Source organism: Leptidea sinapis, chromosome 1 (assembly GCF_905404315.1).
Source record: "Leptidea sinapis chromosome 1, ilLepSina1.1, whole genome shotgun sequence".
NCBI lineage: Eukaryota > Metazoa > Arthropoda > Insecta > Lepidoptera > Pieridae > Leptidea > Leptidea sinapis.
This window is the reverse complement of record NC_066265.1, coordinates 12,496,781-12,617,048: the sequence shown is the minus strand read 5'-3', so window position 1 is coordinate 12,617,048 and position 120,268 is coordinate 12,496,781. Positions and strand designations below refer to the sequence as shown.

Here is a 120,268-nt window from a genome sequence, read left to right as displayed (position 1 = left end):
ACCATTTATTTGCCAGCGTTATTATTTCATTATAATTTAATCTGCCAAACTTTGTTAAAGGCAATATATGTGTACAGTTTATAGAATTAATCTGTCGAATAGAAATGCTGTAAAGTTTGCTTAAAATAAATAAATTAATTGTTAGTTAATAAAGTGAATAAGACCCTTTGTCATTTTCATCCTGTAGACTATATCAGTTCACGACAATGTATGTCAAAGTTTTTTGGCACATGAAATACTCTTATATAAATAAGCGTACTTTTAAACAAGGCTGACGTATATAACTGGATGTGACAAGCAAATAATAAAAACGTGCATGAGCGAGATTAGATGCAACATAGTTAATATGTTAGTAGTTAAAAGGGCTAAAACAATATTTTGTGTCTTTATCAGAGGTTCTTGCCAACAAACAAACAAAACAGAAACTCTAAGACTTTGTAAATTTTGCGTGATTTAAACTAATTTTAAGTGGTTATGTTAATTAGTAACTAATTGAGTGTTGCATATTCAGAAATACACATCTTCAGAAACGGAGTGATTTTTTATATTATATAGGCATCGAAAGCAAGACTAAATTGATGTCTTGGTTATGTTTATCGATTAATACTGATGTATTTTAAATTTAAATAATGCTTGCTGTGTAAAAAGATTAATAGAATAAGCTCAATAATACGCGATGAAGAATCCGATACTTCATATGTAAATAATTAAATTGTTATCAATGTAATCAGTATACATTATTCAACCAAATCAGTAGTATCAAGTTCTAATTATGAATTTTAGAGCAAAAACCAAGCTTGTCTACTATGTTCTTAACTACTTCTTGGTTTTATCATATCCGGGTTATAAGTTCCCTTAGGGCAGAACGCGCTTACTTCATCCTAGACTTTAAACGATCAAATTGTTTTTGTAATAAATAAATGTCCTTTGATGTTATATTGTAATTTTATATAAATCTATCAAATTGTTTATTTAAATTAATTATAAGATCAAATAAAATTTTCATAAATAAGCAAAACTCCATAAAACGGAACGTGCAAGCAACAGAGTCGTAAAGTGCCGTTGTGTGTCAAATTTGAAACATACTTATTTTGGCGCGCATCAGACGTCTTGATGACAGATATATGGGGCACGCTGGTTAGGGCCATTCACCTGAATAGCGATGATGGTTTTATGAGATTATTTATATTTATCATTGCAAAAATATCGTATCACCTTGACCAATGTCTGTTTGGTTTTTATCGTAACTTCAATCAATACTAGTTACATACTTAGTCTGGCCAAAAATACTTACAATAATTGAAAATAAACAAAATATTACATTTGAATTTGGAATCTGTCATTTTTATATAATTGTTCATTGAGTTTTCTCATTTTGGCGCCAATACGTTTTACGATATTTTGCGATATTATAATGGGTGGGTATGGTGATATGGAGATGATGGGTGATAAAGAGAACCAAATCGCTGTAATTGCATAACACAAAGTAGGTATCGAGTCAAATGCAATTTTTTAAACTGTCCATACGCTTGGTATTAGTAAAATGTTTGTGTACCAGAATATTAATAGGTACAATGAGACCTCCTCTGTTTGTAACAGAAAAAGATCTAGCTGTCCACGTAGTTTTTTTACGAAAATGGTGGTCAAAGCAGTAAGGGAAAGAATTCTAAGAAATCCTGTTCAAAAGCAAAAAATTTTATCTCGGGAGATGAAGATAGCACCTAGAACGATGACTTAGGACTTGCGTAAGAGACGTACTAGTAATTTCTTAACTGATAATTTAAAAAGAATAGGGTGGTAAAATCAAAACAACTACTGAAGCGGTACGCAACGGGAGGAAACAGAAAATTTTGCTTACGGATGAGATATTTTTTACAATTGAGTAAGATTTTAACAAACAAAATGACCGTATTTATGCTCAAAGGTAAGGAAGCTTCCCAATTAGTCGACAGAGTGCAACGTGGGCACTTTAGTGATGGTTTGGTGGGATATATTGCTATGAAGGAGTGACTGAGCCACACTTTCGTGAAAAAGGTATCAAAACATCGGCACAAATGTATCAAGATACCATTCTTGAGAAGGTAGTGAAGCCCCTTAACAATACCATGTTCAATAACCAAGAATGGTCCTTACAGCCAGACTCGGCGCCGGGTCATAAAGCTCGGTCTACGAGGTCTTGGTTGGAAACGAACGTTTCGGACTTCATCAGAGCTGAAGACTGGCCGTCGTCTAGTCCCGATATTAATCTGCTGGATTATGTTTTTAGGTCAGTTTTAGAAAGTACGGCTAACTCTAAACTCCATGATAATTTGGAGTCCCTAATACAATCCGTACGACTGGCAGTGAAGAATTTTCCTATGGAAAGAGTGCATGCTTCTATTGATAACTGGCCTCAACGATTAAAAGCCTGTATTGCTACCAAAGTAGACCACTTCAAATAAGCTTTTTATATTTTAAATTGTTATCTATTTATGTATTAAACTAACACACTGTAAAAGCATTAAATGTTATTCGCAATAGAATTTTTTTTCTTTGTTTCAGTATTTATGGCAAGACTAGGTATTTTATCTTGTGCAATTTTGGAATTGATTATATTTTGCAGTCGACATTATTCATAATTAAGACGACAAAACTTATAGTACATTCATTCATAAGCTTTCCTTAAGAAAGTAATTTTGGGAATTAAAGGGGGAACTTAATCTGACCATATTATGAGTCTTTGTTAAGTGAAACTTGTTAATACGAATAACAAGATTCTGAGCATAATATATGCATTCATATTTTATTGCGGAAAAGGTGAGCATGAAATACCTTGATGGAAAGTCGGATTTAAACAGGTACCTACTTAAAAAATAACGGCATGCTGTAGAATTGGATGTGTCTACCTACACACTTAATATCAGTATATACTACTTGAGACATTACAGCTTGACTCTCTGTATTGACTATTAGCATCTGCCTATTCCGTTGTTTTCGGCCATAGAAGATAAAAAAACTAATTATAAAAATATATAACTCCGCTCTGACCGGGGTTTGAGTTAAAAATTAAGACCTATCAAGTGCGAAATGCCTTAGAAACAAATCGACCTGACCATGAATAATTTTTGATTGGGTAGGTGGTCATCTTCCATCAAGTGAATGAGGCTTAGTTGATGATGTTCAGCTCATTCACTCAGGACTGAGGTGAAACACATTACAGACAGTCTTGAAGTACCTCTACTTCTTTTATTCCTCTAGAGAATGGGCGATGTTGATCACCTTAAAAATGTATATAGTGACACCCGATATTCAAGATGTGATGTTAACCTCAGACTTCTGGCTATACCTACTCTTTGTCGTCCTCCAATGCTGCCAACCGCGACTAGATACAAATAGTGTTCTGATTTTGTCTCGCATCCGGCGCACAGAGTATGTGATGACAGATAAACGCGCGGCAGGAAGATGGCGTCGTTAGAGCTGTCATCGGGTGCACTATAAACGTAAATATAACAACGAGTAACTATTTTTCTTCGGAAATGCAGCAGGGGCGATAAACTTGAAATTTTATAAACAATCACAGATTGTTGTAGGCTTGGAGTGTACAAATAATGTATATCGTGTGTTTTATATAATAAATATTTTACTATTTCGAACCGGTAGCAGGGTCGGTACCCGCTGGGTTCGTTGCAAAATTTACAACCCTTAGTAATTTATAATATTAAGTGATTGTTAATCAAGTATTTTTTGGGGCGTGGGAATGCTCAATAAAATAATTACGAACCACACCATAATAAATCTAAGAAATGATAATGCTATATATACCATCTTAAGGTTAGGCAATAATCCTATTATCATCAAGTATAGTAACAATTTACGGGCAAATTATCTAACTAGGCAAAACTTGTACAAATGTATATTTAAACATCTATGCCTCGCATAGTGAAAACGTTTGCAGTCACCTGATGAAAAAAAAACAGACAGCGCGAACCCAACTGTAGCACGATAGATCCGTGAGTATTTATAGACTATAGATAACAGAAGTAACGGGAGGTATATCTTTGTACAGTATGCTAGGTAGGTGTGTGCGATAGCGGTTTTTCTGCCGTGAAGCAGTAATAATGCAAGTAAGTAAGTAAGTGTTGCTAACGGGCGCAGTAGCAAGTGTTATTACTGGGCAAATTAGACTTGACATCTTCTGAAACGAGTTGTCTTAAGTAACGAATTTTTACATTCAATCGAGAATTTTTTGTGGTACCGCATTGTAATGGACAGAGCGTCACTTACCATAAGATGGAAGACTTAAAATCTTAGATCATTTATATAAAGTGCGCCACTTATAAAGTGCAAAGGAGAAACTGTTTATTTTGTAGCAAAATAAACAGTTTCTCCTTTGCACTTTATAAGTTGACGAAAGTTAGTTCGAGACAAACGGCCTTAATTACCTACCATGCGTACGTTGAGTCCATACTTAGATATGGTCTCATACTGTGGGGCAACTCTTCAATAATAAACAAAGCATTTATTGCACAGAAAAAGTGCATCAGATAAATCTCAAAAAAGTGCATCAATAAAAAATCTGTGGTATAAAGCCTGACGTTTCATGCAAGCCTATACATTTACGAAATGGCAAAATTTGTAAAAGAAAATCACAGTGTGCAATTCTTAAAGCAAATGCAAAGGACCCACAGTACTAGAATACTTAGGAAAGCTGATAGGTTAGTGACTAGAGTCGTTCCACATAGCACTTTATTTCAGAAAAATTGCTTTTGGATGGGCATGAAAATTTTCAATAAGATCCCTGATTCATTTAAGTTGTTACCTTTTTCAACATTTAAAGTATCCTTCCTTGGCTTCTTCAAAACACATTTTATTCAATAGAAGAGTTTTTTGACCACCAAGAGTAAAGTATTTTGACATTGCATTGTAAGTGGATTATTCTTATCTTGACTTTAATATTTTTTTTGTATTGTATAATATTATAATTTTGCGTTATATAAAATAAATTACTTTATATTGTAATAAAATTTTTGCCCAAGACCAAGTTTGCATGCTATTGATAATGGCTAAATAGGAGATACTTTAAGCTATTGTAAGACCGAATTTGTACCACCCTATTTAATAGCAAATAAATGAATATGAATATACGGCTTGGATTTAGTATCGCAGGAGTTGAGACGTGAATGACTTAAAGTTGGTAGATTCACTTGAGCGGTTATAGGTCCTCAACGATACCTCTTAATGGCTTGTAATGCGTACTGATGAATTACTAATATATCCCTTAGCAAAAGTGTCCATAATAATTTATTTCTAGCAAGATGAGTTTAAGAGCAACAGCTGTTTAAATACAGAATACAGGTGCACTATGAAAGTGACGCTTAAATAGTTTATGCAAACCACAAACAAAGTCCCTCGTTCTCCAGAAATCATGACAGCGACGTTACTCTTACCCTTCGCAGTTACAATGGTATTTGGCTTCAGCACAGTGGACTATTGAAACTTGGTATAAGTAGATGTATTCTGTGAACCGCATTAAGATTTCCACACAAACATAGAAAAAAAAAACAATAAATTTTGGGGATTCCCTTTTGGGGGAACCTTTTTATACTTAGAACAGAAACTCATTTTTTTTTATCGTCTATGGGATAGGTCTTCAAAAATGTTAATAAGTTGTCTAATATCATTTTATTTCAAAACTGAATAGTTTGCGAAAGACATTTCCAAAGTGGTAAAATCTGTTCCACCTTGTAACTTCTAAAATAAGAGAATGATAAAACTAAAAGATATATATGATGTACATTACCATGCAAACATTCACCGAAAATTGGTTTGAACGAGATCTAGTAAGAAGTTTTTTTAATACGTCATAAATCGTAAACCGCAAATCAAAAATAAAATGAATAAATTAAATTTAAAAAATACACTATTATTAAAACATCGCTCATAGTTACAACGAACTACAGAAACTTTTATATTATGTTACTCGTTGCTACGGAACTCTTCATGGACGAGTCCGAATCACACTTGGCCGCTTTTTTTTTAGTCTCGATATTAATTACTTACTTCAATACGCCCGGTTCACTGGAAAATAACATATCCATGATCGCCTAAACTCCTAAAGAATCATTAAGAGAAAAATTTAAATTAACAGTGTGGTTTTCAAGGAGCTTTCTTCCACGTACTACAAAGCTGTGGAATGAGCTTCCTTCCACGTACTACAAAGCTGTGGAATGAGCTTCCTTGTGCGGTGTTTCCGGGACGATACGACATGGGTGCCTTCAAAAAAAGCGCGTACACCTTCCTTAAAGGCCGGCAACGCTCTTGTGATTCCTCTGGTGTTGCAAGAGAATGTGGGCGGCGGTGATCACTTAACACTAGGTGACCCGTACGCTCGTTTGTCCTCCTATTCCATAAAAAAAAATTAAAGAAAAAAAAAAGACGTGTGCCACTCGGGGTTTGCCGCGGTAAAGCTATTGCATAGCATTTTTTATCAACTTATGCAATTATAATTATTTATTTATTTTATTTATGCAGTATTTTATTTGATAAAATTAATTTAAAAAAAAGCAAACGTGAGTAAAATTTAACTTGCAAGATTTGATTACAGACAGACAACGGGACAGGTGAAATTAAATAAAAATGCTTGTCATAATAATAAAAATTAATAAACGTGATAAAAAAAAATAAAGAAATTAAAAAAAATCAAGACGTACCCCAGGCTCGAACCTGAGACCTTCTGCACAAAAAGACTCAGAAATATCTATATAGATCTAGTAAGTAAGTGTTAGGTTATTTTCGTTACGGAATTTCTCGATTCGGTCTCCACGCTCAAGGCCCGCGATAGAAGCTATGCAAAAGCTTAATAAACATTTTGACTGTTGCTTCTCAATATATTTTTGATAATGTTCTGTATGTTCATAAGCACTTTGAGGAATTTTCTAGAAACTCTGACATTCATAATGTTAACACGAGGAACAAACATAAACTTGTTATGGCTACTACTCGGTTGGGTCGAGTAAGTAAGTCTTTTGTTGGGCGATGTATATGCTTCTACAATATGATCCCAGTAAATGTAAAACCCAAATGTGTGGCGAAATTTAAAAGAATTGTTAAAAATAGTTTGTATGGGAAAGGTTACTATAGCATACATGATTTTCTTAATGACACCATAGACTGGCAATAAAGCGAACACCTTCAGGCTCTTTAATTATAAATGTTTATTGTACGATATCACATTGTTATACATATTTTTACATAAAAAAAGCCCGCTGAGTTTCTTGCGCCCATCCTTCTCAGGTCTGAGGCAGTCTTTTTTAGGTAGTTTTTGGCGTTTAATAAGTGATTTTGAATCCTATTTTGAATAAAAATATTTGAGTTTGAATAGTTTCATTATGGACTTTTATAATAACCAGAATCTCCTGGAAAAAAGTCTATTATATTATTATGCTATGAGAAAATATTTATACCATAATATTATAAACAAATTCTTATAGTCTTATATTGCTATAAAATGAACTCTTACATTAATAGGTTTTTTAAGTATATAGCATGTTTTATTAGATTTCATTTAAATAAAATATACAATACTTTTTTAGATTTATTTAATGGCATCGGATTAAAGTTTTTGGGGTGAAAGAGTGAGCTAGTTCTCTGGCTTAGCAGGCGAGCGGTGGCGGCGATGTCCTCCTAATTTCAAAATAAAAGAAACAATATACCTATATAAGAAACTCGAAAACAGTATTTCTATTTAAATTTATAAATATCTTATATATACCGAGTACAAGAACCCACCTTAGTCGCAGATACACTGTACACTACTTTAATATAAATATATTTCTGTTCTTTCACATTCATGTTTATACCCCCTTATCAATGGTCCGCTAACTTTAAACAGCCGCTTAGGAGTGTTTTTTCTCATTCTGACTTAGGTAAGAAGACAGAGTGAGAATTAGCAATGTTTTAAGTTAGCAGACTATTATGAATAAGGGGGATAGTATATAGTCGTACCGCTTCGCTGCGGTGTATATTTGAGCGAAGCGAGGTAAACTAAGTCTGTGTACAAAACAAAAAAAAAAAAAAATCCAAATGAAAACAATACAAAGAATGTTTTGGAATTTGGCGCCATATTTAAACATGAGGAATTTGCCCCTTATTTGGTCACATGAGAATTTCTTTTCTTTTTATTAAATATTTATTTATTTATTTAACCAATAAAGCCCCTATCCTTACAGAGTGACCTATTGCGATAGAGGCTTGACTTAAATTTAAGTATTTAAATTAATATAAATATGAATCTTAGAGATACTACTAACAATCTATACCTATATATACTACAATCTATACTATACTAGATTATTACTATACTAATTATTATTACTATTACTAGAACATACAACAACTACTCTAATTTTAAACTCGTTCAGTGAGCAAGCAAACAAGTCAATCCTATGCGAAAGTTCATTTAAATTTCGTAAAGCGACTGCAAAAGGCGTGTATCACATAAGATTGGTTCTCGCTCGCGGAATTACGAGCAGCTGCTGTCGCCTTCGCCTTGTAGCGCGTCCACCGGTAACCTATTCGCTCCAGTAAGGCTGTATGACTCACCAAAATTTTCCATAAATACATAACCAGGAGTACGTCCCTCCTAGTTTCTAGTTTATTATACCCAACCATGCCAAGAATAAAAAGTGTAGGATATAGAAGTGGATATCCTGGGTATACTTTGTAGAGTTTTAGATATATAAACCTAACAAATTTATTTTGTATTCGTTCCAACATGAGCTTGTATTTGGCGTCACGTGGAGCCCATATGATAGCATTATATTCTAAATGACTTCTCACCAAAGCCTCATATAGAACTTGTATAGCGTTGATATTTGTGAAATTTTTCACTTGTCTCATGACAAATCCAAGGTTTCTGTATGATTTCTTACAAATATCAACGATGTGTTCACGGAAGTTACAATCCGCATTGAAACGAACTCCAAGATCTTTGATTTTGTTGACACGCTGCAAAGGCTGGTTGTCTGGATGGTATGTGTAATGCAGTGGATACCGAGATCGACTAAATGATGTCACCGAGCATTTGTCAATGTTAAAATATAATTTATTATCCCGACTCCATTTTAATATTCTATTAATATCATCTTGTAATTTGATATGATCCAATTCGTCTTTTATTTGCAGCGAAAGCTTAAGGTCATCAGCAAATAACAAACATGTTGATTCACGGACGATTTCTGGCAGATCATTAATCATAATGATAAATTGGAGGGGTCCTAAATTGCTGCCCTGGCTTACACCTGATCTAGTATAGTATTCCTCAGAATGGAACTCGCCACAGTCAACATACTGTCGCCGGTCACTTAAGTAGGTGGCGAAGAACGACAACGTGTGTGTTGTACACCCGAGGTTGGACATTTTCTTGAGTAGAATATCGTTATCAACCACATCGAAGGCTTTTTGGAAATCAAAATATGCTAAATCCACCTGGCCTCCAGAATCCACCGCTGGGACTATCTGTGTCATTAAATGAAGCAAATTTCCCGCTGTGCCTCTTCCTGGACAGAACCCATGTTGTGTATCTATATAAATAGCGCGTGCTAATTTTGAATAATTTGCAAATTATGTTTGTTTTTAATTATAATAATTGAATTAAGTTGAAATTCAAAATTCTGTCTCGACAATAACCTAGAAAATTTGGAAAGCTTTCTATGAGGTCGGTCCAGAAATGACCGAGAAACAATTTAACCCAGAAATCAATTGGAGTGACCTGGAGGGAGTTCCGAGCAGCTTTGCTTCGCTTCGCTACGCTCAATGAAAGATGGCAGACATATATTTTAATGTTTTTTTTCTCTTTTTTAATTTTATTGTTTACTTGCACCCGACAGTTACCCAGGTAGATTCTGAAAATCAGCGCTGCAGCCAGTTTTGGCTTACAGCACAAGCTATAATAATAATAATAATAATACTTTATTTCATTTTTCTTTTTTACACTCACTGCAAATAACTTAAATTACTAAATGTACAATATTTATTACATAATACCAATTATTGAGCTGAGCATCGGGCTTTTCTTTTGCCACACAGCATATTTAGTTAAGTTAGGATTATGAATATATGTTAAGTATTTAGAATATATTTTTATGTGTGTGGCATGGAATAAATTTTATTCTTATTCTTATAATTTACAAGTGACACCCAGAGGGAATCTAGCCGACCACCCATTCCCATCCAGACCCATCAAAATGTAACAAAAACTCGTTTCTATTTCAAAACTCTCTGCGTTATTTTAGGAACGATTGACTGTTGGGTTGATCTTGTATACACCCCACCCATTTCGCTCTATACCTGTCCTTGTCTTACAACACCATTATCTATATAAATGAGAGAGACAGATAACTAATCATCATAATCACGTTGTATATTTAACTAGCTGACCCGACAGACGCTGTTCTGTCAATAGAAAAAAAATGATGTACCCAAGTATTCGGGATGAATGTAGTCTAAAGCTATCGGAAATTAATAGTTTTATAATATTAGGTACTATCTGACCCGAAAAACATTGTTCTGTAGATAATGAAACATATTGTTTTATAGGAATTTGCCTATAATATTTCAAAACATCAAGAATTATTTCGTAAAAAATGCTCCCTGTTTATGAAATTGTTTCACAGCGGGACTGTCAAACCGTGCGTCACTAAATTCTCTCATAAAAAATATTATGTCCATACGATACAAATATTGAAAATAAAAATAATTATGAGTCCCAAATCGAAATAAAAACTATCCTATCTCTCAATTTGGACCAAACTGCACTCCATGAAATAATCCCCATTAAAATCCATTTATTAGTTTAGGAGTCCATCGCGGACAAACAATGTGACACGTAATTTCTATATATTAAGATGTAGTATACAAATATTTTATTTTGTCTTAAAAGAAAACGTGTTACACAAAAAACCATGTACAAGTTACTACATACTTATAATACCTACTACACAACATTATTTACCACAACCATTAGGTACAAACATTAAGAAGAAGCCTACGTACTTATCAACCAATCACAATGAAAATAAGTTTATTCACGTAGGTCACGGAAATGACACTTATGAATGTCAAAAAAAAAACTTATTGAATCTACCGCTACTTCGTAAAGGGTTGAGCTAATGAGAAGAAGTAGCAAGAACCTCATTGCCACTCTTTTATTTCAAGATTTACATTTACATCGATTTACAAATCATTTCAATTACAATGTAATATGTAAAATGATGCAACAAACACACTCAAACGTCAAATAGTCAATGTCTTACACGAGTAAGACAGAAAAGTTAATGTAAATTAATACAAAAGTTATTGAGTACAGTAGCTGCATCATCCACATACACCATAAATAAATAAATAAAGGTATTCTGTCAGCATTTTATAAGCGATATATAAATAAATAAAAGTTAAGTTAGGTAAATACATCTAGACAAGTAGGTACGAAGTTTTATTGCTAGGACTTCCTAAATAAACTAGGCACATACAGACAGTAGGTTTTTGTGAAACAGACATAAAAGCTGGTGCCTTTCCAGAAAATTGATATTTTGCTGATGTTTAGGTATGTAGTCTACATTATGACAACAATCTACTTGTACATGACGGAACTCTAACTCCTAAGTTTTATGTAGCTGATAAACTGATAGAATAAACTGATATGGATTTATATCATATTCGTGTAAACAGCTTTTATATTACCGCTTTATATGTAATTGCTAATCTTTAAGGTATCAAAATGGATGAAGTATTTTTTTTATGAAAATAAGCGACGACATGAGCAGGACGTTCAGCTGATGGTAATTGATACGTCCTGCCCTTAAAATGCAGTGCCGCTCAGGATTCTTGAAAAATCTCAAAAATTCTGAGCGGCACTATAACTGCGTTCGTCCCCTTGAGACAAAAGATGTTAAGTCTCATTTGCCCAGTAATTTCACTAGTTACGGCGCCCTTCAGACCGAAACACTGTTTAACGGCAGTTATAGGCGCCGTTGTGGTATCCATAATCTAGCCGGCATCCTGTGCAAAGGAGCCTCCCACTGGTAAATTAATGCAATAATAATTATTGTAGTAACTGGGCAGTGCCTACTGGGTAACTCATGGTAGGTATGAATTATCATATGTACCTAATGAAATTACTGAATTATTTGTATTGCGAATATATAGGTATTTTTCTAAGAAAGAAAATATAGATACCGGATAAGAAATCACGATTAATTATATACTAACCCCTTTATTCATAATAGTCTGCTAACTTAAAGCATTGCTAATTCTCACTCTGTCTTTTTCTATTGACCTAAGTCAGAATGAGAAAAAACACTCCTAATCGGCTGTTTAAAGTTGGCGGACCATTATGAATAAGGGGGTACATCTTCTCCGAACACGCTGCATCTTATGAAATAATTATTATACGTATCGGTTCAGTAGTTTCGCAGTATAACCGAAGGAAAAAAAATTGCTTTTTTTAATTAGTATAGAATTTTAATATTTATTATTAGTTTGAATTTATGCTCGGGAAGTGATGTGCTTACACTAGGTCCTTTGATGTGCGTAAGAAGATCGCTGTTAGAGTTAGGGGGTTCAGAGGTGAGGTGTCTAGAGGGGCGAAGGGATCGAGTCCATTTATCCATAGAAAAAAAAGTTTATTCAGTCTTAATTATTTGTATACCACCATATGCGATATTTATTATAAAGGATCATTGAGAGCAAAATTCAAAGAAATTAACATCTTGACTGTTGCTTCTCAATATATTCTTGATAATGTAATGTATGTAGGCACATAAGTGAATTTGCCAGAAACTGTCATAACCATAATGTTAACACCAGGAACAGACATAAACTTATGATGCCTACTACTCGGCTAAGTCGAGTTAGTAAGTCTTTTGTGGGGCGATATATATGCTCTTACAACAAGATCCCAGAAAATGTTCAAAACAAAAGTATTACGTTATTCAAAAGAATTGTTGAAAAACGTTTGTGTGGTAAAGGTTACTATAACATAAATGACTTTCTTAATGATACCACAGATGGAGTGACCGCCCTCAGGCTATTAAATAATAAGTTTAATTGTACAATATTACTTTGTAAAGATATTCATTCGATGAAAAAAAAAGCCCGCTGAGTTTGTTGCGTCAGGTCTGAGGCATTCATTTTGGAATGGGTGGTAGTTTTTTTTACTTTAAATAAGTGATGTCACATCCTATTTAGAATAAAAATATTTGAATTTGAATTTGAATTGGTAATTAATTAAATTTAATTTTTAATTAGGTAAAACCAGGTTAAAACGTATATTAAGTAAATTATAAGAATTCTAATAATAAATTATTAGATAAAAGAAAGAACAATATCGTCGACAGTGTTGTGACAGTTGAGAGTGAAATTTTAAGATGCGCGCTTTTGTGTTACAGTGATGCACTGTAACACAAAAGTAACAGGGTTCCTAAAAGTTTCTGACGTATGCGACGTTAGTTAGTTTTCGGTTTCTCCGTCCATTATTAGGACAGGCAAAGGGTTCAAGCCCATACAGCCGTATTCATTATTTAATAATTAATTGTCAGAGCCATCTTTGCAAGATTTATGTTCGTTAGGCCAAATAAGTATAACTTCTTGCGTGCATACATAAGTACACACACTTTTTTTTTTAATTTCGATATTTTTTTTGCAGTTTTTATGCGTTCTCGGATATCGAAATGATTCCTAACGTTTCCTTTTTCCTATAAGAGGTACGGAATCCTCAAAATCAGCTCCATAACATAGGTATCTACAAAATATAAGACATGAGTATTAATCATCTTGAATGCAATTAAATGTTAAACAAAAAACATTGGTTGAGAAGGTATGATAATAAAGTGTTATAATCTAGTCGAAGCGACCGCCTATGTCTATCAACAGTTTGTGTGTTCGTCTGTCATCACCTCCTCACGCGCTGTGAAGTTACTTTTACAACATCCATGCTATTTGGGCTATTATTAAACAATGCGAGAGCATGTCTGGACCAAAGGTACAAAGAATAAACTGTCAGTATATACGGCTAGAAGGTGTAAGAGAGCTAATTAGAAACAAGTCAAGTGTGAGTCAAAACTTTGAAGGGTTCCGTTAAACTTTAAACTCCTCCGAAACGGGTTGAGTGCATATTGGGTAGGTCTGAGTATCGGAGTACATCTATTCTTCATCCTCCTAAATGTTAAGGGTGGTCCACACGAAATGTTTTTTTATTTTTTTTTTTAATTTGTTTGATTATTGAGTCAGCATTAAAAAATACATACAACTTCAAATTTTCATCCATCTACGATCAACAGTTACTTTTGTATCGCGATTTTAATATCGGCAATATAACGTTTGCTGGGTCAGCTAGTATAATATATAAAATTACTCCTCCGAAACGGCTTTACTGATTTTTACCAAATTTTATATGCATATTCAGTAGGTCTGAGAATCGGTTACTATCTATTTTTCATACCCCTAAGTGATAAGGGTTGTTCACCCTTAACATTTTATTTTTATTTTTTTGACAAAATTTTTTATTTGAATTTAAATACATATAACTTCAAATTTTCACCCGTCTACGATCAACACCTATTTTTGTATCGCGATTTTTATATTATTCAGTTCCATCCACAGATCAGCAAAAGGGTTGCAAGATGGTAACCGAATATAATAATTATTGTAGTACGATAAATTTTATGTACGATATATTGGCAATACAACGTTTGCTGAGTCAGCTAGTATATTATAGATATCCTTTGCATAGGATGCCGAGTAGATTATGGGCATATGATATAGGCAATAAGGCAGTGCCAAACTCGTTATGAACCAATATAAATATAGTGTTAAAGTTAATTTAGTTTCTTTTGATTCCGTTACTTTGTAACCAAACTTCTATTGAACACCCACTCATAAAATATTTTCTTACGCTAGCCACTAAATACTTACGGTAATCAATCACCAGATTGCATATTCCAAAGCTTAACTACGACTAGTTAGATCTACAGTGCCTACCTTGCTAGAAAAAGAATGCACGCCCTAATTATAGGTACTACAACGGCGGCTATTTCGGCCGTGAAGCAGTAATGTGTAAGCATTATTGTGTTTCGGTCTGAAGGGCGAGCGTAATTGTGATGCCGCTTAGAATTATTGGATTTTTTTTAGAACGCCCTGCTCGTCTCGTCTCGTAATGTCTTTTTTTTATTTTTCATGAGGAGGAAATACAGTTAGGTACGTACTTACGCACCGGAACGGGGCGTAATATGTCGGACTCGAGTCCCCCATACCGACTAAAACCTCCTCTATGCTGTTGGCCCTGAAGACTTTTACAGCGACATAGGACAAGGGCCGTGGAGGCAACAAAGACTACGCAACAACAGTCGCGGGGCGTCTCTTAAGGAGACTAGAACCTCGGACCGGCTGTGTGCTTGTGGGAAGGAGAGACAATGGAAATGAAGATGAAAGATGAAAAGATGAGAAGAACACACTCGCCGGCGAGTGTGGTGATGTTTAGTGTAATGTATGTAAGTGTGTATGTATGTGTTTATGAATGTATGTATGTCTCGTAATGTCATAAAAACAATGCTTTTGTTTTTTAAGGCGGGGGACCGAGCCAATGGCCTTGAGGAATCGAGCGGAGCTAGGTTAACTCTCTCGCACAAGATTGACATAGTTTTAATTCAGAATTAGAAGCATTATTAATTTATTTCAAACATTATACAACTTTCTTTCCAAAAGTAACAACACTATGTCATGTTAAATAGTATTGGCTTACAATTAATAAATTTATATACAATTTTTATCTAGATTGAATGATTAGCATGGCTCCAATCGTAAAAGTTAGGGGTAACTTGGTGATTTTTTTCGCACTGTCTATATAAAATAGAAGTGTAAAGAAAAAAAATTTATTTTCGTCTTATACTGTGTAGATATATAATTATTTCTTGCAAAAATATAAGCTTTATGTAAATCGTCAAGAAATGGTTTCAATTATGCGCTATTTTGCCGATTTCTTGGATAGCGGCCTTAAATGCACGCCGGCTATTCGTCTCTTGAGAAGATCGTGTATTGGGGTATAGCGAAACATGTTCAATTTAATCCAACACTCCAAGTTTGCTCGTTAAGAGGATTCTTATGGCAAAACAAAATGTAATTTCGTTTCATATAGATGAGTATAGTAGTGAGCAATCTAGCGCAGTTTTTAGCAAAATTATTGCAGTTCTGTATATTTATTAAATAATAGAATTTGTTTTTTATAGTCTAGAAAATTAAATTCAGTATACAATGACCTAAATTTTATTCCAAAATAATTATCCAGTATGGGCTACCTCGACATACGAAACTAAAATAAAATAAAAATCAAAGTTTTTATCAAACTTTTCAATTAAAAAATTTTTAAAATGAAAAACTCTACTTCAATTTAAAAACCCTGTTTCATTGTTTAGTAGTATGTAGTTATGAAAAAAAAAATTTAGTCATATTACTTGTAGAACAAAATTTGCGTTTAAAGTTCATATAGAACCTATTTATTTTAGATACGTCTAGACTATGACAGCTATTAAATTAAATATTACTTATATATTAAAATAAATTAACGTCGATGCACACAACACGCACACAAGGCGACATACAAATCGCTTTTTTGATAGAGTTTAAGTCGTAGCTTGTCACGCTCACTAAAGTAACAAGCCTGGCCTGTTTCCATCGGTTGTCTAGCACCAAGAATCTCTATCTAGACGTATAAATTAATACGATCAATAGATACTCTACATCTCTACATCGATAACTCATGTAAATCTGCCCAACTCTACATCACGTCGGTAAGGCAGGTAAGTTTATCCACGTAAACTAAACTCAGCTAATAAATCATTCGGAACCAAAACAAGTTAGCGAAGGCGATACATAAGCAGTACATAAACGGGGCGTTTCTTGATCTGGGCGTGCCCACTTGACGAAAGCTGCGCCCGACGACAGAAGTGTTCGCCTCACGCCACGCAATGCGCGCGCGCAAGATTAACTAACAGAAAATTGATTTATAGTGTCGCGTTGATACCGTTAAGTGATGTGATGGAGAGCCAGGGTTGGAGAGAGGATTGGCAGCAGCCACGGCAGTTAGACGGTCAGTCGATTACTATTAATTAGTTGGAAGGTTCCGTCTACGAAATCACCCTGTTAACCCTACAAAACAAGCCTCAAATATTAACTTTTATTTTTTTTTAAATGTTTAAGTTCTGTACCCGAAACGATGGTACGAAACCCGGTTTTTTTTTTGTAAATCAGAAAGTAATTCTTTGTTAAGGTTTTGAACACTAAGTTGCCGAACACAACCTAACAAATCAACTTTTAACGCTTTACATCTCAAACTTAGATTTGTAGCTATCAAGCTTAGCTCGACTTGTTGACAGACAAATTTAAAACAGAATTAAAAAAAAATACTTTTTAGACTTAACTGACGGCCACCCATCAACCTAATCAGATAAATGCTTAACAATTGTTAATAAAAGTAATTTTATTTTTATTTGTAATATTGTAAGTACTATATTATGTATAACTAATTATCAATTCTAAAGATTGTGAACTATTTTTTCTTTTGTTAATGTAACTCTGTTGGTGTAGGCTTAATTAGCAATAGTACAAACCTCAGTGGTTTTTATTGCTTTGAAATCTCCATGTAAAATTTGTTTTTTATTAATAAATAAATAAAATAAAAAAAGTTATTACTTAGCTAGTTAAGGTTCTTTCTATATCTACATGTGGGAATGTGAGAGTGGGAGGCTCCTTTGGACAGGATGCCGGCTAGATTATGGGTACCACAACGGCGCCTATTTCTGCCGTGAAGTAATATTGTGTTAGCATTACTGTGTTTCGGTGTGAAGGGCGCCGTAGCTAGTGAAATTACTGGGCAAATGAGACCTAACATCTTATGTCTCAAGGTGACAAGCGCAATTGTAGTGCCGCTCAGAATTTTTGGAGTTTTTCAAGAATCCTGTGTGGCACTGCTTTGTAACGGGCAGGGCGTATCCATTACCATCAGCTATACGTCCTGCTCATTTCGTCCCTTATTATCATAAAAAAAAAAAAATATTGAACACGATTGTCGATGACGATAGCTCACAGCTTAAACGTTAAGGGTTGCACCAACTAACTTTAGCAATATCAAACATATTGTTAAAGTACCGGTTAAGCAAAAAATTTCTTGTACCATTTTACAATTTTTAGTTGACGTCATAACTTTAACTGTTAACCGTCCGTCCAATCTTCGCCGGTTAAAACTATTGTTGATGTTGAATAGCAACTTGTCAAAAGTTTCAAATTCGATACTAGCTGACCCGACAGACGTCGTTCTGTATATAAAAAATAAAATATTGTTTTTATGAATTTGTCAATAATATATCATAACATCAAGAATTATTTCGTAAAATATGCACCCTGTTGTTGTAATAAAATTGTTTTACAGCAGAACTGTCAAACCGTGCGTCAATAAATTCTCTCATAGAAAACATGTCCATACAAAACAAATATCGGACGACGGAGGACACACCAAAGGAAAAACAAAATTGTTGTTTTTATTTAATTCCAAACACTTTCATATTTATTTCACCTTTTAAACCTTCCCTGGACTTCCACAAATAATTCAAGACCAAAATTAGCCAAATCGGTCCAGCCGTTCTCGAGTTTTAGCGAGAATAACGAACAGCAATTCATTTTTATGTATATAATAATAATAATAATAATATGGACACACTTTTTACACAAATTATCTTGCCCCAAGTTAAGCATATATAGCCTGTGTTATGGATGTATATAGATTGACTTAATATTTCACTTTTTAATTTTAACTATGCCGAGGAATACGATGGTGCAACACATTCTCACTGTTATCGTTAAATTTGACTTAATCCTTAACTATAACAGATGACGTAAGCCAGCATAAGTATTATATTTGTATAATTTAATAGATTTGACTTACGACCGTTCCCAATATTCAGTCTATCTCTTACTTGAGATAAAAATCGTAACTATCGTTGACTTTTCTGTCCCAATAAACTTATCGACGGTAACTCACCTTATCCGTGCACGCTGTGTGTCAATGTACGATGGGACGATGTATAGCTTACCAGCGATATAAAGTTTCTATGGAAATAGCAATTCACGCGTCCCAATATAAGGCGATAAGAATGACTTATCGGGAATATTGGAACAGGTTCAGATTATTTACAGCTAATTACTGACAGTAGAATGTAGTCTTTATCTCTATCTGTAGATAGTATATTGGGAACGGCCGTTAGTTGGTTAGGGGTTTGAACATGAATTTGTCAAACGAAACCATATTCAACTAACGATATATCACTGAGCTCAAACTTTATAAGAATTTTTAGGTTTTGATTTTGTTTAGTGATTTCCCTCAATTCTGGTGCTCTATATATAAATTTAATATATTTCTTATTTAAACCCGTGCCCCACTGGTTACGCCCCAGCGCTTTGACAACTTAGCCAGCCGTCCATAAAAATTGATATGTTCGCTCAACTCTGCAGCGAAAGTATATATTAATTATTTTGCAGCTGATTTTCTACTCAAACCCTAAATACATATTACGATATTGACTTGAGATATTGCTCTTGCGACTCTAAATAATTTCATAATCAGATATGAGGAGATCCGCGGTTGGTAAACCAAAGTCGCCGATATTGCGAAACGATTGCGAAACTGAAGTAACAGTGGGCAGGACACATAGTGCGACGGACAGAAAAATCCTAGAATGGCGACCACGTACCGAAAACCGCAGTGTTGGTAACCTCCACAATAAGGACCGACGATCTGGTCAAGATCGCCGGAAACCGTTGGATGACTGATGATGATGATGTTGAAGCGAATAAATATACCTGTGTGATAATCCTACAATCCATCAATCGAACTTCAATAATTCTTTAATATGTCCATGATACACAAATTTATGAACAATAGTGCAGGTAGCAACAGTACCGATAAACCTCTTAGCTTGATGACAATCTTAATTTAAAAAGTATCATTAAATCAAATCAAAAGACTAAAGTCCCCAAACTGCGCCAGATTATTTACGCAAAACCAATCTCCATACAAACACAATCGACTAAGTAATATATATATAACTATATATAATAATAATATATATAAATAATATATATAACTATATATATAACTAAGTAATATACACAACTGGGAAGAGACTGACCCCCATGTCACGGGCTGTCCTAGTTTGGGGGTCGAGGGTAATTTTAAGCAAAACTGTATTTTTTTCTTTGCAACAAATAAAGATTTATTATTATTATTATTATTATTATTATTATTATTATAATAAAATCACATCTAAAAAAGGCATAAAAGTGATGTCGGAAAATATATAAAATAAATAACAATTTGTTTATTGTAAAATACTTCCCAGTGGGAGGTTTCTTTGCACAGGATGCCGGCTAGATTATGGGTACCACAACGGCGCCTATTTCTGCCCTGAAGCAATAAAGAGTAAGCATTACTGTATTTCGGTCTGAAGAGCGCCGTCGCTAGTGAAATTACTGGGCAAATGAGACGTAACATCTTATGTGTCAAGGTGCCGAGCGCAATTGTAGGGCCACTCAGAATTTCTGGGTTGTTCAAGAATCCTTATATGCACTGCATTGTAGTGGGCCTAGCGTTTTAATTACCATCATCTGAACGTCCTGCTCGTCTCGTCCCTTATTTTCATAAAAAAAGTGCATCAATCAATATGATAAAGTTAACCTCTCATAAATTAACACACCTAGATTTTTAATGTGTGAGATGTTATCGTTCAAGTGGTGCACAAGGTTAACTGGTATGAGCATTTCTTGTTATCATCGTATAGAAATAAAAAACAGCCAATGCAAATATTTTTATTAAAAAAGAGGATATAAAATCTCTTATTGAAAGTCAAAAATTACCACCCATTCCAAAAGAATGCCTCAGACTTGAGAAGAACGGGCGCAACAAACTCACCGGGCTTTTTTTACATAAAAAAGGTGACACACACATAGATAGTAATATCGTACAATAAAACTTATTAGTTAATAGAATGAGGACGGTCGTTCCATTCCCAATCTGTGTTATCATTTGAGAGTTATTTATGTTATAGTAACCTTTACCACCAACAAACGTTTTTTAACATTTTTTTTTGAAAATCGTAAATTTGTTTTGAACATTTTCTTGTTCGGGACCTTGTTGTAAAAGCATATACATCGCCCCACAAAAGACTTACTAACTTGACTTAGCCCAGTAGTAGGCAATATAAGTTTATGTCTGTTCCTGGTATTAACATTATAGTTAGACATAATGGATATGATATTTCAAATATTTATCAATAAAGGTATGTAACCATATTGTGGTTTAATTAATTGATCGTAAAATATCAATAATTTCTTTTGATCTAAGTTTGACGACCTAGTTTTAATTTTATATTTACAAAGTCTCTGTTACTCATGACTCATACTTTAATGGAAGAGGCGTTTCTTTGTGAGTCAGACGTGTGTATATATATACACCCACTGCTGTATGCTTATAGCCTGAACACATAATCGGATTTGGTACGGCTGAACCATCGCACGCGTTCGGAAAACGGATGGTCCGTTTTTTTGATTTGATAGTATGTCACACTGTCAATCGCACAAGATTATTATTATAACCGTCCGTGATTACACTAATAGGATTATTTGTACTTTGAATTATGTATTAAGGCGACACTAAATGCCAGCGACCTTGAGTGATATGAGTTCACCGCTCGCGCTGCCGGCCCGCCATCTATGTAACAAAGGCAATATTTTCAAAATTCTTGCGTGGAAAACAGTTTATATGCTTACAAACCCCGTTATTCACCACTAATCTGAATAAATGAACCCACACAAAAAAGTACAAGCTATAAGAATAACTTTTATGAGAGAAGTACCAAAAAAATGCATCACGCCATGCCAAAAAACTTGTTTAACTTCAAAGAAAAGTGGAAGTTCAAAAAGGCTCGGCAATGTTAACTATAACCAACAGCAAGCATTAGCAACCTACAAATAAGACTTAAAGATATGTGTAACAGGATTAAGTAGTGTTCATAGCTCGAAATGCTATTCTTTCGCCGCAAAACTTGTCTAAAAACACCATATTTGCGTGCTTTCTGCTTTCTCTTCGCCTTAATTATGTACGCCAGTAGCTTTTAAATAAAAAAATGTTCGGTTTCAAGTGTAGTAAAGATAAGACAATTAAAATGTGCAGTCATTTCTGTTTGTACATAGAAAATACTAAAACTTTTCTAAAATCTTTCCTAAAATTTTGGATAGGTACTTATTAATTAAAGTTTACCTACATATTTTCGTGGGATAATTTTTTGATATGGTTTTATTTAAATAGAAATGGTAGATAGGTATAAAGACATGATGTTTTTTTGATAATTTTATACAAAGATGATACATAAACAGATATATGAACAGATACATAGAATACAATGTTTGGAAGAGCATAAAGAATTATAAACATGAATACAATTTAAACAGGAAAAATTTCGTTTAATTCAAGTAACAAGTCTGAGTCAATTATTTTACATTTAAAAGTTTATCTCTGAGAAAAATCAACCGTTATCCATAATTTCAACTACTCTTTCACCATCTTCATTACTCGTATCATCATCGCCAATCTCTAAAACTGATACAATTGGTTTATAGTATTTGTAGTTTATAGTGAAGTAAGAAACAAAATGTTTAACATTTTATATACAACATTACATACAAAAAAAAAAATAATTTAAACAAAATAATAAGTAACAAAGAAATACAATATCTAATAACGAAAAATAACTATCGCCTAAAGGAGAGTCTTCGCCAATGACGAAGCTTAGAAACCAAATAATTAAACTAAAAAAATAAAAATATTTCACCGCTGAGATTCGATCTCACACACAATAATTCAACCACTGATCCAATGACCGTATGATCATTATTGAAATAGCAGAACTATAATTAGTTAGAAGTTTAAATCTTTCATCCATTATTTCGACTGTCTTACGATTTTTCGATGACTCCACGTCTCCTGACGCGAGTTCAACATTTTATAGCCATCCCAAGAAAAGTACTCAACGCTGCTAAAGAAGCTTTCATCCGAAAGGTGCTGTGTATAGTGGAATTGGAAGGGCATTTTGTAATAAAGTTCATTATGAGCTTTTCTATATGAACTATTCTCCCGCCGAAAGAAAGCAGCCGGAATTGATCAATAGAAAGAACACGTATATCTTCAACCACTCAGCCAATTAAGAGAGTTTGGCTATGAGGTGGTGAAAGCATCCACCACATAGACCTTCACATTTCCACCTGTTTCGGTCTTTTCAGAATTGTGTACGCAGTGTCAGGTTAATGTCAATATAGGACGTCGAAAACTACATGCCTCGTGTCTTCTACCAGTAGGCCCAAAATTTCTACAGCAACGGCATCATGTCACTGGCTTTCATTTAAGGCAAGGAATATTGCTCTTTCAAAAATCCAATGATACAGTTTTAGTTTCTGCCAAAATTGAGCGCGACACTTATTTGAGTGCCTTTCGCTATTTCTCATAGTTATAGGATTTGACCATTCACGCCCACTTGAAAACTTCGACTTAAGTGTAAGTTAACTTTAAAAAGTCTTTAGTTTTTATACAAAATGTGAAGCTTTTCCCAACCTATTCGAGTACGACTAAAGAAAGCTATTACTTGAAACTTTATCTTTTTTAATGAAAATAATGGACGAGACGAGCAGGACGTTCAGCTGATGATAATTGATTCGCCATGCCCATTACAATGCAGTGCCTGTCTGGATTCTTGAAAAACCCAAAAATTCTGAGCAGCACTACAGTTGCGTTCGTCACCTTGAATCATGAGATATTAAGTCTCATTTGCCCAATAATTTCACTAGCTACGGCGCCCTTCAGACCGAAACACAGTAATGTTTACACACACATAAGGTAACTTTAAAAAGTTTTTATACAAAATGGGAAGCTTTTCCCAACTTATTCGAGTTCGAAGAAAGAAAGCTTTTGATCGAAACTTTATCTCTGTTGTATGACGAGTAAAAGGGAAGTTAAATATTTCGTGTGCCAACTGCTCGTTGTATGTGGACATGGCCTAAAAAGGCATTTATTTGCTCAAAATTGATTGCTTAAATTTTAATGTTATTTCTAATATACTAGACACTACTACCGCGTCGGAAACAAATGGCGCTCTGAGAGAGAAGTAGCGGCACACATACCATTGTTATATCGAATTATACTACTTATAATGAAAAGCTCTCCATGATTATAAGTGGCGAAGAATCCTCAGTGGTCTCTTAATGATAAAACATACATAAATCGATTCAAATGTCGAAGATAGAATGTGTTTCGAGTTGACGCTGAACAAATTATTGCCATATTTCACGCAGGCATGCCGCGTTACAGATACTGTTCATTTATCTATCAGTCATCGCGGTCGCGCGGGCGGCAGCGAGCGACGATTGACGCTTGGCGATGTCGAACTGTTAAATGTGCACCGACCTTTGTTTTGTAGTGTTATTGCTGTTGGCAATACCATTTGTAAATACGTTAATAGGCTATGAATACTGCGGCAGTTACAATGTTGATACACATACAGCTGAAATAAAGCGAATGAATAACAAAATATTGCTTTATATCTTTCTAATATATAAAATTCTCGTGTCATGGTGTTAAACATTGAACTCCTCCGAAACGGCTTGATTAAACGGCTTAATTTTGAATGCATATTGGGTAGATCTGAGAATCGGACAACATCGATTTTTCATCCCCCTAAATGTTAAGGGTGGTTCACAAGATTTTTTTTAAATTTTTTCACATTTTTTTTAAATTTGTTTGATTATGAGTCAGCATTAAAAAATACACACAAGTTCAAATTTTTACCCATCTACGATCAACAGTTACTTTTGTATCGCGATTTTAATATCGGCAATACAACGTTTGCTGGGTCAGCTGAACTTTTATTACATCGTCTCAAACTTTTTCGTCTGTGTGTTGCATGTCGCGTGACGGTCGGGCGGCGCCTATAGTTCGCATTTTGGATGCAATTGCGTTCGGATGGAAGAGTAGGTTCGAACCCCACACACTTGATAAAGGCTTTTTTATTTTATGAAAGTGTAAAGCATAATATATAAATATGTTTTTTTTTTCTATGCTGATATACCTTTGTTATATTGTGAAAAAATGTCTCACTTGCATTGTGGTTTCATAAAACCACACAATTGTTTTTTTTTTTTCTTTATTACATCATACACATTTATTACCTAGGTCCTAAAGAATCATTAAGAGTAAAATTTAAAGAAATAAACATTTTGACTGTTGCTTCTTAATATATTCTTGATAATGTTTTACATGTTCATAAGCACATTGAGGATTTGCTTGAAACTGTAACAATCATAATGTTAACACGAGGAACAAACATAAACTGGTCTATGAAATAATAGCTATGGTATGATTGATGTTAATCTAAGTTTGCTTGGGATGTATATCTTTTTTTAGTATAGTACAGTATATTATAATTGTTACTGAAATTTAAACGTGAACTGACTATGTATTCCACTATAAGTTTGCATGCCTTATGGGTTAGGATAAGAGCACCTGTTAATTATAAGCCAACAACATCTTTTTATTACCTTATCTTGCAAATAAAGATGATTTGATTTGATTTGATGGGTACTACTCGGCTAAGTCGAGTTAGTAAGTCTTTTGTGGGGCGATGTATATGCTTTTACAACAAGATCCCAGAAAATGTTCAAAACAAAAGTATTACGATATTCAAAAGAATCGTTAAAAGACGTTTGTGTGGTAAAGGTTACTATAACATAAATGACTTTCTTAATGATTCCACATATTGGGAATGGAGCGACCGCCCTCAGGCTATTAAATAATAAGTTTAATTATACAATATTACTTTGTAAACATATTTTTTTATGAAAAAAAAGCCCGCTGAGTTTGTTGCGCTCATTCTTCTCAGGTCTGAGGCATTCTTTTTGGAATGGGTGGTAGTTTTTGACTTTCAATAAGTGATGTCACATCCTATTTTGAATAAAAATATTTGAATTTGAATATGAAGTCACTTTGAATATGATGCCTGACTGTAAAATTACTTTAAAGAGCAACTTTACCCCGTTACTGTCAAGAAATTTTGAGAAGATTCTCCTTTGTACAGCATGCCGGCTATATTATGGGTACCACAACGGCGCCTATTTCTGCCGTGAAGCAGTAATGTGTAAACATTAATGTGTCTCGGTAAATGAGACTTGACATCTTACTTCTAAAGGTGACGATGCAATTGTAGTGCCATTTAGAATCAGGTCGTATCAATTACCATCAGCTGAATGTCCTGCTCGTCTGGTCCCTTATTTTCATAAAAAAACGTATAAATTCCGCTTCACGATAGAAAAAAGAAGGCTCTAATTTGTAAATACTTATAGTCTTCTAGCTTAAAGCATTTCTAATTCTCACTCTGTCGTCTTCTATTGACCTAAGTCAGAATGAGAAAAAACACTCCTAACCGGCTGTTTAAAGTTAGCGGACCATTATGAATAAGGGGGTAAAATTGCATCAGCACTATACGAATAAAAGTCCTATTGATTCACCAGGTTTTATCTCAGTATCTGCGTATTGAATAAATATTATTTGAATTTGATGATTTCATAAACTTATGAATACTATCGTGCTAATCCAGTTTATCAACATAATTTTTCTTAATTATTTTTATCGGAATTTGTAAATCGTCGTCAACATTTGAACTTTATCTAGCTATGCGAATTTAAACTGTAACTTTTAACTGTAAATTGTAACTTTTATTACATACGATGTAATAAAAGTTTCACTTTAATTAACTATATAAAACAATATTTTGTTCTTAATTCGCTTTATTTCAACTGTATGTGTATCAACATTGTAAAAAGCGAACACCCTCAGGCTATTTAATTATAGATGTTTATTGTATGATATCACATTGTAATCCATATTTTATATTTAAAAAAAAGCCCGCTGGGTTTTTTAGTTTTTCTCAGATCTGAGGCAGTCTCTTTTGAATGGGTGGTAGTTTTTGACGTTCAATAAGTGATTTTAAATCCTATTTTGAATAAAAATATTTGAATTTGAATATGAAGTCACTTTGAATATGATGCCTGACTGTAAAATTAACTTTAAAGAGCAACTTTACCCCGTTACTGTCAAGAAATTTATAGTTTTTTTTTATGGATGATTATAATGCAGTGTCGCTCAGGATTCTTGAAAAACCACAAAAATTCTGAGCAACACTACAATTATTGCGCTCGTCACCTTGAGACATAAGATGTTGTCTCATTTGCCCAGTAATTTCACTAGCTAGGGCGCCCTCCAGACGGAAACAATAATGTTTACACATTACTGCTTCACGGCAAAATAGGTACCGATGTGGAACCCATTTAGCCGGCATCCTGTGCAAAGGAGCCTCCATACTTGTACTTACATACTTACATACAGCCTTACTGGTACTGTAACGGTGGTGGCGATCAAATCCCATGGAACCTCATTTACCCGTATGAAGAAGCGTTTTTAATATCTGTACGAGTAATTAGTAAGGAATACGAGATCTGTAGAGTCGCTCTCTTAATTACAACAAAAAATGTCGTCGGCCCACCCTGCCCGCTCATTAATTAACATTGACATGTGTAAGCAAAACAGACGGACACACATATAAAAAAGACATGCTTCATTCTGTGAAAGGCGGCCTGTCTAACTGACTTGCCACAGATGAGGTATTTTTTGGAAGAGGAAATCTGGTGGATTTAGTTTGAACGAAAAGTCGAAATCATAGACTTAAGATCTATACAGCGTACTAAGACTCTGCTTAGACTTTACTTACGTAAAACAACCTATACATAGAATTTAAGATCTCAAAAACGACGTCATTTTATTGATACTGTTATTTCGTACAAAATAATTAATAATATTATGGATTGTCCCTGGTTGTTGCAATGTATAAACATAAAAATTCCTCACCCTCAAAAACGCACATGTCATTGAAACGAATTATTTCATGTAAATTCTTGTTCTAGTTGTTATGTAGAAGTAGTTTTGCTCGTCGTAAATTGAAGATTTATTATTGAAGAGTAAATTCTACAGTAATAATTTATACCACTTTCATAGTGTAGATAGCTTCCTGTTCCAGTTTTTCAAAATTTAAAAAACAAATAAAAATAATATCATTTAAATTCTCATAGGATTTGTGTGATCTCTTAAAGTATTTCTATATGCTTGTATAATTATAATAGACTGTTGGATATTAAACTTGTTAATTAAGAAAACTATAGGTCTGGTATCTGTTATTTAATTTATTAATTCATTTGTAAGACTGTTTCAAACTCGAATAAATAAATAAAATAAAAATAAAGTAAAACATAGCTAACTGTAAGCTTAGAATAATCTTTTATTTTATTTTTATATAGTATTTTCTTTTAATAACGCGAGTGTTACACATTTAAATAAAACACTTTTAACGGATTAAAACGCGTATAATTGTCATCTGTTATAAATACCACCTCCGAGGCAATACAAATTTCATAATGACAATTATGACAAATATTATCTTTGACTAATTTCATCTGCAGTCCCCCTGAAAACGAGATCTGGAAAGGTCTTGAAACGTCGGGTTAGATATTAATTAATAATAGACTATTAATTAATAATATTGACACACTTTTACGCAAATTATCTTGCCCCAAACTATTTTTTTTATGAAAAAAAGGGACGAGACGAGCAGGAGGTTCAGCTGATGGTAATTGATAATCCAATCACAATGCAGTGCCGCTCAGGATTCTTGAAAAACCCCAAAAATTCTGAGCGGTACTACAACTACAGTCTTCACCTTGAGACACAAGATGTTAAGTCTCATTTGCCCAGTAATTTCACTAGCTACGGCGCCCTTCAGACCGAGACCGAATCACAGTAATGCTTACATAATAATAATAATGCTTAGTAATAATAGTAATGCTTACATTACTCCTTCACGGCAGAAATAGGCCCAATTGTGGTATCCATAATCTGGCCGGCATCCTGTTCAAATGAGCCTCCCACTGGGCTAAACTAGGCATAAGCGAGTGCTTTGGGTTGCAAGGTTGAAACGATTTATTTAATACAATATACTTACTTCAACTTACATAAATACTAACAAAGATCCATATTCATCACATAAATGATTGCACCTACCGGTATTCCAACCCGGGACAGAGTAGCTCAGTAGGTCACTAACCAGTAACCAGTAACCACTGGGCTGTTTGGGTCGCTAATAGAATGTCTTCAAATTTAAATTTAAATATTTTATTTTATTTTTAATTTATTTTAACGTCAAAAACTATTATCACCCATTCAAGATAGACTGCCTCAGACCTGAGAAGAACCTGTAATAAAAGTACCTAGGTAGGTACTAGTTTATAGAATGAAAATGAAATTTATTTATTGCGTCGAATACAATAGTATACATTTTAGATTTTAAATTTATTGTAGTGTCTTCTATTCGGGTAATTTAAATTAACATGCAAAAAAGTTTCTTAAAATAAAGAAAATCCCTAACACTATATTTTTTTGTCCAATAACCATTTAAACAGGAGTTCAAAAATCATTTCGAACTTGTGCTGCTACTCGGTTAAATTCAAGCTCTTGGCTTCGCCTCGTGCCTATCTACCAAATACACCCACGTTTGAATTTGTAACACTCCCCTTAGTGAACATTGTACTATTCTAAAATATATCCGGTAGTTGAACAAATGCCACGTCATTCAGAACATCGCTAGGGTCACACACTGTGATGAAACCTTTTTTTTACGCTTCCCCAAGCGATGAGTGAATTTACTGGTAAATATAACAATTTATCACTGCACAGTGACAGATAATAAGTTTATGTAGATATGTAATGTTAATAATGATGGTAAACTTGTAACATTTAGTTTTTCTTTTCTTTTTTGTTTTTCGGAGATATTATATATATACCTAGATAGACCTAGATAATAAATGCTAATTAATTAAACACCTTAACCCACAAATTAACCTATAATGCAACCCAAATTTACCTATTTTTAAATTACAGTACAGATACCTAGTATCAAATTGTTTTATCTTAATATATATATTTCTTGTGTGCGTGTGTATGTCACTGAACTCCTCTTAGACGGCTGGACCGATTTTGATGAAACTTTCTGTGTGTCTTCAGGTGGATTCGAGGATGGTTTAGATTCACAATTGAACTACCTCCTAAACGGCTGGACCGATTTTGATGATTTTTTTGTTTGTTTCAGTAAATTTGAGATTGGTTTAGATTCTCAATTCCGTCTATATTATATAATTTTCCTGCTCATGCGTATTGTAGTGAACTCCTCCTAACGGCTGGACCGATTTTTCAAGTGTGTACAGGACAACGTCTGTCGGGTCCACTAGTCTATCTATATGTATATAAGAGATTTCCACGTATACACACTCATCACGATATCTCTGGAACCATAAGACGTAGAGACTTAAAATTTGGTAGAAATATTCCTTTTGCCGAGTAGAGATCAGCTAAGAACGGATTTAAAGAAATTTCATCCGCAAGATTTTTTTTTACAACACATCTGTCGGGTCCGCTAGTGTTATTAATAAACTGTAATCCACGCACACACAAACACGCACAAATATTGTATTTTTACTTGAATATTTTCGAAGATAACAATATTTATTTATCTCGATTTTTTCTCGTGTGATTTACATGAAATTGCCAGTAACCATACGGGCTAAATTACAAACATAGAAATTCGACGCGTTTAAACACTCTAAAGAAGGATTTTAAAGGACAATGCCAAAAAATTGATAGAGCTTTGCCCCACCCATTAAAATTCGTTTACAATCATACCACATGAAGAGTTTAATAGCTGTTTTATAACTGATTGCCATTTAAACATACGCCGTTATAACGTGCGGTTTCTAAATCTAAGTTGAAGATTTAAAATGATTGTTAGGACTACGGTTACCATCTGTCTTGATTATTTCGGACTATTAGACTCTAGTCGGGATCTCTAATTTGTCTGGAATATATTATTAAAACTATTTATAATATTAAATATTTCTTCAAACTTTACGAGAAACGAAATCTAAACGAGATCAACTAAAAAGTCCGGACTTGTAACGAAATGCAAGGCCACAAAAATACAAATCACAGCGGAACAATGACGATAAATGACATTGACATATTTTATGACGTTTCCTTTACAATTATTGCGCGAAGCGAAGTTATATTTGCCATACATATAAATAATGTATATAATATTATGAAAATAATATTGTGTGTTTAACTATAATTAACATCATAAAACAATAAATTTATACAAATAGCATTATTTTTATTACATATTCAACAGGATTTTTGTTTTTTTTTACTGTCAAGTAATTTAAGTCGCTGCCTGAGAAATAGGAAGTTGACGAAAAAGGTTGAGTTTTTAATTTTTTTTATCCGCAAGTTTTGTGTTATTTTTTCAATTTTAAATGGTCATATTATAATTTTCATTACATAATTTTTGAATATTTACATTTTGTGTAAATGATTTAAATTGGTGGGGTAGAATCTGGCATTGTCCTTTATTGTAGGCTATTGTGGTAGTAGTTTATTGTAATCGGATAATTTAATTTTTTCTTACTACCAACTAATTTAAGTCGTTTTATTGATCTTTTATGCGTAGAAAGTATTGCATATGACCGCTTGAGAAATAGGAAATCGCTTTAAGGTTTTTTTTTAAAGTTTATTAAATGAATCTAAATTGGTGGAGCAGAATCTGGCATGGTCCTTCGTGATACTCCCACTAAATCAAGAATTTTAAATAAAAATGTATTTTAAAAGGATATTTTATCGAGTGAGGAAGAACATCTATAAGGGAGAAACAGCAAGATAGGAAAAACAGCGAATCTACTGTGACTGTAACCGATTTTTTATTGACAAGTCGTAAACAGTCAGCCACGCTTGGCACGAATTTCTTAGTATTTTTAATATTAAACATGTAGCTAACGCACACATTGATAAATCAAACTTGGCATTATCTGGCTTCGAATCCCGCATCGTTCATAAAATTTTGTTTTTCAAATTTTATTTGTGTATTAATCCTAGAAGGTTAACACTTTCAAAAAACATAACATATTGTATAGATTTACAAGAGCGACATCTCAAGTAAATTTCCTGATATGCAAATATTGGGGTTGAGCAGGTTATCAACTGTAAAGTAGATCCTGTAGATGAAGCCACAACCTGAGAGTTGAACAAAGCAAACAGAATTTTATAACGAGGCGGTCCTCGAACGGTTAGCTCAGTTGGTTAGAGCACCGGCACGGAACGCCGGAGGTCGTGGGTTCGAATCCCGCATCGTTCATAAAATTTTGTTTTTCAAATTTTATTTCTGTATTATCTGGCTGTCAAGTCGTCTTTATGCTAGTATACCGTTGCTTCTCAACACGGAGCCCCCAGTTCGATCCTCGTCTACCCGTACCAATGTATGTTTATTATATACGCTTTATAAGCTCGGCAACTCTCTTGTGCATCTACATTCAAAGTCAAAGTCAAAATCAAAAATATTTTATAGACATAAAATCAAAAGATTGCTCGTCAACGTCAATCACCAACAATACAATTCAAATACATGCTAATTACACAAAAGTGTAAACATATATATTTTAAAAATAATGCAATCGAGTACAACAACACGAGGCTGAACCATAAAATTAAAAAAAAAAAATAACAACTATGATACTTTTCAATTTCACATTGTAATATCGATTACGTAATAAGCCGTCGACATAAGACTGCGTTTAATAAAAGATTTAAATTTATTTATTGATAATTCGGATACACTTTTTGGTAATTTATTGTAAAACTTAATGCAGAGCCTAGTAGGGGGCACTATAAGCTTGTAGTTATTTCTAGTGTTCAAATAATGGTTGTCGCTTATTTTACTGTAGAAATTATAATGTTTATGTACGTGCAGGAGATTGCTATAAATATATTGGCCGTACATGCTCATAATATCCCACTCCACTTTTTCTAAAAAAATGTAGCGACGCTCTGGCCAATTAATCAGTGTTTAAGTTTCTATTATATTCAACATTTGTTATTGTTCAGAAAACCATATTCTTCCAACTAATACTTATTATATAACTTATTTTTAAGATACTTAAGTAGTTTATAGTCACCTTAAATGCAAATTAACCTCTGTTATTTTTATGGAATGATGTGTTCTCCTATAATTGGTAGTACATATAAATATTTAGTTATAAGGCATGTGTTAGATGTAAGTTAATATGTACAACTGTTGGAGATCCATACAAATAAATAAATAAATAAATATGAATTCCTCCGGTTTTACTAGAGAGTATAGTCCTCACCTTCTTTAAAAAAAAACTAAAGTGACAGTCTATTTGTTATGGCACTTGTAAACGTTACTATAAACAACATGTCCAGTTCTCAACGGTTCCCAAGTTGCAAGACTTGAGTGGATAATAAATCAGTGGAATACAGTTACATGGGATTTTTATGGCTTTTGAAGGCACTGTTATGGTTTTAAGGGTTCTTCATGGTGGTTCATGGTCTGTCTGGTTATTAATGTGTGTAACGTCTTTCTTTACCAATGAATATTTCTTACAAATTTTCACTTTTGACTTCTGGGCTCACGATACACGGTCGTTGTTACACATCATAAATGTGCAAGATTTTTTTAATTATTTAAAATATTATTGTTAAGATAATATTATAATGACGACTGTCTGTCCCATTTTTTTTTAATGAAAATAAGGGACGAGACGAGCAGAATGTTCAGCTGATGGTAATTGATAATCCAATCACAATGCAGTGCCGCTCAGGATTCTTGAAGAACCCCAAAAATTCTGAGCGGCACTACAATTGCGCTCTTCACCTTGAGTCAAGATATTAAAAGTCTCATTTCACAGTACTTTCACTAGATAAGGCCCTTCAGATCGAAACACAATAATGCTTACACATTACTGCTTCCCGGTAGAAATAGGCGCCGTTCTGGTACCCATAATCCGGGCGGCAGCCTGTGCAAAGGAGCCTCCCACTGGTCCCAATGGTTAGTGACCATGTGTCAAGACGCAAACGTTTGAATGATGATGAATATAAATATTTTGTTACGATGCTTACAGTTTAAGTGCGTATTAAATATGTCGTTGGCATGGATGTGACCAATAATTAAATATTTATTTTCTTGTTAGTAAATTCAAATCGTTAAATAATGATGTACATAATTAACAAAATAACTATGATCGTAGCAGTGACAGTAACTTTTGAGTATTTCAGCGATAACGCGTCACAAAACGACCTAAAGAGTGGCGCACGTAGCTCTTGAGATGAATTAATGTCTGTAAGTTCGAAAAGGGCAATCCGCACTGTTTCCCAGTCGGAATGTATAAATTAAACATTCACACTAGTCAGAAAAAGAAAGTTTTGAAGGCTGATAAAAAAAATTGTGTTAATTACAATTATATTATGGACACAGCCCTGACACATTACAATGCAGAACCCTAATTTCTATAAATACGCAAACGTTTTGCAGCTGTAGAGACTTGACGAATGGAAAAAACTAACAAATTGTAGATCATCTGTTGTCTTTCTAGTGCGTTATCTGAACTGATAATTTTTACAAACTTTCGAAGTCGTTAATCAAGCTGTACAGCTAGGGTTGTGAAATTCAAATTCAAATTCAAATATTTTTATTCAAAATAGGATTTATAATCACTTATTGAACGTCAAAATCTACCACCCATTCAAAAGAGACTGCCTCAGACCGGAGAAGAATGGGCGCAAGAAACTCAGCGGGCTTTTTTTTTTATATAAAATATATATATTTTGAATAAAATATATATTTTTATATAAACTATGTCAACATAGAGATGTCGAGAATGACGTGTCATTTTTGTGAGGGTTAGAACTTAGGAGAGTACAGATTGGTAATAATAATCTCATATATTTAAATTATTAAAAGTGTTCTATTTATGTGCAAGACATGACATATTGTCATTACATTTAGACAAATTATAGTCAGCAACAGTGTCTAACTATTTAAGCGACGTCTAAAGATTGACGCTAAACAACAGAAAGACATGGGTTTGTAATAGAACTGTTTTTAACTAGTTTGACTTTTATGTAATAACATCGACACAATCTGTTAACTTTATTTATGAAGATAAGGGAAAATACGAGTCCGACGTTCAGCTGATGGTAATTGATACGCCCTGCCTATTACAATGCAGTTCCACTCAGGATCTTGAAAGACCCGAAAATTCTGAGCGACACGACAACTGCACTCGTCACCTTGAGACATAAGATTTTAAATCTCATTTGCTCAGTAATTTCACTAGCTTCGGCGCCCTTCAGACCGAAACACAGTAATGCTTACACATAACTACTTCACGGCAGAAATAGGCACCGTTGTGTTACCCATAATATAGCCCGCATCCCGTGCAAAGGAGCCTCCCACTGGTACATACTCGGAACAAAGGCGACACTTATTCATCATGTTCTACTGCTTTTTAATTTGTCCGGGTTTGTCACTTTCGGCTGTATGCGCTTGGTATATCTAATTAAGACTTCATCATACATTCAGAAACACACGATTTTTGGATTTAAATAACTAACAAGTATATTTTTGTGTTTGTTATATATTACGAATGATTGTTATGTGCCAACGTTTAAGTAAATATTAAAAAGTACACCTACATTATAAAATTGAGTACAAAAACTCTACTTTAGAGTGCGGGTGGCAACCCTATCTACAGCCCTTTTTAATACTAGGGTGTAGGGCTTATCTTAGTTACACCTGGGGTTAATGTATGTTTCTACAACTTAAGTCTATGTTAAGCATTGGTGGGTACAACGTTAAAATTGATCAAATTTCCTTTTTTCATGAAAAGATTTTGCGTCTCTTTATCTGATTAAAAATGCTTAATCAAGCTAAAACTTCAGCACACACAGATGACAGATTGGTGTTAAGTTATAATAAAGGTGAACTTAATAATGAACTATTGTCATTTTCACCCTTGACACTTGAAAAGTTAGGACTCTGTCTTCTGTGGTTAGGAGAATACTTTTCGTCCAGTAGAGGTCAGCTAGGAATGTACAAAATTTTACCCACAAGAGGCATTGCGTTTAGTAAAACATAATTTATTATGGATCATTCAGAAGTAGGCACATGTTTTGTTTTATTTCTTTCATAGGTTTAGATTTAAACATGAGAGTTTTTTTTATTGAAATGAAAACTTCTTAAGATGGGTATAAAATGTTAAACTCGCGTCAGGACACGTTACCTGGAAAATTGTGCGACATTCGTTGAAATTATGAATGAAAGTTGATTTTTCTGCAAGAATAAACTTTTTAATGTAAAATAGCTATAATAGTTCAGAAGTGTTAAATTTTTTATATACTTAATATATTACAAATGACAAATTATACTTGCTTGTACTTTGGCTTGTACTTTTATACTGATATATAAAGCAATTCGTGCGGAGCTATTCCAACTCTATTCTAAAATTTTCTACAAAAACGTTAATGTTCAAGGTTTAGTCTTTAACTTCTGCCGGCACTCCCGGAATCCAACCCGTATTTTATGAACACAACAACGTCTGTCGGGTCAGCTAGTAAAATATGTTTGGAGTCACTTTCAAAGTTTCACACCTCCTGTTTACTTTCAATCAATCATGTCTCAGGCGCATAATATCAATACGTTATGAGAAATGCCACTTATGTTAAGTGAATCTGCTATAAATTTAATTTTGAGTGGTCTACAGAGACCACCAACAAGTTCATATTATATCAATTCTCACGGACTCGGGGCCTATTGGTACTTACTATGCATAAAACGGGAATATGAACGCATTTTTTTTAATGGAATAGGAGGACAACGAGCGTACGGGTTACCTGTTCTTGAGTGATCACCGCCGCCCACGATCTCTTGCAACACCAGAGGAATCACAGGAGCGTTACCGGCCTTTAAGGAAGGTGTACGCGCTTTTTTTGAAGGTACCCATGTCGTATCGTCCCGGAAACACCGCACAAGAAAGTTCATTCCACAGCTTTGTAGTACGTGGAAGAAAGCTCCTTGTAAACCGCACTGTGGAGGACCGCCACACATCCAGATGGTGGGGATGATATATTAACTTGTGGCGTGTCGTGCGAAGGTGGAATTCGGCGGCAGGAATCAGGTTAAACAGCTCTTCGGAACACTCCACGTGATAAATGCGGTAGAAGACACACAATGAAGCGACGTCTCTACGCAACGCCAAGTGATCCAGCCGTTCACAGAGCACTGGGTCCCCGACAATTCGAGCTGCTCTGCGTTGCAATTTGCATTAATAATTTGTTTGAGACAATATTTTTCTTTATAATTTTTGAGGTTGGAGACAACTACAGAACTCGAATGTTAAAAAGTATTTATTTCATCGTAGAGAGAGAAAACTATTGATGGAAGTAATCATGTAATAGCATTACATTGCTATATAATAGAGGAGAATTTATAATACAAGAAAAGAGATAGTACCTAATAATTTTCTCCCTTTGCACTTTTTATCTTTTGACGCTACTACTATGGCATTTTGCAGCTTGGAACTTGGGCAGACAGTTTTCAATATCTGACAGATGTTTTTTTGAGTAAACCTACTTGAAATAATATATTGTATTATAATTCAATCCGCTACTAATTGATTTACACAGTAAAATGTCTTATAGCATTACTGGACGATTAGGATTTTTATAAATTATTAATAATTAAGTTAAATAAGCCCCCTCGTTGCGAGATTATAGAGTGAACCTTTTTTCTAGATTTGAAAAATGTAGACCATTGTTTAATTCTCGAGGTTTTTTTTTAATTTTTTTACGAATATAGTCGCGAACAAAACTGTTTGGACAGTTTGTCTGCAGGGTCAAGTCTCTTAAAAAACATTGTTGCTTATACGAACCTTATATAATTTATACGTCTAGATAGATACTCTTGCTTTGTTATACAACCGATAAAAACAGGCCAGGAATATTAGTTTAGTGTGCGTGACAAGCTACGTGTAACACTCGCGATTTGTATGACACTTTGTGTCAGTGTGCGAGAATTGCTCAGAACAGAGTTTAGTTCTAAACTCAATTTTTTCGACGTTTTCACATCTGCTTTTGTCTATCTAGACGTATAAATGATCTAAGATATGAACATTGATCTTATACGAGTGTAAGCAACAAATATTGAAAACAATATAGTAAAAAGTTTAATTTTAAGGTAGTGTTGATAATAAATGGTTCTAGTCTTCAGGCAAGCTTTTTGATTGACGGCAGAACAGTGATAACCATTGCCACATCAAAGATGCGCCAAATATTCCCATAAATACACATTTGCACGAAACACACGCATATTCTAAAAACCGATTAGCAATTTATTCATTCAACACATTACTAACGAAAATAAACACAGCTCGATACTTTTGTACTTCCATTACAGTCATGGCTATCGATGTTTATTATGAAACTATCATATCATACGGATATCGACGTAAATTAAATTTAACATTGTAATAAATTTGTTCTATTTGTAGCGCCGGTCGTACACACTTGTTAACTAAACCTCAAACTAGGCATAGCCTGTACTATGGGTACAAGACAACGATATATTTAATACAATATACTTACTTAAATATACATAAATACATTTAAACTTCCATGACTCGGAAACAAACATCTATATTCATCATATGAATGATTGCACCTACCGGGATTCGAACCCGGGACCTCTAGCTTAGTAGTCAGGGTCACTAAACATTCGGCTATATAGGTCGTCATAATATTAATTTATTTCGCTTTGAAACATAGGTTTATAGCAGCTAGTGGCCGGAGTCACCTTTTAGGCAAATAATGCCTGTACCAGGTGTCTCCGCTCTTCCATTTTTAGCAATCTGTTATTTTTAACAAAAATTTTATTGACATAGTAGTGAAAGTAATGAAATAATATAAAAAAAGTTATGAAATGAATAAAAATTTACAATTTGAATATTTGGAAAGTTATTTTTAAACACCTTAACAATTCAGCGAATTATATTTACAATAATATTTGATCGTCTGGGCACCTTTGTATGTGACCAAACCAACTATTTCGGTTTTTGTCTAGAAGTGTGACACCCGTGCATTTCTTATCATATGGAGTTTATTAAGGCGGTGCTTGTTGGTCGCCAAGTACTCTGGTCACTAAAGTTTGTATGACATGAATTTAAATAATTACTTTCAAAGGGTGCTTAGGTATTTTGTTCATACTAAAATCGAAGTGAATTGAACCATGGTAACTCTTAAATTTTAATGTTATTTTTGCTAAGTATTTAGATTTCAATGTTGCCATTTGTGTGTTTATAGTTTATATACGATGTTCATTAGTTAATTCATTGTACCTTTTCACTTTAAATGGGTAAAATCGTGTCATAACAATTATTCTGTTTAACATAGTAAATAATAATATTAACAATTATCCTTTCTGGATGTCCGTGTATGGATAGGTGTATGTTGCAGAGAATTATGTGTACGTTGATGTTTATTTGTATTAATGTATGTTTAAGCAAGTATATTGTATTAAATATATCGTTGTTTTGGACTCATACTACAGGCTATACTAGTTTGGGGAAAGAAATTTGTGTAAGAGTGTGTCAATATTAACCTATTGCATAGCTTCTATCGCGGGCCTTGAGCGTGGGGACCGAATCCTGAAATTCCGTAACGAAAATAACCTAACACTTACTTACTAGATGTATATAGCTATTTCGGCACGCTTTTTACAGTTGCCGTGGAACAGCGGTTATCACATATGCTCGTTGTGCGGAAGGTCCCAGGTTCGAGCCTTTTTATCACGTTTTTTTTTAATTTTTATTATTATGACAAGAATTTTTATTATTTTCACCTGTCCCGTTGTCTGTCTGTAATCAAATCTTGCAAGTTAAATTTACTCAGTTCCCGTTTGCTTTTTTTTAAATTAATTTTATTATTATTAAAATACTGCATAAATACAATAAATAAATAATTATAATTGCATAAGTTGATAAAAAATGCTATGCAATAGCTTCACCGCGGCAGTCCCCGAGTGCCACACGTCTTTTTATTATTATTATAAATTGGTCAAATATGTATCGTACCGGAATATGCACCTCCCAACAATAGACGTTCAATCTTGTTACAAGAATACGCATCATACGATTTCCCTACATTGCAATTGGTTCGTAACTGCTTCTAAATCGGAACTGAATCATCAATTTGTGTTACAAGAATACGAAATTTTACTTTTTAACATTAATAGGTGGCTTCGATCCTACTCTCGTTTTGTCACTAGAATAAGGCTACAGGGCAGATGAACCCGCCTACGAAGAGATTCTCGCTATTGTACAAGTTTTAACACTATGTGCTTTTAAAACAATTTTTAATTTGCGTGACGGCCATTTTGGAATAGGTACACCATCTTGATGAATGAAACTTACTACAACTAACCTAACCTAACCTAACTTTTAATGTCACAGTGGCAATAGTAACACACACACACACACACACACATAACACAATGGGGCGCTCATATAAAAAACTTATGTACCTAATAGACTATCTCTGCAGTATTTGAAATAAAAAAATTACGCAGCTGACATCTACCTTCATAGTGTCATGTCCTACGGAATTGTGGGATAGGGCCACAGGTATTAACAACATATTTGTGCTGCAGAAAAGGGAAAGCAATCTATGAAATGCGTTCAAGGGATTCCTTGAGAGAAAAGTTTAGTGAAATTAATAATATTATAACAGTACACTGCCAGTACATAAACGAGAACCTCCTGTCCTCACAATGTAGATAATGTCAATACTCGAAACAAACATAAACTCGCAATTCCATCTACAAGGCTCCGTAAAATTGCAAAATATTTTATATCATAAAAAAATTGTTAACATCTAAGGCCCATTATAATGTGAAATGATAGAGAACTAATGATTCTAATTTGAAGATCCACTATTAATAAGTAACATTTGTACTTTATCCTGACTTGCACTAAATAACTTACGTGGGTAACACTGAAAATGTTTAGAACTGGCCAGTTAGAAACATTGCTAATGAAAACTTTTTTTGAATTTCAATTTTAGAACTATTTGGTAACCTAATGTAGTATATTGTTTTCATTTGTCATTTGGTTTTTTGAATTGGCGGCTAATCTAAAACTCTTGTTACACGTGAAAATGTACCTAACGCGAGAAAAATTTCGGTCAATGATTTATTATGACTTTCGTTGTGGGCTTACTGAACAGCAAAGCTATGATAGGCTGCGATTAGATCCGCGTGAGGGACGTTAACAGCGACTACTGAAGATAACATCAGTGCTGTGCGACGCATGATAGAGGAAGTTAAGAGAGTGACCTATCAGCAGATACGGGCAAGCCTAGGCATTGGTATGAGTCAAGTTCGAAAAATATTACACGAACATTTAGGCGTCAGAAAGCTTTGTACCAGATGGATTCCCCATACTTTAACCGACGACTATAAACAACTTCGAATGGACTGGTGTCGCCAAATGTTAGATAAGTTCAACGGCGGTGACTCAAATGCTGAATTTGACATCGTCACAGGTGATGAAAGCTGGATATATTGTTACGCACCCGAAACCAAAAGACAATCAGCTCTGTGGGTGTTTCCTTTCGAGGATTAGCCAACTAAGGTAAAGAAAGGAAGAAGTCAAGGAAAAAAGATGATTGCCTCATTTTTTGGTCGGAAAGGTCAGTTCGCGACAGTTGTTCCAGAAGATGGAAGGACAGTTACTGCAGACTGGTATGTCAATCGCTGTTTGCCTGTTGTCTTGGAAAAAATTCGACAGCAGCGCCCTCGAAGCAGGATCCTCCTTCACCACGACAATGCTTCAGCGCACTCCGCAAAACGGACTGTTGAATATTTGACTATGGCGGGTGTCGAAATAATGAGTCATTCGCCATACAGTTCTGACCTGGCGCCCTGCGAGTTTTAGTTATTCCCAAGAATTATAGATAAAATTCGAGGTATTCGCTTTACGAGCCCTGAAGATGCGGTGAAAGCGTACGAAAATGTCATAGAAGGGACTCCTAAGGAAGAATGGGCCCACTGCTTTTCTCAGTGGTTCCATCGAATGCGACGATTCTCTACACAGAGAAGAACGGAGATTACTTAGAAAAACAATAAAAGTATTGGCAACTTTCTACATTAAGCCGTATCCATTTTCTAAACATTTTCAGTGTTCCCTAGGTATAAAGTTTTACATTGAATAAAGTTTTTTTAGATTTCAATTTGACACTGTCAATATCAGCTAACTATTGCAATTAAATTTTCCGCCAAAAGACAGATGGACGGTCGGATCTTAGTAATACGGTTTCCTTTGGTATTGACGAGTGTGTACAGGCATCATATATCAGTATATCATAACATCTGAGGCAGGAGTCATCTACAGCAAGCAACGATATAACAATGTAAGCAAAATAAACATTAGCTCCTTGCTGTGTTTATTTGTTTTATATTTAATTTTAAACGCATCTGCAGTAAAGTGGCTTTGAAGATCACAAGATCCGTCAGTCCGTTTGTTTCGTATTCTTTACAATGAGTAACAAATTAATATTCGTATTGTTCTAGAGGTAGCGGATTCATAGATGTTTTATTAACGCTAAGTTTGAACTCATACGGACATACAAATAAACTTAGTTTAAAGTTATACCTGAGAATAAACCAAGACTATGTAAAATGTGAACTATATCGCTTTCAAATCTGACAATACAATGATAATTCTGAAGGTTTCCGAATGTCAATGAAACCTTGTACATCCGAATAAACCAATCGTAAATTGTCTATTATTTTGTACACATGTCAGAAGTGAAACCTGCATGGTGTATGAATCTTTAAACTGCATATTATAGTCCTGGTACACGTTGCTAGGATGTTTGCTAAGAGTATTTGTAAGGCTGATATTGTTTAATAATTGCTTATTTAAAATTAAAATTGATTACTTAACAATTAAATAATTAAAATGTATTCAAACAAAATAAATCTTATAACTATACCTAGTCTTGCCATAAATACTGAAGGAAAGACAAAAAATGTCTATTGCAAATAACTTTAATTAAAATAATTAATCAGACGATCGATTTTCGATTTTCTAAAAACTTTTTGGAAATTAAGAATCAAGATTCAGGAACAGGAATTACAGATCGAATATTTATTGTAGTATTATTAGCTTATCTGTTAGTTTCATACTAACAGATAAGCAACTGAAGAACCATATTTTGGTAGACATGTCTATAACACAAGATGCTGCGTGCTTTGTGCATGTGGCTGATAAAACAGCATAACCAGATATGAGAGAAATTTCTCCACGTCAGAATAAATTTGTACCGTATATAGCTGCAGGGGGTTACTTTACTGAGGTACTATGTCGCCTTTCTGAGTACACTAAAGTTTTTTGCGAGTTGGCCTTGTCTTTAAAGTAGCCAAACAGAACTGAACATCTTTAGAACGGCTTTAGAAAGAATTCTTAAATCGAGGAGATACGATAGAATGAGGTTTTATAGTTTTGAACGCGCAAACCTGAATCATCATCTGTTTACATCCTTAGATGCCGCCGCATTGACTCATTCCCGATGGCACTTTAGTATTCGGCGAGGGGTTGTTTTAAAGTAAAGATGAACCACCTGAGAACGGAATAGAATGTTTCATACCCCACAGTACTAAAATAGACCACATCTCATCCCAATCTGCAGAGCTTTGTGTCACACGTGAGGCAACTTAAAAAGCGGGGCTGTGTTAATGCATGATGGGCACGGTACTCCGGATCCAGTGGCCCGGCGATCCTAAAGGAGGGTCTTTGGAAACCGGTAGCTGTCTGTCTGGGTGAGAACGAGGGGCAGCTTGGTCGTTTCCTATTAGCTCTTGGTTGTGGACGTTCAGGGATTGATTACCCAGAACGATTTACTTTGGGACCGTGCTGGGAACCTTCATTTGTAACAGTTGCTGCCATTTTCTCGTTTGTCCTCCTCTCAGCGACACATACTGCAACGAGAGGTGACACAACTTCCTTTTAGAAATTGCATTGAAGTCAACATAGTTGTTGAAACAATCTGAAAGAAAAGGGTCATTAGTTAAATTTGTAAAGACCTCACAATATTTCTTTCTCTAGTTCTAGTGTTATATACAAGGTAGAATACAAATTTATAATAGACCACGGACGAGTAAAAAAAGAAGGACTCCAAGCCGTGAGTTACACAATTTTTTCTCCCTTAAATAATCATTTGAAGCCACAAATACTGATATAGTATCGTTTTTACACTTTTTCACAACGCACGACGTCATTTTTAAAATATTTTATTGAGACGCAACTAATCTGTCACAGACGATGACAATTCACATAATGGCCGCCTATCGGCCTGTAGTAGTATAAGTGTGTGCGTGGGGCTATGTATTTACACGTTAATCGGCTTGTCTTGGTGCTACACTGTTATGTAAGGTGACACGGAGTCTTTTTTTAACTAGTCCGTGTAATAGACAATTATTCTCTGCTGGCACAATCCGCGGTATGCTGGTAGTTTCGTCCTATTTTGTAATATAAACATAATATTATAAACATACGAGAATCTCATGAGTATTCGTAGATGACGTTTCGGTGTAAACTTTAAACATATGCTGACGATACACTATAGGTTTTATATTAATGTTATTCTTTATTTGGCAAATTTTAGTACTTAGAATATGAGACGGAGGTACTATGACGGCCTTATAAATAAACTCCGTATAAAGTTATACCTAAGAATAAGCCGAGAATATGCATAATGTTTACAAATAGACGTTTTACGTATGATTGATTTATTCGGACTTTCTCGCGTTTATTTGCAAGGCTGCTTGATATTCGGAAAACTTCAGAAATATCTTTGTATTGACAGTGATGTCAGTGATTTACTCAAAATTTGCATATACTTGGTTTATTCTCAATTGTAACTTTATACTTAGTTTATTTATAGGGCCGTCATAGTACCTATCATATTATCACGAGGAACAAACATAAACTTGTTATGACTACTACTCGGTTGGGTCGAGTTAGTAAGTCTTTTGTTGGGCGATGTATATGCTTCTACAATATGATCCCAGAAAATGTACAAAACAAATGTGTTACGAAATTTAAAAGAACTGTTAAAAAACGTTTGTGTGGGAAAGGTTATTATAGCATAAACGATTTTCTTACGACACCACGGACTGGGAATAAAGCGAACACCCTCGGGCTCTTTAATTATAAATGTTTATTGTACCATATGAAATTGTAATCCATATTTTATATAAAAAAAGAAAAGCCCGCTGAATTTCTTGCGCCCATTCTTCTCAGGTCTGAGGCAGTCTCTTTTGAATGGGTGGTAGTTTTTGACGTTCAATAAGTGATTTTAAATCCTATTTTGAATAAAAATATTTTAATTTGAATTTATTTTTAAAGCAGTAAAGGTATTACTTTACACTTAGAGGTACGGATATCTTAAAATTTCATTGATTAGTATATTAACGCACGCGTTTGAAATGCCACCCTAGTAGGAACAAATCACAGATCTCTAAACTATTCCGAGCACGCGACGCGAGATCAGAGTCGTAGTGGAATGCCTCGCCGTATAACTTACGAGTAATTAGTGGATATTATGTTAAACCGAGCATGCTCAATACATCAAGCATTAATTGCGTTCAATTCTCATTAGAGACTTAGAATTGCTCACTAAAATTTACATATTTGCTAGAGATCTAGATAAAGAATCATTAAGAGAAAAATTTAAAGAAATAAACATTTTGACTTTTGCTTCTCAATATATTCTAGAAAAAGTTCTATGTGTTCATAAGCACATTGAGGAATTCGCTAGAAACTGTGACAATGATAATATTAACACGAGGAACAAACATAAACTTGTTATGCCTACTACTTGCTCTCTGACTGTTAAGTCGAGTTAGTAAGTCTTTTGAGGGGCGATGTATGTATAATGTATATGCTTTTACAACAAGATCCCAAAAAATGTTCAAAACAAAAGTATTACGATATTCAAAAGAATTGTTTAAAAACGTTTGTGTGGTAAAGGTTACTATAACATAAATGAATTTCTTAATGATTCCACAGATTGGGAATGGAGCGACCGCCCTCAGGCTAATAAATAATAAGTAAAATTCTACAATATTGAATTTTGATTCCAACGTAGATTGCAATAACTAAAGTTATCTAAGCATTGTGTTTGCAAGTGGAGGATTGGCGCAATACCTAATGGTATGTAATCACTGCCGCCCAAACTCTCTCATAACTCATACTATAAAATTCTGCCTGAAATTAATTGGGACTGAATTATTAATCAGGCAATGATGTTTATGTAAGATTCCTCAAACACGCATTGTTATGTCGACAGTATTGGAGATGCCGGATACACCGGTCATGCAGAGCTCACTTTGTAACTTCGTCTACAGATTTGTATTCTATTGGGAATGGGGTAAATTAAACGTTGTACAGGATGACCTTCTAGGCTAACTCAGGGTTGGTTGACTCAAGTTTGCAAGCTAACAACCAAAAAATTTGCGTGCGTACAAAGTACACATGTCAGAAGTGTAACCTTCATTGTGAATGAACCTATTTGGTACTTGTTGCTAGGATGACACATTATATCAACCGTTATGAAATACATTACTATCACCGCTACCATATTTTTGTTATTCTGGTGTCTATGTAGAAATACGACGTGCGCATGACGTCAGAATATATTAAGGTATACTTGCGTAATACATAAGATCTCTTTTTCAACTATAATCGCCTGGTACCAAGACACTGTATAATGCTCATCCTATCTCATTTTCTCCCACGTTAAATTTTATGAATTTATGTGTACGTCTCTTTTTAATGTCGCTTTTTCGTTGCATCGGCTTTCAAATAACAACGATGGTAAAGAAATTTTCACTTCAAAAACAACTTTTTGAAACCACTCGCCAAACGGTCTTGACTTTCGTTCTAGCGTTTGGCAATTCAACAGATCTTGAAAATACCACGTGAACGAAACACGTGTCGAAGTTATTTAGTGGAATTAGTTAATGAAGTTAATTATTTCGCAATATATCGCATTATTCTATTAATTTAGTTTAATCAATGACTATCAAATTATATACTAAAATTTATACTGGATTTGGAAATATCATAATATTATTGCCAGCACCGTTTTCATTTGCAACGCAAAGCTTTTCATTTGGTAGATTCTTTGTAGAAAACTATCAATAGAGGAATGCAATAAATACTTCACGAAAAATAATTGTCGAATGTACACATGTAAGGTACGTAGTAGATACGTTGTAGATCAATTTGTATATCTGATAGTATGCACTGTGCACCCCAACTCGAATGATTTATCCGTGTTTACTCACGGGTCGTCACTTCCCGCCTCTCTCATAACTCTACTTATGTCAGCTCGTATGCTATGGAAGCGACTTATTATAATTTTTACATAAATGCTTATGTTGTACTTCTCTAATTTTAGGTACCTTATGTTAATATATAGTCATACCTAAAATATATGATTATTATTACCTATTATTTTTTATTTGATAATTTTTCTCAGCCTTTGGCTGGTTTGTCTGCATTTACGGGTCAAAAGCAAGTAAATGCAGCGGGTGGTGTGTTAAATTTATGTGTTGAGGGGAATGTCGTGTTCGTAAATTTGCAAGAACTTTTTTACGACTCGGCTTGGCGGATTTTTGTAGTGACATTGTTGTAAGAGTTTACTTTAATTATAGTAGTTTGAGACTATGTAACAGATGGCTTAGAATACCACCTGTGGTGTAAAGGACTATTGGAATTACGTATTTATTATTTTGGTTCCAGATTCTAGCTACTTTATCCTTCAGTTCACTGTATTGGTTGATTTTTTAGAAATTGTTTTTGTGAGGTATGTGTATTGGGAACAGCGATATCTATCAGGTAGGTAATTTTATTTCATTATTATTATTATTAATATGAATATTGAAATTATAAGTTGTAAGAGTCACTAGGAAATTATTTCTACTATTTAAAAAAATGCGTGCCTCAAGTAAATAGACCATTTAAAAATTGTGTAAGCGATAAAATGACAATAATAAATCATGTGGTATAAAAAAGGTTAGTGCTGGCGACCACTGCAAGACCTTACTTTACTAGTTTGTCCATTTTTTTGGGCTTTATTTATCAGAACATATACATTATCGCTATTGTTATGTGTTTAGTGTATACTAGAATTAAATTAGTTATATTATTAATTAATTAAAGACTTTTTAAAATATCTTTTTAAGATTTAAATTTATTTCATATTACAATAAAGATTGTATTGATTACGTGATATTTTGAACTTATTAATATTTGGTTTTTGGGTTTTAATTATTTTATAGTTTATTTACTAATGAAAACTTACTTAATATTTCGCCCAACCTGAACTGATTTTTGTTGCAAGCAGTACTGACGCATGTATGTATGAGTATAGATAGCAATAGGGTGTGAGGGAGTAATAATGATAAGTAACGGTAATTTAGATTCTGTTGCCTATTGGGCTAACTTGGATAATAAATTAATACCATCCTGTGATGCCACTTTTAATTATTTTTCTTCTGAAAGCGAACAAAAAAGTATTTCAAAAATAATAAATAGTCCGTATCCATACTATGCGGCAAACTTAATTAAGCGGGTTTCAGATATTTTTTGACGTCGCACAGCAGGATTTATACGTTTGACGTTTAGTGGAATTTCCTCCAATAAATATTGGGAGCGCACAAATAAATAACCCGCCACTCGAATTACTAACTTATCTCACCGTTACAAATTACGGCAACTCTTGTTTTTATTATATGACATTGTTGAATGTTGCCAGCTTGGTTTAATCTTACATTGCTACTGTATTAATTTTGACAGGTGGTCACCCAGAAGTCGAAATTTGAGCGTAATATTTACAGATTCAACTATATTATACTGGTTTGGTTAGGTTTAGGTTTAATGAGTTTATTTCTCAAAAAGTACAAAAGTTCACTTACATGAGAACAATGATTCTAAATAAATATAAAAGAAAACATAAATTTTATAGTTTTATAGTTACGGTGACTTTAAAGTTAAACAATAATAAATTCAAAACACGCTATGTTCTGAGGTAACCTATCTATTGTGATTGATATATAGTAATCTATCTATTGTGATTGATATATAGTAGGGCTCCCTGAAGCTGTATAGTTTTCGTACCATAATTTGTCCTAGCTTTAGTTAATTGTAGTTTATTTATTTCGGGTACCATGTTTATGTGATTTTGTCTTAAAAGTGATTTGGGTATGTACGGAATTTAAGAGTATTTTCCTAACTTGTATGCATACTTTGTATTTGTATAACTGACATATTGATAGTTGATCAGTTTTCTTATATAGTTCTCTAGTCGGGAAGTGATAATAATCACTTTAAAATTAGTTTTATATGCACATCCCCAAATCACTATTAAGTATTACAGCAAAGGTTAGTTAAAAGTTAGTCTGTACGTACCAAAGAGGATGTAAATACTACGTAATAAGAGGCGGGAGGGAATGCCTAAGTAAAGATTGAAATTATTTTAGTATGAAACGTGCAGTCATTTGAAATAGTACTTATTACAGTATGGCGATTGGCGACGAAGTATAATCCGGCTAAGTTTGAAAGCGAACAGTTGGTTAAAACGTAGATTTCAGCTAAGTCCATTTTTTACAAATTTATCATCTGTAAATCTATAAGTAAATCGCTTTCTTCTTAGATAGTTTCACTAAGCTGGTATTTCGGCCCAAATAAAAATTTGGAAGTTAGCGGTGTATTAAGGGTGTTATGAGTGGAGGTAGGTGGGAGGGGGTGAAGCTATTACTTATGACTGACATTAAAATATTATGGTCTGGCGTGGGCCTTGAAAAAGTCCTGTTTCAGTTTTAAACAGTAAGTAATTAAGTTTTGTTTTTACAGGGTGTCCCAAGATTCAACGTCAAGCCGAATCAAGATGATAGGCTAGATGGTAAACATCATCAGAAAAATCAGAAATAAAATCTACCCCATGTTTCTTAAATTATTGGCACTAAAGAAAAAAAAGGAGATTTACTCCATTATTTAAACTTTCGGCTATTGCGGTACATGTTTTTTATTTTTGCCAATTTCAAACATGTCACCATAACCTTAAGTAAACTGGATTTGCATAAAATCGGATTACTTCAAGTTTTTTTATTTTTTACCCATATTTTTTTTAGTATTAACCCAACAATAGTTATACCATTTTGGAATTCTGGTTAAATGCGCCAACTCTGGTTAAATGGGACACTGTATATAGTATGATAGCGTCAAAAGACACAAAAGAAGTAATAAACTGCATCATTATGTATTTATCAGAAATGAAGACTTGATCCTAAAAAGCATTATGCGAGTGTGTTGGTCTCATTATATGTGCTCATATAAAGTGCTAAGTACCTTATTTAAAATGTATGTGTGTAGTGTGTACTTACTTATTTATGTACGCACGCACTATACTTCACAAATTAAAATTTGAAAACATACTTTTGTGTACTCTCGCGTTCCGTGTGAGCGTTCTTCCACTGCGCCAACCATTTGAATGACGTACCGTTAAGGCGACACTAAATGCCAGCGACCTTGAGCGATATGAGTTCACGGCTGCCGGCCGCCATGTATGTAACAAATCCAATATTTTCCAAATTCTTGGCTGGAAAACAGTTTATATGCTTACAATCTTCGTTATTCACTACTAATCTGAATAGATGAACCTACACAAAAAAGTACAAGCTATGAGAATAACTTTTCTGAGAGAAGTACCAAAAAAATGCGTCACGCCATGTCAAAAAATTTGTTTAACTTCAAAGAAAAGTGGTAGTTCAAAAAGGCTCGACAGTGTTAACTATAACCAACAGCAAGCATTAGCAACCTACAAATAAGACTTAAGGATATGTGTAACAGGATTAAGTAGTGTTCATAGCTCGAAATGCTATACTTTCACCACAAAACTTGTCTAAAAGCATCATGTTTGCGTGTTTTCTGCTTACTCTTCACCTTGATAAATCTTGTATGTCTTGTACAATTTCCAGGTTGTGGCTTAACCTACAGGATGTACTTTACAGTTGATAACCTGCTCAGCCATAATACTTGCATATTAGCAAATTGACTTGAGATGTTGCTCTTCATTCATAAGTTTCATTTCCGTGACCTACATGAATAAAGTTATTTTGATTTGATTTGAATTAACCTCAGAGTGTCGAATTTGAGGGTAAAAAATACACTCTGATAATTTTACCGTAACGCGCCAAAAGAATTAATACTTCAAAATCTGCAGTGATTTTAAGCATAATGATACACTAATACACGACGGGTAATTTAAACGGGAAACACAGTTAAACACGCAGTAGATCTACGAAAACATCTGACTTGGCACATCGCTAACTGATCGAGCACTCTCCAATAATAGTATATCCAATACAGTATCATTCAATCAGCATTCAAAACATCACAATGTGTTGACGTGCGCATCCATCCATAGTGTTCCTAGAACATAGCTCAGTGGCCAAACAGGAAATCAAATATTTATGCTCTGTGGCAGATACATTAGCTGTTTCGCAACTGTATCCGCACGAATCGCAATGTTTTTGTAGGGTAGTTACACATTTACTAAAATACTAACTTATGGCCGCGACTTCCCTCGAAAAGTGCCAGGTAAAAATGATTGTCTTTCTTATGTATGATACTTCATATATCTATGTCATTTCCTCTACTATTTACCAATGAACTGGCGGCTGTCAAATAAAAATACTAAAACTAGTGATGACAACCTCAGCTAAACAAACATCGATGGGAAAATTATTTACAAAAAAAAATGTGTACTTTTTTACGTTCATTCTTGAAGTATAAATAGCACGGAAAATGACCGAAATTAATTCAAAATGCAAAAATATTTCAGAGTATTGTACGGTTCACTCGCAGCCATTTGTATTATATGTCAAAATTAGTTCTCTGAACGCTCGCGAGTGGCGCTTCAAATAGGCACATAAAACCTGCTGTCAAACACATTGAACAGCCTGTCCAGTGGTATTTATACAGGTCAGTGCTACCCTGACAAAGTGCCTGGAAAATGTGTTAATAATAGAACACAACAAACTCACATTATAACATACATATTTATAATGTTTAGTTAGGTTTTTAGTAAACGCTGGATTTACTTAATTAATATTTATCCCTTTGTCCGACCAACCATTGCCTGACCAATGAGCGTTTAGATACTAGAGGTCCCTCTCAAGTCCATTTTCTCTTCCATTGTTTTTTTTTTCGCTAATACCAGCCCATACCCAACGTTCCAAGCGAATATCGAAAAGAGTCCAACCGTTTTATGTTATGTTATCTCTATGCTATTACTAGAGGATTCATATGACAAAACAAAAATGGAATTTCATATACTGAGCAGTCGAGTGTATTTATATAGTTTTTGTTTGTTTAAAAATGGTTATAATTAGATATTTCAAATAATGCTCCATTAGTGTCTAGAAAATTAAGTTCCCTATACGATGTCGTACGTTTTATTCAAAAATAAATATTCAGTATAACAAACTCGACGTAAGACATAAAAATAGAGCCACAATCAGATTTTACCGTGAAAAAATACTTCTTCAGTGTTTAGTGCAAACAATCATTTTAATCCCATATTATGTCAAAATATAACTAAATTTTTGTTTAAAAAATTGATGTTTAAAAATACAAAGAGAATGTAAATACAACGTAATAAGAGGCGGGACTGCCTTAGTTAAAATTGAAATTTAATTTAGTATGAAACGTGCAGTGATTTGACATAATTTAGAAATAGTAATTACAATATTATCGCGATGAAGTATAATCCTTCTAAGTTTGAAAGCGAACAGTTGCTTAGAACTTAGTGGATTTCGGCTATCTCCGTTTTTTAACAAGATTATAGCCGTCATCTGTCAATGTATCAATGACTGCACGTTTCATGCAATCGCTTTTTTCTTAGAGAGTTTCGCTAGGTTGTTAAAATATATAACAATATTCATTTAAATGTCCTATTGAAACTTCTTTACAGATGCAATCCTAAAATCGCGAGTTGCAGTACTCGGTTTGCTTTGAACATCCTGTCAACATATCAGGAATTGCTCATTAACAAATCTATTGACATGTGACACAGAAGGAATCATTGCATTCTCTTTGGTAGGTACTATTTGCGACAACGACCTACTTTAATTAGTTCGTTGTTGTTTTTATGTTACTACTAGCTGACCCGACAGACTTTATTCTGTACATAATAAATAAAATACTGTTTTTTTATGAATTTGTCAATAATATTTCATAACATCAAGAATGATTTCGTAATATATTGAAGTCTGTCGTTATATTGAAGTTCTTTCACAGCAGAACTGTTAAACCATGCGTCAATATATTCTCTAATAGAAAATATGTCCATTTAAAACAAATATTGGAAATAAAAATAATTATGGGTCCCAAATCGAAATAAAAACTATCCTTTGTCTGAAGTTGGACTAAACTGCATTGCATGAAGTAATTATTCCCCATTAAAATCTGTTCATTGGTTTAGGGGTTCACTGGAAACAAACATCAGGACACTGGATTTATATATATTAAGAGTAGTAACAAAATAAAATAAAAATAGCCTTTATTGCAGCAGCTACATTACATTTAAATATATTGCACATCTTAATTATTAAAAACTTTTCTTGCTGCGTGTCCCTCGACATAGACCTCCTCTAAATTTTTCCAAGTCGTTCTATCTCTGGCTAGACGAGTCCACATGCTTCCGACCAAGTTTCGGATGTCGTCGTCCCATCTTTTGGATTGCCTGCCTCTTTTTCTGCTTCTGGAGTACCACTCCGTCACTTGTTTCGTCCATTTTCCAGAATTGTCTCTGATCATATGGCCTGTCCATCGCCATTTTTGCTGTTTAATAATTCTGCTTACATTTTTAAATTTTGTTTTTTCTTTTATGTCCTACAGCTTAATTCTGTCTCTCAATCTAACACCTAGAACGCTTCTTAGAATTTTGGCAAGTTCTTAATGTTGTTAGTTTTTCTCGGTTAGGGCCCATGTTTGTGATCAATAAGTTAAACATGGTAGTATGCAAGCATTAAAAACCTTTCTTTTGTCCTTAATCTGAAGATACTTGTTCTTCATCACTTCGCTGAGCGACCAATATCTTTTCCTGGAGTTCGTGACCCTTCTATTGATTTCTTTTGTCGTACAGTCTTTAATTGATAATAAATGCCCCAGGTAAACGTATTCGTCTACAATTGTTTTACCATCTACTTTAATTTCTTTTCTATCAGAGTTTGTCATTATTTTAGTTTTGTTGACGTTCATTGTGAGGCCTACTTTAGCACTTTCCTCTGACAATTGTTGTAGCATATGCTCTAGATTCTTTGAAGACTCAGAAAATAGTACTATATCGTCCGCAAATCGTAGATGGTTTAGTTTTTCCCCATTTATATTATTTCCCTCACTTTCCCATTCAATATTTCTGAATATCATTTCTAATACTGCTGAGTGAGATTAAGAGTAGTATATATATATACGAATATATAAATATAAATATATAATAAAGAAAATGAAAATCAGACTGCAATAATAAATTTCAAACAAGATCGATTCAATTGAACAGCGATTTTTAGAGGTAGTTTTAAAGCGACTTTAGTGTTGAACTACACCACCTTCAATAAGAAACTCGAAAAGAATAGTTAAAATTTTGTAAATTTTATGGGGGTTTTAGAAAAGACATTTTTATGACAGTAATTGACGAGTACGAAATTGATACGCCCTTCGCATTACAATGGAGTGCCCCTCAGAATTCTTGAAAAACCAAAAAACTCTAAGCGGCATTACAATTGCGCTTGTCACCTTGATACATAAGACGTTAAGTTTCATTTGCCAAGTAATTTTTCTAGCTAAGGCGCCCTTCAGACCAAAACACAATAATGCTTGCAAATTACTGCTTCACGGCAGAAGTAGGCGCCGCGCCGTTGTGGTACTCAATATTCTAGCCGGCATTCTGTGCAAAGGAGATTCCCTCTGGTAGCAAAGGTATCCTTTTAGACTTCAGATTATTTATAAACAAGGTTCATAATAAACAGAATCTATTGTATAAAAACAACATAAAGTCACACTGTCATTGTCAGTTTGATTATTAAGTAATAGGTGTAGAGTTTCTCTGGTCAAACAATTATTAAATAAGTAACAAAATTGTTTGTGATGGCTTATTTAAGACTTGTTTTGTTTATAAGTGAGAAAGCGTAAATCAAATGACTCTAGCTAGGGATGTGCGCTCCATCTGTTGCTTTTACGATAGGGCTGTCACCTGTAGGCGTTTATATCAAATGCATGGTTTGTATTCATTGCTACACAGAAAATTATTCAATACTTTGCTAAAAGTTATATTAAGATATATATAATGGATTGCTTATCACATCATCATTTAAAGGACTTCAATGCTATTTTTTTCTGTTAAAAAATAAATTTAATTGGAATTTGTAATAAAATTTAAGGAAAGGAAAAAAATTATAAAAAAATGTAGGGAAATAAGGCCAGATTGTTAACGATTCTTCTAGTACATCGCGTGGTATCTGTACAAAAGACTTGTCAGAGTGAGGAAATTTTTTTTATATCCACTTCCAATATTATAGAGATTTATTAAGTAAGCTTCTGCTAATTAGACGGCCCTCATTAAGCAATAACTTTTTTTTTATAGATATGTAATTAGTAACGTTAATGTAATCTTTAAGCTAAGGACGATACGTGTGTGTGTTTTAAAAAAAACGCGTACACGTTTTTTAAAGGCTGGTATTGATCCTATGATTCCTCTGGGATTGCAATAGAATCTGGGCGGCGGTGATTACTTAACATCGGGTGTACGCTCGTTTGTCCACCTCTTCCAAGAAAAAAAAGCAAAGAGAAATTCAATCATTTATTTATCATCATCATAAAGATCTTATCTTATCTTCTACCGCATTTATCACGGGGAGTGTTCCGAAGAGCTGTTCAAACTGATTCCTGCCGCCGAATTTCACCTTCGCACGACACGCCACTAGTTACGATATCATCCCCACCATCTGGATGTGTGGCGGTCCTCCGCAGTGCGGTTTTCAAGGAGCTTTCTTCCTCGTACTACGAAGCTGTGGAATGAGCTTCCTTGTGCGGTGTTTCCGGGACGATACGACATGGGTACCTTCAAAAATAGCGCGTACACCTTCCTTAAAGGGTTGCAACGCTCTTGTGATTCTTCTGGTGTTGCAAGAGAGTGTGGGCGGCGGTGATCACTTAACACCAGGTGACCCGTACGCTCGTTTGTCCTCCTATTCCATAAAAAAAAAGCTGAAGACGTTCACTGCTGGTCAAAGGCCTCCCCCAAAGATTTCTACGACGATCGGTCCTGTCCTGCCCTCATCCAACGTATTCCGGCGATCTTGACCAGATCGTCGGTCCATCTTGTCTACCAACACTGGATCTCCTAATTTATAATTAAAATTAAATATTTAATCTGTTTTCTGAAATTGGCAACCCTAACTCTTCTCGCAACAAGAACGGCGCCCGCGTACCCACGAGATTTATTGCGTCCAATCAATGTGGATTTATTGTTAAGGAAGAAACTCCTTTTGTACATATATAATTAGAACAATAATTGGCTGGCTACCTGCAATTGTGTTATTAGACTCGCGTTACAGGCTTATTAATGGCTTGACTTGAATAAGCGCTGTTTATTTTGTCTATGGATTTATGTAGCTTTTGTCATGTTTATTATTACTTAGTACTAAACATTGGAACAAACTTCCTAGCATTTCCAGATCGATAACAATTATGAAATGGCAATATTTTAAAATGCAATCAAGTGATGCTCTATTTTGCAAAGTTTAAGAACTGAACGCTTTTTAATATGATTCCAAAGAGTAGATAGAAGATATGTAAAAATCATATGTGTAAACATTACTGTTTCGGTCTGAAGCGCGCCGTAGTTAGAAATTACTGGCCAATTGAGACGTAATATCTTATGTCTCAAGGTGACGAGCCCAGTAGTTGTAAGTTGTAGTTTCGCTCAGAATTTTTGGTTTTTTCAAGAATCCTGAGCGGCACTGCATTATAATGGCCATGACGTATCAATTTACATCAGCTGAACGTCTTGCTCGTCTAGCCCCTTATTTTCAGAAAAAATCAAGCATGAGCACTTCATAATGAGTTCATAAATCTTTTGAAAACTTAGCCAGCTTTTTATCTTTTAAATAATCTAAGATTTTGTAGTTTACAACATTTTTCTTATTAAAATTATAATAATTATGAGGAATATGACACCTTAAGCGTAACAGTGACAACCCTGCTACTAAATATCTACAATTCAAGCCGTATGAATACGTGTCCGTGATCAAAAGAGAGAGAGAGAGAGAGAAAACGTGGCTAGATAATCAAGACTTCACCTAATGGTAAGTGATACGCCCTGTCCATTCCAATGCAGTGCCGCTCAGGATTGTTAATTGAAAACAAAAATCTGAACTGCATTGCAATTGCGCTCGTCACCTTGAAACATAAGATATTAAGTCTCATTTGCCTAGTAATTTCACCAGCTACGGCAGCCTTATTACCGAAACACAATACTGCTTATACATTACTGCTTCACGGCCGAAATAGGCGTCGTTGCGGTACCCATAAGCTAGCTAGCATCCTGTGCAACGGAGCCTCCCACATAAAAACAATATTAGTAATTCAGAAATGCATCCACTAGCATAGTATCCCAAGAAAATTTTTGTGGCGATTTTTCAACATCTAAATCACATATTATTTCGTTATGGCTAATCACGCATAAATACACTATAGACAGTATAATTGTGGAGTGTGACACTATGAAGCTTCGATGTATCAAACTAATTAAAGATATATTTGGCAACGTGAAGACTTCACGACAACTGGAGTGGAACTGACAAGATATATTGATAGTGGCGTGATCTATGGCTCCTCTGCAAATTATTCTCATTGTTAACGCCAAAGGTGGCACCAGGGACAAAATGTGATATGAATATCTTGTCCTTGAACTAGTTCACTCCAGTTTGCTCGAGAACACGAAACTACCAGTACAGTTTTACTAAGCATGGATGTGCTTCTACTTATGGCGATAGCTGGTCAAGTCATATTCAAAAGGTTAAATAAATATACCATAAAGAAATGCAATACACCAGGAACAGACAATATTATAATGCCTACTACTCGGCTAAGTCGAGCTAGTAAGTCTTTTGTGGGGCGATGCATATGCTTTTACAACAAGATCCCAGAAAATGTTCAAAACAAAAGTATTACGTTATTCAAAAATTTTTTTAAAAACGTATGTGTGGTAAAGGTTACTATAACATAAACTACTTTTTTAATGAAACCACAAATTGGGAATGGAGCGACCCCCTTAAGGTTATTAAATAATAAGTTTAATTGTACAATATTACTTTGTTAATATATTTTTTTGATGAAAAAAAGCCCACTGAGTTCGTTGCGCCCATTCTTCTTAGGTCAGACGTATTCGTTTTGAAATGGGGGGTAGTTTTTGACTTTCAATAAGTGATGTCACATCTTATTTTATTTGAATTTGAATTAAACTAAAATACAACGCCTAATAGTAATTTGTAGCTTAAACTAAAAATTTGTAAATAAAAACTAGCCATTGCTCTTCTACTATACGATTATCTGTTCTTAATAAAAAAATGAATTTGAATTCGAACCACTTACGGCTAATACAATCAGTTTTGAATCGACAGTACATCGTCTATTAATCCATTTGAAATTATTATTCGGCTTAGAGAAATCGCTGAAAAATCTCTCATTCACTCCAATTTCATCAAACTTGATAATCATCTATGACAATCCATATGGTTTTAGTTTTGGTAATATGTTAATGAGGACTACTTTAATTTATACAAAGATTTGTCATGGGCTAACAAGAGATAACCTCAAAAATCAATTAAATAAAAACCACTAAAACAACGCGAAAAATGGGGATCTAATATCTTCATAACTAACAAATATATTTCAATTAGTTTATTAAAATTAACGGTACGAAAACAGCACGAAAATTGATGAAAGTATAATAATATAATATGAGAGTACTTCAGGGTACAATTTTACGCCCCATCGTTACTGCAGCTAGCGTAGATGTTGATTTAAAAAAAAATTAAGCTCATGTTCTTGTATGTTGTATATAACTAATGAAATTAAAGTTGAATTATAAATATTGCATTTTATTTTGATCCAATATTAACTCCACTCAAGCAATAAAAAGTATTTGAGCCAAATGTATGAATCTTAAATATTTCCGATAAATCTCTCCGCGCATATGAATGATCGCGCAATTATTTTCTCTTGTTGTATGATTTAGTTACAAATGTGACACATAACTGGTAATGGCAGCGAACAAATAACATCAGATGACAATTATGTTCATTCGACGAGTTTATTAAGTATTTATTATTTCCGTCGGCAATGTACAGACAGCAAATATGAAATAAAAACTTCATATAATTATTACACATACACATAAATTCAACCAAAACTTTTTAAGAATACACATCACGGATAGCCAAGCATTGCTTAATTTACATGTGAATAATGAAATGAACTATAAATAGACTGCTTCAACTTAAACAATTCACATGAATAGCTTAATGCTTAGAAATAACTAGATACTTCGAAAAACTATATAAATATAACCTTGCTACAAGATTTTGTTATTGTTTGCGTAAAATTTTGATGTGAATTGATGACACAACTATATCATTGTTTTCAATTTTACTTTTGTTCATAATTTTATTTTATTTCTGTGCGTAATTTAATTTTTATTTTTAAAATTTGATTTACTATGTTTACTTGCGTAGCAACCAACACATAGGCGTCTGCAGAATATGTTGTGGCTAGTTTCACAACATAAAGCTGAGCAGATAAACTTTTGGTTCAAAGTTCATATCTTTGTATATGATTTTTTTTTGTGGTTGTTAATATGTTTATTTTGTTTCTTTCTTTTCTTTCTATGAGTATATCATTACGAGAAATACATAGCAAGATCAAATACTTAAAACCGAAATATTAACATATTTTGTGTTTGGAACACATGCGTATTAATTTTCAGTTTAGGGCCCAATTAAACCCATTTTATATCGTTCCCCCATATCTATTTTATACCTGAAAACCCTCCGGAAGGAGTTCACTGCTTGTTGACGGCTTTTGGCTTAAATTTCGTACATCCCTTGTATTGACAATGACAAATATTTTAAATGTATTTATTGAAATACATTTAAAATATTTATGTTTTAGCATTATTGCAAAATATTTGTACTACGATGATTATGGTATGTGTATAATAAATAAAGTCAATTTAAATTGCCAATAATATTGTATACTTGTGAAATATGGATAATTATTAGAAAAGATGGTGCTGGTTACTTGGTACTTAAATACTCAGAACTTCTTGCCAGCTGCATTATTCGCGAATCGATACGACTCATGGAGTTTCAAGTATAGAGCGTAACCACACCTTAGGGGCTGGTAACGCATCTATTGACCCCTGGTTTTTTTTCGCCTGTTTGCACCCTCTTATATAAAATATCAACCTCTCACTATAGAGTTCATCTTACAATAGAAGTCCTGCATCAAAAATTAATGTTAAGATGATCACATGTTAATGACAATTTGGGGAATTGATAGCGACCAAACTAGTGTACATAATCACGAGGCTAGCACTATTTCTTCGCATGGCTGCAGCGCTGCGTATATGAGACTTCCTTCGTGAAACTGTCTACAAAGATATCCAGTACTATTCTCCTTCCATTTCTGTACAGTAGGAAATACCTAATTCAATTATGCAATTTATCTTAGATTATTTAAACGTCTAGATAGACTATAAGAGCTGTGAAAACGTTGGAAAAAATAGACCTTAGAACCACGGACTAGTAAAAAAAGAAGGACTCCGCGCCGTGATATTAGCAAGTGAAGCTGTTCTATGCTAATGTGTGCGGTTACGGGGTATACCAGTTACATAATTTTTTCTCCCTTAAATAATCATATATTCACAAATACTTTTATAGTATTCTTTTTACACTTATTCACAACGCGTGACGCCATTTTTAAAATATTTTATTGCGACGCAAACTGATCTGTCACAGACGATGGCAATTCTCATAATGGCGGCCGATCGGCTTGTATTAGTATGCATGGGGCTATGTATGTACACGTTTAGCGGGATGTTTTGGTGCCTCGTTGTTATGTAAAGTGACACGGAGTCCTTCTTTTTTTACTCGTCCGTGCTTAGAACTAACCCCTATTTTGTGCAATACAAGCACACTAACACAAAGAATCATACAAATAAGACGTAGCTTATCACGGACGCTAAACTAATATTCCTGGTCTGTTTTTATCGGTTACAGCAAGATACATTATCATTATATAAAATTATTTATAAATTATCTAAGCAATTTATATTGAACAACTATTATTGGACCGTTCTATCGTTCACACTTATTAAAATAATACAGTTGATAAAAATGGATAAGTATTTTTAAATAAATCCAGTTCTCAAAATAAACCGAAGATCATTGACGTTTCTGCGTAAGTATAGTTTTCATCACCCGCCTTATTTATAATCCCCGGTCTTGACAACTTGCGATGAAATTATTGCCGCCATTTTGGTACGTTTTGAATTTCCCGCCATTACACCAATTAGTTGAGTGAGATGTCCGCTGGATAGTGGACGTTTTCGGTTTTTATGAGATCGTTATTTTTTTGTTTTATGTGTTTTTTTTTGACTGAAATATGAAGCTAAAGTTTGGTGCTAAAGTTGGGAGGATTGATTTGTTTTTCACGGCTGGAACATATCAAAGTACACGCGTATAATATGAGGTATCTAGTTTTTTATGTTATATACTGGGTAGATATCGATTTTTATTTAAATTGCTCGATTTACAAATTCTTTAGTGCAATCAAGAAGTTTCTTTGGCGATGTAGCACTCGTATGGAGATTAGATTATACAGACGCCATATTAATTGTTTAATAATGTTTTTTTAGTAACAATAAACAGAAACTGATATGTACTTACCGAAAGAAAGACATTCTTGTCAAACATTACTGTTGGTGGCTATTTTTGCAGTTTTCGGAAGTATTTTGAGGCATTTTATTGCGACCGCACGTTTGCTAAGCGACGTTTGTCGACCATCTGAAAATAGAATCAAAATGAAATCAAAATCACTTTATTCATGTAGGTCACGGAAATTACACTTATTTAATGTCAAAAAATATTTTTTCTTATTCAATCTACCGCTACTTCGTAATGGGTTGAGCTAATGAGAAGAAGTAGCAAGAAACTCATTGCCACTCTTTTATATCATGATTTACATTTTCCTCGATACACGAATCATTTCAATTATAATATAATATAATATGTAAAGTAATGCAACAATCATACTCAAACGTCAAATAGTCAATGCCTTACAAGAGTAAGCTAAAAAGAAAATGTAAATTAATACAAAAGTTATTGAGTTCAGTAGCCGCATCATCCACACACACCGTAAATAAGTAAAGGTATTCTGTGAGCAGTTTATAAGTGATTATTAATAAAATATATATATTTATATATAAACACATAATAACTTTTAAGAATCTGAAGTCGAGCCTCCGGCAACAGGATCATCCTGCCACCAGCAGCGCCCGTTCACGAGCATGACGCATAAGCCAGCCATCGCCTACCTCAACCATATTTTAGGGAAGGGGACGACCCGTTACATGTCGCCACCACAAGCAGTGACATTTAAGCGAGCATGACGAAGCCTATTACGAGAACTCAAGCAAACAACAATAAAAAAATCTTAATGAAAATATCGTGCAATACTCACCAAATACCTCTACTAACAATTTGACAATTCAATTATATTTTTACTAACAGTAATCAAAAGCTCAATTCTTTAGGGTAATTAAAACAAAATCACTTTATTCATGCAGATCAAATACATAATACTAGTAATAGTAAAGCCATGTTATTCCGTACCAAAAAACATTTAACATTAATTAGTTCGGCGTGCCGATTGGCAAAGGCCTTCTCCAACGATTTCCACATTTTTTTCTTTTGGGCAACTCTTCTCTTAGATCCTGCTGTCAATTTTATTTCATCTTCCCACCTGTGTGCTGTCTTCCTTGTTTTCTTTTGCCATCTCTTGGGTACTATTCTGTAAGTCTTTTGCTCCATTTCTCCGTCATGTGCCCTGTTCATCTCCACTTTTGTTGGTCGATTCGACATACGGTAATTTTCGTGATTTTCCTTAGGTCAGTTTCTTATCTTATCCTGCAGTTATAACTAATGAAACTTATGAAAATAGAATAGAAGATAGTAAATTGAAGCCCAAAATCTTTGCAGCATATCTCATACACTTCGAATCTACTAGCGTACCTATAGACCACATGCCAGCCCGATAGTGCGTGTCCAATTTTGATTGGTCAATGCTCAATGTGTGCGTTAGCTGCAAGTTGTATATTCCAAAATTATGAAACTAATGCCACGTGTGGCTGACTGTTTACGATTTGTCAATTAAAATCGGTTACAGTAGCGCTAAGATTCGCTTTCCTTTTCTTAATTGCTGTTAGATGTGTTCTTTTCTCTTGCACACTTTGTTCGTTTGAAGACATGTAATAGTATATTGTAGGTAAGTCGCATATCATGTTGTAAAAATTCTTCACTATTTCTCATGCTCGTAAAGTAGTACTTTATGTCAAGACACGGCTGCGTAAAATGGCTTTATATGTTCTTGGACATAAAGTTATGTCTGTTAAGACTGAGGTAATTGGGTCTCACAGCCACAGAGACTTTTAAACTTCATATCAGCAATAGAGATTTTTACCCTTAATGTATTACACATTATTATCGTTTACTTTATTGATTTCTTCGCATTCGAAGGTTGTGTACTCGATCATGAAATCAATATTACACATAAGCTAACCCTTCAAATACGTATTGAGTAAAGTTTAAAGATCTTGTTGAAAATGTATCTATTGATATAAATTCCCTACTTGAATAGCAAGGGCATCCTGAACATGAGTGGAAGAAGACAACTTCACTATGCTTGTTTAACCCAATAGGTTTTTTGGAACAAGAAGCCTGAATATTTGTATGATAAGCTCCGTTGCGTTAACGACTTCATAGTACAACGCAGCTTGCCTGCAAACAGACAACTCGGCCTGATAGTTCTTAAGTACAAAACAACTCAGTTTAGGGGATCTTTCAGATTCTCTGCAGCAAAAATATGGAATGACTAACCCCCTCCTCTAAAGAAACAAATGAGTATCGGGTGCTTTAACAAAAATTCCGTTTTGCTCTTTTAAAAAAGCAACTTGCTGCGGAGAAATTGAACCACATCCACTGGAAATTCCTTGCTCTAAAAGATTTTTTATGTGTGCGGACATAAACACTCGCTCACACTCACGCACACACGCAAACACACACACACACACTCACTTTTTTAAATATTACATTTTATAAAAAAAGACAGCTTAACTAGGTAAACGGGGAGCCACAATACATCTACTCCCACTCAACACCTTAGGGAGGAGGGGATGGCTGAAAAACAGCACAAGCATGGAAACATAAATCCATGATTCCATGTCAGGTGTAGCTGAGCCTTTTCCTTTTGCCTTTTGTTTCATCGCGTAGCCTAATTATTCATTTTATATTGGTAATGCTTTATGGCAATAAAGAATTTATTTATTTATTATTTTCATTTCGTTTTAATTGCAAGTAGCTGTTGTAGTTAAAAAAAGCCGTTTCCAGGTGTGGTGTCAAATCAGTTTCCTCGCGGAGGATTCCACCTGCACACGCTCGCTGAAAGAGTCAGCAGAGATCAGGAGCAATTACCAGTTCTTCCAACCCTTCACAACTCGAGGGATATTACCGTGCCAATATACAGTGATGTAAGTAGAAATGTTATTGGCTTACCAAAATACAAAATTCTCATTAACTTACTCTTCTTCTAAGTCCTTGAGCGACTAATTACACCACCGAGGCAGCTGCTATTACTTTGTTTGTAGTTCTGGGATTGGGAGGCTCCCTTGCACAGGATACCGGCTAGATTATGCGAACCGCAACGGCGCCTATTCTGCCGTGAAGCAGTAATGTGTAAGCATTAATGTGTTTCGGTCTGAAGGGCGCCGTAGCTAGTGAAATTACTGGGCAAATGAGACTCAACATCTTATGTCTCAAGGTGACGAGCGCAGTTGTAGTGCCGCTCAGATTTTTTGGGTTTTTCAAGAATCCTGTATAAAATTCCATCAGCCGAACGTCAGGCTCGTCTCGTCTTTCATTTTATAAAAAAGAAGTTCTATAAGTAAAATGTCTGAGAAAAAATGTATTATTATTAACCGAGTAAGTTTCTAGAAAACTCGCAAATGTACGAACGTTACATTATTATATTGAGAGGCAACAGTTAATACGTTAATTTATTAAAAAAATATTTAAATCATTGTGTATATTTTAATAAATACATCTTACACATTTGCTCAGGGTAAATATTTGTCGACAGAATGCAGTATGCTCCCGCAGCACATATTCCCCCCTGCAAGCCCTCAGCGAAAGCACCTGCAGGGACCACGCGGCTCAAACAGCACCTCCGGTACCACAGCCGCCACCAAGAATTCAGGTGAGATGACTTCTAATATTCCCTAAGCCGAAAGGATTATAATCAGAATTGAATTGTTTTTACTAGACCAACAGTAGACTTGGAACAATTAACAGGGACAAAAATTTTAAGCAGAGAACCTTTTCTTCAGTCTTAAATATTTGCAGCTAATCTCTATCCAAGTATAAATAATACATTTTCTTTCCACTAAAAGTAAAATTACCTTAAGTACTCCAAGAACACCTCTTTTTACATCAGGTTTTGCTTTTAAATAAATACTCCTAATGACAAACATTGTAAATGATTCTTAGCCAGATTGGTTTTGCCAAATCCAGCCAGATCTATTGTACTATTGATTTATTTTCTTTTCCTGGAGGTTTGTAAATCTAGGATATATAATAATACACTAGATATAATACACTAGTGGACCCCACAGACGTTAGCCTGCACACATGTCTTAAATTTGAAAAATCGGTCCATCTGTTAGGAGGAGTTCACTAACATACACATGAGCAGGAGAATTAAATAATATGAACGGAATTGAGAATCTATTAGTCCAGCCGTTTAGGAGGTAGTACAATTGTGAACAATCTAAACTATTCTCGAATCCACCTGAAGACACACAGAAAGTTTCATTACAATCGTTCAAGTCGTTTAGGAGGAGTTCAGTTACAACAGATATATATATATATATATATATTAAGATATACACAAATCTCCCCATACATAGTTACAAATTTAACTGATTGAGCGCATCTTTAAGGCCTCTGATTGGCTCCTTCTTTTTACTTATTGCTTTATCCATGACATGAGCTCTATACATATAATAATTGCAGGCATCAAGTCAAAACGTAACCCTACATCCAGCCGTGGCAAGATGCACCGCAACACTAGAGCTTGCAGCACTTTGGCGTAATTTCCACGAGCTCGGCACTGAGATGATAGTAACCAAGGCCGGGCGTAGAATGTTTCCAGCTCTACAGGCCAGACTCTCCGGCCTATTGCCGAATGCAGACTACTTACTTCTGGTTGATTTCGTGCCGTTGGATGATAAGAGATACCGCTATGCATTCCATAGGTGAGTTCTGATAGAGCGGTAACTGTTGACGACCCATATAGCCGAATGGTTAATGACTCTGACTACCAAGCTAGAGGTCCCGGGTTCGAATCCCGGTAGGTGCAACCATTTATATGATGAATATGGATGTTTGTTTCCGAGTCATGGATGTTTATATGTATTTATGTATGTTTAAGTAAGTATATTGTATTAAATATATCGTTATCTTATACCCATAGTACAGGATATGCAAGATAATTTGTGTAAAATTGTGTCAATACAAAAAAAAGACTTCCTCAAGAACTAGACATAGGCCAAGTAAAAGTACCACAAAGGTATTCAAATTTACAGAAAACGTTTCTAAAGAAAGTACGTTTTTAATATTTAGAGGAATCATTATATTATTCCTATCTCGCTCCTATCAGCTCGTGGAAGGAGCGATTTGTTTTCTGAAGTGCCCTAACAGGTAGATACTACAAAGAAAAATTTCGTAACTTCGCCAGTTACTGTACGGCTGCAGTGTATGTACTATATATGTACGAATGTTTAATGATTGAAGATGGTCTTCACACCAATATTTAGAACCTAGTTCGTTCTATTACATATTTGTAATTTCATACAACTTTATCCAATTTTTTTGATGAATATTTGACTACCCCATCAATACTACAATTTTAATGAGTTTATGATTTAAATAAGCATACCAATTTCTGCTTCCGTCACTTATACACATGATAAAGTAGAAAGGAACTGAATAAAAAACTATTTTGCTAAGCTGTCCGATCGCAGGAAGCTAATATTTGTCAATATCACCACCAGCTCCAGTTGGGTGGTGGCTGGTAAAGCAGACCCGGTGTCTCCTCCGCGCATCCATGTGCACCCGGATTCCCCTGCAACTGGTTCACATTGGATGAGGCAACTTGTCTCCTTCGATAAACTCAAACTTACCAACAACCAGCTCGACGACAATGGACACGTAAGTATTCTAAACATAATATTGATTCAATTTATTGACGGTATGAAAAACTATGCATGCGAAGCATGCATATGATATAGATGAAAGTAAATAGTAAATGATAGTGAAATTATTGGGTTATTGAGACCTAGCATCAGCATATGTTTCAGGGTCACTAGGTTAATCGGGGTGCTGCTCAAAATTTAGATTTTTTAAGAGTCCTGAGAGTCTTAAACATCTCGTCAGTTATATCTATCTACCCCCTTATTCATAATGGTCCGCTAACTTTTAACAGCCGCTTAGGAGTGTTTTTTCTCATTCTGACTTAGGTCCATAGAAGAAGACAGAGTGAGAATTAGCAATGCTTTAAGTTAGCAGACTATTATGAATAAGGGGGTAAGTCTGCAGAGATAAGTAGTAAAAATAAGAAGTAAAGGCCTCACTTGGTGCTGGATTTCTTGTAACAAATTCATTTTTTATATTGGATCGGCGATCGGGTTTCATCAGCACTGGGACGATTCTCAAACTAAGCTCAAAATATGCAATGCCTCCTTTACGATTCTCGGTATCTCTTCCTTAATTAAAACACAAGCACCTACCACCACATTAAAATGAAAAAAATGTCTATTATATTGATGACTGGTATTCCTAAACCACGCATCTCAAAAACCTTTTTTGCTTTATACACCCTCTATATTTTGGCAAGCTGCTCCATTTAAAGAACCTTCAAGTTTTAGGTCACATTCCCACCCTAAGCCCGGCAACACACCTCTTAGTATAGATAGCGATGGTTTTTTAATTTGCCCCCATTAAAAAAAATAAACATGGAATAGTTGCTCAATAGGCAGACAAAATGCCATTCGACAAACGGTCATCAAAGTCAATTTTATGTTTAAAGCAATGTCTAAGCTAGTTTGATATAAGGCGCTGGTTTTTAAAGTAAATTTGTACAAAAATATTATAAATTTAAGGGAACAAAGCTGTTAAATCAAAATAATGTGTGAAATCATATTTTTTGCCAGATAATCCTCAATTCCATGCACCGTTACCAACCACGGCTACACGTTGTTTACTTACCAGGAGAAGGCCAGACTGCTCCCCCAGGAACCGTACCTTACAGGAGCTTCATCTTTCCAGAGACTGGCTTCACAGCAGTGACAGCTTATCAGAATCATAGGGTATGTAAACTAGTTCCTCCTGTAAGAATTCTGAAGATTTCTTGATTTGTTTATACGGTAAAGGATATGCCAGAAGGATCACCTATTTGTAAGTGTGTCCCATGATCTCTTGAAATAAAAGAGGTGAGTCACAGGTGCCTTTGAAATTGACTTAGGTTACATACGCGGTAGGTACCCAACCGTAAAAAAGCGCGTTTGTAACTAGCATACTGATGTTATATTTATCTGATATCACCACGACAAAATTTCATTCTACAGCTTCACTGTAAAGTGGAAAAAAGACCTCGATAGCTGCTTTGTGGATGGACGCCACTTATTTAGATGGTGAAGATATGTATTCTCTAGATGGGTCGGTCGGACGGTCCAGACCCTGGTCGGTCTTTCATTCTATCCGGGTCTTCCCAATAGCTATTGCTTATCATAGGCCTCCTCAGGGCAGTCAGACATCCTTTTAAATTATAAATTTGGTCTGGCCCGGTATACGACCAGATGTGCTGTTCTCCGTTTATAACGTGATATTATTGGTAAATATTTAAACAATTCAGTATTGTTTTAGTTTTATTATTTTTAATTAAGTGCAATGTTAGAAGTAATTTATATTGTATTTACAGATAACTCAATTGAAAATAGCAAGCAATCCATTCGCGAAAGGCTTCAGAGATTGCGACCCCGATGACTGGTAAGTTATAGAGTTTATTTTAAAGTAAATTAGTAATCATACGAGCTTACGATCCACCCAATACATCGAAATTCAAAATCAAATAGTTTTATTCAAAAGTAGCTGAACCGACAGTTGTTGTTCTGTACATAATAAATATTTAAAAAAAACTACGTTCAGAAAAACCGATTTATAAAAAACCCTATAAATGAACAGGGATTTAATTTAATACAGACAGACATTTAAAAGTGAAATTTAAGTATGTTACAGGTAGCGATATAATAAAAATCTTCAAATTAATTAACCTAAAAAATACAAAAGACCTATGGGGCCATTCGACTAATATTGTTAAATACATACTTGACATTATAGCACCTGAATTAGCAATAATATTTAATGAATGCATAGATGAGGGTGTGTTCCCTGACCTCATGAAATACAGCAAAGTTATACCTTTGTTTAAATCGGGCAGTTCTTTTGACCCTGCTAATTTCAGACCTATTTCAGTGCTGCCTGTTTTTAGTAAAATTTTTGAAAAACTTTTGCTTCAACAGCTACAAATGAATTTTTGGAAATTAATGAACAAAAATCAGTTTGGTTTCACTAGGGGCTTATCAACAATTAATGCGGGTACTAGACTCATTGGGCACATCTTTGACGCCTGGGAAGAGTCACAGGATGCATTGGGCATTTTTTGTGATTTGTCATTTGACTGCGTCCACCATGAAACTTCACTCCTAAAACTAAAGCATTATGGAGTGAAAAATAGAGCCCTAAATCTGTTAAAATCATATTTAAGCGAAAGAGTTCAGATAGTCGATGTAAATGGCAAACGGTGTTCGGGTAAACCTGTGGGAATAGGTGTTCCACATGGTTCTATTCTCGGTCCTTTCTTGTTTCTTATATATATTAACAATCTACCGTTTGTGGTAGATGATAGCCATGAGATTGTATTGTTTGCTGATGATACTTCACTTATTTTTAAAGTGAAGCGACGTGCGGATATTGATGACGAGGTAAGCAATGCACTCTCAAAGATAGTGCGTTGGTTTGAGACGAATAATCTGCATTTAAACAAACAAAGTGTTTACGGTTCATTACACCAAACACAGCGGAGGTACAAACCAACGTACTTATAAATGACCAGAGATTGGAACTTGTGGACACTACGGTCTTCTTGGGTATCACGTTAAATAAAAAGCTTCAGTGGGGTCCACATATTACCCATCTAGCAGATAGACTAAGCTCTGCGGCATATGCAGTTAGAAAGATTAGAGAGTACACGAATGTTGCGACCGCTAGATTAGTGTACTTTAGTTATTTTCACAGCATCATGCCGTACGGTATATTACTATGGGGTCATGCTGCTGACATTGATATAGTGTTTGCACTGCAAAAGAGAGCTGTTCGTGCTATATATCAGCTTGGTTATAGACAGTCTCTCAAAGAAAAATTTAAAGAAATAAATATTATGACTGTTTATTGTCAGTACATTTATGAAAATTTAATATATGTTCACAAAAATCGTCACCTTTTTGCTCTTAATAGTGATTTTTATTATTATAACACTAGAAATAAGGGATTGCTTGTAACTAATTCTAGTAGGCTTCATAAGATACATAATAGCTTTAAGGGTAAATGTATACACTTCTACAATAAAGTCCCAGCCACTGTTCAGGCATTATCTATAAATAAATTTAAATGTTTTATAAAAAAATGGCTCTGTCGTAAATCCTATGATCGGACAGCCTGGGACTAGATTGTGATTATTTTATAGCGACTGTACAATATTGTATATTTTTATTGAAAAGAGCGCAAAAAAAAAGAATGCTGGGAGAGTTTCTTGCGCCGCTTCTTCTCTCTCAGAGCGCCATTTGTTTCCGAAGCGGAAGTAGTATCTAGTAGTATAAGAAATGACATCAAAAAGAATTCTAAAGGAATCAATTTTGAGAAAATAAATGTCTTTTATGCCTTTATGCCTTTTTACACCTCTTATGCAAATCAGCAAATCTCATACCTTTAATATTCATAAAATACTATTTTTTGTATGTGCTACCTATTGATAGGGTTTAAGTCTATAATATATTATATAGGAAAAGTTACAAATATATAAAAATTCTAATTCGTTATTCATTTTAAACTATTCTTTCAATTTGATTTCTGAACTACGGGGTACACATCAAAGGAAAAACAAAATTGTTGTTTTTATTTTTTTCCGAGCATTTTCATATTTATTCACCTTTTAAACCTCTGGACTTCTACAAATAATTCAAGACCAACACTAGCAAAATCGGTCCAGCCGTTCTCGAGTTTTAGCGAGGCCAACGAACAGCAATTCATTTTTACATATATAGATAGGATTTATAATCATTTATTTAAGAAACGTCTGCCTCAAACCTAAGAAGACAACAACAAGCACAAGAAATTCAGAGCCCTTTTTTTTCGTTTCATAAAGTATCGTTACAATGTAATATCTTACAATAAAAATCTATTATTTAACAGCCTGAGGGCGGTCAATCTATTCCCAATCTGTGGTAGCATTAAGAAAGTCATTTATATTCAGAGTACATTACAACACAAACCATTTATAAAAATTATTTCGAATTTCGTAACACATTATTTTGCTTTATATATTTTCTCGGATCATGTTGTAAAAGCATGACATACTAAGACTTATATACTTATACTTACTAACTCATCGCAAGACTTACTTATTATTTATATTCGACTTAACCGAGTAGTATAAGTTACTGCTGGGACTGCTTCTTCGACTTCAGTAGACAGAAATCGTCGCAAATTTCGCAAATATTTAAGTCTCAGTGAGTCATATATCTTTGTGACGTTTGGTGTCGAGACACTTGGCCAGTGTGGCCTCCTTGCCTCTGCAAAGAATGTACAAAGTACTATCTAAGCGCCTCAATCAGAACCAAGCGGAAACCCAAGCGCTGGCAGATATTTCGGTTAACGGATCAGCCTAGCTATCTAACGCAGAAATGCTGCCAGTATTCTTGCTACGCTTCACCGTAATGATGGTTTTAATTTAATGTAATCATAGTTTTGTAAAAATATTTATAAGATTTGTTAAGGATAGGATTTAAAATAACTTATAAAACGGCGAAAAATATCATCCATTTCAAAATGTATGCCTCAGACCTGAGAAAAATGGGTACAAGAAACTGAATTGTAACTTGCAGAGCTTATCATATACCTTCATGCGAAACGTTCATCTCCACTCGTCACCTTTTTTCATAAAATAAGGATCACCCATGCCTACTTCTACTGCTTTTAGGGAGATGACAATGCGATGGTGACTATTTAACAACAGGATATATGATCTGTATGCTCATTCGTCCCCCTCTTCCACTGAAATAGTAATTATAAGTACGTGTATCATCATCATCAGTTGGTAGACGTCCACTGCTGGACAAAGGCCTCCCCCAAAGATCTCCACGATGATAGGTCCTGCGCAGCTGATCTAACATCGATCGGTCCATCTTGTGCCAGCTAACTAACTAACAACCAACATCTGCATCTTGCGTACGTGGTCGCTGTTCGAGGACTTTTCTGCCTTACCAGCCATTTGTATGCCCTATCCACTTCCACTTCAGTTTCTTTGTTCTCTCTGAAACTCCGAGCATAACCCTCTCCATTACCCTCTGAGCGACAATGAGCTTTCTCATCAGGCCCATAGTTATGTGTAGTATATTCACTTTAATAAACACTATAGCCCCATAAGATTTTACGAGGTAAATTTCGTTTGTCACTAAACGGTCTCATGATGTTTCAAATGAGCCAAGGAAAATTAAGGAAACGCCATATTAACCATAATCATAAATCAAACGCAACTAAATAATTGTATTTGACTTGGCACAAAGTAATTTTATATTCAGTGGAAGGGGCATTACAACAGCCGGTGACAATTTAGTTTTACGAGCGCGCCATAGAGTAAAGAGTTAGATGACAGTTATGGCGGACGTTCCGTGTACTTCGTTCCCGCCAAAATAAAAATCTACAGCTGCGTGTAATAGGACAACAGTTAATATGAATAGTTAAATGATAATTAGAAACATAAGCAAGAATATATTAAACATTCTACGGTCTATAACTATTCTTATTTGAAAAATAAATAAAACCAACTGCCAATACTGTTGTACTGTTTATTCATATAAATGAGCTCATGCTCATTTCAAATTCTACCAGTGGGAGGTTCTTATGCACATGATGCTGGATAGGTTATGTGTACCATAGCGGCGCCTACTTCTGCCGTGAAGTAGTAATGTGTAAACATTACTGTGTTTCGGTCTGAAGGGCGCCGTAGCTAGTGAAATTACTGGGCTAATGAGGCAACATCTTATGTCTCAAGGTGACGAGGACAATTTAGTGCCGCTCAAAGATTTGGGTTTTTCAAGAATTCTGAGCGGCACTGCATTATTATGGACTAGGCGTATCAATTACCATCAGCTGAACGTCCTGCTCCTCTCATAAAAAAACTGTCAACGTCATTTACAACACCTTCAGTCGACATAACTTTGGTTTTTTTCTTAACTAGGATCAACTGGCTAAAAATATCACAGATGAAATATAAGAAGAAATACAGACCTTTAATCATAAGTATCTATCTACTGTTGTTATTTGAAATTAAAATCAAGCCCTTATTAGGCCAAGCTATTAACTAAAATATAATTTATACAAACAGTGCGTTCTGTAGCGACATAAAATCATATGAGAAATGTTTTTATCATAGATAAATGATAGGAGTGAGGGAAATTGCTTGCAAAATAATAAATTACAAATTATTTCTTAACCATAACATGGTCTGAAAATTAGACATAGAGAAACCCTAAAACTGAGATTAACATCTGATAAATTTAACGTAGTGGCTATAAAGTGTTTGTTTACGTTTTGAAGCTGGCAACACAGACGCAGCATTGGTTACTCCACGAATATAAATCTTATAAAGTTTGTGTATGCACTGTTTGTTTGAATGCTTCATGTTTCTCCATCCAATGGGCGAAAGGTATTAAATTGTTTTAGTTTAGGTAGTTATTCGACTGGTCTGGTGAGCTGGGAAGTGATTTTTGAATTTAGAACGCTATTATTCCAATAAGATTGGTGGAGAATAATTCTCACATACGATAATTTTATCATAGTGGGTTCAACAACAAATTATCTGTAGTCTTTAAATTCGAGAAATTCAAATGCCTATCTTGAGATCGATAAGACTCATTGATATAATCTGTCATTTTTAGTGCTAAGAGGTAAATAGAGAATTAGTACTATTAGTACTAAAATTATTATAAGTATCATTTGAAAATTGTTTGTTTTAAGTGATTGTTCGAAATTCGGAGAAATTGCTTAGTTCCGTAGTAGTAATTTGATTTTGATTTTGTACAATAATCCCGTTGAATTATTATCGTTGAAATTTCATAGTTATAAATTGAATAATTTTCAAAGAGGGGCTATTTTTACATTATTTGTGCTACCCTACATTGACGTACCCACAATAAACAACTAGACTCCAAATCGGCTATTAAAAGGTCGTCAAAAAATGTCCGAGCGGCGTTGTATTTAAACGTATACATTAACTTATACAGATAACATTAAAACATATACGTTCATTAGAAATAGTAACACCACGTCACGCGCGAGACAGACGCGAACACGACGCAAGAACATTTTGTTTTAGTAATTGAAATGTTTAGTAAAATGAATAAAAACGTCAAGTTAGTTACACAATTTTGTTAATTTAAAGGGGCACTTACCTGAAATACGATTTATACATTTTAAATTTAGTTAATTATCCTGTTATTTGGTTTTTGGTCAGATTTTTACTGAACACTTTGTCATTGCGAGGTGTTGTATTCAAAGCGCGGTTGAAACACAACTGAACGAACACTGTTGATGTATCTAAAACAAAAAAGACACACACAACAAACGAAATGTTCTATGTCAACTCTTGTCGACTGCAGTCCCGGCTAGCGAAACTCTAAGAAAAAGCAATTGTATGAAACGCGAAGACATTGATAGATTGGCAAATGACGGCTATAATCTTGTAAGAAACGGAAATAGCCGAAATCCACTGCGTTTTAAGAGACCTTTCGCCTTCAAACTCCTTCTACAGCGCCTATTTCTGCCGTGAAGAAGTAATGTGTAAGCATTACTGTGTTTCGGTCTGAAAGGCGCCGTAGTTAGTGAAATTACTGGGCAAATGAGTCTTGACAACTTATGTCTCAAGTTTACCAGCGCAGTTGTAGTGCCGCTCAGAATTTTTGGGTTTTCCAATAATCCTGAGCAGCACTGCATTGTAATGGGCAGGGCGTATCAATCACCATCAGCTGAACGACCTGCTCGTCTCGCCCCTTATTTTCATAAAAAAAATGTCAAATCTCTGCACATTTTATAATAAACTAAATTTCAATTATTACTTAGGCAGTCCTGCCTCTTATTACGTAGTATTTACATCCTCTTTGGCAGCCCCCTGAAAACGTGCTCGAAGGGTCACAAAATGTCGGGTTGGATAAAATAATAATAAAAATATAACTGTTATGCGAAAACTAATGCAAACACACAGTTACCTACAAGGCGTTTTAATCCTTTAAAAAGTGTTTTATACATTTATGTTACTTACATACGATAATTAAACAAATCTATATAAATAAATAAATAAATAAGCCTTTATTGCTGTTACTAACAATAACATTTTTTAAATATATATCCTTAACTAATTGCTTACAATTTTCTTAACAGCTTGTCCTTCGACATAGGCCTCCTCCAAAGACTTCCATCGTTCTCTCTCTCTCGCCATTCTTATCCATTCTGGGCCAGCCACTCTCTTAAGGTCATCCTCCCATCGTTTTATTTGTCGCCCTTTGCTTCTTTTGCATTCTCGTGGATACCACTCCGTTATGATTTTTGTCCATTTTTCGCTTTTGTCACGTAGCATATGTCCTGCCCATTTCCACTTTAATGTTTTGCACACAGTTTTGACATCTTTGAATTGAGTTGTACTCTTAATTTTTGTTAGTTTTATTTTATCTCTTCTTTTAATTCCAATAACACTTCTTTCAATTCCGTTTTGGCAGATTTCGATTTTTTTCAACAACTTTTCTGTTAATGCCCATGTTTGGCAACCATACGTTAGACATGGCAAAATGCAGGTATTATATACTTTTCTTTTTTCTTTAATTGGCATATCTACATTTTTCATAATCTCGCTAAGAGACCAAAATCTTTTCCAGGTGTTGGCTATCCTTCTATCAATTTCTTTAGGCATGGTGTCAGTTGCGGCTATAAGCTGACCTAGATAAATATACTCCTTTACATATTCTATTTGTTTCTTATTTACTGTGATGTTATAGGATTGCGAACCATTGGTCAAAATTTTTGTTTTGTTTGTATTCATCGAAAGTCCTGCAATGGCACTTTGATCTGACAGTTGTTGTAACATTTGCTCAAGGGTTTTTGGACATTCAGAGAATAAGATTAAATCATCTGCGAAACGAAGGTGAGTTAGCTTTTCGCCATTGATGTTGATTCCATTCATATCCCGTTCTAGATTTCTGAAGATCATTTCTAGGGCCGCTGAAAACAACTTCGGTGAAATTGGGTCACCCTGGCGGACGCCTCTCTCTATAGGAAACTCTTCACCAATTGTTTCGAGCCTAACTTGCGCTGTACTTTTTGAATAAATATTTTTAATAATTTGTATATACTTCTCATGTATTCCCTGTCTATGTAGTGCTTGCCAGATATATCCGTGCTCCAAGGAGTCAAACGCTTTATTATAATCAACAAATCCCAGATAGTATGTCTTGTTATATTCTTTATATTTTTGTAAAACTTGTTTAAGAACATGGATGTGATCTACTGTTGAATATTTGCTTCTGAAGCCTGCCTGCTCTTTCGGTTGATTTTGGTCAAGTGCAGAGGTAATTCTGAATAAAATTATTTTTGAGAAAACTTTATATATATTAGACATCAAGTTAATTGGTCTATAGTTCTCTATTTCACCTTTATCTCCCTTCTTATGTAGCAATATTATTGTTGATTTCCAGTCTTTGGGAATTATTCCAGTCTCTATAATTTCATTAAATAAGTCCGTTAATATAGGAGCACTTACCGAAATAGTAGATTTAAGTATTTCATTTGTTACTTGATCAATTCCGGGTGCTTTATCTCTTTTTTGACTATTAATTGCTCTTATTGTTTCAGCCTCTAGTATTTTCGGTATATCTTCAGAATCTATTCCGTTACTTAAGTCTTTCACTTCTTGGGAGTTTGTTCTTTGGTATAAATTTTGAAAATAATTCGTGGCTAGTTTGAGAATTTCTGACCTTTTTTTTGTACAGTTTCCATCCTTTTTTACCCTTAGCATCCAATCTTTTTTGTGGTTTAGTTCTTTAAATGCCTTTTTGACTCCACCAGTTCTCTCAATGTGTTTCTTTAATGTACTTAGCCTCTTATTTTTCTTGTCTTTTCTTATACTAATATTTTTTTTTTTACTGATTTCTGATATTTTGAAACGGTTACTTTTCTCCTGATTATTCTGTGATAGCTCTTTTCTTTCTTGTAGAAGACATTGTGTTCCAACAGATATTGTTTTTTTGCTCTTAGCATTTACTTTACTAGTTTCTGTTTTCAATAGGTTAATAAATTGTTCGTATTTAGCCTGAGTGGGCATATTTATAATTTCAGTATATTCTTTTAATTTATGTACATTATTTAAATGGTGGTCGCTGTTTCCGGTACAAACCATGGCTCCATTATCGTTATTAAATCTTCTGCGTCTTTTTATAGGCGTGCTTGTTAACTTAGCACGAACTATTTTATGATCGGAGTGAAAATTTAAGCTATGTACGATTGATACATCTTGAAAAATGTTCGTATTGTTAGACATGATGAAATCAATTTCATTCTTGTGCAGTCCATTTGGGGAAATCCAAGTCCACCTTTTTGTTTTCTTTTTTTGATAATAACTGTTCAAAATTCTCAGTTTATTTTCTATAGCAAATGTGACTAATCTGTTACCATTTTCACTTCTTTTACCTGTTCCGTATTTCCCTACAGTGTACTCTTCTCCATTATTACGCTTTCCAATTTTACCATTAAAGTCGCCCATTACGATAACATTTTTGTGGGAATTTAGAACAGCTTTTCGTAGATCGTCATAAAATCTTTCAATTTTTAGTATTTCTTCTTTTTTGTTTGATTCAATTGGCGAGTATGCTTGAATTATAGACCATTTCTCATTGTTCTTTATTGGCATCTTTATGTCCAAGACTGCTATTCTTTCCGATATACCATTAAATTGTTCGATGTTATTGTTAAACAAATCTATATATCTTGAGATATATTATTTCATTTATTTATTATAAATTATAATTAAATACATTGTTTTTCATGCCAAATATAAATTTACAGTCTCAATCTCAAAAACAGATACAAAGAGGCACCTTTAAATTAAATTCCTCTGGATGGCTCACTAGGAAACCCTGTGCAGAGCCAACCAGCGATTACCGTCTGCTATGTAATTTCATTTAATGTTAATAATTATTGAAATAGAACTAAGACTGACACTTGAACAATATTTATCTAACTTTATAGCATCTTATAATAAGAACTGTATAAAATTAAATAATAATAGATAAAGCAAATAATTATAAACAAATATTCAAAATTAAATATATAAAGTTATATTAATTTTGAGTTAAGTTTATAAAAAAAACTAATGTACTTTAATACTTTGCTCTTAATAGTGATTTTCATTATTATAACACTAGAAATAATGGATTGCTTGTACCTAATTCTAGTAGGCTTCATAAGATACATAATAGCTTTAAGGGTAAATGTGTACACTTCTACAATAAAGTCCCAGCCACTGTTCAGGCATTATCTATAAATAAATTTAAATGTTTTATAAAAAAATGGCTCTGTCGTAAATCCTATTACTCCACTGCTGAATATCTAAATGATCGGACAGCCTGGGACTAGATTGTGATTATTTTATAGCGACTGTACAATATTGTATATTTTTATTGAAAAGAGCGCAAAAAAAAGAATGCTGGGAGAGTTTCTTGCGCCGCTTCTTCTCTCTCAGAGCGCCATTTGTTTCCGAAGCGGTAGTAGTATCTAGTAGTATAAGAAATGACATCAAAAAGAATTCTGAAGGAATCAATTTTGTGAAAATAAATGCCTTTTAATACTTCATGAATATGGCCACACTAACCATAAACTAAAGATTTCCTGGTATCTAGGGGCGAAGCGGCCCGCGGGAATGAATTATGGCGACTATTTGTCATTCCCAGTCACAATAAAGAATTAGTCCTGTAACTTGACTCCACCTTAATGATTACTTGTCATCTTTCAAGCTTTTTATGTTAAATGTCTTTAAAACTTTGAAATTGATGGTGATGTTCGTTGGTGTATACTGTAGATTAATTAATTCTTCTCAGTTCTTATGATTTTTACAAATATTTCAATTTGTTTCTAACAATGAGAATGAAGATTGAAACAACATCACAGCTGTGAACAAGTCGAAAAAATATGGGCGAACTGTTAACCTCTATTTTCATACAGTACAAATTATTATCCTAGTGTGAAGGTCTTAAAGCCAAAGTTATGATTATAGTACGTGTGAAATTTTTTGCAAATGGATCGGACGTTAAATAGTTTACTAAGTACATAAATACAGGTCGTCATAATAAAAAAAATAATAATAATATATATACAAGTGGACCCGACAGACGTTGTCCAGTACACACGTCTTAAATTAAATTATATTATATGCACGGAATTGAGAATCTAAACCAATCTCAATTTCACTGGAACACACAAAAAAATCATCAAAATCGGTCCAGTCGTTTAGGAGGAGTTCAGTTACAACAGACGCACAAAATAAATAAATATATATATATATATATATATATATATATATATATTAAGATTATCGTTATATATACCAATATATTGACTACGATATATACAGGGTGGCCAAAAGTCCGTTTCTAATTGGAATTATGATTAAAAAAAAACTAATTACAGTAGATCTAAATTGTTTATTGTTTTCGATACTAAACAAAAGGGGAATTTATTTCTTCAAAATCACATCATCCATATGCAATCCTTCATTATTCTGGCATTGCTGCAATCTAGAGCGGAAATTTTCGATGACAGCTTTACATGTTTCTGTTGAGATGTTTTGGATTTCTGTGCGAATACGATCCTTTAATTCGTCAAGAGTGTCTGGGTTGGTTGGCTGGAATGCAGGGGTTTTTGATCACCATGACATAGTGTCACTCCAATAATGACAATTATGTCTATTAACTTTCCCATTTAGGTGGAAGTGTGCCTCGTTGAGAAAAAAATGTTTGTAAAACTTGTGAATCGCTCAACCATTTCGTTCGCAAACTGCAACCTAGTGGCATGGTCCTGAGGTCTTAATTCCTGCACCATTTGGATTTTATAGGGATGTAGACTTAAATCTTTCATGAGAATGCGGTTTAATACATCATTATCTTGGCACGTTAAGGACAGCAGACCGCTTTCGAGTTGAAAGTCCAGGTTGGCCACGAACAGACGATTTTACTCGCTCCACGTTTTCGGGGTCCCTCGAGGTTCTAGGCAGGCCAGATCGAGGTAAATCCATTGTTGAACCCGTCTTCTCAAACTTGAGCACCCATTTTTTAATTAACACACCTGATGGAGCTTCATTTTTGTGTCGTATCTTGTAATGATTGCAAAACTTTCGTTGAGCTAAGGTCGCAGAATCGTTGTTTCGATATTACTCGCGTACACTAAACGCACATTGACTACCGTTGAACGACGCCATGGTACTAAATTCCCATTGGCCGCTCTTGCAATGCGTAACCTCCACCCCCCTCCGCCACCGCTGCTAGACGCGGCAACCGAATCAAATGTTAATGGACTTTTCGACCACCCTGTATATACATAAAGCATAGAGCCTTGAAAGGTAGGTTTGTATATTCCTTTTGCCGAGTATATTCATTTACACCCGCAAGAGTTTTTTCTTATTATGAGTGTCTGTCGGGTCAGCTAGTAATCATCATCAGCCGGAAGACGTCCACTGCTGGGCAAAGGCCTCCCCCAAAGATTTCCACGACAATCGGTCCTGCGCTGCCCTCATCCAACGTATTCCGGCGATCTTGACCAGATCGTCCGTCCATCTTGTGGGGGGCCTACCAACACTGCGTCTTCCCGTACGAGGTCGCCATTATAAGGACTTTACTGCCCCAACGGCCATCTGTCCGTCGAACTATTTGCCCTGCCCACTGCCGCTTCAGTTTCGGAATCATTTGGACTATGTCGGTTACTTTGGTTCTCCTACGGATCTCCTCATTTCTGATTCGATCTCGCAGGGAAACTTCGAGCATAGCCCTCTCCATTGCCCTCTTAATAATATTATAACTAAAATAATAATGAGGTTTTAATAATTTTCTTGTTTTAAGCTTACATTTACGTTATATTAACTTCAGCCCACCAGAGCAAAGTCCACAGCGGAGCGCCCCGCGGCGACGCGAGCCTCAGACAGCGGAGCCCTACTCGCTGGCGCAGCCCTACGCAGGAGACCCAAGCGCAAGTGGACCCCTATATCCGGCGCATGCACATACAGTTCGGTAAGCGATTATACTCACTACATTGCTGGCTGACATAAAGACAGACGTACCATCAAGTCAGAGGCGGGGGTAGTGCGGTGGGATCGGGGTTCTATCTCGGTAAGCTACGCCTCTCGAAGTTTCTACGCCATTGTAACAAACCAAGCACCTAATTAGATGCTTCTACTCGCAAACAACTAAGGAAGAATCTGAAAAAGGGTATTCAGGATGTTTTTTTCATCGGAGTTAGAGGACAAATAAGCGTTTGGGTCATCCTTTTCATGAACGAAACGGAACCTGATGTTTTATCTACACATAGAGATAAATTACTATCTTCTACTGCCAGTTATTAGCAGTCAATAATCTGAAGCTGTCCCAATATACCCGATAAGTCATTCTTATTGCCTTATATTGGGGCGCGTGAATTGAAATTTCCATACAAACTTCTATCGCTGGTAAGCTATACGTCGTCCCATTGACAGAAAGCGTGTGCGGATAAGGTGAGATTATTATCTCATGTAAGAGTAAGACTGAATATTGGTTACGGCCGTTCGTCATCACCAACACCCACATTCTCCCGCAACACCGAAGGAATCAAATTAGAGTTGCCAGCCTTTTAGGAAGGATTTTTTAGGATTTCATCTTAAGAGAATACCAGCAACCTGTCCTCTTTAAAAGTAGTGGCATCTTAAAGGGTTGAATTCAACCCTTCAAGCTGCCCATGATATACGGCAGTAAGCGATTACGCTTACGTCACTATTAAGGGTAGATCGGTGGCATAACAGTGTTATAGTTTATGTGCAATTCACTGTTTTGAAGTGAAAACTTCCTTACCATCATTGTGATTTGAACGTCAATGAAACGAAAAAGCGAGACAGTGAAAACATAAATTCATAAGATATAACGTGGGAGAAAATGAGATAGGACAGAGCGTTTTAGTACCAGGCAATCATAGTTGAAACAAAAGATTGAACATACATAATAATAATTTTAAGATGTGCATTGTACATGAACCTCTAAACTGCATATGAAGTCCTGGTAATTGTTGCAAGGATGACACATGATTTTAACCGCTATGAAAGACATTACCGACAGTGTAGTGATGGATACTTACGTTCCATACTACCATATTTATGTTCTCCTGGTGTCTATGTAGTAATACTTCGTGCAAATGACGTCAGAATATATTAAGTTATAATCGCGTCATACATAAGACAATCTGGTACCAAAACACTGTATAAAATTGTCTTACGAATTCTTGATGAGGACACGTGGCATGTGCGACCAGGGGTGGGATAGACGCCTTATAGTGACGTTTTCAGAAGACTGTAGTGCCATCTGTTAGTTGGCCCGAAAATGAAAGCTTTCGTAGCTGTCACTCGCTTTGAAACCTTTCAACTTTTCTTTATTTGTGTGACTGCCCACTGGTCATAAAATGGCGGCTACGCCTAGCGTTTGCACATGTATGTAGCTCTCGTGTTCCATTTTGCATATTTACACTACTAAATCTATTCTTTTTGTTCTATGTTGTGACAATATTAGATAACTAACTCTACGCGCAACTTCAACATGGTAAAAAATTGCAATACCTACATTAAAAAGTAGAGTTACTTATTTAATTGCGTCAGAACATTAAAAATGAATTTTATAATTTCGAGCTTATATATAGTTATTTTCGGGGCCAATCTCCAGATGGCGCCAGCTTTCAAATAGACAGCTCATAATGCGTAGAGAGGGCTCTCTTTTCCCCATATATTATTATACTCTTTGGTCGCGACCCATCACAAGACAATTGCTCAACGCCGCTAAATAATTATCACTTCAAAAATTATTATTCTCATTGCAGATACCAACCCCATGCAAGTTATAATAGTGCATACTCTGCGTACTACGCGCACAGATAAAGAATATCATTATGAATAAACATTTTGGAATAAATGGAGACATCACCCTGAATACCTAACTGAAGACGAAGGAAGAATTAATTTAATTTGACATTTTAGTGACACCGGCTTTCTTACATTCACAGTCAAGCAATATTCTGCCGTCAAGCGGTATAGTGCAAGCCTTAGATATTTTATAGGTCTAGATAGACTGTGATAGCTGTGAAAGCCTCGAAAAAATTTGAGGTTAACTGATAACCTCTATTTTGAGCAATGCCTGCACACTAACACAAATTGACATACAAATCCCGAGTGTAAGACGTAGCTTGTCACGCAAACTAAAGTAATAAACCTGGCCTGTTTTCATCGATGTTTTCCATTTGCCATGGTCTATCTTGTTCTAGACTAATATCAAAAACTCGTGTACCTATCAAATTTCAACGACAGTTGACAAAGCCGGCGGCAGCGGGGCCAGAAAAAGGGGAAAAGGATTTATGAATAACATTGTGAATTTTGAATACTTATCTATATATCCCAACGCACATAGCTAAAGTTATTCAAATCAATGATTTGCTATTTCCGTGGGATAACCGTTTTTTTTTCTTCATGAATTTGTTCAGAATAGGCACCCAGTTTTGATGAATAAAAAATATATTTATAATTATGATTACAGCTTATACGTGGCTATCCGATATTTTCAAAAGAGAAAAGCGGTTTAAATTGTCTTTAGCATTGAGTTTTGGGATCAACTTAATTTGAGTTTTCGCAACTACATTGCAAACAACGGAAAAATGTTCAATTAATGTTTTAGTTAAATCAATGATCTCTCTTCATTGAGGTATTTAGTAGTCTTCATTATTTATTTTGACTTCAGGAGTCCCAAACTAAGAAGTATGTGATATGTTAATGTAAAGACACCACCTTGGAGATAGCATAGGAAAAGTATAAGTTAATCGTTAAAGTTAAAGAAGAAATTGTATTATTTAAAAACATTATTTTATATGTAAATTAATATTATGTAATGTTTGTAACTTAAATTAAGGATTGGTCTACGCTGCGCTCCTACTAGATATCGAAGGCATTATCGTAAAGTGCGACAACTAATACAACGCCCAAGTGGGCGTACTCGAGCCATTCTCGAACAATGTGTGACGTTGACGTGCCACATGTTAAACTTTGCTAATAATTGAAACTAAAATACCGGGTTGCGTAGTAAAAATTTGTGAAAATACTACAAGAAATAAGAAAGACATTGGGAATTGGGATCAAAGATCATTAGTAAAAAGTTTGTATTTTATTAATTTAAAAGTAAAATAACACGAAGCGTAAATGCGATTGATTGTCAAGATGCCACGCACATAAGCATCTAACAGTTGCTGTAATAAAAAAGCTATTGTTCTCAGGTAGTGCGGTATCTAGTTGGAGCGCAGCAGAGACCAATGCTTGATCTAAGGCTTGTAAATACCTAAATTATTACTGACTAATCATGAGCGCACAATGTGAAAACAATGAATAGTTAAGAATAAAAAAATATTCTTGATTAGCTATATAAAATAAGGAGGTATGGATCCTAATTTTTTGTTTTAAGTAAATCCAGAAAGTAATAGTATTTATCCAAATTTTTGATAAATTTAAGTAATATTCGATTCTACTTTATCTTTCTATCAAATAATTAAAAGACGAATCACTATCATAAATTATTATTTCATTATTTATTTAACATGGCGGGATTTATGGTTACATAAAGTGCATATTGGTGAAATAAGTAAATTGAACCCATATAAGAAAAAACAACTTTTAAAATCAGAACACAAAGCCAACAACTGTAGAATTGTTATCATATTTGAATAATCCGTTACCAATAATTAAATATAATGGTTGCCATAGAAACGTGCCAAATATCACCAAAGAAATAATTTAGAATAAGTTATTACAATTGTATATTTATTCATTGTATTAAATAATTATGAAGTTGCTCTTGTGTATCATTTCATCCTATTTTAATAATAAAAATAACCTTAATGATATTAAATTACATTAGAAAGAAGTAATATTGCATTTGTTCTGGTAATTTTTCAATGTGTGGCTTCCTGAAGTGAGATTTTTCCGTTATTGTGTAGTGCGTAACATGATTGACTGTGGATGTGCCAGGTTCCTGTTCATCCTCTATGAATACTTTCGACGATACAGTCTCTTCAATCTCTTCACCAACTAACTCCTCAGGTTCGTCAAACATAAAATTGGATGGCACTTGTTCCATCGGACAGTAAGAGTATTCGTTTGGATTGTACGATATAGAATCATAAAAGCTAGGCCTTGGCGTAACTGGGCTGCAGGAAATTGGCTGTGACTCAGAAAAGTAAGAGTTATACCTTGCAAAATCTTTGTCATGAGTCTGGAATTTTTCTTTTGTTGCCGGTACAGCAATGTTTGTTTTGTTAGATTCCTGACAATTCTTAATTACTTGAGATTCACATCTTGATGTATTTTTCAAGTCGCACGCATCTTTTATTATTGAAGTTAGTTCCTTAACCTGCTCATTACCAGCCAATGCAAGATCACTTAAAATTTCAGGATCAGCTTTAAATGGAATGTTGTATTTATCAGCAATCTCTTGAGCACTCATCATTTTCTCAATTGCTATATTTTGGTAATCGTTGTTTGATTTTATATGTTTCAGTAATCTCATTACAAGTTGAGTGCTATCTAGAGGTGATTCAATTGACCGTTTCTTTCGTAGAGTATTTTTTCCAGTGTCTTTATCGTATGTCGTGACAGCATAAGATAGAAGATTTGCCATTTCACTCTCAATTGCCATTGTTATTTGACTTGCTATACCTTTGATATCTTCCAGTTGATCTTCTGGTGATTTATCTGACAGAGCAGCTTGTGCCATCATCGCTGCTGATGTAGTTGGGTATAGTGATCCAGCATTTTCCGCAAAAAGGTCTATAATATCCACAGACTCTGCATCTTTACCGAGATAATCATCAGTTTCAGATTTTATTCCATTAAGTACGTTAGTAGTATTTCGGGCTATTTCACTGTTAACATCGGCGACTATAATTGAACTCTATAAAGAAAATACATCGTTACTTCAATTAATTATAGTTTATTTAAAGAAAAATATTTAAAAAGCTACAAAACTCCAACATTACCTGTATAATTAGCACAACCGCAAAGTATATTGGTGTCATCTTGCTTTGATAATGTTGATTAATGTAATGGTATGTTATTATATATAAAAAGTTATCGCAAAATTAGGAAAGTTGATGCAATACATACTAACATTGAAACAATATCGATAATATCTGATGAAATTACTTACATCAACACTGATACTACGTTAAAATTTCATTTAACAACTATTTAGCTATTACGATAATAAATATTATGGACCTACTTAATTGTAATAATTAGGGATATCGTGGAGCAGGAATTTCATGTGGTGCTGGATACGTGGAGTATGGAGGATATGCAGGGGCTGGATATGGATAAGGGTAAGCTGGAATAGGGTATGATGCTGTAGGGTATGCTGTAGTAGGGGGTGTTGTGGTAGGATAAGCTTGGTAAGGCTGTGGAGGATAGGGAGCTCTAGAAGGATAACCAGGTGGAGTTGGTATTTCTGAATGATGACGGTTGTGGTATTCACAAGGGGTTGGATACGGGTATGGTACTGGGTAGGGCGTTGGTGGTTGCGGTGCGTAGTAAGATTGATAATACTGATCATAATAGCTCCACGGTTGAGCAGGCTCTAGTTTTGCTGGCTCCGGTTGTGGGTAAGGTATGGGTGGGTTCGGTATTGCTGATGGAGTGGCTGCTGGTGGTGTTACGTAGATAAATGGTGGTGCTCCAGGTGCGGTATACGATGGTGGGTAATAAACGGCTTCATAACTTGGTGCTTTTTGTGGTTCATCTGTAGATTGGGCAGCTGTAGGCGGAGAGGCTGCGCTTTGTGCGTTTGAAAATATAGCTGAAAATATAAAACAAATATTGATGACTGATGAATATATTTATAAGATGTCGATAACTTAAGGTAAGCTTTTTTATTATAAACTAGCTGACCCGGCAAACGTTGTTTTGCCATATAAATTATTTTTAGACTTAATCCGTTTCTTGGACATTGCAACATTACTTTATTTTTCTAATTTTTTTTTAAATAAACGCAACCTTAGTTACTCCTTATTACATCAGCTACCTGCCAATAAAAGTCCCGTCAAAATCGGTCCATGTTATTTTGGTGTATGTATATATATTCATATACATGTAGTAAAAAACGGTTACTTTTAAAATTACAAACAGACACTCCAATTTTATTTATATGTATAGATGTATAGATAAGTGATAGAATTACTAAAAAATCTATAATATATAAGACTTCACAATCTATGTTCAAAACGTGAGATGTACAAAGATTTCTTAATTCAAAAAGTTATTAGTTTTATAATTTAATGTACATTCGCTGGTATCGTAAATAGCTTTTTCAACGTAATTATATTTGTTTACAAACATTGGATACTTACGTGAGGAATACAGTGTATTAATCATCTGATTCATTCGTTCGTGAAGGGAAGCCAACTGTAAATTAAAAATTCTCGCATTACTTTCTTAAAACTGAAAACCGTACAAAGGCTTTCGAGACTTTGTCCATTCAACTCTCTTATATATCAGCAAGGATATTATTTATGGTAATCCATTTTAGTACAACCTTGATTTTAATGTTTAATATTGACATTCCCATCGCCCTATAAATAACTTCACCTATATAATAAAAAAAACACAAAGTACTATCTTCGCGCCTTAATAGGTTTATTGGTAACTCAAGTGCTGGCAGCTAACGTGGAAATACTGCCAGTATTCTTGGTACGCTTCCCCGTAATGATAGTTTTATTTTAATGTAATCATAGTATTGTAAATAATATAGTTATAGGATTTGTTTTGTTTCAATAAAATGTATAAGGAAAGTAAAAAAAAACTGATACATATATTTTTTACCTAAAAGGGGGCAAATATGTGCGGTCCTCCACAGTGCGGTTTTCAAGGAGCTTTCTTCCTCATACTACAAAGCTGTGGAATGAGCTTCCGGTGTTTCCGGGACGATACGACATGGGTACCTTTAAAAAAGCGCGTACACCTTCCTTAAAGGGCTGCAACGCTCTTGTGATTCCTCTGGTATTGCAAGAGAATGTGGGCTGCGGTGATCACTTAACACCAGGTGACCCGTATGCTAGTTTGTCCTCCTATTCCATAAAAAAATATGGGCAAGATAATGATGGCTCACTTGTTAGAACAACAACCGAAAGCCCTGCAACCGATCTGCAAGACCAGAGGTCAAGAGATACGTCAAGGTCATGAGTCCCTGAAGTTGGGAGTGTGCTTTTTTATCATAATAAGGAACGAAACGAGCAGGACGTTCAGCTGATGGTAATTGATACGCCCTGGCCATTACAATGCAGTGCCGCTTACGATTCTTGAAAAACTCAAAAATTTCTGAGTGGCACTACAAATGCGCTCGTCACCTTGAGACATAAGATGTTAAGTCTCATTTACCCAGTAATTTCAATAGCTACGGCACCCTTCAGACCGAAACACAGCAATGCTTACACATTACTGCTTCACGACAGAAATAGGCGCCGTTGTGGTACCCATAATCTAGCCGGCATCCTGTGCAAAGCAGCTTCCCACTGGTAGGTGCTCTAAGCTTAATGATCCCTTAGTTGTATCTGAAAACTGGAGCTGGTAACTAATTTCATAAAGAGACAATAAGTACCTCACAAAACGTTTGTCTGCTGGTTTCAACCCAAATAACTCCTCTCAGAGAACAATATATTTAATACTAGCTGACCCGACAGACGTTGTTCTAAACGTTATAAATAAAATACTGTTTTTTATGAATTAGTCAATATTATTTCATAACATCAAGAATTATTTTGTAAAATATGCTCCTTTTGTTATAATGAAATTGATTAACAGCAAGACTCTCAGACCGTGCGTTATTAAATTCTCTCATAGAAAATATGTCCATACAAAACAAATATTGGAAATAAAAATACTTATATGTCCCAAATCGACATAAAAACTATCCTATCTCTCAAGTTGCACTAAACTGCACTACATGAAGTAATCATTTTAACCCATTTAAATCCGTTTCATTAGTTTAGGAATTCACTGGTAACAAACATAAGGACTGGATTTATATATATATATATATATGTATATATATATACATATATAAAAAATTGCCATTGATGGCATTTTTTTCGTGTTAGTATTTAGGTTCTGATAAAAGATTTCTTCATCTACGGTCTATTCAAAAATAAATGTTTATAAATTTATAAAACTCATTATTATAATTTAAACATTTAACAAACTGTGCGTCAAAAATTTATCTCATAGAATTATTCATAAATAAATAAAATTTAAAAAAAAATTAACGGTCACGAGGGCCTCGAATCGTAATAACAATTACTATCCTATCTTTCAAGTTGGATCCAACTGCACACAGCTTGCAACATTTGATCAAAATCAGTTCAGTAGCTTAGGAGTTCATCGCGTACAAACATCGTGACACGAATTTTATATTTTAAGATGTTTAAGTATGTATATCATATTAAATCTAACGTTGTCTTGCAACCCATAGCACAGGCTATGCCTAGTTTGGGTCAAGTAAATGCTAATATGTGTCAATGTTTTATATTATTTTTGAAAGACTTACATGCGACTGTTGCACATCATGACACGTGGGTGTTCCATTACACGTAGTCAACGAAAAGGCAAAACAAGCGATTAGCAACCTCAACATTTTTAGATTCGAATATCAATGATACGGTTTATATAGTTACATATCTTGGTCTACCCGAATGTAACTCGTGTGAGACATCAGATATAAGCCTTATCATTTAAGACGTGATGGAAGCTGCGGATTTTAACGATAATGTTGTGTGATAAATTAAGAACGTGAGGTAAATGCAGTTGATGATTGTCCAATCTTTTAGGAATTATTTAGCTTGGTTCTGTGACTTTCTTCGCTTGGCAAAATAAAGGCAACAGAGCCAGGAAGATTTTTTTTATGACAATTCGCACGCCCATTACAATGCAATACCGCTCAGGATTCTTGGAAAACCCAAAAATTCTGAGCAGCACTACAATTGCACCCGTCACCTTGAGACATAAGATATAAAGTCTCATTTGCCCAGTAATTTCACTAGCTACTGCGCCCTTCAGACCGACACCAAACATAACTGCTTCGGGCAGAAAAAAGTGCCGTTGTGGTACCCATAATCTAGCTGTGCAAAGGAGTCTCCCCCTGGAAGTTCCAGATATAAACTAAGATCAGCTCATTATCATATAAGCATGTTCAACGTAGAGCAACTCAAATAGTCTGAGATCTAGTACTTACTTTATGTAGAGGTGGCAAATGAGCGAGAGACTCAAGTGTTGGAACGTTGTGAGGCAATGCCCGTGGACAATCACAACACCATGGGTTAAAAGATGCGTTGCCGGCCATTAAGGAGATTGGGAGTATTGCTTGAATATCCCTGAGTCATATTGGTTACAACAGCAGCAGTAATTGTTTTCACAAAGTGGCTGTGTGAGGCAAGAAATTTCTAGCAAAATGCACGTTTGTGGAACGCCAGACGTCAACATGATGCGCGAGGAATGTTGCATTTTGACTTAATGTCCGGTGGTTGAATTCGGCCGCTGGAATTAACCCAAATAACTCCTCTGAACAGTCCCCGTGATAAATGCGGTAGAAGATGCAGAGAGAACTCATATACTACCAATTTAGGAACTCACTTTACTACTCCGTAATTTCAAGTAGAATATATTATTAAGACACATTCCAATTAAATGCAAACCTTCACCATTTTCTGGATGATTCCTCTCAATGGAAACATCTCCATAATGCTCAAAGAGTACACCAAGCATTCCCGTTTTATTTGAATGATGATTGTCCTGTTAATATTTACCAGTGGGAGGCTCCTTTGCACCGGATGCCGGCTAGATTATGGGTACCACAACGGCGCCTATTTCTACCGTGGCGCAGTAATGTGTAAACTTAACTGTGTTTCGGTCTGAAGGGCGCCGTAGCTAGTGAAATTACTGGGCAAATGAGACTTAACATCTTATGTCTCAAGGTGACGAGCGCAATTGGAGTGCTAGAATTTTTGGGCTTTTCAAGAATCCTGAGCGGCACTGCATTGTAGTGGTCACGGCGTATCAATAACCATAAGCTGAACGTCCTGCTCGTTTCGTCCCGTATTTTCATAAAGAAAAACACAGCTAGTTGCGTATATGTACAATTACCTAATCGTAATCATAAATAAAATATTCAAAAATATATATACATAATTCTCTATAAATCAATTTTCCATAATATCATTTTCGGATTACTGTGTTTCGGTCTGAAGGGCGCAGTAGCTAGTGAAATTACTGGGAAAATTAGACTTGACATCTTATGTCTCAAGGTGACTCACTCAGTTGTAGTGCCGTTCTGAATTTTTGGGTTTTTCAAGAATCTTGAGTGGCACTGCATTGTAATGGGCAGAGCTTATCAATTACTATGAGCTGAACGTCCTGCTCGTCTCGTCCCTTATTTCATTCATTCATTTCATTCTTTATTCATAAAAGAAAATCTTATGAACACCGAAAAATAGAATTAATTTCACTTCCACAGTACTTATACCATAAGGTGCAGCGTGTTAATATTGTAATTTTTTAATGTCCTCCTCGGACAAACGAGCGTATGGTTAAGTGATCACCGCCGCCCACATTCTCAGGCAACACCAGAGAAATCACAAGAGCGTTGCCGGCCTTTAAGGAATGTGTACGCGCTTTTTTTCAAGGTACCCATGCCGTATCGTCCCGGAAACACCGCACAAGGATGCTCATTCCACAGCTTAGTAGTACGAGGAAGAAAGCTCCTTGAAAACCGCACTGTGGAGGACAGCCACACATACAGATGGTGGGGATGATATCCTAATTTGTGGCGACTCGTGCGAAGGTGGTATTTATTGTTTATTTATTTATTTATTTATTCATGTATAGGAAACAAACAGTATTATGATACTTAAATATTAACAAATCTTAAAACTTACACTTTCACCAGTGAAGTTTCCAACAATTTATACGACACTTTTAGTTAAAAGGTAAGCAACGGTAAGATAAAAACCACAAAACAAAAGTAATACAAATTAACAACTAATTACAAGCTATATAAGTTACACAATACTATACACGCCTATTATACAATACTATAATGAATTAGTTACAAATGAGATAAGTATTCAGAAAAAAAATGTAAGAATGGGGTTAAAAAAAATCAGTAATTATTTAAATTATCACAAACCAATGATCTGAAAACATTTAACTTTTCATGAAATATGTCAATATGACTGTATGCTCTATTATAACAGCTACATGCCCGAATTATTAACCTGTTCTTTCCATGTACTGTTCTCGCATAGGCAACATCTAATACATCTTTACATCGGGATGTAGGCCTTCTGCAGTGTAATCCTATTTTACTTAATAGAAATGGAGAATCAGCTATATTATGTAATAATTTATATAAAAATATTATGTCTCTATGGGTTCGACGGTCTTTCAAAGAACTTAAATCGTTGGAGTGAAAATTAAACGTGGGATCTAAATGTTGTCGGAATTCTAAATGCTTAATGAATTTATTTTGAATACGTTCCAAGCAGTTTATATGAATATTATAGCAGGGGTTCCAAACAACTGACGCATACTCAAGATGTGACCTGACAAAAGCGTTGTATAAAATTAAATATGTATGCAATTTTTTAAACTCACTTCCCTGCCTTAAAATGAAACCAAGCATTTTATATGATTTATTAATTATACGATCATAGTGGGTTGTAAATGTGAGTTCACTATCCAGGATTACCCCCAAATCTCTAACCTCTTGAACTCTTTTTAATTTTGTGTCATATATCTGATAATTATACAGTATTGGATTAGATTTTCTTGTAAAACTTATGGCACAACATTTTTCAACATTTATAGTGAGACCATTTTTTACGCAGTAATTACCAAGCTTATTCAAGTCAGTCTGGAGGAGTATGCTATCATCTGAATTCTTAATTTTTGTAAATATTTTATTATCATCAGCGTATAGAAGAGAGCTTGTATTCCGAAATATATTGTCTATATCGTTGATGAAAATATTAAATAATAAAGGGCCAAGATGTGATCCTTGGGGAACGCCAGAAGTAATGGGGACAAAGTTGGAAGTATAGCCTTTAATCGTAACTACTTGGGTTCTATGTGTAAGGTAACTTTCTAGCCATCTTAGAAGGTTGCCATGGATACCGATGCCAGCTAATTTCTTAATTAATATAAAATGAGATATTTTATCAAAAGCTTTTGAGTAATCAGTATAAATGGCATTAACCTGATGTCCTTCGTCCATAGCCCTAATTACTATATCCACTAATTCACAAAGATTGGTCTCAGTGGATCTTTTGTTAAGAAAACCGTGTTGGTTTATTGATAAAATATTTCTTACAGCTGGGTAAATAGTATCATAGACTATTTTCTCAAATAATTTAGGAATAGTAGAAAGTTTTGATATAGCTCTATAGTTTTTTATATCGTGTCTATCACCGCTTTTAAGAATTGGAGTAACGTAACACATTTTCCAGAAATCTGGCATAAGGCCTTGTTTTAAAGATAAATTGAAAAGTATGGATAAGGGTGGCGCCAAATTCATATAGCAGTTACGCAAAAATATAGGATGAATACCATCTGGACCGGTTCCTTTAGATACGTTTATATTTTTTAAATATTTTTTTACTAAAGGGGTACACTTTACAGAGCAAATGTCAACTAAATGAGAACTTTCAGCATCTGAGTCTAGGTACAGAGTGTTATTATGTGATTCAAAGACAGATAAAAAGTAATTATTGAAGAGCTCAGCAATATGAGCGCCTTCTGTAGCTGTTTGATTGTCCAGATAAACTGTATCAGGAAACTGGGTGCTATTGATTTTGTTTTTTACAAAAGACCAGAAGAATTTTGAATTTGTGCCTATGTTATACTCTGCTCTATCCAAAAATTGATTGTAACATGAAATTTGTGTTTCTTTCTGAATGTTCTGAAGCTCTGAGAAAAGTTGGTAATCAGATTCTCGACCATAAATTTTCCATTTTCTATGAGCATTTAATTTATTTTTTATTATTTTAATAAGTCGTTTAGAGTACCAGGATGGGTATCTATGTGATTGCTTAACTTGTTTCAGGGAAATGTATTGATCTATTATAGTGTTAATAATGTTATAAAAATTATCAATTGATACTGCGACATTGTCAGAGTTTAATTCAGTGTACCAGTCAATTTTAGAAAGAGCATTATTAATCGCGTCATAGTCTGCATGGTGAAAACGGCGCACTAGCCGCGGTGCGGGAGGGAGACAAGATGTTTCCTGTTCCAATGCGCTACGTATTACTAATGCCGGGTGATGCTGTGCATCCTCGCTTATCAGTGGTTCAGAACAACGTGAAACAGAGCAAAGAAAATTTGTTATTACTAAGTCTAGAAGTCTACTATTATTATTTAGGATGCCGTTAAATTGTTATATTATAATACCAGTTAAAATATTTCTATATTCTTATCCGGCCGTCTGTCTGTTACAGTCAATTTACAAAATTTAGTGGAAAAGGCTGGACAAATTTTACGGGACTGTTAAAGAAAATAAATAAAATTTCCGTAAAAAATTTAAGCAGAAAAGGTCGCGGTCATAATGCATACTTTTTGTTATTACGTAACAATGTGTTTCGTGTTTACAGATGACATCAGCTATTTGTCTGACATTGCTGTCAGCAAAACTTGTGCTATTTTGTGAATTCAGCTTATTATGTGTTTATAACTATGTACTAAGCGTGAATGGACTAATTAATCTTGATATATTTAAATCCAGTGTCCTGATGTTTGTTTCAAGTGAACTCCTAAAGTAATGAACGGATTTTAATGGGGATTACTTCATGGAGTGCAGTTTAGTCCAACTTGAGAGAGAGGATAATTTTTTTTTCGGTTTGGGACCCATAATTATTTTTATTTCCAATTTTTTTTGTATGGACATATTTTCTGTAAGAGAATTTATTGACGCATGGTTTGACAGTTCCGCTGTGAAACAATATCATTATAACAACAGGGAGCATTTTTACGAAATAATTCTTGCTGTTATGAAATATTATTGACAAATACCTATCAAAAAATTTTTTAACTACAGAACAACGTTTGTCGGGTCAGCTAGTATAATATATAAATCCAGTGTCATGAAGTTTGTTTCCAGTGAACTCCTAAACTAATGAACGGATTTTAATGGGGATTACTTAATGGAGTGCAGTTTAGTCCAACATGAGAGATAGGATAGTTTTTATTTCGGTTTTGGACCCATAATTATTTTTGTATCCAATATTTGTTTTGTATGGACATGGTTTGACAGTTCTGCTGAGAAACAAATTCATAAACTTTATTGAGCATATTATACGAAATAATTCTTGATGTTAAGAAATATTATTGACAAATTCATAAGAAACAATATTTTATTTATTACTAGCTAACCCCGAAAACGTTGTATTGCTGATATTAAAATCGTACGATACAAAAGTAACTGGTGATCGTAGATGGGTGAAAATTTGAAGTTGTATGTATTTTAATGCTGACTCAAAATCAAACAAATATTAACAAAAATGTCAAAAAAAAAATAAAAAAAAAATTGGCGTGGACCTCCCTTAACATTTAGGGGGATGAAAAATAGATGTTTTCCGATTCTCAGACCTACCCAATATGCACTCAAAATTTCATGAGAAATGGTCAAGCCGTTTCGAAGGAGTTTAAGTACAAACACCACGACATGAGAATTTTATATATTAGATGTATAGAATAACGTCTGTCGGGTCAGCAAGTAATTAATATAAATTTAATAAAACCCACATCCAAAAAGATGTAACTTTCATACCGATTGTTTTTATGCCACCGATTTATGCTCAAAGCTCTAAGGAAGCTTCCCAATTAGTCAACAGAGTGAAACGTGGGCACTATCCGACAATGAATAGGCAATAAAATAATATTAGGCAATGAATATTAGGTTGTCATTACAACAGGCCAGGTTTATTAATAAAGTAGTAGTAGTAGTTGACAAGGCAATGCTGAAAATAGAAGTTTAGAGTTCGCCGCTATTTTTCAACGTTTTCACAGCTGTCATAATTTATCTAGACGTATGAATTATCTAAAATATACGTCATTAAAGTGTTTTTAAAAGACAAAAGAAATTAATTAATATAATTTTATTTAATTACCTTAAAATCACAAAATAAAGAGAAGGTTTCATGTGAAATCTGATGGCCTTAAAATTTCTATCAGCTATCTGTGGAGTATCTACGATAAGCTTGAGAGTGACTAGCGGCCGTTTTCAATAACGTATCTCTAGTTACGGATAGATTGCTATCACCTTATTATGACATATCTTACCTATCCATAGTTATGTCCAATATATTTCGATGGGTAATTGAAATGTAAGTTTTTTTTATATGAGAGGGGGCAAACGGGCAAGAGGCTCACGGGAAGGGGAGAGGTGAGTCAACCGCCCATGGACATCCGCAACAACAGGTGTGTCAAGAAATGCGTTGCCGGCCTTTAAGGTGGGAGTATGCTTTTTTCTTGAAGGTCCCTAAGTCGTATCTGTTCGGGAATACCGCTGCCGGTAGTTGATTCCACAAAGTCGCTGTGCGAGGCAAGAAATTTCGAACAAAACACGCGGTTGTGAAAACGGCCGTAGATTATTAAAATTAGGTGAGTAGGGTATTATTGTAAATTATCTTCAATAAATTCTTCTTCAGAAACCTCTTCTGACTCCTTCTTTCTTTGTTTCGTGAACTTAGCCACCGAATACTCTATCAGGAGTATGATTAAAGATAAAACAACGGCCATGAGAGTTAGTACAAGAACAGGTGCTATGTCGTAGATGTTCACTCTCTCAGCGAGCAAAGAGGCCAAACATGGAGGAGGTTTTATACGAAGGCGAGACACAGTGCGTTTCGCTAGTCCTGTCTCATGAAGCCAACTTCCTGTAGACTTAATCATGTCAGTCCATTGTCCACGCTTCGTTGTCGCTATCCAGGATAATATCTAAAAATAAAATAAAATACGTAACCAAAATTTATGAACGATGAGGGACTCGAACCCGCAACCGTCCGAGCGCTCTTCCACTGAGCCAACTTGCAACCCCAATAATTGCCTTGATATGCAATTATTGACTTGAGATACTGTAGGTGGAGTCAAAACCTGAGAGTTGAACAAGACATACAAAGATTTACGAACGATGCGTTACTCGAACGGTTTGCTCAGTGGAAGAGCGCTTGGACAGAACCCGAAAGGCTTAAGAGGTTGAAATTTTGGTTACAAATTTAATTTTATTAATCCCAGAACTGTGGGATATCTCTTTAAAAATAACAATTTTCTAAAAATAATTTATTTCTCTCATTAACGCAAGTCATAACATTTATTTATTTATTTAAATAACCTATTGTAATTAAAGCTTGTAATTAGCATTTATTAATCTATTTGTTGTGTAAAATTTGTAAAAATGGCTGTAAGTTTCCCAAAAAAAATAAAAAAAAATAATAAAACAAGGTCTCGCGCGAATATACAGTCAAGGCGGGATAAACAAATTCTTAGATAATTTATGCGTCTAGATAGACTGTGACAGCTGTAAACACGTCATAAAAATAGCGGTGAACTGTTAGCCTCTATTTTCAGAAACGTACGCACACTAAAAAATAGCGAGTGTTAGATGTAGCTGTCGTAGATGTAGATACATAAATAGACACGCTAAAGTAATAAACCTGGCCTGTTGTCATGGGCTGTCTAACAGCAAGAGACTCTACCTAAACGTATAAATTATCTTAACATAAATCAATTTAAATTTACGCGATATTAAGCATATTGATATCGTTTCTTAATTTAAAATATCTACATATATTTTTTTAATTTTCCAGTGGGAGGCTCCTTTGCGCAGGATGCCGGCTAGATTATGGGTACCACAACAGCGTCTATTTCTGCCGTGAAGCAGTAATGTGTAAACATTACCGTGTTTCGGTCTGAAGGGCACCGTAGCTAGTGCAATTACTGGGCAAATGAGACTTAACATCTTATGTCTGAAGGTGACGAGCGCAATTATCGTGCCGCTCATAATTTTTGAGTTTTTCAAGAATCCTGAGCGGCACTGCATTGTAATGGGCAGGGCTCATCAATTACTATCAGTTGAACGTACGGCTCGTCTCATCCCTTATTTTCATAAAAAAATATAAGTATATTATATAAATATTAATATATTGACTTAATGTCCGGTGGTGGAATTCGGCCGCTGGAACTAAACCGAATAACTCCTCTGAACAGTCCCCGTGATAAATGCGGTAGAAGATGCAGAGAGAACTCATATACTACCAATTTAGTAACTCACTTTTCTACTCCGTAATTTCAAGTCGAATTTATTATTATGACACATTCCAATTAAATGCGAACCCTCACCATTTTCTGGTTTATTCTTCTCAACGGACACAAATCTACGAATTTTTAATAGAAATACAGAAGGAATTTATAAAACATCATAATTTGGCGTAGACTAAATGCTAACCTCCGGAACAGTGTCAATGAACTGAAGCTTACACAGCTGGTCATCAGTGAACGAGCTCAAATGAGGATATAATTGATTGAACTCGGTGTGATAAGCCACTTGACCATCTCGTATCATTTTGACACCAGTCTGTATGTTCTGGTAGAACTTTGCGTTCATCTTCTTGCGTTTCAGATATTCCAAGTCCTCCCAATTTGTCTGCACCTACAAAAACAAAATGGCCGCGGATGTTCTTAAACAAATTCAAAGAATACGCGCTTCTTTTAATGTCATGCCTTATCGATCTGGAACTACAGTACAAAGAGGATGTAAATACTACGTAATAAGAGGCGGGAGTAAGTAAAAATTTAAATTTAGTTTAGTATAGATAGTCATTTGACATTTGTTTGAAATAGTAGTAATTGCAGTGTCGCGATTGGGCGATGAAGTATAATCCGGCTAAGTTTGAAAGCAAACAATTGCTTGAAACGTAATGGATTTCAGCTATCTCCGTTTTTTACAAGATTAGAGTTGTTCGTCTCTCCTGCATGCTTTGTTTGTCTTTACGCTAGTATATAATAAGTCCATGGTGTAACCCGTGTATATTGTATGTTTATTATTTAAAATATAGATCGCTCTTATTTTTTAAACTATATCGGCCTTACAAATAAACTTGGTATAAAATTATAACTGATGATAAACAAAGAAAATGCAAAATGTTTACATTATCGTTGACAACACTGTCAATATAATGATAATTCTGAAGTATTCCGAATGACAAGCTGCCTTGCAAATAAACGCGGGAAACTTTATACGTCCGAACAAACAATTCGTAAGCAAAATGTCTATTTGTAAACATTTTACATATTCTTGGTTTATGATTAGTTATAATTGTATGCCAATTTTATTTATAAGGCCGTATAACGTTTATTATTAGCTCATAAAATGTCATCTCTGTTAGTTTAATACTGAATGCGATTCGAGTATCTCATATTCTGACTTGTGTTCGAGCGTTCACTGCAATGACGTTTTATACATAGAACCCCATTGCTTCACTGGGTTCGATATTGTTCAAAATCACGTAGAGAATTTAATTTTTGATCTGTTACACATGTCATGTAATTTTACCATACGGCCATATTATCTCTGGACCCCGCTGAAACGTGAGGTTTCACGTTCACTGGAGGGGCTTCTCCCGTTCCCCTTTCACCCCCTCGCGCACGGATTTGTCATTCGCCTGTCAATCTTCTGAACGTTATGTACAATCCAGAGAATCGCTTTTTTCTTACAGAGTTTCACTAGACTGCTACAGTAAAAGGAAATTCAGTTCACAGTTTGTTTCCTTTGTTATCATAGTACGCAAGCCACACTGCAAGAATGCAATACTACATGATGCTTTGAATCATATTAATCAGTAAGTTGCAATTTTTGTAATACATATTATATAGTATAATATTTCCAAGATATTTCCGTAATTACAATAGTATAATAATATGTAGATAGTTATATAGTATATAATATCGAGTTGAATAGGTCGTATTTAAAGATTAAAATAATTCTTTAATAATTGATGCCTACAAAAATTAGATAATAATTTTTATTTCTGCATCTCCACATCTGATATAAATTTTACTTCTGCATTTTTAGAAGCAAAAATTTTGATATTTGGACTAATTTAACCGAAGGCTTAAAAAAAATCCAATTTTATATTATATTTTTTTTTACAATGGGACTTGAAAACAAAAAAAGCACAAAAATCTTTCGACGTATTATATTATATATTACTACTAGCGGACGCGACAGACGTTGTCCTGTACCTACACATGTGTTAAATTTGAAAAATCGGTCCAGACTTTAGGAGGAGATTTCTAACATACGTAGGAGAATTATATGTGGACTGTATTGAGAATCTAAACCAATCACAAATTCACTGGAACACTCTTAAAAAAATAACCAAAATTGGTTTTAGAAGTAGTTCAATTGTGAATCTAAGCCATCCTCGAATCCACTTGAGTGTTCAAGACACACAGACACAGAAATTTTCATTCAAATCGGTCCAGCCGTTTAGGAGGAGTTCACTGTCAACACACGTACAGAAGAATTATATATATATATATATATATATATAAAGATGACTGCTAGATATTTTAATTTGGAGATGAATGGTTTATAACCTAGATTGAATTTTCAGTATTCAATGTCAATTCAGGCTTTTAATGGTCGAACCATCATCAGCTACAATCAAGTTAACAAAATACTTGTTAGATAGTGATTCTAGAAATATGCTAAACAAATGTATAACTTATAATAATATCTAGTTTAATAAACTTAAAAACACGCATTAAATACACATTCAAATTATAACATATTACTTAGTAATTAATAACGCTATTTATACAAATTATAAAAAAATAAACTTAAATAATCTAACAAAATTAATTAATTACAAATAGAAAATATCATTTAGATTGCTATCGGCAGGTAAGGCTGCCCATGAAGCTGGCAACGTTACCTCTTTGTATGGCCAAACTTATCCTTTGACAGAGGTACGTACCAGATCTTGGGTCACCTGTTAAATCGGTTAGACGCCTGGATAGCTCTTTTACGAGTTTTTGTGCCGATGAACCCCAAGGACCCATCGTCTCCACCCCAAAGGGAACAAATATGTATCCATCACCGAGTGATGCATATTTCCTCCGCTTTAGGTTTTCGGCAGATTCCGCCGCTGCACCCACCGCTCTCGATGAATGTTCAATATGAGAGGGGGCTAGCGTGTCCACACAAGTCGCATTCCACACCAGTGGCTTTCCACGCATTAAATTAATTAAATTCTCTTTTGTTTTCGAAAATTTCCTAATGTTAGATAAATCAGTTAAGCATACCTAATTGTTGAAATTTAATATTCACATCAAGTCCTTCCTTATCGACGATAGATGAATATTATATACAAAAATTTTAATTTGCAAATTGATAAATGGAATAATTTTATCAAATCATTGTATTGTCATCGGTCCTCGATAAATCTACGAAGTTTGAACGAAATATGGCCGTTTTAAGTGGGTCAAATTCGCGCCCAAATGAGTCAGTTACATATAAATATACATACAGGTGAAGCTAAAATAAAATGTTTATGTGGTTAAAGTGTGGTAAAAGGTTACTAGAACATAATTCATTTTCTTAATGATACCACAGATCAGGCATGCTCAATTGAGTGGCCGCCCTTGAGCTATTAAAATTATTTATAACTAGCTGACCCAGCAAACTTTGTATTGCCATCATAGTTAACAACTGTAGTTAATCTACCAACTATAGGTAGCTAAAATTAAGATTGTTTTTTACCTCCTGAGAAAAAGATTGTTTTTTACCTCCTGAGAAAGTTAGACGTATACAAAGATTCTAGTTAGTTATTCATTTTAAACTATTCTTTCGATTTGATTTCTGCACGACGGGGACACATCAAAGGAAAAACATTTTTTTTTTAATTTTGAACATTTTCATATTTATTCAGCTCTTATACCTTCTTTCGATTTCCACAAATAATTCAAGACCAAAATTAGCCAAATCGGTACAGCTGTTTTCGAGTTTTAGCGAGACTAACGAACGGCAATTAATTTTTATATATATAGATAAATTATGTTGTATTGAAATATTATTGAAAAAATGAGAACCCCTGAGTTTTTTACATCTATTCTTCTCAAGTCTGGGGCACAAATTTTCGAATAGTAGTTTTTGACGTTCAATAAGATATTTTAAGAACTATTTTGAATAAAAATATATGAATTTGACGTACATTAATACTGAGATACCGCAGGCGTAGTGGCAAAGTGCGGCAACTAATACTACGCCCAACGGACGTACTCGAGCCAGTCTCGAATAATGTGTGACGTGGACGTACATTACACTCTTAAACTTAATAATAGAAACTAAAATGCCGGTTTGCGTAGTAAAACTTAGTAAAAATAGTACTACAAGAAATAAGAATGACACTGGGATCACATATCATCAGTAAGTATTTTGTATTTTATTAATTTCAATGTAAAATAACAGGAAGCGTATGTTACAAAATATGAAAGATGGCCATAAGTGTCAAGATGCCACGCACACAAGCATCTAATAGTAACCGTAATAAAAAACCATTGTTTTTAGGTAGTGCGGTATCTAGTTGAGAGCGCAGCGGACACCAATCCTTGAGCTGAGGAATTTGAATTTAAAAGACTGACATTAAATAGGAAAATGTTTCGCATATACTAACTCACATCAAACATCAAATATCTCATATAGTCGTAATCCTCGCTAGCGATCTCGTACCGAGAGTCTCCCAGGGCGCGAAGAGAGTCAGGACCACTTCTGCCGGTGCTCATGAGAGCTGATACTATCGCTGACGTGTAGTATGCGTGTACTAACATTGCTGATATAGAGAGTACCAGAAACGTCCAACGACCGGATATCCCGTGGGGAACTGCACTTGCATCTGTGAGGTTCAAAAATATTTAAGAAATAAACAGTAGTTAAAAAAAAAAAAAAAACACGCTTTTTATAGAAAGCAAACTAAAACATAGAAAATATTTCCTACTTTTAAGTTTGGTTTATATATAAGAGCATGTTTTTTTAAACTAATATTTGCATTGTTGCATAAAAAATACACTTTGGTATTCGAAAATTTCCTAATATTAGATAAATAGTTTAAAATAATGGCTGAAATTTAAAATTAACATCTTATAGACTTATAGATGAATATCAAATGAATTACAAATTGAAAAAGTGAATAATCTTATCAAATTAATGTATTGTCATCGGTTCTCGATAAATCTACGAAGTTTGAGTGAGAAGTTTAAAGTGGGTCAAAATCGCGCCCAAATGAGTTGGTTACAATTACAAACAAACATACATACAGGTGAAGCTAATAGAAAGCGTGTAAAAATCCAAGAATTTGATTTGTTTTGTAATACGACTCAAATCATATTGTCCATTTCTTTTTTTAAGCGGTTATTTGCTCTTTCGACGGATGAATAATGTAGCCACTTAATCCTATAATAATATTTTCTATTGTATTCCGATAGTACAGCATGAATATTAAACATTCAAACTGGGTTGCATCATAGAATGTCGGTGACTTAAACATAACTGCGGAGTGTGTTGCACCATATTCCTTGGCATAGTTAAAATTAAAAAGTGAAACATCAAGTCAATATCGAATATTTTATATATATTCTAGTTGACCCGACAGACGTTGTTCTGTATATTATAAATAAAATAATGTTTATTATTTATTTGTCAATAATATATCTTAACATAAGAATTATTACGTAAAATATGCTCCCTGTTGATGTAATGAAATTGTTTCACAGCAGAACTGTCAAACCGTGCGTCAATAAATTCTCTCATAGAAAATGTATATACAAATATGTCCATACAAAACAAATATCGGACGACGGGGTACACATTAAAGGAGAAACAAAATTGTTGTTTTTATTTAATTCCGAACACTTTCATATTTATTCACCATTTAAACCTTCCCTGGACTTCCACAAATAATTCAAGACCAAAATTAGCCAAATCGGTCCAGCCGTTCTCGAGTTTTAGCGAGACTAACGAACAGCAATTAATTTTTATATATGTAGATTATATATTATTGGAAACTTTTAACAGGTCGCTATTTAACATTAACAAAATTATGACGTCATCTAAAAATTGTCAAATGGTGCAACACATTTTTTGCTTAGCTGGCACTTTACACGTTTATTAATATTATGTTAATGTTGTTGTTAATGTTTGATAATGTTAAAGTTAATTGATGTAGACCTTATGTATATATTCTTAAAGAAGTTTGAACGATGTAACTTGATCATCATAATATTGACACGGGAGTGGGTCAGGGATTGGAAATAATACTCCGCTTATAGGAACGAGTCTTTATTTGCGTTCACTTTTTCTGAACTTGCACTTCGCCGGTCTGCCGCTGTTCCTCTTGTGGGCGGCGGTACCTTCAACGCGTCACACACTAACTACACAACGCACCGAACACTAAGTCTCTTCTATCTTCTTCTTCTTGGAACACTTCCACTTTTCACTACTTCTTCTTTTCTTCTTCTTCTTCTTCTTTACTCTTTCGAGTCAGAAATAGAACTGCCGTAGGCCACGCTTAGTACGGCTTATATACCCCCGGATCCGTTCTATTTTCAAAATGATTCTCCCATTCCATCTTTAAATTTAAATTGTACTAGAAAATTCTTTTAACTATTTTTATCCTGCTTACACATTTTCCATCCCTTTTTTTCTGTTCGATTTGATCCTGAACTTATTAGAAATTTCCTTTAACTTTACAAAACCCAAAAAAATCCGTACACTGGTAGGTGTATCGAACCCGGGTCTACAGCGTCTAAAGTAAACACTTTTCCGCTGAGCTACGAGTATTGCTGACGGAGCTGTTGAAATTAACAATGTCTTGAAGTTTGACAACTCTCGTCATATACTTCGAAGGGTTGCTACGCAACAATATGGAGCCAGAATAGCAGCTTAAGAAGCATTACTATCTAAATTATAATAAAACACTTTTAAAGGATTAAAACGCGTGTAATTGTAACGGTTTTACATTAGATGTTTGCGTAAAAGTTACATTTTTATTTTAGTTAACCCGACGTTTCAAGACCTTTCCAGATCTCGTTTTCAGGGGGACTGCAGATGAAAAATGAAAGTTCATCTGCAATTTTAAAAGTGTTTTATTTAAATGTGTAACACTCGCGTTAATCAAAGAAAGTACTATGAGCATTACTATCAGCGACCTTTTTCTTTTTCGTGGTTTTTTCCTAATTTTGGTACAAATTGAATTTGTATATTTAATCCCAGAAGTGAGGAAACCCCTTTTATAAATAAAATTGTAAGAAGATGGATATATGGAAAATTACAGTACATATTTCTACATACTAGTACCAGGCGTGGAAGTAAAGCAGCAGAAATAACTCACAGTAATCAGTAAGAGAAGACGGCTAATAAACACACCTTTTTGGTTTTAATCACTTTTGTATAGGAAAATTTGACTTGGAGAATGAACCCCGACGAAGACCCGCAACCAACATAAATAAAGATGAATTAAACAAGTATGCAGTTATAAAGAAAGCCAGAAAGAAAGAAAAACATTTATTTTACAAAACACTCACACGATACATTAAATAGAATAATTTAAAAGTACAAAATTAAAAAGAACGTATTTAAACAATGATTGATTTAATATTGGAGAGTTCCGTGTGCGGGAAATGGATCACTGACTCAGGATTATCTATGACACGGCCGTGGCTATGAAACAGCACTGATATTCACGATGAATAGCAACTGTGCAAAGAATATCTTGTACTATACAAGTAAGGTAGCTTCGTAGGTAGGATTGGTTGGAGCAGGGGCGTGCATTGGTTTTCTAGTAAGATAGGCACTGTGGATCTAACTAGTCGTAGTTGAGCCTTGGAAAATGAAAAGATTGTTTACCGTAGGTATTTCGAATCTAGCGTAAGCAAAACATTTTATGAGTGGGTGTTAAATTGAAGCTTGGTTATAAAATAACAGAACCGAATTAACTTTAACACTAATGCTATATTTATATAGGTTCATAACGAGGTAAGCACTGCCTAATTGCCTATATTATATGCACGCCCCTGGGTTTGAGCGTTGGGCATTTGTTGTTGATGTCACAGCGCCGTGTAATGATAACATTGTGAAAGCTGCGATAGACAAAATGAAAAACTATCTCGACCTTAGAACAATATTGGAATATTGATTCAATAATCCCAATAATGGTTTCTAAAAACAATCTAACAGCAAATAATCTTGACTAATATGTCAACACTCGCTTAATTACTTGCTCTTAAGATACATAAAGCTGATTTTAAAAGAACACGGATCATGCGTACATAGTAAGGCGAAGAGTAAGCAGAAAACACGCAAACAAGGTGTTTTTAGACAAGTTTTGTGGTGAAAATATAGCATTTGGAGCTATAAACACTACTTTATCCTGTTACACATACCCTTAAGTCTTACTTATAGGTTGCTAATGCTTGCTGTTAGTTAAACTTAACACTCCAGAGCTATTATGAATTACCAGTTTTGTTTGCAGTTAAACAAGTTTTTTCTCGGCATGATGCATTTGTTTAGTATACTGCTCACATAAAAGTTATTCTTATAGCTTTTACTTTTTTGTGTTGGTACATTTATTAAGATTAGTAATCAATAATGAGGATAGTCAATTAAACTGTTTGCGTCTGTCAAAATGTCAAATTTTTGACGCAAGAATTTTGAAAATATTGGCATATTACATAGGAGCCGTGAACTCATATCGCTCAAGGTCGCCGGCATTTAGTGTCGCCTTAAGTTCGTCGTCATAACCACAACGTTTAAGATCCTTTATATTTATAAAAACTAGAATATGTTTGTTACAATTTTGCTTATCATATCTTTATATATTTATTTAGAAACACCAATATTTATTGTATGTATAATAATGTAAGAAACAATTACAGATATCTACCACATGCTTTAATAATTTTCACAAAGTAAATATTAGTTTAAGAGAAAATAAAACTTATACGCTAACAAGTAATAATGGTTAAATGATTTGGAATTAAATTATTATTATAAAAGACTAAGAAATATAATTATTGTGACCACATTTTATTCACTAAACTTACATACAAACCCCCTTTTTCATAATGGTCCGCTAACTTAAAACAGCCGCTAAGGAGTGTTTTTTCTCATTCTGACTTAGGTCAGTAGAATAAGACAGAGTGAGAATTAACAATGCTTTAAGTTAGCAGACTATTATGAATAAGGGGGAAATAATTTACGTACTGTATGGGACAGAAGACGTGAAATTAATATCGATGTAATTACTATATATGTTTACCATCTTGAACAGCCTAGGAATAGGAGAGTTCGCTCCATTCCATCCATATTAGTAGGTGCTGTTTATTCTTTACTATTATTATTTCAGCTATATAAATTCAAATTCAAATTCAAATATTTTTATTCAAAATAGGATGTGAAATCACTTATTGAAAGTCAAAAATACTACCACCCATTCCAAAGTGAATGCCTCAGGCCTGAGAAGAATGGGCGCAACAAACTCAGCGGGCTTTTTTTTTCATCAAAAATATGTTTTACAATTAAAGTAACATTTACAAAGTAACATTGTACAATTAAACTTATTATTTAATAGACCGAGGGCGGTCGCTCCATTCCCAATCCGTGGTATCATTAAGAAAGTCATTTATGTTATAGTAACCTTTACCACACAAACGTTTTTTAACAATTCTTTTGAATAACGTAACACCTTTGTTTTGAACATTTTCTGGGATCTTGTTGTAAAATACATATACATATACATCGCCCCACAAAAGACTTACTAACTCGACTTAGCCGAGTAGTAGGCATCATCAGTTTATGTCTGTTCCTGGTATTAACATTATGGTTATGACAGTTTCTGGCAAAAAATTAAAAGATAGATAAAAATAGGTAGATCAATACCTTGCTGAAGAAATGTTGCCAGTACCGCCATGAAAGCCCCTTCCTTTTCCATCTCACTTTTAGCGGTGATCTTTTGCGCTCCCAGAAGAATGGCAAATATAAAAGAGCAACAGAGCCAGACAGACATCGTGAACGGTGCTACGAACATGTTATTGCTACTTTCTCTCTCTGCCAAATACGTGAACCCAACACTGAAAGTAAACCAAAGACTACAGAAAATAAACCGAGGTGGTATTAGAATCTGGTGTCTCGATTGGAGTAGTTAAAACTGCAGTAACATTTTGATTGAAAAGTAGTTTTTTAATTATTAAGAGATCTTGCAAAATTGATAAAACAAAAAAAGAAGAAAGAATAATTATCGTGGCGGAAACAAAGAGAGGAGAAATGACGCAATATCGCGCCCTATCTAATCAGTTTTTAGGGAGCAATTTAACCTCTCTAATCTAAATGGATGTTATGCTATATTATGGGGTATATATTATAATAATTAGAAGTTCTGTTATATTTTTATTTTTATTGATAAGAAACAACCATTCGTTTATACAAACTCATTTTAAAATATTGCTTACAATACGACCCGGAGTTTCCTAAATTTACATTAATGCAGTCTGTATTTTTACATGACTGTAAGTTCTAGTGGTTTATTAAAGTTTATATATAAAATATTATAAAGAAATATACCTAAAAACCTAAAATATATTATGATACAAAAATTTGCTACATTTACTGAAAAGCTGATTTTAGTGCGATATTTGTGCAGTTAAACAAATCTTTATAATCAAATTTTTCACTGTCACGAAAAAAATTTGCAAGCATGTCTTGGAATGTCATGGAAAAATATCCCTTTAGGTTCTAGTTTATTTGCGTGCTATTATAAACTAGAACCTAAACGAAACTAGAATAATTATAACTATCAGAATTGCTTTCGATTCTTTGGAGTGATAAACTTCTTTAAGCCACTGAGGTAAGTTTATGATGTTAGTTTCAACCTGATACCACCATGCGTACCCGAGATAAAGGCTCTTGACAGAAGACTCTGTGCTTCCCCGGGGCATAAAAAGAATATGAAGTCCCAGGCCCAAAGGTGATTTAGGGCAATTACCTGTGGAAGGCTCCTTTGAACAGGATGCCGGCTAGATTACGGGTACCACAACGGCGCCCTTTTCTCCTGTGAATCATTATTGGGTTTCGGTCTGAACGGCGCCGTAGTTAGTGAACATACTGAGCAATTGAGACTTAACATCTTATGTCTCAAGGTAACGAGCGCAATGTGCTCCCAGAACTTTTGAATTTTTCAAGAATCCTGAGCGGTACTGAATAATAATGGGCAGGGCTTATCAATTACCATCAGCCAAACGTCCTGCCCGTCTCGTCCGTTATTGTCATAAAAACAACATACCGACCAATAATTGAGAACCTCTTCCTTTTTTGAAGTCAGTTAAAAAGCAGACGTAAGCCTAAATCCTTTTCTCTTTTAGTGGAATGGAATAGTTTGTATAAGTCTTAAGTCTAAAAAACGTACTGAAATGGCCATATAGACATGGCATAGTCCAATTTCTGTACACGGCTGTGCATGATCCTCAAGACCCCACCGCATATGTCTGCAGTGCCCTGGCTAACTTTCATCAGCATACTCTCATTGTTCGTTTCACTGCTCCATAGCTGAGTTGGCACCAATATCTCCCTGTCAGACAAGAAAAAAATTAAGGATTACTATTTTGTTTTTATTGGTTTTTATAAAACCCATTCCTTGATACAGGCTCTCCGATACGTATTGACTGGTAAATGTTAAAGGAGTCTTGTCAAAAATTTTTACAGATGAGTTGAATTGTTCCCATGATAAGACCTTCGCCCGTAAAGTATGTTAGTACCAAATTACATCAAAATTTGAGAAAATATGTAAAGGTTACATTTTTATACCCAAAATGATTAAAAGACATGTACGCTTCCGTTTTGTCTTACAAACCAATACCTTACTCCAATGGGATATGGAGTGAAAAATCTCAAACCATTCATCAAAGGTGATTTAATCTGGATGGTGGTGATCACCAACCATCAAATAAAATAAAATATTTAATTTTTCAACAGGAACACATCACAAAAATTGCAGTTTTTTACACAAATTTTTTGACTTTTGATAACTTAAGTATTATATGATTGTAAGAATAAGTGTATCTCTATATTTTTATTTTTTAATTTCAAATGTTACATTATTTTTTAAGGTGAATGTTACACTAGCGCTTTAGGAATATTCCTGTAAGGCTAGACGTAAGTATTGTCAACAAATAAATAAAAATAAACAAATAAAACTTTTTCTTATATAATTTAACAGTTATAGCAATAGGTATAATGCGCGCGGAAGCGCTAGTCACCTTCTGAGGTATGTGGGGGTGTTCGGTCTTTGCGTTGTAAATTATTTGGTAAAGTGCTGGTTAATTTCAACTGTGGAGGTCGAACTTGCTAAGGTGCCATCTATCGCTACTGTACTTCAACCCTAAGTTGAAACCGGTAGCAAACGGTGGCGCTAGTCGCGACAATCGCGTGACGTATGCGTGTGTGGGCGCAACTCATAAGCCTACACAAGCTCTCTTCCGCTTCGACCGCCGTACGAGATAGTTCCGTCCGAGACGTTCTGGGCCGCCCTTCGAGCCTCGAGGCTCGAACCACGTTGGTTCCTGTAGTGCCGTGCACCGGTGGATGCTGTGTGGCGAGGAGCAGTAAAGGTAGGTGGTACATGCATTGTTCCTTTTTTCACGGTTGCTTTATTGCGCCTACCAAATAATCTACAGTCCATTCTTAATATCGAACAGGGGGGGAGGGGGGGGTTAGACGGAGGAGGGCGCGATTGACAACACGCACACAATATATATGGTCGACGGCGACGTTTGACGTTTGTCTTCCTCTTTCGCCCTGCCGCTCACATACCTCAGGCGGTGACAAGCGCTTCCGTGCACACTATAGCAACAGACTGAGCTGCACATAATTTAAAAAACAGTTCATTTCTCAAGATTTTACCTATGTAAAACAAGCAAATCAAAAACAAATGTGAAACATACAGTCAACTCCAAAAGAAAATACTCAGAACTTCAAAATTGTTCGCATAAACACGTCGCTATTAAAAGAAATAATATCGTTTTAGATACTAAATTACTGGAAGTCACAGCTGTAATCATATTATTAGGTAAAAATATTCTACAGTTTCTCAAAAATATTCGCCAAGAGTTTCTTGTACTCGCACAGTCGCCTTGTAGAACCAATACGACTTAATTACCTTCAAGTTAAGAGCATAATCCTACTAAAGATGACATGTAGTTACAGATGTCAATTGGCGGTGGTTTCCACTTTCCATTCGGTAAGTCACTCATCCTTTGCCGCCGCAAATATTAAAAAAGAAACTGTGTATTAAGACCACATGGCAATAGTGAAAACTTCATTATGGTAAGGTTAATAATACGAAATCTGTATCATGAAGTTATTAATTACAATATAATATAATAATAATTTACATTGATCGATAATGCCTTCTACACAAACCAGCATTACAGTGAGTCTCATTTAATACACACAAATATGGTTGCGCCAGGGATTTTAAATGGACTGTGTTTATAAAAGAGTTACTGAGGTGAACAGAACCGGGATCATTGGAATAAAGGGAAAAGCCAGTACTCACCTCTTCTGCAAGATCCTGGATTATATATTCGCCTGAGTGTGCTGGCAAACTACATTATATTGTAATTATTTCACGGGACGATTAATGAGGAAATCACTATGATCTCACTGCGGCAAATCAACTTATATACGAGGATTTTATGATTAAATGTTGCGGTAATCAGCCTTTATGTGCGGCTACTTGACGGAATGTGTCTCTACGCCATGCGACCATAAATGTCGCTGCTGATTCTTTAGATGTTCCGGCTAAATGCTAGGATAAAAGGTGTTAGGGATTAGGGAAAAAGCTGCGTCTTAAAAGTTAAAAAGAATATCTTTAGCAAATTGACATACGTAGCATTAAGTTTCTGTATAATTAGCGAAGACGCAGTAAACCCGCACCGTATGCCGGAGTCACGTTCAGGCATCGCCATATCTCGAAGGTAGTCTTCAAAGGAGCCGCTATATGTATCGTTAGTATAAAGACCGAGCTGGAATGAAGAACATAACATAACATAAGGGTGCCGTAACTAGTGAAATTACTGGACAAATGAGACTTAAAACCTTATGTCTCAGGGTGACGAGCGCAATTGTATTGCCGCTCAGAATTTTTGGGTTTTTCAAGAATCCTGAGCGGCACTGCATTGTAATGGGTATAAATAACGTATCAATTACAAAAAAATCAAACCAAAATCAATATGGAGGCATATAAGTATGTAAGAAAATTACCGGAACAGCAACCTTCAGGGGGTATTTCTTCAAATTCAATCGCCGCAACATCCTGTCTCTATCATAAAACACTTGTAAGCCACTTTTAGGAGTCCAAATTCCCCAGGGATGTCTGGATGCCCCAAGTTGTGGGTGCACGTAAATATCTTCCATAGTTATAAGATCAATATTAGTTAGATTAGTAACTGTAAGGTGAAAAAAAATTTGAATCCGTCATTTGATTTATTAAACATTTTTTGAAGTGACAATAAGCTCACTCTGTTAAATTTGCACAGACAGATATAGGGTATGTTCCGATATGCACTGCGACCACTGTACAGTGTGACGTCAATTTAGTATACTGTGAAGCCGTTCCTTTATAGCCAGTTATACAGGTTACTATTTAAAACGGAACGCAATCCCGTATACTGTCAGCTGCATTTTTTGACGCAGCATTGAAATGAGTGTATTAAAGTTTTCTAATTCATTAAAAACTTTTGTTGGAGTACTGTCAAATTAAAAATATTTTAACTAATATTTAAGGCACTCGAGTGGTTTTGACTGATCACGTGATCAAAGTACTGCGAGTACCTTACCTCGAAAACGCCAGTTCTCACAGTAGAATATGGCGGCGATTTGTGACGTCATTTATTTTCCTAGGGTAATGCGGCAGTATACTGGCAGTCAAATTCAAATTCAAATTTAAAAACACTTTATTCATGTAGGTCACCGAAATGATTTATGAATGTCAAAAAAAATATAAAAATATTGTTTCTTATTGAATTTACCGCTACTTCGTAAAGGGTTGAGCTAATGAGAAGAAGTAGCAAGAAACTCATTGCCACTCTTTTAAGTCAAGATTTACAATTTAGTTGTTTTACAAATCATTTCAATTACAATATATGCAAAGTGACGCAACAAAAATATTGAAATGTCAAAAACTTAAAGGCTTGCATGAGTAAGTCAAAAAAAGAAAAAAAAAAGTAAATTAATACTTATAAACACAAGAGTTATTGAGTATAGTACTCCAGTAGTCCTAGTAGTTATCCACACATACCGTAAATAAATAGAGGCATTATGTGAGCATTTCATAAAATAAAATATATAATAACTTTAACTTTAAAGGAAATAATAATAATAAAAAAACACATCAAGCAGACCTCCCGGTAACAAGATCATCAAGCCCCCACGAGTAGCACCCGTTCACGAGCATGACGCATGGACCAGCCATCGCCTCCCTCGACCATATTTTAGGGAAGGGAACGACCCGCCCCACGTCGCCGCCACGGAGTCCATAACGGAACGAATTTTTCTACAGTCATAGCACTGTGCAGTGCTCGCAGTGCATATCGGAACATACCCATAGTGTATGAAACATGCAGTGACCAATAGATTGACAGATGAAGGCATACTTGTAAAAACAAAGATACCCGAAATCCGCTACGTTTCAAGCAACTGCCCGCTTTCAAACTTAGCCGGATTATAGCCTCTTTACCAATCGCCATACCGTAATGACTAAAATCAATTATTAAACTAAATTCAATTTTTTACTTAGGCAGCCCCCCGCCTCTTATGACGTAGTATTTACCTCCTCTTTGGTTTATGAGATAGAGCCTGATCATAGACAAGCGGAAAGACGGAAGCAGTGTCTAAGGGTATGTTCCGATTTGCACTGCGAGCACTGCACAGTGCTATCACTGTAGAAAAATTCGTTCCATTATAGACTGGCAGTATACTGCCGCAGTACCCTAGGGAAATATATGACGTCATAAATCGCCGCCATATTCTACTGTGAGCACTGGCGTTTTCGAGGTAAGCTACTCGCAGTACTTTGATCACGTGATCAGTCAAAACCAATCGAGTGCCTAACGTTTTATAAACAATACCTACAGTTTAATCCCAAATATTTTTAATTTGACATTACTCCAACAACAGTTATTTTTTAATGAACTAGAAAACTTTAATACACTAATTTGAATGCTGCGTCTAAAAATGCAGCTAACAGTATACGGGATCGCGTTCCGTTTTAAATAGTAACCAGTATAACTGGCTATAAAGGAACGGCTTCACAGTATACTAAATTGACGTCACACTTTTGCAGTGGTCGAAGGGCATATCGGAACATACCCTTAGAAATATATTTTTTGGGTACCATTTAAATATAATAAAAAATGTAATAACTAAGTCATATTAGATAATTACCGTTGTCATGAAATGATTCCTTGTGTATTTTTGCCAGTATTATGTCTGAATCATAGCGAACTGTATGCAGTTTTAATGGGACGTGCTCGGATATTATCACCCATTTGTATCGATTTGAAAAATACTTTGCATCAACCTAGAACGCATAGAAATAATTGTAGTGATTTCAAAACGGGCTAGTCAGGTTTAATGTGTTGATAAGCAGTTAGCTGGTACTCTATCTGCATAGTCAATTAAGGAGTTTTCCTTTTTTCTCTCTTTTATTTCAATTAGAAGGTTAAGTTTATATTTAGTACTTTTAATTCTTATTTTTTTTATTTTATCCATATTATTAGTTTTATTTTTTTAAACTAATTAGGGAGTATTTTTGTAATTTTTATGTTCACCACAATTGTCCTTTACATTAGAACAACAAAATTGCATCATAAGACTTAGAAAATTGTATTGTATATTATGATGTGGTGTACTTAAATAAATAAACTAGCTGACCCAGCAAACTTTGTATTGCATAAAAATTGATGACGACCGAATCTCAGACCTACCAAATATATCATACATAAAATTTTTCATACTACAATAATCATTATATTCGATTGCCATCTTGCAACTCTATAGCGTATTTGTGGACGGAATAGAATACTATAAATGGCGATACAAAAATAGGTGTTGATCGTTGACGGGTGAAAATTTGAAATTGTAAGAATTTTTTAATGCTGAATCATAATAAAATAAAAATAAAAAAATTGTCAAAAAAAAATTAAAAACAAATATTTAGGGGTAAAATAGATTTTGGCCAATAGACCTACCCAATATACACATAAAATTTCAAACAAATTGGTTAAGCCGCTTAGGAGGAGTTTGGTTACAAACACCGCGACCCGAGAATTTTATACATAAGACTAGCTGACCCAGCAAACGTTGTATTGCCGATATTAAAATCGCGATACAAAAGTAACTGTTGATCGTAGATGGGTGAAAATTTGAAGTTGTATGTATTTTTTAATGCTGACTCATAATCAAACAAATTTAAAAAAAGAATGTCAAAAAAATAAAATTCGCGTGGACCACCCTAAACATTTAGGGGTATGAAAAATAGATGTTGGCCGATTCTCAGACCTACTCAATATGCTCACAAAATTTCATGAGAATCGGTCAAGCCGGAGAAGAAGAATGGAGAAGTACGGGAACGAACATTGTGACACGAGAATTTTATATATAAGATAAAACACTGGAGAGGTAACTTACTACAAACATTCACCAATTTGTGTATTTTATTGCAAAAGTAGAAATTTTTTGATGGAAATCTTCTGTCTATGGTGTGGAAAAGCAAGAAGTGGTGGTGAGTATAAACAATATACTCTATTTAGCTTTGTCCAACATTATGCAGTAAATACAATAATCCGTTTAAACAACAAATTAAATGTACATTTTAATGTGAGGTTTCGCATTTATACAGAATATTTTGAAGATAATCGAAAGTAAAATCCAATTCTGGCGCTCTGTCTGAACCACAGACATTAGGACGAAGTTTTTTAAGCCCTAAGGATCTTTAACCTTAAATTGATCGAACTAGGAATCTCGGAGTAATTCCGAAAATAGACTTTTTTCGGTTTCTTTCGTTCATGTAATCTCACGTATGAACCAACTGATTTTGATCGCATTAGCCACGATCGAAGTGGTTTGTTTTTGGGATCGATCAGTGAAGTGGTTTTATAGTTATTCAAAAAAAAATTTTTGTTCTTAATTTTTGAAAATTTTCAAAATCTACCGGACCAAAACGCTCCAAATTATAATTATAATAGTCTCAGCTTAGCCAACCCCTTTCTAATGGCGCCAACTGCGCTGAAATCGGTCAAACCGTTCAAAAATAATTTTTATAAATTATAGGAGGTTTACATACTTACACACACACACATAGCGACACCCTTGCGAGAATAGTCACGGAAGCTTGATAGGACCTCAGAATGTCGAGATCGAGTGAGAAATTGATTTTTGCAAGACGGGGTAAAACCAATAACTTCCTTGAAAATTTTAAATTTTTTTAGTCTTTATTATAAAAGCCATAAACGTTTGTTTGGATGTAAGTTGTATAAATGTTTGTGTGCATGTATGTACCTGTTTGTGTGTGTTTGTGGTTGTGTATGTGGTGTATGTCAGTCCGTCAGTCAGTCCGTGTGCGAGTGTGTAGTGGAGTAAAGTGAAACGATTAAAGGACGAGGACTAAGGTCTCGTCGGGTATCAAAACAATTTGTGTCCTTGGTTGTATCTAATTTGCGGAACGCTGGCCATCGTCAGAGTGACGAGTGCCAGCGGTTTGCTGCGGTTGACCGCGCCTACGCCTGCGAAGCTGGTGTGTGTGCGTCTGTGTCGGTCTTTGTGTTGGTGTCGCGTGTTTTAATCACAATTATAGACAGAGCTACAGTTGTCCTTATCGTACTGATGAATGTCTCGCCCACGTTAGCGCGACGGTATATTGTTTTAGAATTTTCAAATCTAAAAAAGGCATCAACTATTGTTTCCTTAAATTAATACAGTTTAGCACAACATGCTGAGACATAATATAAGTTCACTACAACAAAAACAAATGAGACATACTTTGACCTGATTCCTGTCGTCTTATTCCACCTTCGCACGACACGCTACAAATTAGGATATCATCCCCATCATCTGGATGTGTGGCGGTCCCCCACAGTGCGGTTTTCAAGGATCTTTCTTCCACGTACGACCAAGCTGTGGAATGAGCCTCCTTGTGAGGTGTTTCCAGTAAAATACGACATGTGTACCTTAAAATAGAGTGCGTACACTTTTTAAAGAGCTGGCAACGCTCATGTGATTCCTCTGGTGTTGCAAGAGAATGTAGGCGGCGGTGATCACTTAGTACCAGGTGACCCTCTCACCGGAAGCTCGGGTGTCCTCTTTTCCATAAAAAAATGAGTAACAAGGGAATGATAAATACACACGGTGTCCAATTCATCGTGAGTTTGTGGTATGTACAGAACTCCTTGCACACGATTTTCAACTTTATTAAATCCTTCTGGGTTACAGGTTACTGTAACTGCGAAACCAAAGTCCTGTAGACTGCGCGCCAATTTCATACTCTCTGGGGATGAGCATAAATATTATATTAAATAATTTAATGCAAGACTTATAAAATACGTTAAGCTTTGACTAAATCATGTCTGAATACGATAACTACTGGGAATAATATTGAAATAATAAATGTTATGATGAAAATAGAGGTTAACATCACTTAAATTTCGTTTATTTCAAAGATTGCATATTATATAATATAGTGGTTGAGATTTCCCAGTAAGTTGTCTTATGACACTTGTATTTATTTATATATATTGTACTAGCTGAGATTTATACATCATACTTAGACTTTACTTAAACTTAGCTGAGTTCTAGCTTGCATTATGTTTGATTTGGTATTTATAGTTGGTGACAGTTGACAGATGAGTTTATGTGAAGGTTACTCTAAGACAAATGTAAAGTGCACGTTTCTCCACATACTGTCGATTATTCTTAACATTATTACTATTAATAGTGATAAGACAAAGAAGGTATGCGAGAGAGGAGAACAGCTCTAACAGAGATACAAGATAAAAAAAGGATAGCGAATCTATTGTAACTGTAACCGATTTTGTTTGGCAAGTCGTAAACAGTCAGCCACGCTTGGCGTTGGCGCCAAAACAGCTCATCTGGTGGCGCGCGAGACGTGTTGGCATATCAGAGGACAACTATCTAAAGCAGACATTGACAATCATCAAAAATGGTTAGGTATCATCGGTCTTTACGGTCGTCAGTACGTTTAGATCTATATATATAATATCTATATATTCAGTCTATGAGATAATCAACGTGTCTCAGTAAAACTCGAATGAGTTTATGGCTTGAACCTAAGTTAATTCTATATTTCAATTGAGAAGTAAAAAATATAAGATTCCTTACGACCACAACATTCAAGGAATAAGTGATTTCGAAAGGAGTCTCACCGTATTTGGTGTAACATGTTAACACTACAATACTGGTAACAGCTCTCAACGCAAACAGTGCTGACGCAGCGGTATACAACATTATAATATCTTTACTGAATCATCAAATGCAACAAGATTTGCAACCGACCGTTGATTCAATACTGAATGTTATTTAATACTACCTACTTACCGTAGCTTTGCATTGTTAATAAACCTGAATTATACTTTAGGAACAGATTATACTGTGTAAAAATCAAACTACCGTCAATTTGCGAATATCAAATAGATGCGAATAATTAATATATAAATGAGTAAGCAGTTCGTTGCATTTTGGAAATTAACGCGGGTGTTATTACAAAAAAATATTTAAGCATTGCTTAGAGACGTGTTTTGTGAAACAGTGGCCTAACTGTTACCAGTGGGAGGCTCCTTTGCACAGGATGCCGGCTAGATTATGGGTACCACAACGGTGCCTATT

At 34.7% G+C, this 120,268-nt stretch overlaps 3 protein-coding genes and 1 long non-coding RNA gene across 4 annotated transcripts in view; 1 reads left to right on the top strand and 3 right to left on the bottom strand.

Annotated features, from left to right (window-relative positions):
* LOC126967616 (uncharacterized) overlaps window positions 1-134 on the bottom strand; it is a 5,006-nt gene extending 4,872 nt beyond the window's left edge. The window contains exon 1 of the long non-coding RNA XR_007730049.1: window positions 3-134. This is a non-coding gene — a long non-coding RNA (uncharacterized LOC126967616). The remainder of the gene's footprint in view (window positions 1-2) is intronic.
* Window positions 135-16,962: 16,828 nt separating this feature from the next.
* Window positions 16,963-86,080, top strand: LOC126967075 (T-box transcription factor TBX1-like). The gene is made up of 9 exons (XM_050811455.1): window positions 16,963-17,119; window positions 64,920-65,059; window positions 65,668-65,784; window positions 66,600-66,841; window positions 67,640-67,796; window positions 68,798-68,953; window positions 69,565-69,632; window positions 82,103-82,243; window positions 84,069-86,080. The coding sequence occupies exons 1-9, from the start codon at window positions 17,068-17,070 to the stop codon at window positions 84,124-84,126; spliced, it is 1,131 nt and encodes a 376-aa protein (XP_050667412.1). The 5' UTR covers window positions 16,963-17,067; the 3' UTR covers window positions 84,127-86,080.
* A 57-nt stretch (window positions 86,081-86,137) lies between these two features.
* LOC126979562 (uncharacterized) lies at window positions 86,138-93,949 on the bottom strand. Its single transcript, XM_050828930.1, has 2 exons — window positions 93,922-93,949; window positions 86,138-87,054 (listed from the first exon to the last, which is right to left on the bottom strand). The coding sequence occupies exons 1-2, from the start codon at window positions 93,947-93,949 to the stop codon at window positions 86,138-86,140; spliced, it is 945 nt and encodes a 314-aa protein (XP_050684887.1).
* Window positions 93,950-97,450: 3,501 nt separating this feature from the next.
* Window positions 97,451-118,908, bottom strand: LOC126979553 (ionotropic receptor 75a-like). Its single transcript, XM_050828917.1, has 9 exons — window positions 118,774-118,908; window positions 115,814-115,949; window positions 113,633-113,817; window positions 113,258-113,394; window positions 110,778-110,939; window positions 109,256-109,446; window positions 104,002-104,216; window positions 99,767-99,970; window positions 97,451-98,259 (listed from the first exon to the last, which is right to left on the bottom strand). Exons 1-9 carry the CDS (start codon window positions 118,906-118,908, stop codon window positions 97,936-97,938), a joined length of 1,689 nt encoding a protein of 562 aa, XP_050684874.1. The 3' UTR covers window positions 97,451-97,935.
* Window positions 118,909-120,268: the final 1,360 nt, after the last annotated feature.

Coding starts and splice junctions, on each gene's coding strand:
- LOC126967075 (XM_050811455.1), top strand. CDS start 17,068: ATGGAGAGCCAGGGTTGGAGAGAGGATTGGCAGCAGCCACGGCAGTTA. Junction 65,785..66,599: donor AGCCGCCACCAAGAATTCAG/GTGAGATGACTT, acceptor TAATAATTGCAG/GCATCAAGTCAAAACGTAAC. Junction 69,633..82,102: donor GATTGCGACCCCGATGACTG/GTAAGTTATAGA, acceptor TATTAACTTCAG/CCCACCAGAGCAAAGTCCAC.
- LOC126979562 (XM_050828930.1), bottom strand. CDS start 93,949: ATGCTTGGTTTCATTTTAAGGCAGGGAA. Junction 87,055..93,921: donor TTTCATTTTAAGGCAGGGAA/GTGAGTTTAAAA, acceptor TGGATATTATAG/ACCTTTTTGCGGAAAATGCT.
- LOC126979553 (XM_050828917.1), bottom strand. CDS start 118,908: ATGAAATTGGCGCGCAGTCTACAGGACTTTGGTTTCGCAGTTACAGTA. Junction 113,818..115,813: donor GGAATCATTTCATGACAACG/GTAATTATCTAA, acceptor TTCACCTTACAG/TTACTAATCTAACTAATATT. Junction 110,940..113,257: donor ATACAGAAACTTAATGCTAC/GTATGTCAATTT, acceptor CTTGTCTGACAG/GGAGATATTGGTGCCAACTC.